The 139,589-nt window shown below is 55.6% G+C and overlaps 3 protein-coding genes across 4 annotated transcripts in view; all 3 read left to right on the top strand.

Annotated features, from left to right (window-relative positions):
* UROC1 (urocanate hydratase 1) overlaps positions 1 to 24,083 on the top strand; it is a gene marked incomplete at both ends in the record, with an annotated part of 27,034 nt that extends 2,951 nt beyond the window's left edge. Inside the window, 18 exons of one of the 2 annotated variants that reach the window (XM_080718197.1) lie at positions 204 to 297; positions 2,322 to 2,381; positions 3,291 to 3,419; positions 3,499 to 3,560; positions 5,269 to 5,335; positions 5,486 to 5,629; positions 6,441 to 6,529; positions 7,583 to 7,645; positions 8,201 to 8,380; positions 8,913 to 9,010; positions 9,325 to 9,397; positions 11,493 to 11,614; positions 13,231 to 13,301; positions 14,818 to 14,916; positions 15,660 to 15,759; positions 17,002 to 17,083; positions 22,331 to 22,430; positions 23,943 to 24,083. In XM_080718197.1, coding sequence (XP_080574323.1) covers positions 204 to 297; positions 2,322 to 2,381; positions 3,291 to 3,419; positions 3,499 to 3,560; positions 5,269 to 5,335; positions 5,486 to 5,629; positions 6,441 to 6,529; positions 7,583 to 7,645; positions 8,201 to 8,380; positions 8,913 to 9,010; positions 9,325 to 9,397; positions 11,493 to 11,614; positions 13,231 to 13,301; positions 14,818 to 14,916; positions 15,660 to 15,759; positions 17,002 to 17,083; positions 22,331 to 22,430; positions 23,943 to 24,083 — 1,774 coding nt within the window. Of the gene's footprint in view, positions 1 to 203; positions 298 to 2,321; positions 2,382 to 3,290; positions 3,420 to 3,498; positions 3,561 to 5,268; positions 5,336 to 5,485; positions 5,630 to 6,440; positions 6,596 to 7,543; positions 7,646 to 8,200; positions 8,381 to 8,912; positions 9,011 to 9,324; positions 9,398 to 11,492; positions 11,615 to 13,230; positions 13,302 to 14,817; positions 14,917 to 15,659; positions 15,760 to 17,001; positions 17,084 to 22,330; positions 22,431 to 23,942 lie in introns of both variants that reach the window. The other variant, XM_080718196.1, reaches the window with a different exon arrangement.
* Positions 24,084 to 27,377: 3,294 nt separating this feature from the next.
* ZXDC (ZXD family zinc finger C) lies at positions 27,378 to 57,184 on the top strand (the record flags this gene model as incomplete). The annotated part of the gene is made up of 18 exons (XM_080718226.1): positions 27,378 to 28,059; positions 33,166 to 33,318; positions 33,405 to 33,483; positions 36,045 to 36,175; positions 38,245 to 38,391; positions 39,269 to 39,933; positions 42,462 to 42,546; positions 45,222 to 45,307; positions 46,366 to 46,382; positions 46,841 to 47,060; positions 47,177 to 47,222; positions 49,170 to 49,421; positions 53,247 to 53,416; positions 55,362 to 55,463; positions 56,156 to 56,232; positions 56,473 to 56,524; positions 56,642 to 56,717; positions 56,991 to 57,184. The coding sequence occupies 18 exons, from the start codon at positions 27,378 to 27,380 to the stop codon at positions 57,182 to 57,184; spliced, it is 3,234 nt and encodes a 1,077-aa protein (XP_080574352.1).
* A 19,515-nt stretch (positions 57,185 to 76,699) lies between these two features.
* On the top strand, positions 76,700 to 84,439 carry KLF15 (KLF transcription factor 15; the record flags this gene model as incomplete). Its single annotated transcript, XM_080718083.1, has 2 exons — positions 76,700 to 77,718; positions 84,271 to 84,439. 2 exons carry the CDS (start codon positions 76,700 to 76,702, stop codon positions 84,437 to 84,439), a joined length of 1,188 nt encoding a protein of 395 aa, XP_080574209.1.
* Positions 84,440 to 139,589: the final 55,150 nt, after the last annotated feature.

Here is a 139,589-nt window from a genome sequence, read left to right as displayed (position 1 = left end):
AAATAAATAAATAAATAAATAAATGAAATCATCCATGTTCTGGGGGGCACGCGGGGCGAGCCTAAGCCTCTGGAACCTGGCGCCGCCACCCTGGTGAGGCCTGCAGGCCGCCGTCTCACTGTCCCGACCGTGGCCAGGGTGGACCCCGCACCCCCACAGGCAGGGGCACCCGCCCTCCCTCACCGCCACGCTGGACCCCGCAGGGCCTACCCCATCGAGCAGTACCCGTGTCGGACGACGGCAGCCGCCGCCATCATGCACATGATCATGAACAACCTGGACCCCGCCGTGGCGCAGGTAAGGGCTGGGGAAACTGAGGCCCGGCGCAGGTGGGCGATGCTTTCCAGCTTGGCGTTTCATGAACAGATTCGTCGGCTGGTACAGAGAGGTCCCGTCTCCCAGATGCACCCCACAGCTCACGGCCTCCGTAACCCCAAAACAGTAACACCACTTACATCTCCCTGTGCGTTAGGCCAGGAGTGGTGGCACACGCCCGGCATCTCAGTGCTTAGGAGGCCGAGACAGGAGGGTCGTAAGTTCTAGGCCAGCTCAGGGGACTTCGCAAGGGTCTCCACAAGTTAGTGAGGCCGTGTTTTGAAATACAAAATAAGAGCCGGGCGCGGCGGCGCACGCTCGTCATCCCAGCACTCGGGAGGCCGAGACCGGAGGATCGCGGTTCGCGGCCAGCCTCAGCTACTCAGTGAGGCCCTCCGCAACTCAGTGAGACCCGGTTTCAAAATAAAGAAGAAAAATAGGGGTGGGTATAGCTCAGAAGTAGAATGCCCCTGGGTTCCATCCCCAGACCCGCAAAAAAATAAAAATAAATAAAAAATAAGGCTGGGCGTGTAGGTCAGAGACAGGATGCCCCTGGGCTCAACCCTCATTACTTTAAAATATCAATCCCAGCTGACACCGGAGGATTGCGGGTTTTTGCGGCCAGCCTTAGCTACTTAGCGAGGCCCTTCACGACTCGGTGAGGCCCTGTTTCAAAAATAAAAAAGATAGCCGGGCGCGGTGGCCCACCTTATAATCCCAGCATTCGGGAGGCTGAGACAGGAGGATGGCGGTTCGCGGACAGCCTCCGCTACTACCTAGCGAGGCCCTTTGCGACTTCGGTGAGACCCTGTTTCAAAAACAAAGAATAAAAACTAGGGCTGGGGGTGTAGCTCACGGGTAGAATGGATGCACCTGGGTTCCAACCCAAGTACCGTAATAATAAAATAAATTGGTGAATTAAAAAGACAAAAAACAGGGCTGGGAACGTAGCTCGGAGGTAGAATGCCCCTGGACTCCATCCCCAGTACCGCAAATAAATAAATAAGTAAATAATATAAAAAGGTAACACCTGTAATTTATTTTTTATTTATTTATTTTGTGTGTGTGTGTGTGTGTATATGAGTATTTGGTACTAGGAATGAAACCCAGGGGCTCACACCGACTGGGCGAGTGCTCTTGAAAGACTTTTAAAAACTCACTCCAGTGAGTTTTATCCAGCCTAAATTTTCATGCTATTGACACAATACAAAAATACAAAGAAAAACAGATTTTATACTCTATTGTGTTATCCTAATATATTCCAAAATATTCCTTAAACCAATAAACCAGGACAAAATTATTAAATAGCAACTTTACACTTCTCTATGCTAAATTTTTGAAATCGAGGCCATTTCTTTCTGTCTTTGTTTCTGGGATTTTTCTCGGTTTGGGCACTGGAGATTGAACCCGGGGCTATCCTACCACCGAGCCACACCCCCCCAGCCATTTTTAGTTTTTATTCTGAAGCAGGATCTTGCTAGGTGACTTAGTCTCCCTACTTGCTGAGAGCTGGCCTCGAACCTGGAACCCTCCTGCCTCAGCCTCCCAAGGCCCTGGCGGATGGCATGTTTTACCCATAAAGCCCTGCTCACTGGCCGCCATATTGGATGGCCAGGGCCTCCTGCCTGGGCCTGACATGGGGATCTGCGACTGAGCCAGTGGGTAGCTCGGTCCCTCCTATCTGACAGAGCATGACCCGGGGGGGCCCCCAGTTTCTGGAGGGGAACAACTTCACCCAGCAGGTGAGAACCGGCTCTTCAGCCCTGGCCCAGGCCCCAGACCCAGTCACAGGTGACCCCTGACTCGGGCTCCAGATGGCGTTCCCAGCTCTGAGCCGAACCAAAAGCCGAGGCCCAGTCCAGGCTCAGACGGGCCTGACCCTGGCCTCACCCGGCCACTTCTCTCCTTTGAGACCAGCCGAAGGGGTCGGGGTTCCCTTCTCCCGGCCCTCAGCTCCCCGGGTCCTTCCCTGGCCCTCGTCTCAAATGCCGCCATGTCTTCTCCAGTTTCCCCAGGAGCTGGTGACCTACGGAGGGAACGGGCAGGTGTTCAGCAACTGGGCTCAGGTACCACGGGCCGCGAGGCCTCCACCCGCTTCACGGACGCACAGAGAGGTTCAGACCCACGGCCCCGTCCGCCCGAGACTCTGGCCTGGCTGGGTGTCTGGGGACGTTTCGGTTGTAAGAGCCAGGCGCGTCATCGCAGGGCTAGGGAGGCTGAGACGAGAGGATCGCAGGTTCGAAGCCAGCCTTGGCAGACTTAGCGAGACCCTGTTTCAGTATAAAAGCCCAAAGGGGGGGGGGATATGGACCGAAGGTAGCATGTGCCTGGGTGCAGTCCCCAGCACCCCCCAAATAAATGAGTGAGCCGGGCGTGGCGGCGAACGCTTGTCATCCCCGCGCTCGGGAGGCGGGGACGGGAGGATGGCGCGGGTTCGAAGCCAGACGCGCTGGCTTTAAGAGGCCTGGTTTCCAAAAATAAAAAAAGTATAAAATAGGTCTGGGAGTGTAGCCCGGGGGTAGAAGGGCTTCCAGGAACCCCAGGACCACCAAAAAGAGAGAGAGAGAGGGAGAGAGAGGGGGGGGGGGCCCTGTTTCCAAATAAAAATATAAACAATAGGTGTCTGGGAGTGTAACCCAGAAGTAGAAGGGTCTCCAGGAACCCCAGTACAATAAATAAATAAATAAATAAATAAATAAATAAATAAATAAATAAATAAATAAAACATTAAAAATAAAAACTAAAAGGGGCTGGGGATATAACTGGGAGGTAGAATGGGGTCATGATAGACACCCCGCCACGTGCCATGGAGACCTGGGGGCGCGGCCCCTGGCGCACAGGCGTGGTACAACAGACAGCGCGCTCTGTCCCCTCCCTCTCCCCTCTCTCCCTCCCTCTCTCCCTCCCTCTCTCTCTCTCTCTGTCTCTCTCTCTCTCTCTCCCTCTCTCCCTCTCCCCGCCCTCTCTCTCCCCAGTTCTGGCTCACCATGCGGTACTTGTCGAGGATGACGGCGGAGCAGACCCTGGTCATGTACAGCGGACACCCCCTGGGGCTCTTCCCCAGCGACCCCCGGGCCCCGAGGCTCGTCATCACCAACGGGATGGTGGGTTTGCGGCCGGGGCGCGGGCGGCGGGAGGTGCCTGGAGCACTGGCCCGGACCCCCGTGCCGCCCTCTCTTCCAGGTCATCCCCAATTACTCCTCCAGATCAGAGTACGAGAAGCTCTTCGCCTTGGGGGTCACGATGTAAGTGACTTTCTCCTCTTCTACTTCCTACAAAATAATGTGGCCGAGGCGGGCACGGTGGCACTCGCGTGTAATCCCAGAATTAGGGAGGCTGAGGCAGGAGGTCCGTAGGCTTGAGTCCAGTCTCTGCAACTTAGCACGAGCCTCGGCCACTCAGGGAAAGCTTGTTTTAAAATAAAAAATAAGCAAGCCGGGCGCGGTGGCGCACACTTGTCATCCCGGCATTCGGGAGGCTGAGACCGGAGGATCGCGGTTCGCGGCCGGCCTCAGCTACTTAGTGAGGCCCTCTGCCACTTAGTGAGACCCTGTTTCCAAATAAAGAATAAAAAATAGGGCTGAGGGTGGAGCTCGGAGCTCGAATGCCCCTGGGTTTCATTCCCAGACCTGCAAAATAATAATAATAATAATAACAATAACAATAATAATAATAATAATAAGCCAAGTGTGGTGGGAAATGCTTGTAATCCCAGCATTTAGGAGGCTGAGACAGGAGGATCACAGGTTCACGTCCAGCCTCAGCTACTTAGTGAGGTACTCTGCAAGTTAGTGAGGCCCTGTTTCCAAATAAAAAATAAAAAATAAAATAAAGCTAGGGGTATAGCTCAGAGATAGGATATACCCCTGAGCACAGCCCAGCACCACCAATAAATAAATAAATAGAAAGCAAAATAATATGACAAACTGGGCATGGTGGTGCATGCCTATAATCCCAGTATTGGGAGGCTGAGAGAGGAGGATTCCAAGTTTGAGGCCAGCCTGTTTCAAAATAAAAAAAAAAAAATAAGGCTAGAGGTAGAGCTCAGAGGTAGAGTACTTCAGTACCACGTGCGTGCACACACACACACACACACACACACATACACACACACACAGAGTATGGCAATATTAAATATAATTTTTGAGCAAGGTATGGTAACACATGCTTGTAATTCCCATACTCGGGAGACCGAAACAGGAGGATTGCAGGTGTGAGACCAGCCTCAGCAGCTTAGTGAGACCCTGTTTCCAAATAAAAATAAAAAGGGCGAGGATGCAGCTCGGGGGTCGAATCTCCCTGAATTGAATACCCAGTACCATAAAAAATAAATTTGGAGATAAATGAGTTTAAGTAATTCCTCCCCATCTTAGACTGTCTTGCTAATAGTGTATGTTGCGTCCTTCCAAAGATTACTTATGTGTGTGAATTTAGAGGAGGCAGCTAAACAGCCAGCGTAGACGGCCCTGTGCCTGTTTTCTTTTTCTTTTTCTTTGTTTTTTCTTTCTTTCTTTTTTTGTGGGTTTTTTTTTGTTGTTGTTGTTGTTGTTTTTTTGTGGTACTAGGTTCCTGGAAACCCTTCCTTCTACCTCCGGGCTACACTCCCAGACCTATTTTATATTTTTATTTGGAAACAGAGTCTCTTAAGCCAGCGCGGCTGGCTCCGAACCCGCGCGATCCTCCTGTCTCCGCCTCCCAAGCACTGGGATGACAAGGGCGCCCACCGCGCCCGGCTCTTTTTTCTTTTTTTAGTGGTGGTAGTGGGCATTGGGCGTTCTACTTCTGAGCCTTTTTTTTTTGGGGGGGGACAGGGGTCTCACTAGGTTGTTGAGAATCTCACCGAGTTTCTCAAGCTGGTCTCGAACCCGCGATGCCCCTGTCTCCGCCTCCCCAGCGCGGGGCGGCGTAGACGCTCATTGAGAGCTCAGCCCGGGCTGCCCTCTCTGTGCTCAGGTACGGCCAGATGACGGCGGGCAGCTACTGCTACATCGGGCCGCAGGGCATCGTGCACGGCACGGTGGTGAGCGAGGGCGAGGCTGGGCGAGGGCGAGGCTGGGCGAGGGCGAGGCCGGGCTGGGCGAGGCCGGGTGTGAGGCCGGGCTGGGCGAGGCCGGGCTGGCGGGAGCTGGGGCCAGGGCACGGCCACGCAGCGCCTCCTGTCTGCCCGCAGCTCACCGTGCTGAACGCCGGGCGCCGCTACCTGGGCGTGGAGGACTTGGCCGGGAAGGTGCTGGTCACCTCCGGGCTCGGTGGGATGAGCGGGGCCCAGGCCAAGGCTGCGGTCATCGTGGGCTGCATTGCCGTGATAGCAGAGGTGAGAGGCGGGCTCCTGGCTCCGCCCTCCTCCCCTCCCTCCTCCCCCTCCCTCCCTCCTCCCTCCTCCCCTTCCCCTTCCTCCTCCCCCTCCCCTCCCTCCCTCCCTCCCTCCCTCCTCCCTTCTCCCTCCTCCCCTTCCCCTCCCTCCCTCCCTCCTCCCTTCTCCCTCCTCCCCTCCCTCCTCCCTCCTCCCCCTCCCCTCCCTCCTTCCCTCCCTCCCTCCCTCCTCCCTTCTCCCTCCTCCACCTCCCCTCCCTCCCTCCCTCCTCCCCTCCCTCCTCCCCCTCCCTCCTCCCCCTCCCTCCTCCCTTCTTCCTCCCTCCTCCCTTCTTCCTCTCTCCCTCCTCCCTCCCTCCCTCCCTCCTGCCTCCTCCCTCCTCCCTTCCCTCCTCAGCCCTCCTCAGTCCCCTACAACTGTGACCGCCCATCGATGGCCACCAGGTCCCTGAACTCTAGATGGGAGAGGATATATATATATATATATTTGTGAATAAATGAATCTGGACTCCCCAGCTTGAGCACCGAGCGCAGGGTCAGGCAGAGGAGGAGGGCGGGCGGCTGCTCTAGAGGCGTGTTCCTGGCTCCCGCGTTCCTCTTCTGTAAGTACGGAAGGCAGGAAGGCAGGAAGAGGAGTAAATAACATGGAAGCAGCTCTGCCTTGAGACCCTGTTGGGCCGGTGGTGCACACCTGCAATCCCAGTACATGCGAGGCCGAGGCTGGAGGATCACAGATTGGAGGCCAGCCTCAGCAACCTGGTGAGACTCGGGGGTGGTCTGTAACACGGTATCCCTGTGTGTCCCGGCCCCAGGTTGATAAAGCAGCGCTCGCCAAACGCCACCGGCAAGGCTGGCTCATGGAAGTCACCGACAGCCTGGATCACTGTATCAGGAGGCTCAGGTACGGCCTGCGCCGGGCTCAGGACTCCACACCCGGCCTCGCGGCGGGGACAAAACAGGAGGCCGGGCTGCCTTGCGTGGGCTGTCAAAGGCTGACACCCCACACCGGAGGCACCCAGAGGTCCTGCTGCACAACCGACCCAGGAGGGAGCTTCAAAAAGCCCGTTTCTGGCCGGGCGTGGTGGCGCACGCTCGTCATCCCAGCGCTCAGGAGGCTGAGACAGGAGGATCGCGCAGGTTCGAGGCCAGCCTCAGCTACTGAGCGAGGCTCTCGGCAACTCAGTGAGACCCTGTTTCCAAATAAAGTATAAAATAGGTCTGGGAGTATAGCCCGGAGGTAGAAAAGCCTCTGGGTTCCACCCCCAGTACCACAAAAAAAAAATGAAAAATAAAAATAAAAATAAAAAAAAGTTGGGCATGGTGGCGCACACTTATAATCCCAGCATTCGGGAGGCTGAGACAGGAGGATCACGGTTCACAGCCAGCCTTGACTACTTAGAGAGGTCCTTTGCAACTCAGTGAAACCCTTAAATTAAGAATAAAAATAGGAATTAAGAATAAAAATAAATTAAAGAATAAAATTAATTAAGAATAAAATTAAGAATAAGAATAAAAACAAAATTAAGAATAAAAATAGGTCTGAGAGTGCAGCTCCCAGGTAGAATGCCACTAGGTTCAATCCCCAGTACCGAAAATAATAATAATTAAAAAAAAAGACAGGGCTGAAGGATGGAGCTCAGAAGCTCCATGCACCTGGGTTCCCTCCGTAGTACCACAAAAAACAAACAAAAAATCCTTATTAAAAAAAAAAAAAAAAGCTAAGTATGGTGGCACACGCTTGTAATCCATTTCCTGCGGGTTGATTCTGCCCGTGCGCAGGGGCTGCCGGGTTTGCGCGCTGGTTTCAGGCGCGCCGGCCATGGCTCATCCTCGCGGCCCGGAGCCGCACGGTGACACCTCTCAGCCTCCCGCACCTGCTCCCTGTCGCCGCGGGGCGCCCAGGTGTGTCCTGAAGAGCGTGGACAAGCACGGCATCCCTTCTGTGTCCTTCTAGAGAAGCAAGAAAGAAGAAGGACGTCCTCAGCCTTGGCTACCATGGCAACGTGGTGGATCTCTGGTGAGCGGGTTTGGGGTGTTGACGGCCTTGGGACCCCCGGAGGCTTCCTCCAGCCAAGCGTCCAGCACCAGCCGGGCGCCTTGAGGCCACAGGCCTGGAGCCCGGGCTCTGTCCCGGCTTTGGGCGGTCTCCATCCTGGCCCTGGTCCTCGGCGGCCTTTCCCCTGGCCGTTAGAAAATGGATGCCGTCCCGCCGGGCGTGGTGGCCACGTTTGTCATCCCTGCGCTTGGGAGGCGGAGACAGGAGGATCGCGCGGGTTCGAAGCCAGCCGCGCTGGCTTAGGAGACCCTGTTTCCAAATAAAAATATAAAATAGGTCTGGGGAGTGGAGCCCGGAAGTAGAAGGGCTTCCAGGAACCCCAGGACCACCAAAAATAAATAAATAAAAAATAAAAAAATAAAAATAAAATAATATAAAATAGGTCTCGGAGTGTAGCCCGGAGGTAGAAGGGCTTCCAGGAACCCCAGTACCACCAAAAAAAAAAAAAAAAAAAAAATGGGTGCCGTCCCCGTGGGGCGGCCTCAACCCTCGGCCCACGACACCTGCCTTCCGCAGGGAGCGTCTGGTCCACGAACTGGACACGACGGGGGAGCTCCTGGTGGACCTTGGGTCGGACCAGACATCCTGCCACAACCCGTTCAACGGCGGGTACTACCCCGTCCAGCTCGGCTTCGAAGAGGCGCAGCGGCTCATGGCCGCCGACCCGGCTGCGTTCAAGGGCCTGGTACAGGAGAGGTGAGGGGCGGGCACGGGGCTGTTGGGGGCTTGGGGGCTGCAGGGCCGTCCATCCTGGACCGTCCACCGCCTCGCGCTGTTTGCAGCCTGGTTCGCCGTGGGCCCGCTCCGTGGCCTCGGGCGAGACCTCGGCGTGCCTGAGCCCCTGCCCCCTCCGTCGGATGGGGTCAGAGGCTCGTACCTCCTGGGTATCCTGGGGGGCAAACTAGAGGCTATTTCCAAGATCCCCCAAATCCAGCCTTCAACTTAGATGGGTGCTGAATGAATCCTGGGGCATCTCCGATACCCTTTTGGCGGCACGTGTAGGGCCCAGCAGGGCTGGCAACCAGGAGATGCCGGCTTTGGGGGGCGCCGGCGGGGCCTTGAAGGGCGGGGGGGTTTAAACAATGACGCTGGGTGGGGAGGGATGTGGGTTCACCACGAGCTCAGAGGGAGCAGACCCAGGAAGCGTGGGGGGCCACCCAGGCTCCATGACGTGGGGCCGGGGCGGCTGGGGTGCCCACGGCTGGAGCTGAGCCGCCTGCCCTTACAGCCTGAGGAGGCACGTGGCGGCCATCAACAGGTTGGCCAAGAAGAACTTCTTCTTCTGGGACTATGGCAACGCCTTCCTCTTAGAAGCGCAGAGAGCAGGTGAGCGGGAAGGGCGCGGGGAGCGCCCCTCTCTCCTGCTTCCCACCCGGGGCCTTCCCAGGGAAGGAGAGCCTGCAGGGCATCGGGCCTCAGTTTCTCCATGTTATTTTTTTGGCCCTTTTTTATTTTTTATTTCCAAGTAGGATCTTGTGAAATTGCTTGCAGGTGGTTGAGGCTGGCCTGTAGCCTGTATCCTCCTCTCCCGGCCTCCCTAGTCCTGGGGTTACAGGCTTGCGCTGCCATACCCGCCTCTCCTTGGCTCCGGTCCTTGCCAGCCTTGCACGGGCTCTGAGACACAGGGGCTCTGTCCACAGGGGCGGACGTGCAGAAGACGGGCGGCAACAAGACAGAATTCCGCTACCCTTCGTACGTCCAGCACATCATGGGGTGAGCGACGTGGCAGCCGCTGGGGTCCAGCGTCACCCCATTCAGGTGGCCGGAGCCGCAGAGTGGCCCCCACCAAGGTCACAGAGACCCTCACACGGCCCCAAGCGCAGGTGGCCGGGAACTGCAGACGAGACAGACTTCTGCCGACCTCGAGAAGTTAGGCGGGAACTGGGGCGCCGGTCACCCCTGCGGGACCCCGGCCTCCGCCAGCTTGACCGCACAGACCAGGGCCTGCTGTGGGGGACAGGCCCGGGGACCAGGCCGAGGGACGGCCCTCGGTGTGCCCAGATGGGGCCAGAAACGTGCCAGAGGCCTGAGAGGCGCCCTCGAGGGACGCGCCCTCCTGGCCGGGCGGGCGGGGCTGCCTACCCCGCTGCCCAGATCCTGCCCCGGCAGCCAGGCCCGGGAAGGCCGGCTCGCCACACAGGCGCTTGGCGAGGGCCAGGGCCCGTGCGCCTCCTCCCGGGGCGCGGGGACCACGGCTCCAGAACTGTCCTGGCTCCTCCTGTCCCACCCCCGAGCAGTGCGGAGAGCCGGGAAGGGACTGAGGAGCAGAGAGGGAGGACTGGGGGGGGAGGACGGAGGGAGGGAGGACAATAGGGAAGGGGGGAGGACTAGGGGCAGGAAGGGAGGACTAGGAGGAAGGGAGGGAGGACTAGGTGAAGGGAGGGAGGACTAGGGGAAGGGAGGGAGGACTAGGGGCAGGGGGAGCAATGGTGGCAAGGAGGGAGGACTAGAGGAAGGGAGGACTAGGGGGAAGGGAGGGAGGACTGGGGGAAGGGAGGGAGGACTGGGGGAAGGGAGGGAGGACTGGGGGAAGGGAGGGAGAACTAGGGGAAGGGAGAGAGGACTAGGAGGAAGGGAGGGAGGACTAGGAGGAAGGGAGGGAGGACTAGGAGGAAGGGAGGGAGGACTAGGAGGAAGGGAGGGAGGACTAGGGGAAGGGAGGGAGGACTAGGAGGAAGGGAGGGAGGACTAGGGGAAGGGAGGGAGGACTAGGAGGAAGGGAGGGAGGACTAGGGGAAGGGAGGGAGGACTAAGAGGAAGGGAGGGAGGACTAGGAGGAAGGGAGGGAGGACTAGGGGAAGGGAGGGAGGACTAGGAGGAAGGGAGGGAGGACTAGGTGAAGGGAGGGAGGACTAGGAGGAAGGGAGGGAGGACTAGGGGAAGGGAGGGAGGACTAAGAGGAAGGGAGGGAGGACTAGGAGGAAGGGAGGGAGGACTAGGTGAAGGGAGGGAGGACTAGGAGGAAGGGAGGGAGGACTAGGAGGAAGGGAGGGAGGATTAGGGGAAGGGAGGGAGGACTAGGGGCAGGGGGAGCAATGGTGGCAAGGAGGGAGGACTAGAGGAAGGGAGGACTATGGGGAAGGAGGGAAGACTAAGGGAAGGGAAGGACTACTGGGAAGGGAGCAAGGACCAGGGGGAAGGAGGAAGGACTGAGCAGCAGGGAGGGAGGACTAGGAGGAAGGAAGGGAGGACTAAGGAGCAGGAAGTGAGGACTAGGGGAAGGAAGTGAGGACTAGGGGAAGGAAGGGAGGACTAGGGGAAGGAAGGGAGGACTAAGAAGGAAGGGAGGACTAGGGGGAAGGAAGGGAGGACTAAGGGGCAGGAAGTGAGGACTAGGGGAAGGAAGGGAGGACTGGGGGAAGGAAGGGAGGATTAAGGAGCAGGAAGTGAGGACTAGGGGAAGGAAGGGAGGATTAGGGGGAAGGAAAGGAGGATTAAGGGGAAGGAAGTGAGGACTAGGGGAAGGAAGGGAGGACTAAGAAGGAAGGGAGGACTAGGGGGATGGAAGGGAGGACTAGGGGGAAGGAAAGGAGGATTAAAGGGCAGGAAGTGAGGACTAGGGGAAGGAAGGGAGGACTAGGGGCAGGAAGGGAGGACTAAGAAGGAAGGGAGGACTAGGGGAAGGAAGGGAGGACTAAGGAGCAGGAAGTGAGGACTAGGGGAAGGAAGGGAGGACTGCGGGCAGGGAGGGAGGACTGCGGGCAGGGAGGAGGGACCGCAGGGCAGGGAGCAGAGACTGAGGGGCTGGGCTGGGAGGATGCCGGCCCCTTCCCACGGGTGGTACCCACGCGCTGACTGTGCCTCGCAGGGACATATTCTCCCAGGGCTTCGGGCCTTTCCGCTGGGTGTGCACGTCGGGGGACCCCCAGGACCTGGCCGTCACAGACCAGCTCGCCACGTCTGTGCTGGAGAAGGCCATCGCCGATGGAGGTGACCCTGATGGGCGGGGGGTGCGCACACTGGGGGTCTCCCCATCCCTGCCTCCTGCGCAGGCCCAGGCAGCGTTTGAGTCTAGCGCGAGGACTCAAAGAACCTTGAGAGGTGTGCTACGGATCGGGAGAATATGGTTTGGGAAACTGTTCCCCGGGAACCCCTGCGAGGGTCCCGGACACGCTTTCCCCCAGCCCATAACAAAAGCCAAAACGACCCAAAACAGAAAATCACCGCGGGTTCTTGTCCTAAGCTAAGAATAAATATGCGTAGCTTGGACAGTTGCTGAAGGTTTAAAGAAGTTTATTAGAAAGATAGAAATATAGGAAATAGAAATACAGCCCCATGCCAGACTGGCACGGAGGGGTGACCAAAGGGATCACACATGGACTGGACTTTTTATACCCATGACCTCCATCTTGTTTACGTAATCCTGACGTAGTGAACGTCCCTGTAAGGTACCTCCCCCAGCCAGGTGTGGCGAGGTGTCTCCTCTCATGAAGGTCGACCCCTCCTGCCATCTTAGCTAGCTTATCCAATCATGTAGATCTGTCTGTAGGAAAAGGCCTAGTTCTCCTCAACTAAGATCTGCCTTTAGATAGAGACAGGCCTAGTTCTCCTCTCCTATTGGCTGGTTAATTGCTTTTAGCTAGGCTAATTTACATTGGAATAGTTAACTGCTTTTAGGCAGAAATCAAGTCCTTTCTTTACCCATGTCTGCCGCCATTTTGACACAACTATTTGGAAATATGTCAATTATTTTCTTTTGAAATATATTAATCAGCCGGGCGTGGTGGCGCACGCTTGTAATCCCCGCGCTTGGGAGGCAGAGACAGGAGGATCGCGCAGGTTCGAAGCCAGACGCGCGCGCTGGCTTAGGAGACCCTGTTTCCAAAATGAAAATGTAAAAAATAGGTCTGGGAGTGTAGCCCGGAGGTAGAAGGGCTTCCAGGAACCCCAGTACCACCAAAAAAAATAATAATAATAAATAAATAAATAAATAAATAAATAAATGAAATATATTAATCATCAGAGCTTTCCCAAATCTCCCTAGGCCGTTCCCAATACCGGGACAAGGTGGGCCCTGAATATTGCCCAGTGCGCCCCACGCCGCCTCCCTCTCGAGCTCCTCTTAGGTCTCCCAGTCAGGATCCTCTAGAGGAAAAGTTTTCGTTTTGATTTTTGGCTTGTTCGCGTGTGTATGGGGATTGAGCCCAGGGGCACTCTACCTCTGAGCTATACCCTCAGACCTTTTAAAAGGTTTTTATTAGGAACAGTGTCTTGCTAAGTTGCCAAGGGTCTCAACCAAGTTGCCAAGGGTCTCCCTAAGTTGCCGAGGACCTCGCCCGATGGCTGAGGCTGGCCCCGAACCCGAGATCCTCCCGTCTCCGCCTCCCAAGCACTGGCCTTGCAGGCATACCTCACCATGCCGGGCTGTTTCCTTCTTAGTTCCTGGTTCCTAGGACTGTCTGACACACAGTCAGCACTAAGTAGGGTCGTAGTAGGTCCACGTGTTCTTTTCCAAGTCAGGAGGGCCAGCGTGACGCGGGTGGGCTCCGGGGCAGAGTCAGAGAGCGGAGGGGCGGGGCCCCACGACGCCTCCTTCTTCTCTGCAGTGAAGGCCTCCGTGAAACTGCAATATAAGGACAACATCCGCTGGATCCGCGAGGCTGCCAGGCACCAGCTGGTGAGAGCCAGGGCAGGGGTCTGGTGGGGTGTGGGAGGGGCTGCGGAGAGGCTACCCAGAAGGCAGTGCGGCTCCAGGGCCTCAGCCCCCCGCCCCCCTGCATTCCCTGCGCCTAGGCTGCAGATGCTGGACCCCCGGGTGGTTTATGGTGGTCCTACCACGCCAAGGCCTTGCCCAGAAAAGAAGCCTTAGAGATTAGAAAAAGCCCCGGGCTGCAGGGCCTGGTGGTGGCAGTGTAACCCCGGCTACTAGGGAGGCGGAGGCCGGCCTCAACTAGGAGGATCGCGAGTTGGAGGCCAGCCTGGACGCTTTAGCAAGACCTAGTCTCAAAAAAATAGGATGTGGCTGGGATGTAGCTCAGTGTCCCTGGGTTCAGTTTTCCACCAGAACTGCAAAAAGGAAGGCAGGTTGGGAAATTAAAGGAAAGGAAGAAAAAGGAAAAAACAGGAGACTGTCTCCATATCCCGGGCAGGGATATGGAGAAACTGGGATCTCTGTGAGCTTCTGACAGGAATATAAAACAATACAGCTGCAAGTGGGCCTGAGACGGGAGGATCCCGGTTCGCGGCCAGCCTCGGCTACTTAGTGAGGCCCTTTGCAACTCAGTGACACCCGGTTTCAAAATAAAGAATAAGTGCCGGGCGTGGTGGCGCAGGCTTGTCATCCCCGCGCTCGGGAGGCGGAGACAGGAGGATCGCGCAGGTTCGAAGCCAGCCGCGGGCACGCTGGCTTAGGAGACCCTGTTTCCAAATAAAAATGTAAAAATAGGTCTGGGAGTGTAGTCCGGAGATAGAAGGGCTTCCAGGAACCCCAGTACCACCAAAAAAAAAAAAAAAAAAAATATATATATATATATATATATATATATAGAAAGAAAGAATAAAAAATAGGGCTGGAGGTGTGGCTCAGAGGTAGAACACCCCTGGTTCCATCTCCAGTACCAAAAAAAAAATCCCCCTAAAAGCTTAGTGAGTGTTTAGGAGGAGGGCGCTCTGCCGCCAGCCCGCGTCCACGTGGGCGCACCTTAACAGCCTGGCACGGGGTGGCTAAGCCGGACATGAAAGGACAAACACCGTTCTGTCCCACTAGTAGAACCAAACAGTCCAACTTCAGACATGGAAAAGACGAGCCGGCCAGGCAGGCGCAGTGGCGCACGCCGTCATCCCAGTGCTTGGGAGGCTGAGGCCGAAGGATTGTAGGTTTGAGGCCAGCCTCAGCAACCGAGAGAGATCCTGTTTCAAAAAAATTTTTTCTTTTCTTTTAAAGGGCTGGGGGGTGTAGCTCAGAGGTAGAATGCCCCTAGGGTTCCATCCCCAGCAAACACGCGCGCGTACACACACGCGCGTACACACACGCGCGTACACACACGCGCGTACACACACGCGCGTACACACACGCGCGCACACACACGCGCGCACATGCTGTCCAGAGAGGTGGCCCGTGGGAGGCTAGAGCTGGGGCCTGGAGCCAGCGCCGCCGCCCCTCTGCGCCTGACGCCTCCCGTCCTCCTTCGCAGGTGGTGGGTTCCCAGGCGAGGATCCTGTACTCGGACCAGAAGGGCCGTGTGGCCATCGCCACGGCCATTAACCGGGCCATCGCCAGCGGCAAGATCAAGGTGCTGTCTCCCGTGGCCCCGGGCGGGAGGGCGTAGGCGCCTTAGACTCGGTACCGGGGATGGGACCCAGGGGCGTTCTTCCTCCTCGCTCCACTCCTGTCTCCGCCTCCCAAATGCTGGGATTAAAAAGCGTGCGCCACCACGCCCGGCTCCCTATTTTAATTTTTAATTTTGAAACCAGGTCTCACTAAGTTGCTGAGGCTGGCCTTAAACCTGAGATCCTTCTGTTTCGGCCTCCCAAGTACCAGGGCTGAAGACGTGGGCCACCACGCCCAGCTCCTACCCTTTTTATTTATTTACTTTTTATTTATTTATTTATTTTTTTTGGTGGTACTGGGGTTCCTGGAAGCCCTTCTACCTCGGGGCTACACTCCCAGACCTATTTTTACATTTTTATTTGGAAACAGGGTCTCCTAAGCCAGCGCGCGCGCGGCTGGCTTTGAACCTGCGCCATCCTCCTGTCTCGGCCTCCCGAGCGCGGGGATGACGAGCGTGCGCCACCACGTCCGGCGCTCCTACCCTTTTTAAACGGCTCCAGTCGAACTTATTTTCACGAGGGGACCATGAAATCCATTTGTAGCTACAGGGACAAGGGAAAGGGTTCGCGTTTCTTCTTGCTGGAGAGAATCCCTTTGAAGGGAGAAGCACAGGGGCCACCTCGAGGCGGCCTGATCCTCGACCTCTGCCTTAAGTGGCCAGCCCTGCTTGACGACGCCCGACATCTTACATCCTGCCCCCTGCAGGCGCCGGTGGTCCTGAGCCGAGACCACCATGACGTCAGTGGTACCGACAGCCCGTTTAGGGAGACCTCCAACATCTACGACGGCTCTTCCTTCTGTGCAGGTGAGAAAGACCAGAAATTAGTAGTAGTAGCAGTAATAATGGTAGTTTATTTATTTATTATTATTTTTTATTTTATTTTTTTGGTGGTACTGGGGTTCCTGGGAGCCCTTCTACCTCCGGGCTACACCCCCAGACCTATTTTATATTTTTGGAAACAGGGTCTCTTAAGCCAGTGCGGCTGGCTTCGAAACTGCGCGACCCTCCTGTCTCCGCCTCCCGAGCGCGGGGATGACAAGCGTGCGCCACCGCGCCCGGCGTAATAATAGTAATTTAATGTTCCCCAGACACAGTGGTGCACACCTGTAATCCCGGCCACTGGGGAGGCCTGAGGCAGGAGGATGACAGTTTGGAGGCCAGCCTCAGTGACTTAGCAAAACTCTTGTCTCAAAATAAAAAATAAAATGCACTGGGAGCCGGGGGTGGTTGTCCACGCTGGTAATCTCAGTACTTGGGAGGCTGAGGCAGGAGGATCACAGGTTTGTGGCCAGCCTCAGCAACCGAGTGAGGCCCTCTGCGACTCACTGAGACCCTGTTTCAAAAAGTAAAACAAGAGCCGGGCGTGGTGGCGCACGCTTGTCATCCCCGCGCTTGGGAGGCGGAGACAGGAGGATCGCGCAGGTTCGAGGCCAGCCTCGGCTACTTAGTGAGGCTCTCGGCAACTCAGTGAGACCCTGTTTCCAAATAAAATATAAAGTAGGTCAGGGAGTGTAGCCCGGAGGTAGAAAGCCTCTGGGTTCCACCCCCAGTACCGCCAAAAATAAATAAAAAATTAAAATAAATTAAAAATAGGTCTGGGGGTATAGACCGTAGATAGAAACACCTCTGGGTTCCACCCCCAAAACAAACAAAAAAAGTGGATGGGAGTTTTGCGGGGCTTATAATGAGCAAAGCTGATTGTTTCGCCCGAGAGAGCCGGTCAGAATGGCTGGCTTGGATGGTTCCCTGTGGCTTTCCCTGGAGGGCCTCATCAGAGACAAGGAGGAGCATTAATGTCGGCTTAGAGCGGCAGTGCCTGCCCCTCGCTGCCCCAGCCCGCCCCCCTGAAAACACAGCACCCCCCCCAGCAGCCAGGTGTCATGGCGCAGGCCCGTAACCCCGGTCTTTGGGAGACTGAGACGGGAGGATCGGGGCGTGTGGGGAGTCGATCCTGCCCCCATCTGCCCCGTGTCGGCCCTGAGCAGCGGCCGGCGCTTGGGCCTGCCTCGGTCACAGAGTAACGAGTGGCGGCTTCCCGGTTTGCAGACATGGCCGTGCAGAACTTCGTGGGAGACGCCTGCCGCGGGGCCACCTGGGTGGCCCTGCACAACGGAGGAGGCGTGGGCTGGTAAGGAGGCGCCCCTGAGCTGAAGTCCCGCCCCGGCTTCTCTGCCCCTTCCTCTGCTGAAGGCTGCCAGAGGATCCCTGGTGGAGCCGGGGATTCCAGGGAAAGGATCTCGGCGAGAACTTGCCCGGGACGTGGACTCTGAGGCCTCCCCTGGGAGGAATAGCAGCCGTCGGCGCGCAGGCGCACACCCGGAATCCCAGCCCCTCGGGAGGCTGAGGCAGGAGGCTCCCAAAGGTGGAGGCCGGCCTCGGCAACTTAGCAAGACTCTGTCTCAAAGTTTTAAAAATGAAAAGGGCAGGGAGGCCTCAGTGGCAGGGAAAGGAAGGAAGGGAGGAAGAAACAAGAAAGAGGAGGAAGGTGTAATGTTGACGCGGAGCCAGGGGTTGCAAAGAAGGCCAAAGCCGGCCAAGTTCTTGTGCGAGACCACGCCTCTTTAGTCAACGGGCACCTTTGGGCGAGGTCTGCTGACCGTGGGGGAAGGGGCCGGTGACTGGGCAGAAGAGTCACACGGCAGAGAGGACGTGGGGGTATTTATGTAGCAGGGGTCTCGGGGTGGGGCTGGTGGAGTACAAATGCCGGTCTCTTGTGCCATCTGGAGCCTCCGGGCATCTGGAGTCGGCCGCGCTGTGTCTGGAGTCCCGAGACACCTGGAGTCCCGCTTCTGCTTCTGGGGTTCTGCGTCCTGTCCTGTGAGGGAAAGGGGAGGGACCTGACCTATCAGAAGGCGGGGGAAAAGAAGAGAGAGGAGAGGGGAAGAGAGGAGAATGGTCCAGCCACTGGCAAATTCTTTGAATCCACTGTCAGCTCATTTTATTTTTATTTATTTATTTATTTATTTATTTATTTATTTATTTTATTTTTTGGTGGTACTGGGGTTCCTGGAAGCCCTTCCTCCTCCGGGCTACACTCCCAGACCTATTTTTACATTTTTATTTGGAAACAGGGGCTCACTAAATTGCCAAGAGCCTCACTAAGTAGCTGAGGCTGGCTTCGAACCTGTGCAATCCTCCTGTCTCCGCCTCCCAAGTGCGGGGATGACAAGCGTGCGCCACCACACCCGGCCTTTATTTATTTATTTATTTATTTATTTAATTTTATTTTTTTTGGTGGTACTGGGGTTCCTGGAAGCCCTTCCTCCTCCGGGCTACATTCCCAGACCTATTTTATATTTTTGAAACAGGGTCTCTTACGCCGGCGCGGCTGGCTTCGAACCTGCGCGATCCTCCTGTCTCCGCCTCCCAAGTACTGAGGTCACAAGGTGCACCGTCACACTTGGCTTCAGAAGTTGTTTATTATTATTATTATTATTATTATTATTATTATTATTATTATTATTATTATTTTGGCGGTACTGGGGGTGGAACCCAGGGGCTTTCTACCTCCAGGCTATACTCCCAGACCTTTATCTTTATATATATATATATATATATATATATATATATATATATATATATATATTTTATTTGGAAACAGGGTCTCACTAAGTGGCTGAGGCTGGCTTCGAACCTGCGCGATCCTCCTGTCTCCGCCTCCCCAGCGCGGGGATGACGAGCGTCTGTCAGCTCATTTTAGATGGGAAGTGCATACGTGTGTGTGGTACTGAGGATTGACCTCGGGGGGATTCTACCTCTGACCCACACCAACCCAGCCTTTTTTTTTAATTATTATTATTTTTTTTAATTGTGGGACTGGGGATGGAATCCAGGGGCGTTCTACCTTCGAACAATACCCCTAGCCCTATTTTTTATTCTTTAGTTGGAAACAGGGTCCCATGGACTTGCACAGGGCCTCACTAAAGTAGCCGGGGCTGTCCGCGAACCATGGTCCTCCTGTTTCAGCCTGCCAGATGCCGGAATGCGAGCATCACCACCACGTTCCGCTCTTTTCTTTTCTTTTCTTTTTGCTTTTGTTTTGAAACAGGGTCTCACTAAATTGCCAAGGCTGGTCTTGAACCTGTGACCTTTCTTTCTCCGTCTCCCGAGTACTAGGATTACGGATGTGTGCCACCCTGTCCGGCTAGATGGAAAATAGATTGTATCGATGAAAAAAACTGAGAGCCTGAAGGACTGTATCTGCAGGAAAAGGTCTCCAACCAGCCGGGCGCGGTGGGCACGCTTGTCATCCCCGCGCTTGGGAGGCGGAGACAGGAGGATGGCGCGGGTTCGAAGCCAGCCGCGCGCGCTGGCTTAGGAGACCCTGTTTCCAAATTAAAAAATGTAATAATAGGTCTGGGAGTGTAGCCCGAAGGTAGAAGGGCTTCCGGGAACCCCAGTACCACCAAAAAAAAAAAAAAAAGGTCTCCAAGCCCTCAGCCAGCGCTGGAGTCCTGGCTACTCTGAGCAGCAGGCGGCGCTGCGGCTTCAGCGGGAGCACAGATCCGCAGGCGGCCCCAGCAGGCACCTCTGAGCTGACCTCTGAGCCTGCTTTGGCGGGATCCAATAACCCCCTACCTTCCAGAGCCAATTCCTCCACAAACCGGGCTTCCCAGAGCATGCCAGCGGGCCGGCTTGGCATCCCGCCCATCGAGGCTGAAATTCTGAGCTGAAATTCCCTAGGCAGGCGGCTCTAAGTAATTCTGAGCTGAAATTCTGAGCTGAAATTCCCTAGGCAGGCGGCTCTAAGTAATTCTGAGCTGAAATTCTGAGCTGAAATTCCCTAGGCAGGCGGCTCTAAGTAATTCTGAGCTGAAATTCTGAGCTGAAATTCCCTAGGCAGGCGGCTCTAAGTAATTCTGAGCTGAAATTCTGAGCTGAAATTACCTAGGCAGGCGGCTCTAAGTAATTCTGAGCTGAAATTCTGAGCTGAAATTACCTAGGCAGGCGGCTCTAAGTAATGGGAACTGTGACCGGGCACAACGTCCTTCCCAATACACGGGCTGGAGAACACCGGGGCGGAGAAGAGCTGCCGGGGTTTGAGGGTGTCTGGCACTGCGCGCTGGGTTCACTGGGCTGCTTAGGGAAGAGCGTGACTCTAAAAAGGGGCCGGGTGGGGAGGTGATCTGTGGCCGCAGCTCCATCTAGCTGACGTCTGAACCCAGATCTTTCACCTCGGGATCCCCCGGGCTGCAGACAGACAAGGACGGGGCAGGATGCTAAAAGCAGCGCCTTTGCTCACAGTGCCCTCCCTTTTTTTTTCTTTTTTTTTATTTTTTGGGTGGTACTGGGGTTCCTGGAACCCCTTCTACCTATGGGCTACACTCCCAGGCCTATTTTTATATGTTTTTTTACATTTGGAAACAGAGTCTCTTAAGCCAGGGTGGCTGGCTCCGAACCTGCGCCATCCTCCTGTCTCCGCCTCCCAAGCGCGGGGATGACGAGCGTGCGCCACCGCGCCCGGCTCAGTGTCCTCCATTTTGAAAATTCACCTTGAGACCCGTCAAACTTCCTAATGCAATAATGTGTAAATATGTTACTACCCGTGCAATAATACATGTATGTCTGTTTATGTATGTCTGTTATGCATGTTACATGTATGTATGTACATATGTGCTGGGGATTAGACACAGAATTAGACACATTCCACTTCTGAGCTATACCCCCAGCACATACATACATACATTTATTTATTTATTTGTTTGTTTGTTTGTTTATTTATTTATTTGTAGTACTGGGGATGGAACCAGGAGCATTCTACCCCCAGCCCTATTTTTTATTCTTTTTGTGTGTGTGGTACTGGGGTTGGAACTCAGGGGCTTTTCTACCTTTGGACTATACTCCCAGACCTATTTTCTATTTTATTTGGAAACAGGGTCTCACTAAGTTGCCGAGAGCCTCACTCAGTAGCTGAGGCTGGCCTCGAACCCGCGCCATCCTCCTGTCTCGGCCTCCCGAGCGCTGGGCTGACAAGCGTGCGCCACCACGCCTGGATTTTATTCTTTATTTTGAAACAGGGTCTCACTGAGTTGCCGAGGGCCTCACTCAGTAGCTGAGGCTGGCCGCGAACCTGTCGTCTCCTGTCTCAGCCTCCCAAGTACTGGGATTACAAGCGTGCGCCGCCACGCCCGCCTCCCTTATTTATCTATTCGTGTATTTATTACGTATTTATTGTGCTGCTGGGAATGGAACCCAGGGCCATTCTGCCTCTGATTACAGGCATGCACCAGTGTGCCTGGTCCGAGGTTGTCAGTAGGATCCGGGCTGGGCAGAGAAGGTAACGCTGGCTGGGTCCGAAGAATCGGAGGCAAAGGAAACCTATACAGGTTTGAGGTGCTAGAAGCTGATTGGCCAGACTGGCCTCCAGTGAGGACCAGGGGGCGGGGCGACAGGCGCTGGCCAGATGGAGGGTGTTTCCTGGGTGTGCGATGTGACCCAGAGCAGAGAGGCCCCGAGGCCAGGCTCGGAGCCCTGACGGCCTGGCAAGAGACTTCAGGGCGAGGACAGAATTCGCATCAGGTGGATGGACAGTGGCCACCGGGAAGACACGCGGAAAACGGCAGAGCCCTGACGTGTTCGAGACTGAAATCACATCCAGGAAGAAACAGTGATAACAAGAACATGCCCAGAGCTGTTGGAGACAGAACAGGGACTCGGGGGAGTGAATTCTCCAGAAAACAAGAACTATGCCGGGCGCGGTGGGCACGCTCGTCATCCCAGCATTCGGGAGGCCGAGACCGGAGGATCGCGGTTCGCGGGCAGCCTCGGCTACTTAGCGAGGCCCTCTGCGACTCAGTGAGGCCCGGTTTCAAAGTGAAGAATAAAAAATAGGGCAGGGGGTATCGCTCAGAGGTCGAATGCCCCTGGGTTCCACCCCCAGACCCGCAAAACAAAACAAAACAAAACAAAACAAAAAACCACAATCAAGGCCGGACGCGGTGGCGCACACTGGTAATCCCAGTCCTCTAGAGGCTGAGACCAGAGGGTCGCAGGTTCGTGGCCAGCCTCGGCTCCATAGTGAGGCCTCCGCAACTTAAGTCGAGACCCTGTTTCCAAATAAAGAATAAAATAGGGCTCAGGGGTAGAATGCTCTTGGGTTCAACTGGGCACAGTGTGTGCAGACACAGTACTAGAGATTGAACCCAGGGGCCTTCTGCCTCTAAGGTATCCCCCCCAGCCCTTTTTCTTTTTCAGTTTCTGAGGCTCTGGCTAAGTTGCAGAGGCCGGCCTCTGCCTCGCGATCCTCCTCTCTCAGCCTCCCGAGTCCTGGGATGACCCGCGTGTACCGCCGTGCCTGACGCACGGCACGTGTTTCTGCCCGCACCGCGCGAGGTCGGGTGTGGGGGTGACCGAGAAACCGTTCTGTCTCTTGCAGGGGTGAGGTGATTAACGGGGGCTTTGGCCTGGTGCTGGACGGGACCCCGGAGGCCGAGCAGAAGGCCGTGATGATGCTTAGCTGGGACGTGTCCAACGGCGTGAGTCCCCCGAGCTCCTCCAGCTCTGGGCCGCCCCGCTCTGCCGCTCTCTCCGGCTGCGAACCTGCACTGTGCTCCTAGTTTGATTTTGTACCTGGGATTGAGCTGGGGGGCTTCTACCTCTAAGTTACGCCCCCAGCCCTTATTTATTTATTTATTTATTTATTTATTTATCTTTTTTTTTTTTTTGGTGGCACTGGGGTTCCTGGAAGCCCTTCTCCCTCCGGGCTACACTCCCAGACCCATTTTATATTTTATTTGGAAACGGTCTCACTAAGTTGCCGAGAGCCTCACTAAGTAGCCGAGGCTGGCTTCGAACCTGCGCGATCCTCCTGTCTCTGCCTCCCAAGCGCGGGGATGACGAGCGTGCGCTGCCGCGCCCGGCTTATTTATTTATTTATTTATTTATCTATTTATTTATTTTTGGTGGTACTGGGGTTCCTGGAAGCCCTTCTACCTCCGGGCTACACTCCCAGACCTATTTTACATTTTTCTTTGGAAACAGGGTCTCCTAAGCCAGCGCGCGCGGCTGGCTCCGAACCCGCGCCATCCTCCTGTCTCCGCCTCCCGAGCTCGGGGATGACGAGCGCGCGCCACCGCACCCGGCCTTATGTTTGATTTTTTGAAATAGGGTCCAGCTAGGTTTTTTTGCTAAGTCGCTCAGGCTAACCTCAAATCTGCGATTCTCCTGTCTCGGCCTCCCAAAGTACTGAGCTTACAGGTGCGCACAAGGGCACCTGGACAAGGCCCTACATTTTTATGATGCTGGGATGAAATCCAGAAGCATTCCACCTCCAAGCTATACCCCAAACACCCCTCCACCCTGTTTATTTTTATTTTTTGGAACCAGGGACTCTCTAAGATTTCTCACTTCGCTCCTGAGGCTGGCCTCAAACCTATAGTCCTCCTGTCTCAGCCTCCCAAGTACTAGGATGACAGGCGTGTACTACCAGCCCTGGCTACCGAGGGGTTTCTGAAGGTGGAAAGGCGGATGTGGAGGATTCCACGAGGGTGGGGGAGAGGGAGGAGCTGGGGATGACTCCTGAGTCCTGGCGAGGTGCCTCTGGGTGCAGAGGCGTCATTTCAGATCAAGAGGGGATAAATCGGCCCGGCACGTGCCTGTCATCCCAGTCCTTGGGAGGCTGAGCCAGAAGGATCACAGGTTGCTAGCCAGCAACCTAGGGAGAGACCCCGTTTGAGAAAAATAAAAATTAGGCTAGCGACACAGCCAGAGGTAGGAAGTCCCTGTGTTCAGTTCCTAGTACCAGCGGATGATGGCGACAGTGTGAAGTCAGTAACAACAGAAGAGGTCAGGTCGGGTCGGTCGTTCTGAGCGTGGAGAACAACCGACCCGACTTCACCGCTGGAGCGGATCCCGGGGAGGCTGGTCCCACAGATCCCCCCGAGGTCCGCGAAGTGGGGGAAGGCAGGGCGCTGGGAGCCAGACGCCTTTCGGGGAACCTGGTGACGTTGACCCCAGACTCACGTCCCTGCACGTCCTCCCTCGCCCAGGTGGCCCGGCGCTGCTGGTCTGGGAACCCGAAGGCCTACGAGATTATCTGCCAGACGATGCAGGACCACGCTGGCTTGGAGGTGACGCTCCCCCACGAGGTGGCAGACGCCGCCCTGCTGCAGAGGGCTCTGCGGCCCTGAGCCGGAGCCCGGCCAGGGCTGGTCCGTGCCTCCTGGCCCCGCACGCCTCGCCTTCCAGCTTCACACACCGGGCGTACACGGCCTGCGTGGCCAGGCAGCCAAGGCCCGGGGGCAAAGCCGCCGTCCACGTCCAGGCGGCGTCCTCTCCAGGGTCTAGTGGCCAAGCCTGTCCTGGAGTGGACCCAGCCGTGGGGCTGTCCATGGCGAACCCTAAGCTGGGCACAGCCCGGTCCTCCCCGCGCCCCCTTGAGTTTTCTTTGGCTTAGAATTAGCACATCGCTCTGCTCCTGTTTGCCTGCCATGCACATGTGGCCGTCCTTCTGTCTGTCTGCCCCGCTTTTTATCCCATTCCCAAGAGCCCCAGGCGTGGGGACACAGAGATATCTGGGAGAAATATAAGAAATAAAGGACCAAACAGATGGCTGTGCGGGCCTCCCGTCCTGGGCAGGGTAGGTGTGGGCTGGTCGGGGTGAGCTCTGGGCCTGGAATCCCAGGACCTGGGAGGCTGAGATGGAGGATCATAGGTTTAACAGCCTGGGCAGTATACCAAGACCTTCGGCAGCCTAGCGTGACCCTGTTTCCAAATAAAGAACAAAATGGGGCTGGGGGTGTAGCTTGGAGGTAGAACCAACCCTGGGATTCAGTCCCCAGCACCAAAACACTACATATAAGATAATACATATGATTACATATATCTACATATAGTTATATATGTTGTAGGCATCATATACATTATATATGTTATGGGTGTTTATAAAAATCTAAATATGTAAAATATAGTTTAAATATTAAACTAAATGTAGTTTAATATAGATAGCCGAGCCGGGCGCGGTGGCGCGCGCTTGTAATCCCAGCATTCGGGAGGCCGAGACTGGAGGATCGCGGTTCACGGACAGCCTCAGCTACCTAGTGAGGCCCTCTGCAACTCAGTGAGACCCAGTTTCAAAATAAAGAATAAAAAATAGGGCCGGGGGAGTAGATTGGAGGTCGAATGCCCCTGGGTTCCATCCCCAGACCCACAAAAAAAAAAAAATTATACACACACACACACACACACCCGAATGTCATGTCTCATGCCTGTGATCCCCTACTTGGGAGGCTGAGACAGGAGGATGGCCTCAGCAACTTAGTGAGGCCCTCAGTTACTTATGTAGACCCTGTTTCAAAATAGAAAAGCCTGGCCGGGCGTGGTGGCGCACGCTTGTCATCCCCGCACTTGGGAGACAGAGACAGGAGGATCGCGCAGGTTTGAAGCCAGCCGTGAGCGCTGGCTTAGGAGACCCTGTTTCCAAATAAAAATGTAAAAATAGGTCTGGGAGTGTAGCCCGGAGGTAGAAGGGCTTCCAGGAACCCCAGTACCACCAAAAGAAAAATAAAAAAAAAAATAGAAAAGCCTGAAGGTGTAGCTCAGAGATGGGACACTTCCAGGTTAAACCTTCAGCCTCAAAGAATAGAATATAAAAATATAAGCAGGGCCGGGCGTGGTGGGCACGCTTGTCATCCCTGCGCCTGGGAGGCGGAGACAGGAGGATCGCGCAGGTTCGGAGCCAGCTTCTCTGGCTTAAGAGACCCTGTTTCCAAATAAAAAAATATAAAATAGGTCTGGGAGTGTAGCCCAGAGGTAGAAGGGCTTCCAGGAACCCCAGTACCACCACAAAAATAAATAAATAAATAAATAAATAAATAAATAATAAATAAATAAGCAGGACGTGGTGTCGGCCCAGTACCTGGGAGGCTGACACAGGAGGATCACAAGTTCGCATCCAGCCTCAGCTACTTAGGTCCTCCGCAACTCAGACTCTATTTCAAAATAAAGAATATAAAATAGGACTGGGGGTGTAGTTTGGGGGTACAATGCCCCTGGGTTCAATCCCAGCATCAAAAAAAAAAAAGATATTTATATGATATAAAATGCTGCCGGGCGAGGTGGCACACACTTGTAATCCCAGCATTCGGGAGGCTGAAACTGGAGGATCGCGGTTGTAGACAGCCTCAGCTACTTAGTGAGACCCTGTTTCAAAATAAAAAATAAAAATAGGGCAGGGGGTGTGGCTCGGAGGTCAAATGCCCCTGGGTTCCATTCCCAGACCTGCAAAATAAATAAAATAAAATGCTTGGCCGGGCGTGGTGGTACTTGTAATCCCAATACTTGGGAGGCAGAGACCAGAGGATCTTGGTTCTCAGACAGCCTCAGCTATTTAAGGAGGCCCTTCGAAACTCAGACTGTTTCAAAAACTAAAGACAAGGAAAAAAAAAATCGGGTTGGGGGTGTAGCTCAGAGGTATAGTGCCCCTGGGTTCCATCCCTAGTACTGCAAAAATGTTTATTTTTATGTTTATGTAATTTATGTAATTACATCTTTATAAGTATATAAAGATATAAAGATATAAATATACATATATATATATATATATATTTTTCTTTTTTTGGTGGTACTGGGATGGAACCCAGGGGCTTTCTACCACTGGGCTACACTCCCATACCTATTTTATATTTTATTTGGAAACTTTTTTATATTTATATATTATTTATATGTTATTTGGAAACACACACACACACATACATATATATATATATATATATATATATATATATATATTTTTTTTTTTTTTTTTTTTTTTTTTTGGTGGTACTGGGGTTCCTGGAAGCCCTTCTACCTCCGGGATCCACTCCCATGGGCTACACTCCCAGACCTATTTTTTACTTTTTTAATTTGGAAACAGGGTCTCTTAAGCCAGGGAGGCTGGCTTCGAACCAGCGCGATCCTCCTGTCTCCCAAGCGCGGGGATGACAAGCGTGCAGCACCACGCCCGGCCTATATTTATATATTTATTTTATATTTTATTTATATTTTATTTGGAAACCATTTCATATTTTTATATTTATTTATTTATATAAAAAGTTTTTACATTTTATTTACTTGGAAACTATTTTATATTTTATTTAGTCTCACTCAGTGGCTGAGAGCCTCACTAAGTGGCGGAGGCTGGCTTCGAACCTGCGCGATCCTCCCGCGTCGGCCTCCCGGGCGCTGGGATCCAAGCGCGCACCCCCACGCCGGGCCGAGCCACCGTTCCCTGGGCTGGGAACGGTCTCAGGCACAGAACTTGAGCTCCGCGCCCGAAGCCCCGCCCGCGTCGGCAAGCCCCGCCCCCCGCGTCACGACGCCCCGCCCCGCGTCATGACGTCACGGCGCGGCGTCCCGGCAGGCCTCGCGCGCCACGCCCACGGCTGGCTGTGCGCACGCGCGCTCGCCGCGGCGCCCGAGCCACCGCGGCCCTCGGCGTGGCGCGCATGCGCATGCGCGGGCGGGGCGGGCGGCTCTTCCTGCCCGGCGGCCGCGGCGCCTCGGACCCCGCGGCTGGGCCCCGCATGGAGCTCCCGGCGCCGCTCGCCGCGGGCCCCGGGCGCCGCCGCCTGCTGCTGCTCGGCGGCCCCGACGAGGCCGGGCCGCGGCCGGAGCCGGAGCGTGAGGCGGAGCCCGAGGCCGGCGGCGGCGGCCCGCTCGTGGTGCTGCTGGGGGAGGCCCCGGGCGGCCCCGACGCCGGCGGCCCGGGCGCCGCGGACCTGCGCCTGCGCCTGCGCCGCCGGCCGCCCGCCTACCGCTGCCCCGAGCCGCAGTGCGCGCTGGCCTTCGGCCGCCGGCAGCAGCTGCGCGTGCACCTGCTGACGCACGGCGGCCGCCGGCCCTTCGCCTGCCCGCGCGACGGCTGCGGCTGGGCCTTCGCCACCGCCTACAAGCTGCGGCGCCACCTGCAGGCGCACGGCCGGCTGCGGCCCTTCGGCTGCCCGGCGGCCGGCTGCGGCAAGGCCTTCACCACCGTGTACAACCTGCGCGCGCACATGCGCGGCCACGCGCGGGAGAGCGCGTTCGCGTGCGAGGAGTGCGCCGCGCGCTTCCCCACGCGCGCCCGGCTCGGCGCGCACCGCCGCAGCCACTTCGAGCCCGAGCGCCCCTACAAGTGTGACTTCCCGGGTAACCGCGGGGCCGGCGGGGTAGGGGACGGACGGACGGACGGCGGGGTAGGGGACGGACGGCGGGATAGGGGACGGACGGACGGACGGCGGGATAGGGGACGGACGGACGGACGGCGGGGTAGGGGACGGACGGACGGACGGCGGGGTAGGGGACGGACGGCGGGATAGGGGACGGACGGACGGACGGCGGGGTAGGGGACGGACGGACGGACGGCGGGGTAGGGGACGGACGGCGGGATAGGGGACGGACGGACGGACGGCGGGATAGGGGACGGACGGACGGACGGCGGGGTAGGGGACGGACGGACGGACGGCGGGGTAGGGGACGGACGGCGGGATAGGGGACGGACGGACGGACGGCGGGGTAGGGGACGGACGGACGGACGGCGGGGTAGGGGACGGACGGCGGGATAGGGGACGGACGGACGGACGGCGGGGTAGGGGACGGACGGACGGACGGCGGGGTAGGGGACGGACGGCGGGGTAGGGGACGGACGGACGGACGGCGGGATAGGGGACGGACGGACGGACGGCGGGGTAGGGGACGGACGGATGACAGGGCCGGGACAGACGGACGGCGGGGCTGGGACGGACGGACGGCGGGGTAGGGGACGGACGGCAGGGTAGGGGACGGACGGCGGGATAGCGGACGGACGGACGGACGGCGGGATAGGGGACAGACGGCGGGATAGGGGACGGACAGACGGACGGACGGACGGCGGGGCTGGGACAGACGGATGACAGGGCCGGGACACACGGATGGCGGGATAGGGGACGGACGGATGACAGGGCCAGGACAGACGGACGGCGGGGTAGGGGACGGACGGCGGGGTAGGGGACGGACGGATGACAGGGCCGGGACAGACGGACGGCGGGGTAGGGGACAGACGGTCGGACGGATGGCGGGGCCTGGGGATGGACCGATGGATGGCGGGGCCTGGGGTTGGATGGATTGACGGCGGGGCCGGGGACGGACGGATGACAGAGCCAGGACGGACGGACGGCGGGGCTGAGGATGGACAGACGGCGGGGTCTGGGGATGGACGGACGGATGGCAGGGCCAGGACCGACGGACGCTGGGGCTGGGACAGACGGATGACAGGGCCAGGACACACAGATGGCGGGATAGGGGACTGACGGACGGACGGCGGGGCCTGGGGTTGGATGGATGGATGGCGGGGCCAGGGGTGGACGATGGCGGGGTCTGAGGATGGATGGTCAGAGGACGGGGCCGGTGACCGGCTCACTGCACGGGCGGCGCCACCTTGCCGCTGTTCTGTCGGGGATGGACCGACGGGGGCTGGGGACAGACGGACGGACGGCGGGGTCCGGGGCGGGCCCGGGATGGACGGACTGCAGGGACCAGGGATGGACGGACGGACAACGGGCCGGTGACCGGCTTGCCTTGCCGCCGTGCTCTGCGGGTGGAGCAGGGTACCTGGTCTAAGAGGGGCGGGCAGGAAGCACCCCCAGTGTGCGTCTGGCCCCCTCCAGCTGACTAGATTCGAGGGTGGTCCTGTCTTTGTGTTACTGGGGATTGAGCCCCGGGCGTCTACCCCCACGGGGCGTCTACCCCCACGGTGCACCTCCGCCCTGTTCTGCTTTCTGTTTTGAAACATGATCTGGCCGCCTGCGAGCCTGTACCTGCGGCCTCCTTGTCTCAGCCTCCCAAGTCCTGGGATCACCACCAAATTCGGCTCGATTTGAGGAGGTTTGATCCTGCCTTGCTGTAGATCTCTGCGGGGAGGGGGCTCAGGTAATCACAGCTGGCCAGGTAATCACAGCTGGCGCTGGTGGAGGAGACAGATACTAAGATGCTTCTGTTTAATGAAAGTGATAACAGATCCTCACAGAGTTTCATTATGAGTCAAGGTCTTTTTTTTTTTTTTTTTAATCTTTCGGTGCTGAGATTAAAACCCGGGGTGATCTATCTCTGAGCCGTACCCTCTCCGCTGTTTGTTTTTAAATTTGAGACAGGATCTAGCCAGCTTGCTGAGGGCCTCCCAAGTCCTGAGATTACAGGCACGCACCGCTGCATGGCTCAGTTTGAGGATCTGACCCTGGCTCGCTGCGGGGTATGTACAGGGAATCCCAGCTGTCCCTGGAGGAGGCGGCAGATCTCTCTGAAGATGCGGCCCTTAAGTGAAAGTCCTCACAGAGTTCACTGTGCGTCAGGTCTCTAATGCCCTTACTCTGTTTAGAAATGTCAGGCCATCGCATTGTTGATGGGGCGCAGGTCCCTCTGCAGGCAACAGATGGTTGTGGCCCGATGGGACCCCAAACTCGAAGCCGTGGCCGCAGGTGTCTGTGCATCTACTAATCTACACAGGCAAAGCCTTCTCATTGGCGCTTTCTTTTTCTTCCAGGCTTTTCTTGGGTCGAATGCAAGCATTTGTTTTCATTGGACTTTATCATTTTGTGAACTCTTGAAAATTGCCTTTTTATGAAATTTAAAAGCTATACTCATTTCTCATTACTTTTTTTTTGGGGGGGGTACTGGAGGAGGAACCCAGGGGCGTTCTATCTCCAAGCTACACCCTCAGCCATTTGATTTTGAAATGGAGTCTCCCTAAGTTGCTGAGACTGGACTCAACCCTGCGGACCTATTGTCCCAGCCTCCCAAGTACTGGAATTATAGGCATGTGCCGCCGCGCCCAGCCTAAAGCTGTTCTTGTTTTATGGGTGAAGATCCTGAGGGTGAGGAAGGTGGGTAAAACCCACTGCAGACTCTTCCTCTGCCGTGTTTCCCTTCAGTCAGTGGGAAGGAGTCTTGAGCAGGGGGAACTCTGCCCCGGGTGGGCAGGTTGGATAGAGGAGTGGGACTGCTTACAGCAGGGAGACAGGCGACTGGGGTAGGAGCTGGCTTGGGGACGCGGGGTGAGGAGGAAAGGCCCCGCAGGGGGCTTAAGACTTTCCCCTTCCTTTAATTATATGCATTAGCCTGGGCGTGGTGGCGCACGCCTGTGATTCCAGTCCGTGGGAGGCTGAGACAGAAGGATCACAGGTCCCGAATCAGGGTCAGCAACTTAGCAAGGCCCTCCCCAACTTAGTGAGACCCTCTTTCAAAATCAAAACCAGAAAGGACTGGAGGTGTAGCTCAGAGGTAGCATGCCCCTGAGTCGATCCTCAGAACCACACAAAAAAAGTAACACGTACCTGAGCAAGTGTCTCGCTGCCCCAGTGCGTGTATGAGCCTGTTCCCCCAGTGCTGTCCCATTGACATGCGCGGTCCTGGCAGGAAGTACTCACTCAAGTACTGGCATTGTGAAAGTAGAATGAAAACTACTAGGATGGGCATGGTGGCGCACGCCTGGAGTCGCAGTACGTGAGGCAGGAGCAGAGGTGCGAGGCCAGCCTCGGCAGTGCAGCGAGGCCTTGTTTCTAAGTAAAAAATAAAGTAGGGCTGGGTGTGGCTCTGAGGTAGCATGCCCCTGGGTTCTATCCCTAGTACCTACACAATGCTAATAGGTTCTAGTTTACTTACGGACTTCCTGATACACCCCTTTGTATCAGTAGGTGACTGGCTCCAAACCTTTTGCAGTTGTACATTCTTGTTAAAATCTAATGATGACGGTACACCCTCTCCCTAGTTAAAGAAAGAAAAAGCAAGCATGGTGGTGCACACCTGTAGTCCCGGTACTTGGAAGGCTGAGACAGGAGGATCACAGGGTGAGGCCAGCCTCAGCAACTTAGGGAGGCCCTCGGCATCACAGTGAGACCCTGTTTCAAAATAAAAAGGCTGGGAGTATAGCTTAAAGGTAGAATGCACCCGAGTTCAGTTCTCAGTGCCAAAAAGAAAGAAAAAGCATTACTATGTCATACAAGGGAAGTCAGGGGTTCAGTTGGAGGCCTGGGAGCCCCAGAAGGCTTTGTTAGCCAGTCGGGGCTTTGGCAGAATCAGAAGAGAGACGTGCCAGGCGTGGGGGCACACACCTCTAAGCCCAGTACTTGGGAGGCTGAGACAGGAGGGATTGCAGGTTCAAAGCCACCATCGGCGACTTAGTGAAAATTTGCTTCAAAATAATTAAATAGGGCTGGGGTTGTATCTGGGAGGCCGGCTGCGTCTGGGTTCAACCCCCTGTATCACAAAAAAAAGGGCCTAGACATGAGTGTTTGGTGGCCGGCCCAGGGAGTGGCAGTGGATGATGGGGGCTCCAGGGCAGGGGGATCCCAGAGGTCAGTCAGAGGCATGGATAGACTCAGCTGGGGGCTGTTGCCAAGGCGGGGAATCGTGCTCAGACTGACCCGACTGACTGTGGACGCACACCGAAGCCCTGAGAGTAGTGAACTGTGTGGACGGAGCCTTTGAAAGTCGCCAGGTCCCGGTCCACGCTGCTGGAGAGCTCTGCGCGGTGGCGCTCGCCTGCCTCTGGTCCTTGGGAGGCTGAGACAGGTGGCTTGCAGGGTGGGAGCAGCCGTGGCCAGCCTAGGGAGACCCTGTTTCAAAACAAAAAAGCAGGTAGGGCTGGGGGTGTAGCCTGAAGGTGGAATGGCCCTGGGTCCAATCCCCAGCACCACAAAAGCAGAGGCCAGGTAAGAGGCGGGGCTGGCCTGACGGAGGTCAGAGGAGGCCCCTGGGTGTGGACGGCTCACAACGGGGGCCTGGCTCTCAGGGTGGTTTGTGACCCTTCAACGCTCAGCTCTACCAGACAGCGTCTGCTCATGGGTGTTTAATTTTCCTCCTGGGGTTTCCTTGGGCAGGTGCCACAGAAGGGGCGAGCAGAGGGCAGTGATGGAGGACCTTGTCCATCTCCACGTGGCTGCCATGGGCCGTCCCTGCTGTAGCTGTCAGAAAGCCAGGCGCTCAGCGGTGCTCACCCGGAATCCCAGTACCTGGGAGGCTGAGACAGGAGGGTCACAAGTTCAAGGCCAGCCCCAGCAACTTAGACCCTCAAGGACTCAGTGAGACCCTGTTTCAGAATAAATAAAAATAGGGCTGGGAGTGTGGCCCCCAGGTAGAATGCCCGGGGTTCCACCAAAGCAGAAAAGCCAAATGGTGCGGGTCAGGGCTTGGTAGAGGCGTCCGTGGCTTCTGTGGACGGCGTCTGGGGCTGTGACACCCCTCGTGGTGCCATGTGGTGAGCGGGCGGGTCCTTTCGTGCAGGTTGCGAGAAGACGTTCATCACCGTGAGCGCCCTGTTCTCCCACAGTCGGGCCCACTTCCGGGAGCAGGAGCTCTTCTCCTGCTCCTTCCCGGGCTGCAGCAAGCAGTACGACAAGGCCTGCCGCCTCAAGATCCACCTGCGGAGCCACACGGGTGGGTGGGCGGGCGGGCGGGGCCGCGGGGTGGGTGGGCGGGGCCAGGGCGCCGCCCTCCGTCATTCTGGATCCCTTCCCTCGCAGGCGAAAGACCCTTCGTCTGTGACTCGGACAGCTGTGGCTGGACCTTCACCAGCATGTCCAAGCTTCTCAGGCATAAAAGGTGAGCCTTCCGGCCTAAGGGAGTGTCCAGTGGGTGGCTTGTTAGCAGAAACCAAGGGGCGGAGTATCTAGGATCTGACAGTTACGGAAGCCAGGCGTGGTGTCACCCGCCCGTGATCCCAGCCCTTAGGATGCTGAGACAAGAGGATCGGGGCTTTGAGGCCAGCTCTAGCAATTTAGTGAGGCCCTCTTTGAAAGAAAATTAGGGCTGGGATGTGACTTGGAGGTAGAATGCCCCTGGGTACCACGCCCCCACACACTCAAAAATAAGTTAAAAAATCAGGCTGGGCGCGGTGGTGCACGCTTGTAATCCCAGCATTTGGGAGGCTGAGATGGGAGGATCGAAGGTTCGCTGCCATCCTCAGCTACTTAGTGAGGCCCTTTGCAACTTAGCGAGACCCTTTTTTAAAAATAAAGAATAAAAATTAGGGCTGAGGGTATAGCTTGGAGGTGATGGCCCTTGGGCTCCATCCCCAGGACCCCCCCCCACACACACACACACACACACAATTAGAAAGCTGAAGAAAGTACTTAGTTTTATCACCTAGCACGGGTTTTCCCCCTAGATACACTTTATTTTTACTTAATTGGCATACTTTATGTACAGTTCTGTTTTTATATTTACTCTTGTGGGTTTTTTTTTTTTTTTTTTTCGAGTTCCACCCAGCCCCACTTTATTCTTTATTGGGAAACGGTCTCCCTAGGTTCCTAAGAGCTGTACTAGATCACTGAGGCTGGCTTAGAACCTTTGATCCCTGTCTCTGCCTCCCAAGTACTGGGGTGACAGGTGTACACCACCATGCCCAGCTGATGTTTTGTTTTGAAACAGTGTCTCAAGTTGCTGTGGCTTGTCTAAATTGCTAGGCTGGCCTCCCACATGCGCTTTCCTGTCCCAGCCTCCTAGGTTAGAGATTTTTTTTATTTTTGGTACCGGAATTGAACCCCATGGGCGTTCTACCTCTGAGCTACACCCACAGCTCCCTTTTATTTTTATTTTTAAATATTTATTTTTTTTATTTTTTTGAGGTGTACTGGGGATGGAACCCAGGGACATTCTACCTCCGAGCTACACCCCAGCTTTATTTTTTATTCTTTATTTGAAAACAGGGTCTCACTAAGTTGCAGAGGGCCATACTAAGTAGCTGAGGCTGTCCGCGAACCCGATCTTCCTGTCGCAGCCTCCCAAATGCTGGGATTGCAAGCGTGCACCACCACACCCGGCTTTTTTTCTTTTCTTTTTTTTTTTTTGGCAGGTCTGGGGATGGAACCCAGGGCATTCAATCTCTGAGATACACTCCCTGCCCTATTTTTTATTTATTTTGAAACTGGGTCTCACTGCTGCCCATGAACCGCGGTCCTCCGTTCTCAGCCTCCCGAATGCTAGGACTACAGGCGTGCACCACCACACCCAGCCCAGCTTTTAATTTGCAGCAGGGTCTCACTAGTTTGCTGAGAGCCTCACTACTTGCTGAGGCTGGCCTCAAACCTGAGATCCTCCTGTTTTAGCCTCCCAAGTATTGGGATTACAAACGTGCACCACCACACCCAGCTCGTAATTTCTTTGGAAAAAAAAAAAAAGGAAATAACAACAACAAAAGACATAGTAGAATAAACTTCCCTGGTCCCATTGCAAACTGTCATGGTGACAGCGCCGGCCTTTGGCCCGTGTCCACGCCGCGTCTGGCACTTTGCACGTGCGCCACGGCCCGTCTTCTTTTCCTCTTGTCCGGTGAGGCCCGGGCAGCTGAGGTCTGAAGGGGTTTGACGTAAGTGTGTCGCATCGCAAGAGAGACGGTGCTGACTGGGTGGCGTCACAGTCTGAGGTGCTCCCGCAGACCCCTGGCCCTCTGGCTAGGAAAGCTCGTGGGGCCTGGGTTTCTAAACAGAGCCAGCAGTACAGTTGGGACTCAGTTCTAGACCCCAGCCACGCTCGTTGTCCTGGCTCGGGCCCTGGGGCCTGCTTAGTCATTAAAGTAGAGTTTCTAATTACGGGGTAGCAAAAGTATAAACTTTGCTGGGCTGGGTAGCACAGGCTTGTCGTCCCAGTCCTTGGGGGCTGAGACAGGAAAATCACAGGTTCAAGGCCAGCCTCAGCAACTCAGCGAGACCTTGTTTCAAAATAAAAAGCAGAGTGTCTGGTGTGGCGGCGCACGCGCTTGTCATCCCCGCATCGGGAGGCCAGGGCAGGAGGATTGCAGGTTTGTGGCCAGCCTGTTACATAGGCCCTCCACAACCAAACGAGACCCTGTTTCAGAATAAAGACTAAAACGTAGGGCCGGGGTATAGCTCAGAGGTAGACTGCCCCTTTGGTTCAATCCCCAGTACTGCAAAAGATTAATAAATTAAAAAATAGAATAAGGCTTGGAGTATAGTTAGTTTGGAGGTTGAATGTCTCTGGGTTTAATCCCCTGTACCAAAAACAAATTTTTTTTTTTTTCCTGGAGACATACTGATCATGTTTATTAGTGGGAAGAGGTTGTAGTTTGGCGGGAATTTTGAACAAAGTCTTGCCTAAGCTGGTGCCCGAGTGAGAGCGACTCCTCCTTCGTTGTGTCCCGGCAGGAAACACGATGACGACCGCAGGTTCCCCTGCCCCGTGGAGGGCTGCGGCAAGTCGTTCACCCGCGCGGAGCACCTGAAGGGCCACAGCATCACCCACCTGGGCACCAAGCCCTTCGAGTGCCCTGTGGAAGGTAGAGTGTGAAAACCTAAGGCCCGCGCCTCGGCTTAAGCACTTCCCAGGAGGGGTTAGCGCGGACTCCGGCGTGCGGGTGGCAGCCTCGTCTCCCCTGGGCTTGCTGAGGCCTGGACAGTGTCTCGGGCACAGGCAAGCCGGGCGCACTGGGAGGCGGAGACGGGAGACCGGAGGATCCCAGGTGCAAGGCCAGCCGCAGCAACTTAGCAAGACCCTGTTTCAGAATGAAAAGTGAAGCCGGGCGCGGTGGCGCACGCTCGTCATCCCAGCGCTCGGGAGGCGGAGACAGGAGGATCGCACAGGTTCGAAGAGACCCTGTTTCCAAATAAAAAAAAAAAAGTATAAAAATAGGTCTGGGAGCGTAGCCCGGAGGTAGAAGGGCTTCCAGGAACCCCAGTACCACCAAAAAAAAAATAAAATAAAAAAAAAATAATAATAATAAATAAAAATAAATAAAAAGTGAAACAGGATGGGGGTGCATTGAAACACGATCTCACTAAGTTGCCGAGGCTGGCCTCCAGCCTCTAATCCTCCTGCCGCTGCCTCCGGTACCATGTTACAGTCACGCCCATCACGCCTGGCTTGTTAGTCTTTCAGAAAGTGCAGGCCCTCCCTGCGATGACCCGAGAGTCAGGGAGTCAGGTGGGGAAGTGGGACGGGCCTCGGGGAGGATGGTCGGCGTGGTCAGGCCAGAGTGCCCGGCCGGCCAGCCAGGCAAGGGCTGCTCAGTCCTGTCTTCTGGAGGTGACTCGATTCGGCGGGAGGGCAGGCTAGCTGCGGGGAGGAGGCGGTTTTTATTTTTCGGCACTGGGAATTGGATCCAGAAGCATATGTCTCAGCTGTACCCCCGGCACTTTATTCATTTATTTATTTACTTATTCGTCATCCATTTTGTGTGTGTGGCACTGGGGATTGAACCCAGGGACACTCCCCCTCTGAGCTATGCTTCCAGCCCTATTTTTTTTTTTTTTTTTTTTTTTAAACAGGGTCTCGGTAAGTTGCTGAGGCTGACTTCAAATCTGCAATTCTCCTGTGTCAGCCTCCCAAGTGCTGGGACGGCAGGCATGCACCATCGCAGCTGGCTTGAGTGTTAAGTGAACCCTTATTTTTTTTTTTTCCCGTAGAACCCAGGGCATTTGACCTCTAAGCTACACCCCGTGCCCTGATTTTTATTCTTTATTTTGAAAGAGGGTCTCACTTGAGTTGCAGAGGGCCTCACTAAGTAACTGAGGCTGTTTGCGAACCTCAATCCTCCGGTCTCAGCCTCCCAATTGCTGGGATGACAAGCGCGCGCCATCGCGCCCAGCAAGTGAACCATTTTTAAGACTACAGTGCAGTGGCATTAAATACATGTGCGTTTGTACGGCCATGCATATCTCCATCTCCAGGTATAGTTTCGTTTATTCACATTTTTGTGTGTGTGTGTGTGTGTGTGTGTGTGTGTGTGTGTGTGTTACTGGGGGTGGAACCCAGAGGCTTTTCTATCTCTGGGCTACACTCCCAGACCTATTTTATACTTTATTTATTTGGAAACAGGGTCTCACTGAGTTGCTGAGAGCCTCACTAAGTAGCTGAGGCTGGCTTCGAACCTGCGCCATCCTCCTGTCTCAGCCTCCCAAGCGCAGGGATGACAAGCGTGCGCCGCCACGCCCGGCACATTTTAGCCTTTGATGCATTTTTCTCTTGGGATGTGCTGTGAGACAGGGAACTCTTCCCAGATAGAGTTTTGTTTGACGCATGCACCCACCTCTCCAGTTTTTGCGAGTGAAGAGTGAAGGGGTGGTTCTGATATCATCTTCCCAGCAGCAGCAGTCGACGGGGAAGAAACAGGCTCGCAGGCTCGCGCTAGCCTGGCAGGTCTCGCGCCCCGAGCTGCTGTGAGGCTTGGGCTTTCCTCGGCTCTTAGCTGCTTCTGGGCTTTCTGTGGCGAGACCTGAGCTTCGGCCAGGGACGTTCACGCCTTGCGGGGCGCTCCCGATGTTCACACGCCCGCCCCGCCCATGGCCGGGCGCCCTGTTGCCATCTCCCGGCTCTTCCCGGGCATGACCCGCTCCTTCTGCGTTCCAGGGTGCCGCGCGAGGTTCTCCGCACGCAGCAGTCTGTACATTCACTCGAAGAAGCACCTGCAGGACGCGGGCGCCCCGAAGCGCCGCAGTCCGCTCTTCCCGTCCAAGCACAGCGCGAAGACAGCTCGGCAGCACGGCCGCCGGCAAGGTCCGTGCCGCGCCCCGAGGGCCCCCGGGGGGTGTGAGGATCCTAGCTGCTGGCGGCTCTGCTCCGCGGTGCTGGGGTGGCACGGGGTGCGCCAAGCCCGCTCCAAAAGTGCCCGCCCTCACTGGTGGACGGGACTTAAGGAAATGTTCTCTATTTTTTTTCTTTCTTTATTTTAAGTTTTGTGGTAATGGGGGTGGAGCCCAGGGGCTATCTGCCTCCAGGCTACACTCCTAGAACTGTTGTATATTTTTATTTGGAAACAGGGTCTCACTAAGTAGCCGCGCCTGGCTTCGAACCTGCACGATCCTCCCGTGCCAGTGTCCCAAGTACTGGGATTGCTAGCGTGCGCCACCGCGCCCGGCCTCAGGAAGTGTTCTTTAATCTCTCTCCTGTTATTTTCTCTGGAGAAATTGCTGTTGGCTTGAGCTAATACTTGTATGTAAAGCGCCTGGCATGTTGTCAAACCGACCCTTCCCTTGGTGTCCCTCAGGGGCTAATGCTGTGGCAGCACTGGGCCCCAGCTGGGGATGAGCCACAGGGCCACAGAGGAGGCCAGCCAGGTGTGGGGCACACGCCCGCAGAGAGGGGCTGAGCCAGGAGGGCCCCAGGGCGAGGCCAGCCACAGCAGTGCGGCGAGACTTGGCAACTATGAAATCGTACTGCGAGTCAAAAACAGGCCTGGGCTGTAGGTCAGAGGTAAAACGCCCCCGGCTTCAATCCTCAGCACCACAATAAAGAAAAAAGAAACGGAAAATAAAACAGAGCTGGGGGCGTAGCTCGGAAGCACGATGCCCTTGGGTTCAGCCCCCAGTACCATAGGGCATAGGCAGGATTCGATCCTCTGAGGCGTAAGTAAGCGCTGTCTCTTCCTTTGCAGAACTCGCGCCTCAGCTCGACGCCCCGAGTTCCCTCACGCCCAGCAGCGAGCTGAGCAGCCCGGGCCGGAGCGAGCTGGCCAACCTCGACCTGGCTGCACTCTTCTCGGACGCGCCTGCCCACGGGGCCGCCAGCGCGGGCGACTCGGACGAGCCACTGAGCTCAGACATCCTCACCATCGACGTGGCTTCCGTGGGCTCCTCGCTGGGAGGCGGCGGCCCTGCTAACAGCGGCTCCCTGGGGCCCATGGACCCCCTGGTCCTGGTGGCCCACGGTGATATCCCTCCAAGTCTGGACAGCCCCCTGGTCCTCGGGACAGCGGCCACGGTTCTGCCACCGGGCAGCTTCGGTGCAGATGAGGTCCAGGCCATGGGGTCTGGAGCGCTGGGCTGTCTGGTGGCTCTGCCCGTGAAGGACTTGGGCCAGGACCCGCCGGCTTTGTCCTCCAGCAGCGACCTCGCGCACAGCCCCGCACCAACCTCGTCAGGCGCCTCCCAAGAGACTGCCAGCGTCCCCGACCTGGCGCCCATCAAGATGGAGCAGGACTCCCCCGATCCGGGAGCGCGGCAGAGCAGAAGCTGCGGGCCGCCGCACACAGTGCTCTGCGGCCCCGCGGAGCTGCCCGAGGACGCAGAGCTCGGTGCCGGCACCGGCGGCCTCTACCTGGTATGAAGCTCTGCGCCGCCATGGCCTCTCTTGCACACGGGTCTGAGGATGCTCCGGATTAACCTTTCTATCTAGACAGCTCTTACTGGTTTGCGGAAGGATGGAGCCCGGATTCCAAGTCTGAGAGTCTGGATTTGGAACTAAGGAGTTCGCGCAGCCTTGAGCAAATCACTTCACCTGTTTGAGCCTTAAATTCAGTTGTTGTAAGATAAGGGACTCTATAGATGGCCTCCAAGGTCCTGCTTGACCCAGTCTGTGATTCTGGTCCCGCTGTTTCTTCTCTTGAAAAGTCCCAGGGCGCTTCCTGCCGCAGTGCCTTGTCTTTGTGTTTGCCAGTGGGCACGGCCTAGAAGAGTGCGGCAGACTGCCTCTAAAGGTTTGCTGCAAATGTAGTCGCGCCAGAATCCTTCTTAGTTAGCTTTGAAGCCAGCTGTGGCGGCGCATGCCTGTACCTGACGCTGGGGAGGCCGAGCCAGGAGGATCCCAGGGGCGAGGCCAGCCTGAGCTACTCAGCCAGGCCCTATCTCAAAATAAGAAATAAGGACAGGAGAAGCACTGCGGGCGCCCCTCAGAAGGAGACTGCCCCTGGGTTCAATCCAGTACCAAAAAACAAAACAGAACAAAAGGTCGTGTTGAGAAGATACAGAGGGAGCGGCTTCTCCGCTTTCATTCTTGGGGAGGTTGTAAGAGTAAACCAGCTTTGCGGCTGGATGGTTATCGCACTATCTATTGTACATTTAATGTAACTTAATTCCGGTGATTTACCTGAGGCTTCTCAGGGGTGCTGGCCTCTCCTCCAGCACGGCCGGGGAGGATCACACCTGGTCTTTCTTTGTGGCGTACTTTGAACCTTATGTTGACATTCGCGTCCAGAATGTCAGGGCTGCGGGTGTAGCTCAGCGCCATTGCGCTCGCCTAGCGCGCTTACAGTCCTCACTTCAACCCCCACGCTGCAAAGATAAATACAGAAAGAAAGGCTTCGCCGGGCCTGCTGCTGCGTCCCTGTCATCTCAGATCTTGGGAGGCTGAGACGGAAGGATTGCAGGATTGAGGTTAGCCTCGGCACTGTTGCGAGACTCAGCAACCTAGCAAGACCCTGTTTGGAAATACGAAAAGAAAGGGCTGGAGATTTAGCTCAACAATAGAATGCCCTTGGGTTCAGCCCCCGATACCAGAAAGTTAAAAAGTTAAAGTTTTCTTTTACTGCACCCTAAAATGTTAAGACTTGTGGACTTGGACGGAGGGTGAGGCGTCCAGGAACGGGCCTCCCGCGGCACTAGCTTTGCGTGCAGGGGAAGGACCGTGTCTCCGTGGCTCTGCTCCCGGCGCCCGGCTTGTTGGTGGCAGAGGCACACTTGCTAGCACTTGGCAGGCTGCCGGGACAGGCGCCACGCAGCTGCTGGGCGGAGCGGGAGGTGGGCGCGCCGTCGGCCAGAGGGGATGCCGGGCTCGTCCTGGGTGCCCGCCCTGTGCCGCACTGCGTCTCCAGAGCCGCGCGCGGGACCTCAGTCCTGACCCTTTTCATTTTCTTGCTGGCTGCGTGGCGGGCTCCCGTGCCTGTCAGAGTCCACATGGTGTGTGGAGCAGGGCTTAAGGTATGGCTCTGCTCTTTCTAGAGATAAGCGTTACATTATGTCTTAGGAAACTCGCAAATTTATAACAATCTACTATTTGTCTGGCTTCTCCAGTAAATTTGATGAATTCAGTCATACACTTACTGTTTTAGTGGATTAGGACTGTATCGTAGTGGTGTAGACTTGGCTGAAGCGGGATGGTAGGTTCGAGGCCAGCCTCAGCACCATAGTGCTAAGCCTCAGCAACTTAGCGAGACTCTGTTTTCTTTTTATTTCTTTTTTTTTTTTTTTTTTTGGCGGGTCTGGGGATGGAACCCAGGGGCATTCAACCTCCGAGCTACACCTCCTGCCTTATTTTTTATTCTTTATTTTGAAACCGGGTCTCACTGAGTTGCAGAGGGCCTAAGTAGCTGGGGCTGTCCGCGAACCGCCATCCTCAGGTCTCAGCCTCCCGAATGCTGGGATGACGAGTGTGCACCACCGCGCCCGGCAAGAGACTGTTTTCAAATGAAAAAATGAAAGGGATTGAGGGTGTAGCTCGGAGATCCCAGTTTCACAAAAAGCAGTAATAACAGTAAGACTCAGAACATGGTACCTGCCGTGAACAGAGGGGACCCACTGCTCCCGGCCAGCCACGCGGCACTGAGGAGCCTGGGCCTGCAGCAGTAACCAGTCCTCGGGCACCGGGGGAAGGCTGGCTGCGGGGGAAACGCGGTGCATTCCGAGGCCTTTCTGTGTAAACTGTTGGAGGAATACATTGTGCCTCCCAGATCACAAGACGCATACCGTGGTGGCCGGCGCGGCCATTTGCTCCTCTCCCTCTGCCGGGCCGCTTACCCGCGGCCGGAGCGCCCAGATGGGCCGGAAGTTGCCCTTGAGGCCGCCCCGTAGTCCCCTCGCGCCCTGGCTTTGCTGTGTAGATCCAGTGACTGACACGCTTTTCTTTGGTCCCAGGACAGTGGGGGCTCAGCAAGGACTGATTATCGTGCCATTCAACTGGCCAAGGCAAAAAAGCAGAGAGGAGCTGGGAGCTGTGCAGGTGAGGCCGGGCGCTGCCGCGTGGCGGAAGGGACGTGCTCTCCCGCCGCAGGCAGGCGGAGGGCGCGCGGAGCAGGCGCTTCTGTGTTCCCCTCTTCGTCTCCGTGTACCCTTTTATCAACTCCTTACCTTCCCAAAGCTTCAGGGGGAAAAAAGTGACAAAACGCCCACATTTGCGTGTGCAAACGTCATAGGAGGGTCGCAGGTTCGCGGCCAGTCTCAGCAGTAAGCAAGGCCTCCAAAATTAGACTCTTCCCCAAAATAAAAAGGGCTAGCAGTGAGGCAGGGAGTTGTAGGATGCCCTGGGCTTTGATCTCTAGTAGGAGAAAGGGGCGCTGCAAGTTAGGGGTTGAAACACAAGCGTGAGCTCCCTAGAGGAGTGGAGGCGGCAGGAACGGAGCGCGGTCGGGTGTCAGCGAGCCGAGGCCCCGGCCTCGGCAGTGGGCCCCGGGCATGGCCCGGCCTTGCCCATTTTTATATTTTTTTAAACAGGGTCTCACTGAGCTGCACAGGGCCTCACTAAGGAGCTGAGGCTGTCCACGAACCGCGATCCTCTGGTCTCAGCCTCCTGAATGCGGGGATGACAAGGCAATAGCTTCTGTTTGTTTGTTTTGTGGTACTGGGGTTCCTGGAAGCCCTTCTACCTCTGGCCTACACTCCCAGACCTATTTTTATATTTTTTATTTGGAAACAGGGTCTCTTAAGCCAGCGCGGCTGGCTTCGCACCTGCGCCATCCTCCTGTCTCCGCCTCCCAAGCGCGGGGATGACAAGTGTGCGCCACCACGCCCAGCGAGTAGCTTCTTTTTTAAAATAACAATTTTGTTAATGGATTTTGGTAAAGCAAGTATTTCCCTGTAATGAATATTGTACACGTCAAGGTTGTTACTTAACCTCCACAGTTAACAAAGTAGCAGTATATAACTCTCAAAGAAAGGTTGGATGTGGTGGCGCACACCTCTGTTTCTAGCACTGGGGAGGCTATCATAGGAGGATTGCAGGTTGGAGGCCAGCCAACCTCAGCAACTTAGCGAGTCCCTTTTTCAAAGTAAAAAATAAAGAGCCGGGCGTGGGGGCGCACGCTTGTAATCCCAGCATCCGGGAGGCTGAGACAGGAGGATCGCGCAGGTTCGAAGCCAGCCTCAGCTACTGAGTGAGGCCCTTTGCAACTCAGTGAGACCCTGTTTCCAAATAAAGAATAAAAACTAGGGCTGGGGTGTTGCTCGGAGGTAGAATGACCCTGGGTTCCATCCCCAGTACCGCAAAAATAAGTAAATATAAAAAAATGGCTGACTTAGGGTGTGGCTTGATGGTAGACTGTCCCTGATTTCAGTCCTCAGTACCACAAAGCAAACCAAAAACCTCCCAGAGATAGCAGATGGAAGCGTGGCGGTGGACAGCTATAGGAAGAATTAATTCACCACATACTAGGCCACCTTCATGCAGAAAACCAAATGCTTCTGTTGCATATGGTAGATAAATGCAGTCTTGAAGGTAAATGAACACTGCAGCTGGGCATGGTGGCGCGCCTGTGATCCCTGTATTTGGAAGACTGACAGAAGATCGTGAGTTCGAGGCCAGCCTCAACAGCTTAGGCTCTCAGCAACCTACCAAGACCCTGTCTCAAAAAAAAAAGTTACAAAAAACGTTGGGAGTGTGACTGAGGGCTGGCGTGCTCCTGGGGTCGGTCCCTGGCACAAGAAGACCGCAAGCATTCGGGTGTGTCGATGTGGTGGTTTCATCGTATTGCGTTAGAGCACCATCGATAGGGGGTTTCATTTGTTAAGGATTCTTTTTATAAATGTTTGCCATGATGTTTAAAAATAAGGACACTTTATAAAAATTCTAGCCACATATTATTATCACTTCTTTTAAAATTAACAGCATTTTCTTAATGTCGATGTCTTGTAAGTGTTCGGGTTTTCAGTTATCTCAGAGGCCACGTGTCTCATAACTATCTGCTGAAATCAGAATCCAAATAAGGGTCATATATTTTGGCTGTTACATTTCCAATTCTGAGGGGGGGGTACTGGAGATTAAGCCCAGGGGTATTTACCTCTGAGCTACACCAGCACCCTATTTAATTTTGTGGGGGGGGAGCGTGGGGGGTATTGGGAATGGAACCCAGGGGCTTTCTACCTCCGAGCTACACCCCTAACCTATTTTACTTTCTTTCTTTATTTTAAACAGAGTCTCACTAAGTAGCTGAGGCTGGCTTCGAACCTGCGCGATCCTCCTGTCTCAGCCTCCCAAGTACTGGGATTACAAGCGTGCGCCACCACGCCCGGCTTGAAACAGGGTTTCACTAAGTTGCCAAGGCTGGCCTCGAGCCTGGCCTTCTCCTGTCTCAGCCTCCCGGGCACTAGGGTCGCCGGCCGCCTCACACTTCGGCCTCTCTCCACGCCTGTGCGCACTCGGCTGGGCTCTGTGCTGTCCATCCTGCCGCATGGCTGCTGTTGGTTGTGTCCCCATGGTGTCGGTCAGCATCTCCTCCATTTTCTGGTGTTTTCTACACCTGGAGGCTTGATGTGATTGACCGCTGCTACAGCGCCACCCCGGGCACTGTTGGGCCCGGGTGGCCTGAGCTGTTAACAGGCGGCAGCCACCAACGCCCAGCAACCGGCCGTCAGTCCCTCGGGGCCGCAGAGCGACGGCCGCTGCGGCCCCCTTTTCCCTAGAGCTGGAGCGTCCCGCAGAGAGCGGCCTCTCCGTGTTTCACAGGCAGGGCATCCGTTTCCAGATGGGGCTGGGTTTCTCGTTTCTGGTGCCTTGGTTTCCGCTGTGCTGGAACTGAACCGGGCGTTTCACCGCTGAGCTCCCCTGTATTTTGAGACAGGGTCTTACCGGTTGTCGAGGCTGGCCTCCAATCCGCAGCCTTCCTCTGTTGACCTCCCAAGTGCCTGCGATTACAGTGTGAGAACTGGAGTTGAGCGTTTCCGGTGGTGATGGGAGGACCTTACTGTAGACGTCTGAGGGGGTGGAAGTGGATCCATGCCAGATGTCCAGCCGGAGGCTCTGTGAGGGTCGGGGACAGCATCCTGCAAGGTGCAGGCCGGCTTCGGCCCCAGATCTTTCTTCTCACTCGCTGTTAACATGCAGGCCAGCCCAAGGGGCATCTGCACAGAGGCCACCGTCCCCTTCTGGAGCCACGGGCCAGTGGGTTTTCCCCTGACGTTTTATCTGCCGAACTTTCAAACTTGCAGAAAACACGCCGCCTCGGGTGCAGACGGCGCCTGTTGGCCCCTGTGTGCCCAGCTGTGACGCCCCGCCCCACCTCCGTCGGCCTCTCCACGGTCGGGAGCCTCGTCAGAGCTGAAGCCTCTGTTGATGTGGGCTGACGAGGCGCCCAGCCTCTCCCCTCGCCTGGCGTGCTGCTTTTTAATTTTTATTCATTTATTTTTTATGTATTTGTTATTTATTTATTTATTTATTTATTTATTTTTTTGGTGATCCTGGGCATTGAATCCAGGGGCTCTCTACCTCTGACTGTACCTTCAGCCCTATTTTAGCTTTTATTTAGAAACCGGGTCTCCCCGAGTCACTGAGGTGGGCCTCGAGCCCGTGGTCCTCCTGCCTCAGCCTCCCAAGTCCTGAGGTTCCTCATGCCGTCATGCCCAGCTATCACGGTGCTTCAAGGAGGGCTGGTTCGTCGGCGGACCCTCCATCTGGGTCTTCCTGATGGTTCGTGTGGCCACCTGGGGTTGGGGCGCCGTGGGCGCTGGTGGGGAGGCCCTTCCCCACCGCGTGCTGACAGCTGCTGGTCAGAGGGTGTCCGCCGGCTCTGTCCACTCTTACACAGCTCCTCCTTCCCTTGTAATGTAGTACACGTTCACCTCGAGGTAGGCGCTCTGTGGTGATGCAGCTTTCAGTGCTTCTCCAGAAGAGCCTCGGGAACCCACTGGATGCTCTTGTGCTCGTGGCCCGGATCCATGGCAGCAAAGGACATGAGTAGAACTGGCCTGGGGAGGTTCACGGAGGCCGGGCTCATCTTCCCCAGGCTCAGCAACTCAGTGTTACCCTCAACAATTTAGCAAGACTGTTTCAGAACCAAAGGGCTGGGTGTACCTTGGGGATAGAATGCCCCTGGGTTCAGCCGCCAGGACCACAGCAAACGGGGAGAGCTGTGACCAGCTTCAGAATCAAGCGGTGCCATGCCTTCCGTGTCTTGGAGCAGGGAAGGCCCAGCAGCACAGTGCTCACGAGGGGAGCGGAAACAGCACGGCGCGCCGTGATGGCAGCCGAGGGCCTCTGTGTCGCCGTGCAAATGTAAACACGCCTGACTGCCCGCGAGAGACAGAGGAGGACCGTTCACAGCAGACGCCCGCCGCGAGCGCCGAGGGAAGACACCCCGCGCGGAAGTGCTCGCCGAGCTTCACGAGGAGCAGCCGAGGACAGCGTGGCGCACGGCGAGCGCGAACGGCAGGCAGGCCGAGGCTTGGAGGGAGGGCGAGCGGCTGGCGCGGCGCCCACCGGCCCAGCGGCCAAAGCCCAGCAATAAGACTCGCCAGCGCGTCTGGGTAGGGCTCGGAACCTAGACTCACACAGCGTCGAGGGAAAACCGAGGAGCAAGGCGACTTGGATGAGCCGGAGCCTGGCGGCGTCGACAGTGATGAGTTGAGTGTGTTATTTGCAGATGAAGCAGAAAGTCGACGAGGCTGCGGAGGGCGTTCATGGCTGCCGTTAGTGAGGTTAAGGGAGCCCTGCTTCATGTCTGGTGTTTATACAAACGACGGCTGAAGCAGCTGGGGCTTGAGGAAAGCAGTAGTCAGAGTCTGTGGAAAGAAGCTTGGACTGTTTTCTGACCAAAATGTGATAAATCACACAGTAAAGCTTACTTGGGGAAAACCTCACTGAACAACTGGGTAAAAAAGAAAAGCTGCTTGCAAATCATCGATGGCCCCCTGGCTCTAAGTTTGAGCTGTTGAGCCGGCAACGCGTGCGCGCTGCAGTCTCCTTCCTTGTAACGTGGCGATAAAAGCGCCTGCGTTGTCTTCTGTTGGAGGACCGAGGCGCTGTGCACGCGGTGCCCGTCAGCCGGGCCCACGCCGCGGACGCCCTTCAGCGGCTGAGACGCGCGGCGTGCTGTGGGCGCCTTCCCGTGGAGGAGAAGGAGGCGTGATGGAAAAGGCGCAGATTTCAAACTAGGAGTCCAGATTCTGATGTTTGCGTGTGACACCTGCCGATATTTGGAAATCCTTTGACGGCCTTCCAAGCCACTCGTCCCTCAGGGGGGCCCACCCAGGCGGTCGCTCTCCTTTTCTGTCAGCACAGAAGGAAGCACGAGTCCAGAGTAGGTAGGAGACAGGAACAAACTCGTCACGTAGGCTGCATGGTGATAAACCCCGCACAAGGTGTAGACTTGTCCAGGGACACCGAGGTTACCGTTATTCAGAAATAGGGCTATCAGCATTTTGTACCCAGCAGGAAGTCAGTGTCAGGCTCACACCTGCGGGGTGGGCAGACAGGTTCTCCCTTGTGCATAAAGAGCTCTGAAGGAGATGGAGGCTTCCTTCAGAAAGCCAAATTAAACACCCTTAAAATCTGGTGACAGGCCTGGAATAGCAGTGCACATCTGTCATCCCAAAACTTGGGAGGCTGAGACAGAAGGATCACAGGTTTGAGGCCAGCCGCAGCAACTTAGCGAGGCCCTCAGCAACCTAACAAGACCGTGTTTCAAAATGAAAAGGAGCCAGGCGTGGTGGTGCACACTTGTAATCCTAGCGCTTGGGAGGCTGAGACAGGAGGATCGCACAGGCTCAAAGCCAGCCTCAGCTACTTAGGCTCTCAACAACTTAGTGGGATCCTGTTTGCAAATAAAATTAAAAAATAGAGCCAGGCGTGCTGATGCACACTCGTAATCCCGGCATTCGGGAGGCTGAGACCAGAGGATCACAGTTCGCGGGCAGCCTCAGCTACTTAGTGAGGGCCTCGGCAACTCAGTGAGACCCAGTTTCAAAATAAAGAATAAAAAAAACAAATAGAGCAGGAGGTGTAGCTCGGAGGTCGACTGCCCCTGGGTTCCATCCCCAGATCCGCAAAAAAAAGGTCTGGGAGTATAGCCTAGAGGTAGAAAGCCTCTGGGTTCTACTCCCAGTACCACCAAAAATTTAAAAAAAAAAATTTTTTTTTTAAAGGACTAGGAGATATCAGAAGTAGAAAGCCCCTGGGTTCAATCCCCAATACCACTTAAAAAAAAAAAAAATAGCTGGCAGTATATATAACAGTGTGGTAGAATGGGATTTGAGAACGGCATAATGTTAAGTGTGTTATCTCTGCCAGGTCAGTAAAGAATTGGCCATTCTCTTGGTGGCTCTTGGGCTTGAAAGTTGCTAGCCGCCATTGATGGCGATGGGGGATCGTGATGAAGACACGCGCAGCCTGAGCTGGCGGCGTCCTTAGCCATGACTGTACCCGGGCACTGGACGGGAATGACTTGTCTTCGTTACCGCCCTGGGTAGTTTCTGTTCTTCTGGGGATTGTTGCCATGGAGATTGACCAAGGAAAAGATGCACCAGAACCGTAGGAAGGAAACCAATAATTTGCAGATTATCGATCTCTTTGGAAAACCCAAAAGTCTCAACTGAAAAACAAGCGAAACTCTGAAGATGTCCAGTGGCCCGTTACAGAAACCCCAGCTAGACCTTCACAGCTGGCCGCAGCAGCTGGTTCTGAAGGGGAGCAGGGCCGCGGCGCCCCACTCACAGTAGAGACAACATCCAGAAGCTGCAGGAGGAACTGGGCAGGACCAAGAGGGGAAGATGCCAGACACCTGAGAGAGACGGAAGCTTGGCCACTGCGTGCCGGGGTGGCCCTCCTGTCCAGGAGGGCGGCGACCGACTCAGGACTGCCGCCTGCTGAGGTGCGGAGAGAAGCTTCCAGTAAGCACGAGTGAACCAACCGATCCGTGGGATGGGGCAGGTGAAGGCAGGAACGGGTCTCCGAGAGGCTGGAGTCTCCAACAGGAGCCGGGTGTGAAGGCGCGCACCTGGAATCCCGGTACTTGGGAGGCCGAGACAGGAGGATCGCAGGTTCAAGGGCAACCTCAGCCACTTCGGCCCTGTTTCGGAATTTAAAAAATAAAAGGGACTGGGGCTGTAGAGGTAGAATCCCCCTGGGTTCAGTCTCCAGTCCCACAAAAACGAAGAAAGGAAGGAGAGCTAGCAGGAGTGGACGCAGGAATGTGGAGTTTCTCTCGGAGATGGAGCCCGAGATTGCAGATCGGAGGGAGACGAAGGCAGACACACCTGCCGGCTCTTCCCACAGCGGGCTGATGCAGTCTTACCTGGAAACCCTCCATCTGGGGACAGTTGTGTAAGAGCCTGTGGGCGAGACTGCCCAAGGGAATGTCGGGAAAGGCCTGGAGGCTGGGCTGAGGGTATGGGTGCCACACGGCCGAGCCAGCCGAGCCAAGGGAAACAGACCTCGGGCCAGGAGCCAGCCTTCGTATGTGGGAAGGTAGCTTTTCACATTGAAAACCACAAAGGAATGCCAGCCTTCGGAGGGGAATTAAAACCACACACAGAGTAAAGAAGGAAGATACGGGCTTACGGGTTTCAGAAAGCTGTAACAAGCCGGATGTGGTGGCGCATGCGTGGAGTCCCAGTATTTGCGAGGCTGAAATGAGGACCACAGATTGAAGGCCAGCCTTGACAATCTAGCGAGACCTGTTTCAAAACAAGTAAGCCAGGCGTGGTGGCGCACGCTTGCAATCCCAGCACTCCAGAGCCTGAGACGGGAGGATCGCACAGGTTCGAGGCCAGCCTCGGCTACTTAGTGAGGCTCTCAGCAACTTAGTGAGACCCTGTTTCCAAATAAAATATAGGGCTGTGGTACAGCCTGGAGGTACCAAAAAAAAAAAAAAAAACCAAGAAGTAAAAAAGGCTTGGGGGTATAGATGGAGGTAGAAGTAGGTAGAAGTAGAATGTCCTTGGGTTGCTTCCCCAGTGCCACCAAAGAAAAAAAAGGAAAGGTTACTAACGTTAGGCCAGCACTCTGCGTTGTGCGCCGGACACCTGCTCACTTCCTGGATTCCACGACGGCCTCAGGAGGTACAGATATTACTAGCAGCTCTCTCAAAGCTGGGCTGCTGAGACCCAGGATTCCCCAGCGTCACGTCGGCAGGCCGAGCAGGGAGGCCGCTCTTCTGCCCCGCGCATGCGCTAGAGGGTCCCAGTGCCCAAGGAGGCGAGGCTGTGAGCGGGTCAACCAGAAGCACGTCAGCCGCCGACTCGATGAGAAAGATGACTGCCTTCGAGGAGAAGGGAGCCGGGCGCGGCCAGTGCTCAGAGCATTGCCTGGGGAAGCGTCCTTCCCGACTCGGGCGGATGTTTCTGGAGGGTCACTTGGTGATCCCAGGCCCCCAAAACGATGTCTAACGTGCAGTTTGCAGTTACAGCTTTGGCTTTTCACTTGCAAAAAAAATTTACCGTTCAGACGTTCATCAGGAAAGCTGCACACCAGCCAGGCGTGGTGGCTGGGCCTGTAATCTCAGTACGCAGGAGGCTGAGGTAGGAAGGTCACAGGTTCAGGGGCAGCCTCAGCGAGTAGTGAGATTCACTGACCTCGTGAGATTCTGTTTCAAATCAAAAGTAAAAAATAGGGCGAGGGGTGTCACTCGGAGATAGGATGCCCCGGGTTGAATCCCAGCTCCCCCCATCCCGAAGAAAAAAAAGTGTCAAGAGATTGGTTTGTGCATATGTTTACGTAGAAGCAGAAGTGGTAGGGCATATCCGTGCAAGATTAGTGTGTTTTTTCCTCCTGAGTGTTAAGGTCATGAATATTTTGTTCTGATTGTTTCTACATTTGTGTTTGAGGATAATTGATTCTATAATCAAGAGTGAGTGTTAACGTGGTGATGGGCCTCTGTAATCTCAGTACTTTGGAGGCCAAGGTGAGACCTGCGGCAATTTAGGAAGGCACTGTTTCAAACAAAATAACCATAGGGTGTCGTTCAGGGGTAGAACACCCCTGGGGTCAGTCCTCAGTACCACAAAATGTGTAAGTGAAGCCAGCTTTACCACACCCAGCACCTGGAGAGAGACTCCGTGCAGCCAAGGACCGCCCCGGGCTGACCCAGAGCAGGTCTGGTGTCCCCACCTGCATTTTCTGAGGGTGGGCCGGTTGACCTCTGACTCTGAAGTCCCCTCTGTCAACTGGAGCCGATAACGGGACCCGGCAGCCAGCCATAGTGGCGCACCATCTTCTTTTACTTCCAAATGGTCTCGTTAAGTTGCCGAGGCTGGCCTTGAATCCAGGATCCTCCTGGCTCAGCCTCTCAAGTACCGGGATGACAGGCACGCCCCGCTTCAACATCACACTTTAATAATGATAGATGTGTCATTGTGTTACTGAAGAACACACGTCTGTGCCTAGAGCGCTAGCCAGCGGCGGGGAGCTGCCCGCCGCGGTCGGCACCGTGCTTACGGTGCCGCTGGTGTAGATGAGAGGACGCCCTGCACGCGCAGTGGAGCAGGCCGCGCGCTAGTTAGCAAGCAAGCCTCAAACCCGCCCTCCAGCCAGCACAGCCGGGCGTCTGAGACGGGAGTCACGGGTGTGAGGCCAGCCACAGCCAGCCCTGGCGAGGCCCTCCACGATTTAGTGAGATCCTCGTTTCAAAAGGAAAAATGAAACGGAGTTGGGGATGTAGCTCAGAGGGAGAGTGCCTTGGGTTCCGTTCCCAGTGCTGCGAGATGGGGGATGGATGGATGGATGGATGGATGGATGGATGGATGGATGGATGGATGGGACGGACGGATTGGGGGTGTAGCTCAGAAGTAGAATGCCCCAGAGTTCAATCCTCAGTACTGCAAAATAGAGGATGGATGGATGGATGGATGGATGGATGGATGGGAGGGAGTGAGGGAGGGACGGACAGACGGACGGACTTGGGGGGAAGCTCAGGTAGAAGGTCCCTGGGTTCAGTCCCTAGTACTGCAAGGTAGATGTGTGGACGGACGGATGGATGGATGGACGGACGGGTGAGTGGGTGGAAAGGAGGGCTTGGAGAAAAGCTCAGAGGTAGGATGCCCCTGGGTTCAATCCCTAGTATTGCCAGGTGGATGGATGGACGGACGGATGGTTGGTTGGGAAGGAGGAGCTTGGGAAGCTCAGAGGCGGGATGTCCTGGGTTCAGTCCCTAGCACTGCAAGGTGTACGTGTGGATAAGTTGAGTGCATAGAGCTAGCGGACCCCAGCACTAAAACCCACCAGAAGCGTGGGGACATCAGAGGGCCTGTGCCGTGTGCCTGGCCCAGTTCTCAGCCCCTAGTGTCGTTGCCTTTAGTCCCGCCTTGCCGCAGCCCTCCGCGTGCTGGCCTCACCGCCTCCCGTTTCTGGACGAGGAGCCTCAGCGTGGAGGGATGAGCTGGCCCGGCTTTGCAGAGCGGGTGGAGACAGGACCAGAACTTCAGCCCGAGGCAGTTGTTTTTTTGTTTTTTTTTTTTTTACTGGAATTGAAGCCCGGGATGCTGTGACCCGTGACCTTCCTGTCTCAGCCTCCCAGTGCTGGGATCGCAGGTGTGCAGCGGTACCCGGGTTCGGTTTCTGGATGGCTTCTCGGGTGTGCTTTCCCTGTGGCTGGTGACTTTCCCTGTGGAGGGCTTCAAGGCCCCCAGGCGCTACAGAGAGTGCGTGGACAGAGGTGCCCCCTCTGCCTGGGCGTGCGACAGCAAGCGGGTGTACTGGACCCATCTGTTTCCTTGCAGGAGCCTCAGAGACTACGCAAGAGAAAGTCCGAGGCGGGAAGCCCGGCCCCCCTGGCCTCCACGCTGGCCCCGGCACAGGCTTGTGCAAGAACCTCCCCGTGCCCAGCAGAGGCCCACCGGGGCCGGCTCCGGTGGTCGGGGTGCCGTGCGTCCAGGTCCCCGTCCTTCAGGTAGGCGCTGGGAGCCCGCTGGACGCTGAGGTCGTGGGGGCTGGGCAGGAGGGGCGGCAGCACGTCCCACCCCCACCTCGATGGGCAGCCGGGCCCAGCCCAGGCCCCTCGGTAACGCCATTTCTCTCCTTCCCAGCCCTCCGCACCGCGTCTGTGCAAGCTCTTACCTTTGTTAGGACTGACACACCAGGTTTGTGGCGCTGCGTTGCCCCGTGTCTAGCTCCCCCTCTCCGAGGTGTCTGTGGCTGTTCCTGGCAAAGGCCTTGTGGGGCTGCCTGCACACTGCCCGTCTCTCCCTGCAGGGCTTGGGTACAGGGGCTCCTGGGCCGCACTGGCCACCTCGCCTCTGGGGACAGTTCTGGCACACCAGTGGATCTAACCTCTCTAAAGGCTGTGGGAAGCCAGGCGTGGGGGCACACGCCTGCAATCCTAGTTATTGGGAAACTGAGGCAGGGGGTTCACAGGCTGGAGCTCGGCCTCTGCCACTGAGACCCTCAGCGAATGTAGTGAGACCCTGCTTCAAAATAAAAATAAAATAGGGCTGGGGCCGGATGTGGTGGCACATGCACGTAATCCCAGCATCCGGGAGGCTGAGACGGGAGGATCACAGTTCATGGACAGCCTCAGCTACTTAGTGAGGCCCTCTGCAACTCAGACCCTGTTTCAGAATAAAGAATAAAAACTAGGGCTGGGGGTGGAGCTCGGAGGTAGAATGCCCCCTGGGTTCCGTCCTTAGTATCACACACAGACACACACATACACACACACACACGCCCCTGGGTTCCGTCCTTAGCCACACACACGTGCGCGCACCTTGTTCCAGGCCACACGGCAGTCACCCTCAAGCAGGGAGGGTGGTTCCCGCATCACGGGGCAGTCCGCGTTGAGCTGGGCACTGGGCAAGAGCCTAGAGATAGGCAGATCCGCTGGACCTGCAGCCGGGGCTCCCCGGGCGCGGTGGCTCCCCAGCGCTCGGCCGGCGGCAGGGAGGGGCTGGCTGGGCAGAGGAGGGAGGAAGCTACTGGAAGCAGCTGGTGCCGCTGGGGAGGCTCACGCTCCGTGGAGTGTCTTTCCAAGTTGTATCTAGTGGCTTAGAGCAACCCGGGAGAGATTTTAAAAGCCCTCCAAAGGCAGGCGCGGTAGCCCAGGCCTGTCATCCCAGCACTTGGGAGGCCGACACAGGAGGATTGCAGGTTCGAGGCCAGCGTTAGCAACTTAGTAAGACCCTGTCTCAAAAGTAAAAATAGGGCTGGGCATGGTGGCGCACACTTGTAATCCCAGGAGCTGGGAGGCTGAGACAGGTGGATGCTAGTTCATAGCCAGCCTCAGCTAATTAGTGAGTCTCTCTGCTACTTAGACCCTGTTTCAAAGAATAAAAAATCGGGCTAGGGGTGTAGCTCAGACATAGAATGCCTCTGGGTTCAATCCCTGGCCACACACACACGCACACACGCACTAGGGCTAGGGTGTAGCTTGGGGGTAACATGCCCTGGGTTCAAATCCCCAGTGCCAGAAAAAGTGGGGGGGGGAGAGAAAGTGAGGTGGGGGCCCTGGGGCGTGGCTGCGTGTGCCAGTGAAGGACAGGTGAAGGCTGGGACAGCCCGCCGGCTGCAGCCCTGTCCCGGGAGCCCCTTCTGCTCTGGCCCCTGCTCTTTGACCCGTGAGCATCCAGGGCACACAGGGACAGTCCCCGTGCGGCCTGAGCAGGTGCCAGGGGTAGCCATGAGGAAGTGGGAACACTCCTTAGGAGGGACATTGGCACTTGGGGGTTTCTGAGCATGGGATGCACTGCAGAGCAGGGGAGGGCGGGGAGAGGCCCTGGGCGGGCTGGGGGGCCGGCCCCCACGGTGGCGGCCCCGCTGTACATCCCGGGGAGGGCTGCTCGGGCGTTGAGGAGCGAGAGGCGGCTCTGCGTGAGCGTGGTCTCCGGTGGTTGCCTCCCCAGGATGAGCCCTCAGGTGAAGGGGCCCTGCCGCTGGCCCTCAGCCCACAGCCCTCCGCCTGCCACCCCTGCTTCACCGTGGACCTGCCTGTCTACGTCCTCCAGGTCAGCGCTTGTTTTTCTCACTGGGACTGTGCCCAGCTGGGTGTGCTGGCGCACGCCTGTCACCTGAAACTTGGGAGGCTGAGATGGGAGGATTGCAAGTTCAAGGCCAACCTCAGCAACGTTGGGAGACGCTTCTGAAAAGAAAAAATAAAGAGGGTGTAGTTGGGAGGCGGGACGCTCCTGAGTTAAGCCCCAGTGCCAAGGAGGAAAGGGAGGGCGAGGAGAGAGGAGGGAGGAAGGGAATATCAGAACCGAAGGTTCGGCCAGGCACACACCTGTAGTCACAGTGCTTGGGAGCCTGAGACAGCAGGATCTCAGATTCGAGTCCAGCCTCGGCAATTTTGTGAGACCCTGTTTCAAATGAAATGGCGCACACTTGTCATCCCAGTACTTGGGAGGCTGAGACAAGAGGATCGCAGGTCCGTGGCCAGCCTCAGCTACTTAGGCCCTCCACAACTCAGTGAGACCCTGTTTCAAAATCGAGAATAATAAATCGAGCTGGGGGTGTAGCGCAGAGGTAGGCCGCCCCGGTTCAATTCCTAGCGACCCCAAGCTTGCACGTAGCAGCAGCATGCGTGAGGAAGAGCGCCTGGTTCTTGGGTAGCATGGAGCCCGGGCGTGGCGAGTGCTGCCTGGGGACTTCTGCTGGGCGACCGGTCTGGACTGCCCTCACTCCTCTCTGGCTTTTGTAGGAGGTGCTCCCGGCCCCTGGAGCCGCCAGGCCGGGGGCGCAGGCGCCGGGCAGCACCATCAACCTGAGGGACCTGCAGTGAGGCCATTCCCCGAGGACACAGGCCACGCCGCGCACATGGGGCCGAGACCCCACTCGGCCTGCCAGAAGCCCAGCCCCGGCTCCTCGCACCTCAGCACCGCCTCTCCCGGCAGAGGCCCCCGGGCAGCCGTCCTGCTGGGTCTGAGCCCTGGAGGACTGGGGAGGACTCTCCCCAGGGTGGGCGGGTGGGTCCGCTTGCCACGCCCCAGGCCAAAAGTGGCGCTTTTGCCACAGCAGAACCAACCCCGCCCCGTCCTGCGGAGCAGATGGGCGCGTCCAGAGGGTGCAGGTGGGTCCGGGCCCGCAGGAGGCCCCTCCCCAGCAGACTCCTGGCTCAGCTCAGCGATGGGAGAGTGAGCAGCCTTTCCTGGTGTTTGGGTCTTAATGTTAAATCGTCACTCGACAGCAGTTTATAAAGTGCTATTTGGATACCATCCATGAGACTGAGGACCACACGCATGGCGCGCGCATGGTTTTCGTTGGTGAGGTCCCAGATGCGCACACACGGCGGCCGCCTCTTTTTGTGCAGCCAGTCAGGTCTGGCTTGCACGAAGACGGATGCCGGTTCATTCCCTTGCGCGTATCTAACTTCATGGACTCTGAAAAGCTTTGGTTTTGCTGGGCCTTTCAGCAGCGTGCCGCCTCACATACGCCGGGCTCTCGGAGGGGTCGGCAGACCCTGCTCTTTCTCAGACCTGGGGCTCTGCTGTCGGGAGGGTGCCACGCCGGGCCGAGTCTGCCTGCCCTGCTCTCAGGTGCCACCTGCCCAGCTGCTGCGCCCCGGGGAACCGAAGGCCCTCTGAGGACGGCCGCCCCGCACAGGCTCGGGCTTCTCATTGTCAGCCGGGGCTCCTCCCTGTCTGGGGACCCAGCTGTCCCCAGCCCCCGCCAAGCGCCTCCCCCAGGGCGACTGGAACTGGCCGCTGGTGCTGCTGGCGCTGACGAATAAACGTTTTTCTATTACCTACCAAAAACCTCTTCCTGGCTTAATTCGAGGGACTGTGCTTCTGCCCTCACAATCCCTGGTCCTGGCCAGGCTTGGAGGCCCCGCCTGACATCTCAGTACTTGGGAGGCTGAGACAGGAGGAGGCAAGTTCAAGACCAGTCGCAGCAACTCGGTGAGGCCCCCGCAGTTTAGTGAGACCCTGTTTCCAAATGAAAAATAGAAGCTGGGCGCAGTGACACACACTTGTAATCCCAGCATTCGGGGGGCTGAGACAGGAGGCTGGTGGGCCAAGGACAGCCTCAGCTCTACTGATACCCTTTGCAACTCAGCAAGACCCTGTTTCAAAATAAAAGAATAGAAAATAGGGCTGGGAGTATCGCTCAGAGGTGGACTGCCCCTGGGTTCCATCCCCGGTACTGGGGAGAAAAAAAAATTACTGCTGGGGCTGTAGCTTAGAGATAGAACGCCCCTGGACTCAGTCCCCAGTACCCCTCCCTCGTGCCGGAAAAAAGATCCTGAGAATCCGCGCCCCTGCCGCTCTCAAACAGGCCGGCGAGACAATAAGATGTGAGTTTATTTCAGGTGAGTGAGGAGGCTTGCAGGGGACCGCGAGGGCAGAGGCAGGTGCCCAGGCCCGTGCCCTCCGCCGCGCCCTCCCTTCCGCCCGCCTCGGCGCTAGGTGAAGAAGAGCATCTCCTCCTCCTCGTCGTCCAGCAGCGCGCTCCGATGTCGCCTTGGCCTCGAGGACCGTGGGTGGGAGCGGCGCACCAGCTTCTGGCCTCGCTGCAGGAGAGCGCGGAGCCTCAGCGCCGGGCTCCCCGCCAGACACACGGCCCTGCAGCCCCAGCGCCAGCCCTGCCTCGGTGGGAGGATCCCAGCGTCCAGAGAAGCTGCAAGGTCTCTCGTTTTTTATTTTTCCCGTGGTGCTGGAGATTAAACCCGGGGGCAGCCTACCTCAGCTACACCCCCAGCCCGATTTTAGATTTGGAGATAAGGTCTAAGTTGCGAAGGGCCTCGCTAAATCGCTGGGGCTGGCTTGGACTCTGTGATCTGCCCGTCTCCGCCTCCCAAGTACTGGGATTGTAGGCACGCACCACTATATCCAACTTTACTTTTTATCTGGAAACGGGCCAAGTAAAGTTGCTGAGGCTGGCTTTGAACCCATGATCCTCTCAACGTCAGCCTCCCAGGGACTCCCAGATGTGCGCCACCGTGCCCACCCTGTGATCTGCCCACCCTGTGATCTGCTTTTTATTTTTCTTTGTGGTACTGAGGGTTAAACCCAGGGACATCCTACCACCAAGCTAGACCCCAGCCCTGTTTTATTTTTTACTTGGAAACGGAGTCTTGCTAAGTTTCTGAGGCTCGGCTTGAACCAGCCATCCTCCTGCCTCAGCCTCTGCCTCGCCCGGCTCCGGGCACTGGCCACCCAGAGCCTGGGCGCTGCCTGAGGCCCAGGAGTGTGAGGCCAGCGGTGACCCAGATGCCCCTTGGACGCCAGGGGGCACCGAAGCAGACTAGGAAAAAGCTGAGCAGGTCCTCGAGCCCTGTGTGCAGCTGAGAATGGAGGCGCACGCCTGGACTCCCCAAACCTAGAAGGCCGAGACAGGGCCGCATGTTCAGAGCCAGCCTTGGCCCCTTGGAAGACCCCGATTCCAGATCAGAAGTTTCAGGGGCTGGGGTGCAGCTCGGAGGCAGAGTGTCTGAGTCCAACCCCCGGCGCCCCACGGCCCTCTACGTTTCCTGCTGGGGTGCTGGGCTCCCCGCTCGCAGAACCTCAGAAAGAAAGCGGCTGCCCCGGCCCAGCCAGCCTCCAGCCAGCAGGACTGTGCAGGAGGGAGGCCAGCCTCTGCGTGGTAGCAGCCATCAAGGAGGGCACCTGGGGAGGCAGGTCCTGGAGTAGGCGCGTCGCCTGGGTTGCCACCACCTCTACCCCACTTTGCCCCGAAGGCTCGGGCTCAGCATCATGGAGGCAGGCGTGGTGGCGCACACCCCTAACCCCGGTACTCGGGAGGCTGAGACAGGGGGCTCAGAGGTCAGAGGCCAGCCTCAGCAATTTAGGCCCTGTTTCAAAATAAAAAATAGCAATGATATACCCTCAGCCCTAGTTTGCTTTTTATTTTGAAACAGGCCTTGCTGAATTGTTGAGGTTGGCCTCCAACCTGCGGTCCTCCCTCCTCCTCCCCACCTCGCCCAGCCTCCCCAGGGTTTTTTTGCTTTTGTTGTTTTGGTGGTCGGTACTGGGGATCGCCCCCAGGGGTGCTCCACCTCCAGCTGTGCCCCAGCCCTAAGTTATTTTTTTATTTGGAAACAGGATCTTGATAAGTTGCTGCGTCTGGCCTTCCTGCCCGCGGGACAGCGCTGGGGTCCCAGCTCGCGCGGTGACCACTCCTGCCTCTGCGGCCGGATGGCCGGGAGGACGGCGGGGCCGGGGTGGGCCGCGCAAGGGAAGCTCCCAGTGGCCACCGCGCGGGGTCCAGCCGGCCGGCTCCCTGCCCACCCACCTGAAGGGACCTTTGCCCCAAGGCCAGGCAGGGAACGATGCCAGCAAAATCTGCAGGCGGGGCGGGCCGGTGGGCGGGGATTGGACAGGGCGGTGTGGGGGCGGGGCGGGCCGGTGGGCGGGGATTGGACAGGGCGGTGTGGGGGCGGGGCGGGGCGGTGGGCGGGGCCGGATTGGGGGCGGGGCTGGCGGTGGGCGGGGCCCGGGCGGGGTCCCTGCAGGAAAGTCGGGCCCAAACCCGCCACTGCCTTCGTGGTCTTCGCGGTTCGGTTCTTCCTGGGACGCGAAGGCAGAACTGGACCTGCCAAGAGGTGGTGGGGTCACAGCTCCCGGGACCGGCCTCGGCCCTGCAGCTGTCACCCAGCATCCAGGGACACTTGCAAAAAGAACGGGGGGTGTAGCTTGGACGTAAAATGTCCCTGGGTTTAATCCCCAATCTCACCCCCGCCCCAGAGAGACAGGGTCTTGCTCAGTCACTAGGGTGTTGCTAAGTTGCTGAGGCTGGCCTCAAGCTCCGGCCTCTCAATACTGGACTACAGATGTGGCCACCACACAGGGTTTATTTATTTTGTGGTACTGAGGAAGGAGCCCAGGGGCACTGTACCCTGAGCTACACCCTCAACCCTACTTTTTATTCTGAGTTGCACAGGGCCTCATTAAGTAGCTGAGGCTGTCCGCGAAGCCCGGTCCTCCCGTCTCAGCCTCCCAAACGCTGGGATGACAAGTGCCTCCTCTTGGGAATGTGAGACGCTGCCCCTGGGCCATAGGTGGCTCTGGCCTGCCTGCCGGCCATCTGGCATGCCCTGCCAGGCTCTCACCTCTTGGTGTCCAGCTGGCTGGCCATGCCGGGCCGAACCCCTGCAGGGGGCTGCCGATGTTGGGCAGGGTCTGCCTCAGCCACGCCGCCCGCAGAAACCTGCTGGGTTTCTTTAAGCTCTGAGCGTCTAGGGGAAGTGGAGAAGTGCTTTCCTCGCACCTGGGTTGGGGTGTGGAGATCCCTTCCAGCCCCGGGCAGCACGCACCTTCGGACCGCAGGGAAACCATCTTTCCCCGCTCCCTGGTCCTGAAAGAAGCATAGGAGTTTCCCAGATGGTTTCAGCTGGACCCGCGCTCCCAGTGCCCTGGCTCCGGCTGCCGGCCTCGCCCAGCTGGGCACAGGGCCTGGCCCATCGGCAGCAGAGCCCGCTTTTAGTATATGTTGGGGGAGTACTGGGGACTGAACCCAGAGGCGTTCTACCTTCGAGCTACACCCCCAGCCTGATTTTATTTATTTGGAAACAAGGTCTCACTAGGTTGATACGAGTCCCACCACTTGCTGAGGCTGTCCACAAACCCGCCATCCTCCTGTCTCAGCCTCCCAAGTCCCGGGATGAAGGCACGGTGCCCAGCAGCTGCTCGGGGGACCCGTTCTGCCCTCCCTACCCCTGTCCTTTGGTGTGGAGCCGCCGCGGGCCTCTCTGGCGGCCTTGGCGGTCTCCCTGGCCTTTCTGAGAGCCAGGCGCTTCTCTTCTGCTGCTCGTCCAGCCATTCCTTTGGCGACAGCTTGTACGGGAAATCCTTGTAGACCTTGTAGTGCTGCAGCGTGTCTTCAAACTTGGAGATCTCGCTGGGGGCGCGGGGCGGGGAAGGCGGCCTCAGGCGGCCAGATCCCCAGCCGGGCTGGGAAAGGGCGCCACCCTGCGGCCCGACTCGCCGGCCCTCAGCCGCAGAGCCAGTGGGTCAAGGCCCTGGGCAAACAAGTGCACGGACCCTGGCTTGGCCCGCGCGCCCCTCCGCCCCACAGCTGTACAGCGAGCGGCAGCGCAGGGCTGCGTCCTTGAGGGGCAGAGGTGAGGAGTGCAACGGGTGCCCGAGGACGGAGGCCAAAGCCAGCTGCCCCTCCTTTTCCCTTCTGGGGATCGAACCCTCGAGCACTCTGCCCGTGAGCTACACCCCAGCCCTATTTTAGTTTTTATTTTCAAACAGGGTCTCACCGAGTTGCCAAGGGTCTCACTAAGTAGCTGAGGCTGTCCGCGAGCGCGATCTTCCTGTCGCAGCCTCCCTGAGTCCTGGGCTCCACGGGCCGCGCCAGCAGCCCCGCTCTCCTCACCTCTTGATGCTCGTGATCTGGGTGCTGAGGTCCCAGAGCTCGGGATTGTCTCCATCTTGGCTTTGGTCTCCTTCTCCGCCCTGGAGGGAGGCATGAGGCTCAGGAGGGGTGGGCAGGTGCCAGTGCCTGGTGCGGGGCCTGGGCGAGGACAGGGGCTGGGGCTGGGGTCGGGGCCTGGCTGCACGTGGGCTGAAGGGTGGGTGCTGGGCAGGGGGAGGCTGAGATGGGATTTAGTGGAAGGCAGAGGAGGCCCCAGGCACGGCCAGGCTTGGGAGCCCGGAACAAGAATGGCGTCAGCTGGGTGTGGTGGCGCAGGCCCGTACTCCCAGCACTTGGGAGGCTGAGACAGGAGGATCGCAGGTTTGATCGGGTCAGTGCGAGCGGGCAGGACAGAGACCTGGGAGCCATGTTTTCCGTTGACTTCGCGGGAGAAGGTGAGCCACTGACTCTTGTAGGGTGGGAGTGGTCAGAGGAAATTGCTTCTCTGGGAAGGGAAGGGCGGCTACTGATTTGTCGGAGGGAGGAAAGTCCTGGGGTCAGGGAGCTTCACGGAGAGGCTGGCCCCGATGGCGTGTACTCACCGGGGCAGCCGCCGCTGCTCCTGACCTCTGAGCAAGAAGAAATCTACACCTCCCGCTAGTGGAAAGGGTTGGCCGGACCATCAGGGCCCTTCACCGGCTCTGGGAAGCAAGACGCCTCCTTGGGGTGAGCAGCCAGACCCTCCAGGCGGGGCCGCTGGAGTCTGGGCGTCCTCCCAGACTTGCCCCACGAGCCAGTGGCCAGCGGGCTGCTGGATGCAGCCATGCCTGAAGCCCGCTCCTGGGTCTTCCAGCCCCATCAGTGGACCTCTGTGGTTTAAGCGCGTGTTGGACCGCCGGGGAGCTCGTGAACCTGGCACCCTTCGCTGAGAGTGCCAGGCACCCAGGTGAACGTGCAACGTGTGTTGGTCTTCCTAGGAGCTCCCTGGGGGAAGGCTGGGCCAGTGTGAAGTTCCTGGGGCCTGGGGAGGCAGGCAGGGGCCGGAGAGGGACCAGGACACGGAGGGGGGAATGCTGCAGGTCCGCGTGTGTGTGTGGAGGGGTGCTGGGGATCGAACCCAGAGCTTTTCTACCTCCAAGCGGCACACTCCCTCCAGCCACTTTTATTTATTTATTTATTTACTTACTTATTTATTTTTGCGGCACTGGCGATTTGAACCCAGGGGCATTCCATCTCCAAGCTACACCTTCTGCCCTATTTTTTATTCTTTATTTTGAAACCGGGTCTCACTGAGTGGCCGAGGGCCTCACTAGGTAGCCGAGGCTGGCCGCGAACCGCGATCCTCCGGTCTCAGCCTCCCGGATGCTGGGATGACGAGCGTGCCCACCGCGCCAGTGCAAAAGCCCACGAGCTCCCGCCCAGCCTGCGCCTCGCTCTGCTTCTTCGGAGGAACGCGGGTGTCTTCTGAACCCCTGTGGTCCCGGGGATGGGACCCAGGGCTTCTACCGCGGGGCTACACCCCCAGCCCTTTCTGATTTTTGGGTTGAAACAGGGTCTCACTAGGTTGCTGAGGCTGGCCTCCTACCTGTGATCCTCTTATCTCAGCCTCCTGAGTACTGGGACTCTGAGCATGCTCCGCCATCATAAAAGGGAAATTTGAACAGAGAAAGCTGAGATGGGGTCTGGGGATTCCCTGTACAAGGAGGCCAGACACAGCACCGAGCCCCTGGGAGGCCGAGGGAGGCCGGGACTCATCCTTCCTCCCAGAGACCAAAGAAGGCGCATCCCAGCCGCCCGGCGAGTGCCGGGCTTTCCTCCGGAGCAGGTGCGCGGCGTCTGTGGACGGAGAAGTCCCGAAGCCTTGACCGAGCGTCCACACCGCAGCCCGGGCCAGCACCCTGCCCAGTTCTTACGCTTCTGGGTCTTGTTCTTGGGGATGAGAGCGGACAGTGATTCGGACATGGTGGCTGAGAACCGAAGGGTGAGTGTAGACTCGGCCTCGGCTGAGAGGTCCTGGCCCGGAGGAGAACACGGCGCTGGAGCCGGTGGGTGCAGCGACCCGCAGCGCCCTGGCCGGCACCGGCCGAGGGCCGCTCACCCGGGTTCCGCTGAGCCTCCCCGACCCTGGCTGGGCCCCGGCCGCCCTCTGCTTGCTGGTCTTAGAACACACGGCCTTCGGGTGACCAGAGGACCTCTGCGTCGCCCCCTCATCAGCCCCCTCCAGAAAAAGGGCCTCCCCCATCTTGCTGGTGTTTTATTTGGAAACAAGGTCTTCCACAGCAGGCCGTCCTCCCTACCCCCAGGGCCCTTCAGTACTGGGGATGGAACCCAGGGGCTTTCTACCTCCGAGTTGCACCCCCGGCCATATTCTTTATTCTTTTATTTGGAAACAGGGTCTCAGTGAGTTGCCGAGGGCCTCACTAAGTAGCCGAGGCTGGCCGCGAACCGCGATCCTCCCGACTCGGCCTCCCCAGTGCTGGGGTGACAGGCGTGCGCCCCCCGCGCCCGGCTGGCTCATTCTTTTCTTGTTTGCAAGGAGGGGAGGAAGGGAAAGGGGACAGGAGATTGTAGTAGTGGAGGAGGGGGAGGTGGTGGTGGAGGAGGGGGAAGAGGAGAAGATGGTGGTAGGGAAGAGGAGGAGGCGGAGGCGGGGAGGAGGGAAGAGGGGGAGGAGATGGTGGAGGAGGAGAGGGAAGAGGAGGCCATGGTGGTGGGGAAGGGGAGGCGGCCGCCTCTCTGTCCAGGGAGCCCTGGGCTCGTCACTACTGAGTGCAATTTTCGCTGAGCTGCCCCCCAGCCTGCACCCCCCGCCTCGCACTGCGAAGCCTCCTCGGCCGCCTTTCCGGGCCTTGAACCTGTGATCCTCCTGTCTCAACCTCCCCAGGCGTAACGCCACCAGTTCTGGCTTGGGAACTTGGTTATATCAAGAGGACTTCAGATCTGGGCGCGGTGGCACACACCTGTTATCCCAGTACCTGGGAGGCTGGGATAGGAGGATTGCCGGTTCGAGGACAGCCTCAGTCGTTTAGGGAGACCCCCGCTTCAAAAATAAAAGCGGGGCTGGAGACTGCACTTCGAAGGTAGGTTGCCCTGGGTTCAGTCCCAGTATTATACCCACACTCAGGCGCGTGCATACGATGATAGCTTGTTCTATTCGATGTTGGGAACATATAAACAGGTCTTGGCCGGGCGCGGTGGCGCGCCCTTGTCATCCCGGCATTTGGGAGGCGGAGACAGGAGGATCCCGGCAACTTAGCCAGACCCTGTTTCTAAATAAATAAATAATATAAATAAATAAATAAATAAATAAATAAATAAATAAATAAAAAAATAGGGCTGGGGATATAGCTGTGAGGTCGAATGCCCCTGGGTTTCCTTTCCCAGTACCACCAACATTAAACAATAAAAATGAAAATAAAGGCGCGCCCTTGTCATCCCGGCATTCGGGGGGCCGAGACCAGAGGATCGCAGGTTCGCGGCCGGCCTCGGCTACTTAGCGAGGCCCTCCGCAACTCAGTGAGACCCGGTTTCAAAATAAAGAATAAAAAATAGGGCCGGGGGTGTAGCCCGGAGGTGGAATGCCCCTGGGTTCCGTATCCAGTCTCGCAAAAAAAGAAAGGAAGAAAAAAAGAAAAAGAAAAGAAAGAGAAAGGTGGACATGGGCGGGGGTGGGTGGAGCCGCCGAGGTTTCCCCGGCGCCCGCGAGGGGGCGCCCTGCGCCAGCCCTGGGCCCACGGGGCCTGGCCAAGGCCTTGGCCGGGGCTCAGACCCTGAGGGTGGGACCCCAGACCCGCCTGGCCGGCCGCTGGGCTCCCGGCCTCCCGTCCCCAGGCCACAGCCCCCGGGTCCTCCTGGGTAGCCGCGGGATCCGCCCGCTCTGCACAATTTATCTTTATTTTTATTTTTTTTGCAGTACCCGAGATGGAACCCAGGGGCCTTCTACCTCTGAGCTCCGCCCCCAGCCCTGTGTTATTTATTTGCTTTTTTGTTACTGAAGCTTGAACTTAGGGGCATTTTATTTTCAAGCTATACCTCCGGCCCTATCTTACTTTTGATTCTGAACCCAGAGCTCACTAAGGTGCCAAGGCTGGCCTCAGACCTGGAAACCTCCTGTCTCAGCCTCCCAAGTACTGGAACTCCAGCTGTGTGCCTCTGTACTCAGCTTTTATTTAGTTATTATTTATTTATTTATTTATTTATTTATTTATTTATTTATTTTTGGTGGTACTGGGGTTCCTGGAAGCCCTTCTACCTCCGGGCTACACTCCCAGACCTATTTTTACATTTTTTTAAAATTTGGAAACAGGGTCTCCTAAGCCAGCGCGTGCAGCTGGCCTCAAACCTGCGCCATCTTCCTGTCTCTACCTCCCAAGCGCGGGGATGACAAGCGTGCGCCACCACGCCCGGCGTACTCAGCTTTTATATATATATATATAATTTTTTATTTTGAAACAGGGGCTGGGTGTGGTGGTGCACACCTGGAATTTCAGTACTTGGGAGGCTGAGACAGGAGGATCGCAGGTTTGAGGACGTCAGGAAATAGAATCTCATCAACCTACTGGGACCCTGTTTCAAAAATAAAAAATAAAAAATAAAATAGGGTTGGCGGTGTAGCATGGAGGTAGAATGTTCCTGGGTCCAATCCCAAGTACCAGACAAAAAAGAAGAGAGACATGGCCGGGCGCGGTGGCGCACGCTCGTCATCCCCGCGCTGGGGAGGCCGAGACAGGAGGATCGCGCAGGTTCGAAGCCAGCCGCGCGCTGGCTTAGGAGACCCTGTTTCCAAATAAAAATGTAAAAACAGGTCTGGGGGTGTAGCCCGGAGGTAGAAGGGCTTCCAGGAACCCCAGTGCCACCCAAAAGAAGAGAAAAGAAAAGAAAAGAAAAGAAAAGAAAAGAAAAGAAAAGAAAAGAAAACAGCCTCAAACCTGCCATCCTCCTGTCTCAGCGTCTTGGCTTACAGGAGGAAAGGGGTTAGAAGCCAGTTTTACACAAGTCTCAATATGACTTCTTGCAGATAATAGCCAGTGTGTGTGTGTGCGCGTGTGTGTGCGTGTGTGTGCGTGTGTGTGCGTGTGTGTGTGCGTGTGTGTGCGTGTGTGTGTGTGTGTGTGTGCGTGTGTGAGATCGCAGACTAAGCCCAGGGGCACACCCTCCTTCTGAGCCGCACCCCTAGTTCCGTGTCATTTGGAAGCAAGGGCTCGCTAAATTACCGAGAGTCCCGCTGAGTAGCTGAGGCCGGCCTCGAGCCCGCGACCCTCCCGTCTCAGCCTCCCAAGTACCGGGATGCTAAGTCCCGCTCTATCACCGTGACCTTGGCGCATTCTGAAGTGACCGGGGATTACTCCCTGAACCTGGCTGACGTGGGGCTGGGTGCCCGGCGCCGCCCCACGGCTGAGTCCCCTTCTGTAGGTGAACCCCGTCCTGTGTGTCCTGAAGGGCAGCCGTGCTGGGCCCACCTGGGCCCCTTGGGGGCCGCTGGGACGCGGGTGACCGCCAGTGACCCCGTCCGCCCGCTGGGCCGCCATGACAGGCAGCCTGGGGAACGGGACGGGGCGTCAGCTCCAGGTTGGGCTGAAAAACATGTTTTAAAACCGGAGGACTTTAACCACAGGGGTGACTCATTAACTATGTCCTGATCACCGCCTGCCGGCCAGTAGACATGCGATCCGTCCACGCTTCCAAATGTGAATGGAATCCTTTCCCGCAGACCCGGAAGCCTTGACTATGTGTCAGCCAAACGGTGGCGCACGCCCGTCATCCCAGTACTCGGGAGGAGGCTGAGACAGGAGGGTCACAGGTTGGAGGCCAGCCTCAGCAACTTAGTGAGACCCTGTTTCAAAGTAAAATAATTACAGCCCAGTGTGGTGGCACAAAACTGTAATCTCAGGACCCGGGAGGCTGAGACAGGAGTTTGTGGGTTTGAGGCCAGCCTCAAAGCAATTTAACAAAACCCTGTTTCAAAATAAAAATAAGATCTGGGCGAGGTGGCGCACACTCGTAATCCCCGCATCCAGGAGGCTGAGACAGGAGGATCGCGGTTCGCGGACAGCCTCAGCTGCTTAGGCCCTCCGCAACTTAGTGAGACCTGGTTTCAAAATAAAGAATAAAACATAGGGCTTGGGGTGTCACTGAGGTAGAGTGCCCCTGGGTTCCATCCCCAGGACCGGAAAAAAAATAATCAAGTATTATATTGCCAATTATTCCTCCCTGGTCTCTGAGGGCTGCATTTTTTATTATTATTGGTTCTGGGCATTGTGCCCAAGGGTGTTCTACCTCTAAGCTACACCTCCAGCCCTATTTTATATATTTATATATTTATATATTTATATATTTATTTATTTATTTATTGCTGGGGATTGAATGCAGGGGCATTTAACCTCTGAGTTACACCCCGGCCCTATTTTTTTTTTTTTTTTTTTGCAGGTCTGGGGATGGACCCCTGGGGCATTCAACCTCCAAGCTACACCCCCTGCCTATTTATTCTTTATTTTCCCTTTCTCTCTCTCTTCTCTCTCTCTCCTTTCTTTTCTGCAGGTCTGGGGATGGACCCCAGGGGCATTCTACCTCTGAACTACATTCCCCTGCCCTATTTTTTTTTTATTTTTTTATTCTTTATTTTGAAACAGGGCCTCACTGAGTCGCGGAGGGCCTCACTAAGTAGCTGAGGCTGGCAGCGAACCGCGATCCTCCTGTCTCAGCCTCCCGGATGCTGGGATTACTAGCGTGTGCCACCACGCCCGGCCCTATTTTTTAATTTTGTTTAATCGATTAGTTAATTTATTTTTTGCAGCACTGGGGGCGGAACCCAGGGGCATTCTTCCTCCAAGTGACACCCCCAGCCCTATCTTCATTTTGAAACAGGGTCTCACTGAGTTGCAGAGGGCTTCGCTAAGTAGCCGAGGCCGTCTGTGAACCGCGATCCTCCGGTCTCAGCCTCCCGGATGCTGGGATGACGAGCGAGCGCCACCGCGCCCGGCTTTCATTCTTTATTTTGAAACAGGTTCTCACTAACTTGAGGAGGGCTTCACTTAAGTAGCGGCGGCCGGCCACAAACCTGCGATCCTCCGGTCTCAGCCTCCCAAGTACTGGGATAACAAGCGTGCGCCACCACGCCCGGCTATTTTATTTTATTTTGCTTTGCAACGGGGACTCACTAAGGTGCTGAGGCTGGCCTCCAACGTGAGCCTCCCGTCTCAGCCTCTGATTACAGGTGTGCTGCCAGGGCTCTACCTTGGTAGCGGTGGATCCCTGCTTTCTGGATTTGTTACGCCCAGGAACAGGAGCGCCTGCCTCAAGGGTAAGTTGTACAGCGAGATATTATTCGAGGTATTATTGAGCACCCCCTGGGAACACTGTCGGGTATACGGCCATCATTCACGTGTTAGCTCCTGCCTTTCTGTCTGGTATACCATGAACACTGAATTCCTACTGGAATAGCTGGGAGTCTAGAGACGTTTCTTCTTTTTATACTAAGGATAGAGCCCAGAGGCATCCTACCTCTGAGCTACGTACGCCCCCATCCCTCCTCCTCCTCATCGTTATTGTTATTTTATTTTGAAGCAGGCTCTCACTAAGTTTCCCAAGCTCACCTTGAGCCTGTGGTCCTCCTGTTTCAGCCTCCAAATTACCAGGACTACAGTGTGCACCGCCACGCCTGGCCCGTAGATGATTTTTAAGTACGAATTGGGCCGGGCGCGGTGGCGCACGCTCGTCATCCCAGCCTTCGGGAGGCTGAGACCGGAGATCGCGGTTCGCGGCCAGCCTCGGCTACTTAGTGAGGCCCTCTGCAACTCAGTGAGAACCCGGTTTCAAAATAAAGAATTTTTAAAAATAGGGCTGGGGGTGTAGCTCGGAGGTCGAATGCCCCTGGGGTCCATCCCCAGAACCCCCTCCCCCCAAAAAAGGACTGGGGTGTAGGTCAGAGGCAGGATGTCCCTGGGTCCCCGTCCAGTTCACAGGCTGGAGGAGAACGTCTGCAACTAGGGGTGCACCCCCAGCCTCATCAAACACGGGGCTCCTGGAGCCCGGGAGGCTCAGCAGGCAGGGGTCTCGGGTCAAGACTGCAAGTTCCCAGGGTCCCCCCGAGAAACGGGGGGCAGTGCGCCCCCGCCCAGGCCAGGGTGGACAGGAGGGTCGGTGGCAGAGCCCTCTGCTCAGGTGCCCGGGCAGCTGTGCTGGCCTCGGCCTTGGGGGAGGCGGCGTCTTCTGTCCGGCATCATCTGCCCCAGGCTGGGCCGGGGACGGACTAGAGAGCGGGCCAAAGGGCTCACGTGCGCGGACCCCTGTGAAGGCAGGTGCCCCGGGGACGCTGTCACCGCGCGGGCGGTGGGCTGTCAGCGAACCCGCCGCGATCCGATGGCCTCCGGAAAGCCCAGGTGCCGTATCTCCCCGCAGACGCTCCCCCAGGCCAGTTCCCGGCTTTGTCCGGCACCAAAGGGAGACGCGGCGGCTGGGGGCTCAGGGCGAGGCGTGGGAGCTGGGACCGCGCGGCGCAGAGCCCCAGGCCGCGGGGCGGGGCCGCGGGGCGGGGCCTCGGGAGCGCTGGCCAATGGGACGCGCGCCCGAGGCGGCGGGGGCGGGACGAGGCGGAGCTTAGAGCGGCGAGGCCGGCCGGAGCGGTGGCTTAGAGCGCCGGCCAATGAGACGCGCGCCCGAGGCGGCGGGGGCGGGTCTAGTGGGCGTGGCCGCGCCGCCAGGCGCCGGCCAATGGGATGCGCGCCCGAGGCGGCGGGGGCGGGGCGCGGGGCGGGCGGGCGTGGCCGTGACGCCGGGCGCTGGCCAATGGGGCGCGCGCCCGAGGCCGAGCCTCCTGCGAGCCTTCGCGGCGTCACGTGAGCGCGGGCTGCGGGCGCAGAGAGCGGCGGGCGGCCGGGAGCTCGGCCGCAGCGACCCGCCGGCCCGCGGGCAGCCAGGGAGCCACGCCGCGGCTCGGCGCGGGGCCGCGGGAGCCGGGGCCGCCGACGCGGGCGCGGGACCGACCGCCGGGCCTGGCGCGGCCGGGTGCGCCGAGTTCAGGTGGGAGCGCGGGGCCGGGCGGGGCCGGGGTCGCGGGGTGACCCCCGCGCGGCCCATATGGCGGTCGCGGGCCGGGCGGGCGGCGGGGCTGCAGATCTGCCGGGCGGCGCGGACCCGGCGGGGCTGGCAGTGCTGGGGACCCGAGGAGCAGCACCCTGCCCCGGGGGCCGGCGGCGCCCCCGGCCCCCGCACGTCTGGACCCCTCAAACGTCTCCCCGCCTCGGGCCCCGCCGCCCTACAGGTGCGAGGACGGCCGGCGGGACCGGGCGATGTTAGGGCCTTCGGGCAGCGCGGGGAGCGGGACTCTTATTTTGAAGGGCGGCCCCCACCCGCCACCCCCGTGATTTGCACGCTGACCCAATGGCGAGCCCTTGGCCGGCGCCGGGCTTGTTATCAATTACATGTTGTTCTTGCAGCCGCTGTGTCCCCGGGAGGATAAACAGCAGGCCTGGCCTGCGAGGGCGGGGCGGAGTCCAGCCCGGGACTGTGCCCGGGACAGCGCGTCCCCTCCCCCTGCAGCCGCCCGGCCGGCGTGCCCGCAGCCTGGGAAGCCCTGGGTGCCTCAGTTTCCCAGCGCGGGGCGGTGCCGCCCTGCATTCGGAGCCTGCCGCCCGCACCCAGGGCCACCCAGACTCCCCCAGCACAGCAGGCCCGCGTCCCTTCGGGGTCTCTGACTCCTAAGAATGGCTTCTGTGCCGGGGGGAGGGGGAACCCAAGGACACAGGCGGAGACCAAGGCAGCTCCCCACAGTGGCACCTGCTGGGCGACTTCACATCCTGGGCCAGGAAGGGGGGTTCAGAGCTGGGGTCCCGGGAGCCCCTGGGCGGTGCTAGGAGAAGAGGGGGGACCGCTGGGGGCGAAGCCCGCTCCAGAGGGGCAGAAACCACTCCGGTTGGCCCCTTCTACCTCACCCCACTCTACTTGACCCCCGCTTTTTCTTTTCTTTAATCTTTTTGATACTGGGGAGTGAACCCTGGGGCATTATCCCTCCAAGCTAGACCTCAGTTCTACCCAGGGGCCTTCTACCTCCGAGCTACACTCTCAGGCCTATTTTATATTTTATTTGGAAACAGGGTCTCTTAAACCAGCCGAGGCCGGCCTCGAACCTGCGTGCTCCTCCCGTTTCAGCCTCCCAAGCGTGGGGATTACAAGTGTGTGCGCTACCACGCCCCGCTATACCTTTGTTTCTACTTTTAAAAGTAAGGCCTCCTTTAAAAGTAACCAAGAAGCCGGACGTGGTGGCCCGCGCTTGTAATCCTGGCATTCAAGAGGCTGAGACAGGAGGATGGCAGTCCCCGGACGGCGTCAGCTACCTAGCGAGGCTTTCTGCAACTTAGTGAGACCCGCTAAGAGGGGTCTCACGAAGCAGAGGGTGTAGCTCAGAGGTCGAATGCCCCTGGGTTCCATCCCTAGACAGACAGACAGACACACACACACACACAGACACACACACACACACACACACAGTAACCAAGATATAGTCATCACATTTAAAGATTTTAGCAGTAGCCTGGCATGGTGGCACACTTCTTTAGCCCCAGTACTTAGCCAGGTGTGGTGGCACATGCTCCCACATCCCAGTATGTGGGAGGCTGAGACAGGAGGATCACATGTTCGAGGACGGCCTCAGCAAATAGTGAGACTTTCATCAACCTACTGAGACACTGCTTCCAAAAATATGTCTTTAAACAAAATAGGGCCGGGGGTGCAGCTCAGAGGTAGACACCCAAAAATATGTCTTTAAACAAAATAGGGCCGGGGGTGCAGCTCAGAGGTAGACACCCTGCGTTCCACCTCCCTACACACACCCAGCACTTGGGAGGCTGAGACGGGAGGATCGCAGGTTCAAGACCAGCCCCAGCAACTTAGCAAGGCTCTCAGCAACCTAAAATGAGACCCTGTTTCAAGACAAAAAAAAAAAAAAAAAAATAGAACAGGCTGGGGGTACAGCTGGGAAAAAAAATAAAAAGGTGTTAGCAGGAATTGTTTATATCACGGAACATCTGTCTGTGGGCACATTTCAGGGGGGGTTCTAAGCAGGGCCGTCCCAGGCCCCAGGAAGGCCGGGGGCCCCGATTCCTGAACGTCCCGACAGGAGCCGCACAGCAGGTGTTGTGTTTGAGGTGACCCCCAAAGCGGGTGCCCACCGAGTTCCTGTGTGTGTCAGGCCTGTAGCGGTGCTCAGCACTGGGGAAGCTTGGCTCTTCAGGGCACCTGGGGGCCCGGGCCTTGCTCAGAGACGTCAAGCCACCTGCCTGAGGTCACCCGGCTGGTCCTTGCTGATGCCGGAATAGACCCCTGCTCAGAGAGTGGGTGCTGGGGATTGAACCCGGGGCCTTGTGTATGGCAGGCAAGTGTTCTGCTGAGCTACATCCCCAGCCAAATAGGGCATATTTTATTTTTTGTGGTACTGGGGATCAGACCCAGGGGCATTCTACCTCCGTGTCACATCAGCCCAATTTTATTTTATTTTATTTTATTTTATTTTATTTTTGCGGGTCTGGGGGTGGAACCTAGGGACATTCGACCTTCGAGTACACCCCCTGCCCTATTTTTTATTCTTTATTTTGAAACCGGGTCTCACTGAGTTGCGGAGGGCCTCGCTAAGTAGCTGAGGCTGTCCGCGAACCGCGATCCTCCAGGTCTCAGCCTCCCAAATGCTGGGATGACAAGCGTGCGCCACCGCGCCCGGCTTATTTTATTTTATTTTTTAAACGGGGTCTTGCTAAGTTGCCGAAGGCCTTGCTGAACTGCTGAGGCTGGACTTGGGCCTGCGATCTTCCTGTCTCAGCCTCCCAAGTGCTGGGATCACAGGCGTGCGCCACCACATCCCGCTGTAGTGTTCATTTGAAAACACCTTCCCAGCCGGGCTCAGTGGGCACGCTTGTCATCCCCGCGCTGGGGAGGCGGAGACAGGAGGACCGCGCAGGTTCGAAGCCAGCCGCGCGCGCTGGCTTAGGAGACCCTGTTTCCAAATAAAAATGTAAAAATAGGTCTGGGAGTGTAGCCCGGAGGTAGAAGGGCTTCCAGGAACCCCAGTACCACCAAAAAAGAAAAAAAAGAAAAAAAGAAAGAAAAAGAAAACACCTTCCCAGTATTAAACCTCTAGTGGAGCAGCCATAGATTCCTGGCAATGGGGGAGGGAATACAGAATGAAATATAGATACATAAAAAAACTCAAATTTGGCCGGGCGTGGTGGCGCACGCTTGCAATCCCAATGCTCGGGAGGCTGAGACAGGAGGATGGCGCAGGTTCGAAGCCAGCCTCAGCTACTGAGTGAGGCTCTCAGCAACTTAGTGAGACCCTGTTTCCAAATAAAGTATTAAAATAGGTCTGGGAGTGTAGCCCGGAGGTAGAAAGCTCGGTGCATGCTGGGATTTGGAAGGCGGGAGGATTGCAGGTTGGAGGCCAGCCTGAGCAATGTAGAGACATCTTCAGCAACCCAGTGAGACTGTTTCAAAAAAAAAAAAAAAAAGGGCTGGGGGGCTCGGAGGTAAAGGGTCCCCTGGGTTTCATTCCCAGTACCCCCCCCCCCCACACACACACACCAAAAGGAAGGTTTCCGGAGCCAAATGTCCTCTTGGCTCGGCCGTCCTGGGCTTGGACCTCGTTCTAGTTTCCTGGAGCTCCGTGAAGTTGACTTGGAAACTGGGTTTCTCAACTCGAGTCCAAGGTCCTGGCATCCCCGAGAGGGGGAGAAGCTGAGGTGGCACCGGAGGGAGCCGGGCACGGGGCGCACCCCTGCCGTCCTTGTATACTTGGGAGGAGGCCGAGAGAGGAGGAGTCCAGCCTCGAGGCCAGCCCCGGTGCTTTAGCAAGGCCCTCAGCCACTTGGTGACAGCCTGTTTCCGAATAAAAAATAAAGCAGCCGGGCGCGCACGCCTGTCATCCCGACACTTGGGAGGCTGAGACAGGAGGATCGCAGGTTCAAGGACAGCCCCCGGCAAATAGTGAGACTCGTGAACCTAGCGAGACCCCGTTTCAAAATAAAATCAAAATAGGGCTGGGGGTGCAACTCAGAGGTGGAGTGTCCCTGGGTTCAGTTCCCATCACACACACACAGACACACACGCAGACACACAGACACACACTGTTGAAGAAGCATGGATCAGATGGGGAAACTGAGGATTCGGGGGGCGAGGGTTATCCCAGCCCTGCTGACCCTCAGCCAGGCCCCGGTGCCGGCCGCGGGGTGGTCCTGGAATAGACAGGTGGCTGCAGAGGTCACGCCAGGCTCCAGAGACTCTTGTGTTCCCAATGGCGGAGATCCCCCTTCCCAGCCTGGACAGACACCCAGCTGCTGTGGTCACTAGGCAGGGACAAAGGTCCAGAGGCGGCCGTGGGCACGGCTGCCGTCGGCCGTCCTTGGAGCGGCCCGGGGCCCTCATCTCCACCTCCCTCCAGAGGCGGGGGGCTGCGGGCGGCCCGGCCAGGGTCAGTGGGCGCCGGGCCCGGCCTCCGTCCGGTCGATGGTTGTGAGCGGGCGCCCTGGCTGGGCAGAGGCCGCTGCCCTGGTGCTGGGAGGCCCTCGGGCCACGCTGAAGGCGCCTCCCTGGAGGGCCGAGGGGCGGTGACGCGCCAGGCGGGGCTGTGGCGCGGAGGTCGGAGGCCCCTGGGTTCCCCCCTCAGTAAAGCGGCCGGAGAGCCCGAGACCCGCGGCGGGCATGATGAAACGCAGGCGGCCGGCCAGCCCGGCCTCCTAGTGCCTGGGAGGCCGAGACAGGAGGACCGCGGGCTTGGGGCCAGCGGGGGGCGAGTTAGCCAGATCAAAAACCAGAGGAAGACTGGGGGGTGCAGATGGGACTCTCCGGGGCTTGGTCTCCCCTCGCTACCCCAAAATGGGAACGTAACCTTGGCGTGTGCGTGTGGTCCTACGGTAGTCCCTATTTTGGTTTGAAACAGTATCCCACTGAGTCGTAGGGGGTCTCACTACCTTGCCGAGGCGGGCCTTGAACCTGTGATCCTCCTGTCTCAACCTCCCCAGGTACAGTGATAACAGTACCGGCTTGGGAACTCGGTTATATCAAGAGGACCTCAGATCTGGGCGCGGTGGCACACACCTGTTGTTATCCCAGTACCTGGGAGGCCGAGACCGGAGGATCCCGGTTCAGGGCCAGCCTCAGCTACTTAGCGAGGCCCTCTGCAACTCGGCAGGACCCTGTTTCAAAATGAAGAGTTAAAAAATAGGGCTGGGGGCGAGCGGTCCTGGGGACGGAAGAACCCAGGGGCAGTCTACCTCCGAGCTACACCCCCAGCCCTGTTTTTTTTTTATTCCTTATTTTTGAGGCAAGGTTTCACCAAGTTAAGCCTCCTACTCAGGGAGGCTGGCCTTAAACCCGCGATCCTCCTGTCTCAGCCTCCCAAGTGCTGGGATTCCAAGTGGCGCCACCACACCTGGCTAATGTGGCTTATCTTTAAAGTATCTGAAACCCACGTGTGACGGCGCCCCTATCTTTATTTACTCAACCTGGCAACCCTCCGGAAGCCCCGGCAACCCGGGGTCAGAGGGCGGAGGGTCCCCTGCCCCCTCTCCCGCCCCGGGACTCAGCAGGCCTGGAGCTGAGGTGAGTCCTCAGACCCACAGTGACTCCCCGCCCTGGGGCCGGGGGCTCTCCACAGTGGGACCCCTCCCCCCACTCGCCGCCTTGCTCGATCGATTGTGCTATTTTCCAGGATTATTCTCGAAAATCTGTTGGACACCAGAGGGCCTGGGGGTTGTGCAATGGGGCTGGGGGGGGGAGCTCTTTTGCAAGCAAGGTGGGGCGATTTCAGAAAACGCTCTTGCAGGCGCCATCTCCCCCGGGATGGAGGCCGAGCCTGGCGCTGGGAGGCTGCGGACCGGCCGGGCGCGGTGCCCGGGCTCGGCGGCTCTCCTCACCGGCCTCTCTCGGTTCCTTCCGCAGTGGCCATCGGCACGGCCCGGCCAGCATGGTGGACCACTTGCTGCCCGTGGACGAGACCTTCTCGTCCCCCAGGTGCCCGGCGGGCTTTCTGGGCGCCAGGCTGGCCAGCCGCCGGGCGTACCACGTGCTGCCGTCGCCGCTCTCCGAGGATGACAGCGACGCCTCCAGCCCCTGCTCCTGCTCCAGCCCCGAGTCCTCGTCGCGGGCCCCGTGCTCCGGCTGCGCCGGCGGCCAGGACAGCATCTTGGATTACCTGCTGTCCCAGGCCACGCTGGGCGGCGGCCGCGAGGAGCCCGTGGCCTGGGGGCCCTGGCGGAGCGCCGCGAGGCCCGCCAAGGGGGGGGCCCTGTGCTTCCCCGAGCTCCCCCCGGGTGACCCCGACGACGGCCCCAGGCCCTTCCAGCCCACGCTGGAGGAGATCGAAGAGTTCCTGGAGGAGAACATGGAGCTGGAGGCCAGGGAGCCCGCGGAGAGCCGCGGCAAGGACTCGGAGGCCCGCGGCGGCCTCCTCCACGCCGGGCCCGGCGGGCGGGAGCGCGGGGCTCCTCCAGCCGGGGGCTCCGGCGCGGGCGGCGCCCCGGGCCCCGGAGAAGGGCCGGCCCCCGACGGCCCCCTGCCGGTGCTCCTGCAGATCCAGCCGGTGCCCGTGAAGCAGGAGGCGGGCGCGGGGCCCGCGTCCCCCGGGCAGGCCCCGGACAGCGTCAGGGTGGCCCAGCTCCTGGTCAACATCCAGGGCCAGACCTTCGCCCTGGTGCCCCAGGTGGCGCCCTCCAGCTTGAACCTGGCCTCCAGGTTCGTGCGCATCGCCCCCGTGCCCATAGCGGCCAAGCCCGTCGGCGCGGGAGCCCTGGCGCCCGGCCCCGCCGGCCTCCTGGTGGGCCCGAAGTTCCCCAAGAACCCCGCGGCGGAGCTCCTCAAAATGCACAAGTGCACGTTCCCCGGCTGCAGCAAGATGTACACCAAAAGCAGCCACCTCAAGGCGCACCTGCGGCGGCACACGGGCGAGAAGCCCTTCGCCTGCACCTGGCCCGGCTGCGGCTGGAGGTCAGTATCGCGCGGGGCGGGCGGCCGCGCGGCCGGGCCGTCTTCTCCCTGTAGAAGAGGCCGATCGATCGGTGCGGAGGGGGAGGCCGGCGGCTCACGAAAGCCGAAGCCAGCGGGGCTCCGCTTTCGCCATGACCGGGGACCGCCGGGCGGGCGCGGCGACGCACACCTGCCATCCCAGTACCGGGGAGGCCGAGAGAGAAAGGAGGGGTGCCGGTCGGAGGCCAACCTCAGGAACTTAATGAGGCTTTCTGCAACTTAGCAAGACCCTGTTTTCCAAATTAAAAAAAAAAAATTAGAGCCGGGCGAGGCGGCGCACGCTTGTCATCCCCGCGCTTGGGAGGCGGAGACAGGAGGATGGCGCGGGTTCGAAGCCAGCCGCGCGCGCTGGCTTAGGAGACCCTGTTTCCAAATGAAAATGTAAAAATAGGTCTGGGAGTGTAGCCCGGAGGTGGAAGGGCTTCCAGGAACCCCAGGACCACCAAAAAAATTATATATATATATATACGTATACATATATATATGTATATATATATATATGTGTGTAGTGCTAGGGGTGGGGCTCAGAGGTAGAATGAACCTTGTTCAGTCTCCAGCATCTCACACACAGCTGCCCCTGGGGCTCAGCCCTCTGGAGGCCAGGGTGGGACAGCTGGAGAGGGTGCCGAGGCCAGAGAGAAGGCTAAGAAGGTGGGTCTCAAGGTGGTTGTCGCTGGGCCAGGGCTCCATCAAGGACATTAGGGCTCGCCGAGGTCCCCACCGGGGTCCCCACGCCGCGGATGGGTTTGAACCCAGGGAGGGCCGGCGTCTGCCCTCTCGGGTGTGTCTGGGCTCAGCCCCCGCCCCCAGGACCTGGAGGTGTGTTCAGAAGCCTCTGTGGCTACCCAGAGGGGGACCAGGCGGGTTAGCCAGTGCTGCCTTAAAAGAATCTGCAGGGCGGCGTGGGTGGGGCCCGTAATCCCAGGGCTTGGGAGGTTGAGACAGAAGGGTCGAGGGTTCAAGGCCAGCCTCAGCAACTGAGCCCCTCAGCAACCTAGTGAAACCCTGTTCCAAAAAGAAACGAATGGCCATGGCCGGGGGGCATTCGGGAGGCTGAGGCAGGAGGATCGCAGTTCCTGGCCAGCCTCAGCTACTTAGTGAGGCCCTCCGTAACTTGAGACCCTGTTTAAAAATAAAGACTAGCCAGGCGTGGTGGCGCACGCTTGGGAGGCGGAGTCAGGAGGATCGCGCAGGTTCGAAGCCAGCCGCGCTGGCTTAGGAGACCCTGTTTCCAAATAAAAATGTAAAAATATGTCTGGGAGTGTAGCCCGGAGGTAGAAGGGTTTCCAGGAACCCCAGGACCACCAAAAATAAATAAATAAATAAATAAAGACCAAAAAAAGGGCAGGGGGTGTAGCTTGGAGGTTGACTGCCCCCTGGGTTTCATCCCCAGACCCCAAATAAATGAACAGTTGGCCCCCTCCCCAGCAGCTCAGCGGCCTGGTAGACACTTCCAGCCCCCGCTCTGCGGTGCGGCTGGTGAGCAGCCGGCTCTCGGGGCCTTCCCGGGTCCCAGCCTTCGGGGTCCGTTGGCAGGTGAGGCCACCGCGCTCGCCGCCCCTGCCCGTTGGCGCTGCGGACCCTCTGGGGAAGCCGCTCTCCCAGTTCTGGAACCGCGCAGCCCGCCTGGACCTCCCCCTCTGGGGTGCCACCGCGGGGGAACCCCTAGTTTAGGGAGCCATCCCCAAAGTTCACCCGAGAGTGGGGCGGGGCGCGTACGTGTCCTGCTCTGGGGCGCTCGCGTGCGGGCACGTGGCGTGGTGCTGTGTGGCGCGGGCACAGGCCGCGTCTGCGGCTCTTGGTTTTCTTGAGCAGAGCCAGAGCCGGGCGCGGCGGTCTCCGTTCCGTGCGCAGGGGTCCCGGGGTGCACTGTCAGGGTTGCGGGGTCCTGGAAGGAGTTCTGCCTGGCCCCAGGGCGCAGCGCCCCATCTTGGTGGCCCATGCCCGCAGGGACGCTGCCGGCCTTCTGGGCTGGTTGTGGCCATCCCGGTGCCTGGGAGGCTGAGACGGGAGGACCACAGGTCAGAGGCCAGCCTCCACCACTTGGTGAGTTCTCCTCAGAGGCGGGCTGTGGCCCTGTGGCTGAGCGAGCCTGTGTTGGCAGAGCCAGCCAGGGACCCCCTTCCCTCCCAGAGCCGGGGTCCCGCGCCCAGCGTCTGACCCGGCTTTTGTCCCGCTCCAGTATCCCTGGCCTTTCCTTTTTGTGGTGGGGGGAGAGGAGGCGTTGAACCCGGTACCTGAGCTACATCCCAGACCTATTTTATTTTATTTTATTTTTGCAGTACTGGGGATGGACCCCAGAGGCATTCGACCTCCGAGCTACTCCCCCTGCCCTACTTTTTATTCTTTATTTTGAAACCGGGTCTCACTGAGTCGCCGAGGGCCTCGCTACGTAGCCGAGGCCGGCCGTGCACCGCGATCCTCCCGTCTCAGCCTCCCGAGTGCCGGGATGCCGAGCGTGCGCCGCCGCGCCCGGCTTATTTTTTGTTTTGAAACAGGGTCTCAGTAAGTTATAGAGGCTGGTCTTGAGCCTGCGGTCCTCCTGCCTCAGCCTCCCAAGGGCTGGGATGGCGGGCACGCGCCGCCCGCCTCTGCCCCTCTGACGGGGCGGGAAGCAGGTGCCTGCGCTGAGCCTCCATCTGGGAAGTGGCCGCACGCCAGCTTCCTAGACGCGTCCTTGCCTCGCCCGGGACACTGGCCGTCTTTGTTTCTTGTAGCAGGACATCCTGTTCCAGACTGGCCGAGCTGTTCTTTCCAGAAAGAACCCCCTTCTGCCGTGGAACATGTGCATTCTTTTTTATTTTATTTTATTTATTTAATTTTTTTGGTACAGGGATGGAACCCGGGGGCACTCTACCTTTCAGCTTCACCCCCAGCCCTATTTTATTTTTTATTTTGAGGCAGGGTCTCATTAGGTTGCCGTGGCAGGCTGCGAACCCGCGATCCTCCTGACTCAGCCTCCCGGTATTGGCGTCACAGGGGTGCCACCGTGCCCAGCTGCACGTGAGGGCGACGGCCCCGTGTGGCGCGCTCTGCCGTCACCTGAGCCACAGAACCAGGAGGCAGTGGGGACAGGATTCGGCCCGGCACTCGGTTCCCAGGTGGCGCGCCCTCTCTTATTTTATTTTATTTTATTTTATTTTTTATGGTACTGGGGATGGAGCCCAGGGGCCGTCTACCTCTAAGCTCCACCCCCAGCCCTACTTTTTATTCTTTTTTTTTTGAAACACGGTCTCACCGAGTTGCAGAGGGCCTCGCTAAGTAGCCGAGGCTGGCCGCGAACCCCCATCCTCCGGTCTCAGCCTCCCGGGTGCTGGGATGGCAAGCGTGCGCCGCCGCGCCCGGATTATTTTTAACTTTGAAAGAGGGTCTCACTAGGTTGAGGAAAGTCTTACCACTTGCTAAGGCTGGCCTCCAATCTGCAATTCTCCTGTCTCGGACTCCCAAGTACTGGCGTGCACCACCACACCCAGTTCGTTCTCTCTCTCCCCTCTCCCCTCTCCCCTCTCTCCTCTCTCTCTCTCTCTCTCTCTCCTCTCTCTCTCCTTTTTGTACCCAGGATTGAACCCAGGGGCATTCTATCTCCAAGCTACACCCCCAGCTCTTTTTATTTTGAATTTGAAAACGGCCTAAGTCGCTGAGGCCGGCCTCCACCCTATGATCCTCCCGTTTCGGCCTCCCAAGTGCTGGGCTTATGGGCCTGTGCCGCGGCAGCTTGTCCGGGAGCTCCAGCTCTTGAGCAGTCCTGCGTCACGAGCCGCCGCAGACACCCGGCTCGCTGCGCCCGCGGTCCCCACGGGCCTGTGGGACGAATTTCTCATCTCCTCCGTCTGTGGAGCTTGGCCCCGGGGGTCCCTGTCCCGGACGGTGTGAGGTAGGGGTCTGGCCGGGCCCGGCTGTTCCTCAGCCGCCCGCCGCCCCCGGGTGTCACCCCAAGCCGCAGGCTGCCGTGGCCTGTGAGGCCCGGAAGGCCGGACGTCCAGTCTTCAGAGCTCCAGACTCGAGGACGCGGAGGCCCCGCGGGGTCCTGAGAGCGGCTCCTGCTGTTCCCCGGCCGAGCGACCGGCGACGGTGATGCCCGGCCGTGGTTCTTGTCATAACCACGGGCTTAATCCTGGCCCCACGGCCCAGCTTGGCACTGGGTTTTTTTGTTCGGTTATTTATTTGTTTATGTATTTATTGTGGCACTGGGGATGGAAGCCAGGGGCTTTCTACCTCCGGGCTACACTCCCAGACCTATTTCATGCTCTTGTTTGGAAAAAGGGCCTCACTAAGTAGCTGAGGCTGGCCTCGAACCTGTGTGATCCTCCAGGCTCAGTCTCCCAAATTGCTGGGATTACAAGCGCGAACCACCACGCCCGGCTTCCGGCTAATTTTTTTTTTTTTTTTTTTTTTTGGTGGTCCTGGGGTTCCTGGAAGCCCTTCTACCTCCGGGCTACACTCCCAGACCTATTTTATATTTTTATTTGGAAACAGGGTCTCCTAAGCCAGCGTGCGCGGCTGGCTTCGAACCTGCGCCATCCTCCTGTCTCCGCCTCCCAAGCGCGGGGATGACAAGCGTGCCCACCGCGCCCGGCTAATTTTTAAATTTAGAAACAAGGACTCTTTAAGTTCCTGCTGGTCAGGCTAAGCCGCCGAGGCTGGCCTCAAACCTGCGATCCTCCTGTCTTGGCCTCCCAAGTACTAGGCTCACAGGCAGGCACCCCATGCAGGGCTCATTGGGTGTGCAGACGTGTCTGAGGACACACTGGCCTTGCGGGGCCAGGGCAGCCTGGGGCCGTGGAAGTGCCGCCTCCAGGTGGGCCGGGAGCGGGGCGCCCGTGCAGCATGGGGCACCTGTGCTCCCTGGCGGCTCGGCAGCCCCAGCCCCGGCTCATCTGGTGGGTTGGGGGCTGCTCTTCTGCAGGACCACACAGCCCGCCTCTCGCCGCGTGAGTGGCCACAGGTGCCTGTGCGTGCGTGTGCGCACCGGGACGTCCCCGTGACGACTCTGCCCTACACGAGCGTTTCCTGTGGCCAGGCGTTCATTTAAACGCACTGGTGGTGCCACCCGTAATCCCAGGACTTGGGAGGCTGAGACAGGAGGGTCAAGGGTTGGAGGCCGGCCTTAGCAAGCAGTGAGACTCAGCCTAGGGAGACCCTGTTTCCAAATAAAAATGGCCGGTCGTGGTGGCGCACGCCTGTAATCCCCGCGCTTGGGAGGCGGAGACAGGAGGATCGCGCTGGTTCGGAGCCAGCCGCGCTGGCGTAAGAGACCCTGTTTCCAAATTAAAAAAAAAAAAAAAAAAAAAAAAGAAATAGGGCTGAGAGTGTAGCTCGGAGGTGGAACGCCCCTGGGTTCAAACCCTAGGACCACACAAAATACGTACATACAAGCCGGGCGTGGTGGCGCACGCTCCTCATCCCCGTGCTCGGGAGGCTGAGACAGGAGGATCGCACAGGTTCGAGGCCAGCCTCGGCTACTTAGTGAGGCTCTCAGCAACTTAGTGAGACCCTGTTTCCAAATAAAATATAAAATAGGGCTGGGAGTGTAGTCTGGCAGTAGAAAGCCTCTGGGTTCCACCCTCAGGACCACCAAAAGAAAAAAAAAAACGAATCCATGTACTTACGGGTCACCTGCCGTCCACACAGGCACAGGGGTGGTCTCGGGATAGCATCGTGAAGACGGTCCAACAGGACAGACAGGTGTTTATACACACGTTGGAACTGAGCTGAGCGCGGTGGCGTGTCCTCAGTACCAAAAAATAAACTAAAATTCAAGCTGGGCACGGTGACACGTCTGTAATCCTCGTGTCTAGGGAAGCAGAGTCAGTAGATTGCAGGTTAGAGGCCACCGTGCCGTTTGGCAAAACCCTATTTCAAAAATGTAAATAAACAGCCGGGCATGGTGGTGCATACCCGTAATGCCGGTGCTTGTAAGGTGGAGACAGGAGCATTGCAGATTTGAGGCCAGCCTCCGCAGGAAGTGAGCCTCTCATCAACCCAGCCAGACCCTGCTTCCAAACAAAAAAAAGTGCTGGGATGTATCCCGCAGGTAGAACGCCCCTGGGTCTCATCCTCGGTACCACTAAAAAATAAATATAATAATCACAATAATAATAACAACCACCACAGCCGGGCGCGGTGGTGCCCGCCCGTCATCCCCGCGCTTGCGAGGCGGAGACAGGAGGGTCGCGCAGGTTCGAAGCCAGCCACGCTGGCCTAGGGGACCCTGTTTCCAAATAAAAATATAAAATAGGTCTGGGAGTGTAGCCCGGAGGTAGAAGGGCCTCCAGGAACCCCAGAACCACCAAAAATTAATAATTATAACAACAACAAAAAAAGAGCCGGAGGCAGACCCCTACCTCACACCATCAGGAGGTCCGGCCGGGGTGCAAGGCCCGGCTCCATCCCCACCACCCACAGTCACAGTGACGGCGGTGATGGCGCAGTGACAGCAGTGAAGTGATGACGCAGTGACAGCAGTGATGGCGCAGTGACACAGCCGCCTCACTGACCACGCTGTCCCCGCAGGTTCTCCCGCTCGGACGAGCTGTCCCGCCACCGGCGCTCGCACTCGGGCGTGAAGCCGTACCAGTGCCCCGTGTGCGAGAAGAAGTTCGCGCGCAGCGACCACCTGTCCAAGCACGTCAAGGTGCACCGCTTCCCGCGCAGCAGCCGGGCCGTGCGCGCCGCGAACTGAGCGCCCGCGCCCGCCCCAGGTCGGTCTCTCTTTTTAGCAATAATTTATTGGCCTCCTCCAGAGGGACGTGACAGCGGCCCCGGCCGCCGTCTCCAGGGCCGCCACGGCTGCCCGCCCTGGGGCCCGACCTGGCCAGGGCTGGAGCAGGAATCAGTGCCTTGGCCCTCAGTGCCTTCCCGCCAAGCAGGGTTTGGGGGGCTTGGCCCCGTCCCCGATGGGCCCCCCGCTTGGGCCAAAGCCAACACCGGGCACCGCTGGGGGAGAAGAAGAGACGTGCGGTTTTGAAATGGTCAGTTCCCCGAGGAAGCCATACTGGGAGGAAGTAGGTCAGAAGTCTGGGGTGCACTGTGTTGTGAGCGCAGCTCCCCAGGGTGCAGGGGGCCTCGAGGACACCGGGCCCCACGTGGGAGGGTGTGGAAGCGACCCCGACGACGGGGAGGGGTCCAGTAGTGCATGTGCTTGAGACCCAGCCGTAAGCACCCCTGGCCAGCCTGGCTCGCCCCGCTCCTGTTGCCAAATCCGGGGCCGCCGGGAGGAGTGAGGGCGCCGGGCAGGCCTAGAGCCCCGCTGCTAGAAACGCAGTCCTTATGAGGTCTAGACATTAATACCCAGCGAACTAGCGCGTTTCGACAGGTTTATTATTTCACATCCTATGAATGTATGTAAATAGGACTGTACATAGGTACGTCTACGGGAAATACCTTTTAATAACATATCGACCTTTGTGTACATTTGAGATTGAAAACAGAAAAATCTATGAAGCCGGTGTACATATGTTGCAATTATGTATATTTTCTTTGGTCCTTCATAAAAAAAATTATATATATATATTTACTTTGCCAATAAAAAAAAAAAAGAACTCCACCCCTCCGGGGTCCTGTGTGCTGTTTTCCCCCCACTCTGCTGGGCTTGGGGGTGAGGCCTGGCTGAGCCGAAGCCTTCGTGTCTGCAGAGCTCAGGGGCCCTGTTTGTACCCAGAGGCCTCCGGCGCCCAGCTCAGCTATTGCTGTGTGCCAGGGCAGGCCACGCACCCTCTCGGATTTCTCCCAGGGAAGTGGCCAGGCCGTTTCCTTCTTGCCGGTTCCAGGAGGCTGGGATCTAGGACCAGGTCCTGGGAGGCCGGAGCGTGGGGAGCGGCTGTGCGCTCTGCGGGGAGCGACCCTGGGAAGGTGACCGGGGCTGGCCTGCTGCCAGGGCCAGGAAAGGGCTGCTCCGGTCCCCAGCATGCACTGGGAGGCGGCAGCTGTCACTCTTCAAAGAGCAGAATGCAGAGGCTGAGACAGGAGGATGGCGCGGGTTCGAAGCCAGCCTCAGCTACTTAGCGAGGCTCTCGGCAACTCAGTGAGACCCTGTTTCCAAATAAAATAGAAAATAGGTCTGGGAGTGTAGCCCGGAGGTAGAAAAGCCCCTGGGTCCCACCCCCAGTACCAAAGGGGGGGAAAAAAGGCTGACGCAGCATTTCCCACCCTCAAGCCTGGCCTGGTAGCGCACACTCGGAATCCCAGGACTTGGTGGGCTGAGACAGGAGATCACAGGTTCAAGGCCAGCCTCAGCTACCTAGCAAGGAGACCCGCTGGAACTGAGCGGGACTCTTTCAAAATACACACACACGACGCACGCACGCACGCACGCACAAGGTGGGCGCTGGGAGCGTAGCTCAGAGGTAGAATGCATGCCCCTGGGTTTAATCCCAGTACAAGAGAGGGAGAGAGAGGGGGGGGGGACCCTTGGAGATCTCAAGACAGTTGGCCTTGAGGTAGAGTTGCAGCAGAGGTGTGTGTGTGTGTGTGTGTGTGTGTGTGTGTGCACGCGCGTGTGCGCACATGTGGGCCCGCAGCCGGGGGAGGCCATCCTTTCTGCTTTCTTGGGTGCTGGCGTCCTGTGCGGTGGGAGCTGGTAGACGCTGACCTTTGGTGTGTGCCCAGCTCCCTGCACAGCTGACCAAAGGACGGCCATCGTCCCTTCCTGATAGCCTGTCCTGGGGAAAAGACTGGGCCCTGCGGCCTCTGCCTATGGCCCTGACCAGGTTTGCCCTCAGAGGACAAACAGGGCCTGGGGAAGTGAGGCATTGATTTCCAGCCACGTTAACATAATCTTTCTTCTTCCATAAACAAGCAACAACGCCCCAGATAAGAGAGACAGGCCCGCAGCCGCGGCACACGCCTGTGATCTCAGGACTTGGGAGGCTGAAACAGGAGGATCGCAGGTTGGAGGTCAGCCTCGGCAACCCAGCGAGGCCTTCAGCAACTGAACGAGACCCTGTTTCTAAATAAAACTTTTTTTTTTTTTTTTGCGGTACCGGGGATAGAACCCAGGGTCATTCTACCTCCGAGCTACATCCTCTGCCCTATTTCTTAGTCTTTCTATTTTTTGGAACAGGGCCTCACTGAGTAGCTTGAGGCTGTCTGCAAACGGTGACCCTCTGGTCTCGGCCTCCCTAACGTTGGGATTACAAGCGTGGGTCACCATGCGCGGCTAAATAAAACAGTTTTATTTTATTATTATTATTCCTTTTTTTTTTTTTTTTTTTTTTTGGTGGTACTGGGGTTCCTGGAAGCCCTTCTCCCTCCGGGCTCCACTCCCAGACCTCTTTTTACATTTTTATTTGGAAACAGGGTCTCCTAAGCCAGCGCGCACGGCTGGCCTCGAACCTGCGCCATCCTCCCGTCTCAGCCTCCCAAGCGCGGGGATGACAAGCGTGGCAGCCATGCCCGGCCTAAATAAAACATTTTTAAAAGCGGCTAGAGATGTAGCTGGAAGGCAGAATGCTCCTAGGTTCGACCCCAGGACAAAAATAAAGCCGGTCAGCGGAGGAGGGGGACCATCAACTGGCCAGTGAGACGTGGGCCCCGGTGAAGCCCAAGGGAAGGCGGGCGGAAAGGAGGGCGGAAATGGGTTGAAGGCGGAAGGAAGCTGGGCGGAAGCCGGGCAGGCATCTTCGGGCTCCTCCCCTGAAGCGTGCGTTTGCACACTCGGGGCACACCTGCCCTGCGGCGGGCTCTGCTTCCCCGAGGTCCCAGTGGAGACGCGGGCCAGGTGAACCCCAAGCACAGAGCGGCGCCCCGGGCCCTGGGGGCCGCCATCCCGAAGCCCCGCCAGCCTCTTTGCCTGCAGAGCAAGCGGCCCGAAGGGCCTCGGGACGGTAAGCAGGGACGCCAGTGCGACTTTGGGGGTCGCGGGTCGGGGGGCGAGTCTGCAGGAGAGATGCCAGCCGGCCACGGGCCTCAGCTGGGGAGACCCCTGCCCCCAGGCTCACCCTCTGCCATGGGGCGGCTGTCAGGGCGGTGTCTGACATGAGATGGCCGCTGGGCAAGAGGCCCCGGGCCCCGCCATCATTCGCGACCAGGGAGAGATTTGCTAAGTCACAGAGCAGAAAATCTAGCCAGGACCGCTCTCTCCCTCCCACCGCGCCCGGCACGGTGTCCACCCTCAAACCTCGGGAGGAAAAAGAAATACAATTTCCTCATCTCCGCACCAGGCAGCTTATGGGGCTGGCTGCAGTAACAGAGATAAGTCGTGGCTCAGACAAGGTTGAGCCAGGCACGGGAGTGTAGCTCAGAGGCAGAACTCGGTTCAATCCCGAGTACCATACAAAGAAACAAAGACGTAGACACCCCCCGCCCCCCAAATACCTGGATGGTAAAATATGGATAAAGATGGTGATCTCAGCCCGGTGTACGGGCGCAATCCCGGCAATTGGGAGGCTGAAACAGGAGGATCGCAGGTTCGAGGACAGCCTCGGCAAGTAGCGAGATTTTCCGCAATCTTGGTAAGACCCTCTTTCAAAGTAAGTAAAATAGGGCTGGGGGTGTAGCTCAGAGGTAGAATGCCCCTGGGTTCAGTCCCCAGTACTACAAAAACAAAACAAAATAAAAAGATTGTGAATTTCTACTGTATCTTTAGTCAGCAAGCTCCTGTTGTGTGTTACCCGGCCTGGCGCGCAGGTTCGAAGCCAGCCGCGCGCCCTGGCTCAGGAGACCCTGTTTCCAAATAAAAATATAAAAATAGGTCTGGGAGTGGAGCCCGAAGGTAGAAGGGCTTCCAGGAACCCCAGTACCACAAAAAAAAAAGAAATAATAATAATAAAATAAAAATGTTTTATTGAACATCAATCCCTGGCCAGGAAGAGTTACTGGGGTCTAGAATACGGGAGCCTCTCCTGGGGGGTATGAGATTCCGTCTCCAGGGCCATAAATAAATGGCATATAGATAAATAGATTGGCCTAGGGATATGACTCAGAGGTACAATACCCCTGAGTTCAATGCAAAACAACCTAAAATAAACAGAAATAGGGTTCTCAGGATTACCTCGTTTCCAGAGAAGTCTGTGCCTTTTCTGAAAGGCAATTTAAGCTAGTCTTTTTCTTTTTTTTTTTCTTTTTTTTTGGTCCTGGGCATTGAATCAGGCAGGGTAACTCCACCTCTGAGCTACATCCCTGGCCCTTTTTATTTTTTATTTTGAAACAGGGTCTTGCTAGGTTGCCGAGGCTGGTCTCGAACCCGCGACCCTCCTGTCTCAGCCTCCCAAGTATTGGGATGACAAGTGTGCGACCTCACACCCGGTCGGCCGTTTGTCCCTCTTGCATTCGCCTTTTGAAGGGGTGATACCGGGTCCCATTTCTGCCGAGCACCTCGGACATCTGGGCTGAACAGCGGTCCCAGCATGCTCTGAGCAGTGCGCCACGTCGGTCACCTGGGCAGAGGAATGAGGCCCGCCAGGCCGGGTCACGGAGCGGTGGACGGCGGTCTTCCTTCTCCTGAGCCGGCCAGCCAAGAAGTGGGGCGGCCGGTAGGGCCAGCGATGGCCCCCCCATCAGAGGGTGCTGGGACTGGCCACGGGTGGAAGGCGGGGTCTCTATCTGCGTCGCCTCGAGGGGCGATTTGGGGTGGTGACGTGGCTGGCGAGTGCCCAGGCTCTCTTCCCCTCTGGCAGCCATTCCGAGCCCTGGGCTTTGCCGGAGATCCAGGTGCCTGACAACTCCTGGGCCGCCTCGGCCCCGTGCACGGGTGCCAGGTGGAGCACAGCTGGTCTCCCCTGGAGTCTGTCCGTCTGTCTTTCCCTCTCACACATACTAGGGACTAAGTCCAGGACCATTCTACCTCTGAGCTATTTTAGTGTTTTTAATTCTACCCAGCCCTACTTTAGTTTTCATTTTGAAACAGGGCCTTGCCGAGTTGTTACGGTGCCCGTGTTGGGCTGGGAAACGATGGCGGCGGCGCAGCGCAACGGTGCCGGCGGGAGATGGAGCCGCGGGCTCTTGTTATTAGCTATTTTATTTTATTTTATTTTATTTTTTTGGTGGTACTGGGGTTCCTGGAAGCCCTTCTACCTCCGGGCTACACTCCCAGACCTATTTTATTTTTGGAAACAGGGTCTCCTAAACCAGCGCGGCTGGCTTCGAACCTGCGCGATCCTCCTGTCTCTGCCTCCCAAGCGCGGGGATGACAAGCGTGCGCCACCACGCCCGGCCTATTCTTAGCTATTTTACAAAAGAATAGCCGGAACTCTCCTGCTTGTAAGCCTAAGCGATTTTATTAGCACAAAGGCAGAAAGAGAGGACAGAAGTTTACAGTGTGTACCGCATTAAGGAAAAGAAACGCAGTGGAGTAATTTGAAAATAAGTTACAGAAGTTTTCAGATGCAAAACAGTTTTTATAAAGATGCATTATCCTTTATCTAGCTTAACCAATCATCTTCTGAGCTGGCTAGACCCGCCCCTCTCCAGGCACGCCTTTAGATGTGGGGACTCCCCATCCTTCATCCTGTCTGACTGTTCTCCCTGTAGGCGTGAGCTCAGGTCTTTAAGACCCCAGAATGTGTCGGGATCTCTTAAGGCTTGCGCCTCCTCCCCCATCCTAGCCTGTCTGCTAGAATCCTTTCAAATGCAAAGGCCCTGGGCTACCTCTGAGTCTTGCTAATCACGCTCGGTGCTGGGAACTCCGCAGGGTCCCTTCCCCGTCCGAGCGCCTGCGCGCACCCAAGCTCTGACTTCCCAGTACCGAAGCTATTTTCAAATACATTTTGAAGCCCGTTCCTAATGCGGGCACAGAGGGGCTGCCTGTGAACCTGGGGTTCCCCTGTCTCAACCTCCCAGCTCCCGGGGCCACGGGCGTGCGGTCTCCACCTCTTGACATCAACAGAAGGACACAGAGTTAGAATCCCTGTGATGGGTCAGGTCCCCCCCGCCCCACGTGACTCCTTGGCGGGGACAGGAGGCGGAACCCCAGAAGCCAGAAGCAGAGATACCCCAAACGTCACGAGACGGACTCCAGAGGTCACGAGAGAACCGGCATGCCTGTAAGACATCGGTGCTTCCGCTCCAACGCGTGACTCAGCCGGCCGATTGGGACTCCCTTCCCGCACGGCCTGCTGACTCCCCGAGGGGCCGGGTCAGAAAATGATCAACTGGAAATCTAATCATGTTTTTTTTTTTTTTTTTTTTTTTTTTTTTTGCAGTACTAGGGATGGAACCCAGGAGGCAATCGACCTCCTAGCTACACCCCCAACCCTATTTTTTTATTCTGTATTTTGTGGGGTTTTTTTGTGGTACTAGGAGTGAATCCCAGAGGCTTTCTATCTCCGAGCTACACTCCCAGACCTAATTTTTTTTTATATATATTTTATTTGGAAACAGGGTCTCACTGAGTTGCTGAGAGCCTCACTAAGTAGCTGAGGCTGGCTTCGAACCCGCGCGATCCTCCTGTCTCAGCCTCCCCAGCGCGGGGATGACAAGCGTGCGTCTCCACACCCGGCTTTTATTCTGTATTTTGAAACCGGGTCTCACTGAGTTGCAGAGAGCCTAAGTAGCCGAGGCTGTCCGCGAACCGCGATCCTCCGGTCTCAGCCTCCCGAATGCTGGGATTCCAAGTGTGCGCCACCACGCTGGCTCTAATTCTGTTTTTAAGGCTGTGCGGTCATTGGTCAGATGCACGGCCGGAGGGAGTGGATGGGTCAGTTTGGCACGCCATGCCTGTCGGGAATTGCTGTGTGGCTGACACAGCCCCTGAGGACCGGGGCTCAGAGGGATGGCGGTCAGGGGCCCGCTGGGAGTCCTCCCGCCTGGCCCAGGGTGACTGCGGGCTCCTGGAGCGCGGCCGCTGGGCCGGCTGAGCCCGGGCGCGGCTTCCTCTCTCGTCCTTCGGCCTCGGGCCCAGTGGGCAGCCTGGGCTAAAGCTAAAGCCATGTCGGGCCTCTGCAGCGCCAGCCCCATGGCCGGCCGGCCGGGAGGGCCCGGAGCCGCCTGGGGTCGGGCCAGGCCCGGGTCGACCCTCCCCACCAAAAAGCACAGCCACAACCTGGCGCTGAAGAAGCGCAGGTCTGTTGTTCACAGGTTACGTAGAACCAGCAGCACGGGGAACCGGCTGGAAACCTCGGGTGGGCAAGTTATGGTGCCCGGGACACAGCTGTGCTTGGCTGGCAGCGCCGGCCGGCGGCCTTCGTACCCTGGAAGTGTGCGCGCGTGTGACCTCTGTGTGTACTAAGCCGAGTGTGGGACAGACCAGCCAGTCCAGCGGAGCCATGCGCGTGTGGGTCTGCCAACCTCCCTGCCTCCCTCTCCTTCCTTCCTTCCTTCCTTCCTTCCTTCCTTCCTTCCTTTCTTTCTTTCTTTCTTTAATTTTTTCCGGGTCTGGGGATGGAACCCAGAGGACTTTGACCTCTGAGCTCTACCCCCTGCCCTATTTTTTATTCTTTATTTTGAAACAGGGTCTCACTAAGTTGTGGAGGGCCTCGCTCAGTAGCTCCTGAAAGCTGGGACTACAAGTGTGCACCACCATGCCCGACCTCCTTCCTTCTTTCTTTCTTTCTTTCATTCGTTTTTCTTTCTTTCTTTCTCTTTTCTTTTCTTTACTTTTCTTTTCTTTCTTTTTTTCAGTACTGAGGATGGATCCTCCCGTCCCAGCCTCCCAAATGCTGGGATTAAAAGCGTGCGCCACTACGCCTGGCTTCCCTCCCTCCCTCCCTCCCTCCCTCCCTTTCTTTCTTTCTTTCTTTCTTTCTTTCTTTCTTTCTTTCTTTCTTTCCTCTCTTTAGCATTGAACCCAGTTAACTCTACTTCTGAGCTACGTTCCCAGCCCTATTATATTTTTTGAGTTTTTCCCTATTTTTTATTCTTCGTTTTGCAACAGGGTCTCACTGAGTTGCAGAGGGCCTCGCTAAGTAGCCGAGGCTGGCCGCGAACCGCGATCCTCCCGTCTCAGCCTCCCGAATGCTGGGATTCCAAGCGTGCGCCGCCACGCGCAGCTTATATATATATATATATATATTTTTTATTTTGAAACGGAGAGCCTTGCTACCTTGCTGAGGGCGGCCTCGAACCTGGGCCCCTCCTTCTCAGACTCCCAAGTCCTGGCATGACAGGCGGGCACCCCATGCCTGGTCCTCACCCGGGACTTCTTGGACGAGTCCATGGTGCCCGTCTTGCCCGCCTCTGGGGGTCGCCTCGGCTCCGGCGCCTGCCTTCCGCACACCTAGCGGGAAGTCCAGCTTTACCAGTGTCAGTCTTCACTGCTGTTCCCCCCCGGCCACCTCCCTGGCACCGCCCGCCATGCTGGCCCGTGGCAGAGCCCTCTCTGGACCACAGCCCCGGTCCCACGTGGCCTCTCCCTTCCATCCCCAGGCCCAGCCAGCGCTCCGCTCCCTCGCTTTCCCCACACTTCTTGGCAGAGTGAAGGCGAGCTCTTCCTTCCACTTGGACAACTCATGGAGATAGCGGTCAGCTCTTTTTTTTTTTAAATTTTTTTGGAAAATGGCCCAAGCACTTCCTCACTGCGGCAAAGAAAGATTTCTACCCGTGGCGGGCCTCTTACCTCACCTGCTGTCCGCTTCCCCTCCTGTGTGGCCCCTTCTCCCCCTTGCGACCTTCGCTTTGCTCGGAGACCCTGCCCAGGAGCCAAGGCCAGCTTCTCGGCCGCTGGGACGCCGCGCTCAGGTTTTCAGGGGGGTCCCTTGGCTGAAGAGACCGGTCTCCCCCAAGACCACGCCTCCTTCCAGTGACCGTGACACCGGGGAATGAGGTGCCGCGCTCGTCTCCCCGCTAAGGACAGCGCTGTGAGCCCCACTCTTGTCGGCCGAGGCTGTGTCGGCCCTACGCCGGGGCGTGATCCCCCCACCGATGAAGGGTTCATCTCCAGGGGATGGGCCCCGGGGCACCCTACCTCCAAGCGACACCCGCCAGCCCTAGTTTTGATTTTTACTTTTGCAACAGGGTCTCACTGAGTTGCCGAGGGCCTCACTAAGTAGCTGAGGCTGGCCGCGAACCCCGATCCTCCTGTCTCAGCCTCCCGAGTGCTGGGATGACGAGCGTGCGCCACCACGCCTGGCTCTCCATCTCAGAGTAGGCTTCCCAGACCAGCGTGATGCTGAGAACGAGGATCCGGCCAGGAAGCTGCCGCCGTTTCTTTCTGGATGGAGCAACCCTAGTGTGTGTGTGTGTGTGTGTGTGTGTGTGTTGCTGGGGATTGAATTCAGGGGCATTCTGTCTCCAAGCCATACCCTCAGCCCCATTTTATTTTATTTTATTTATTTTATTTTTTTGGTGGTACTGGGGTTTCTGGAAGCCCTTCTACCTCCGGGCTACACTCCCAGACCTATTTTTACATTTTTATTTGGAAACAGGGTCTCCTAAGCCAGCGCGCGTGGCTGGCTTCGAACCTGCGCCATCCTCCTGTCTCCGCCTCCCAAGCGCGGGGATTACAAGCGTGCGCCGCCACCACGCCCGCCTTTTAAATTTTTATTTACTTATTTATTGTGGCACTGGAGATGGAACCCAGGGACATTCTACCTCTGAGCTACATCCCCAGCCCTATTTTTTATTTTGAAACAGGGTCTCCTAAGCCAGCGCGGCTGGCTTCGAACCTGCGCGATCCTCCTGTCTCCGCCTCCCAAGCGCGGGGATGACGAGCGTGCGCCACCACGCCCGGCGCCCCATTTTATTTTTTAGTTTTGAAACAGGGTCTCGGTGCAGGGCGCGGTGGCGCACACTTGCGATCCCAGTATTTGGGAGGCTGAGACAGGAGGATCGCGGTTCGCGGACAGCCTCAGCTACTTAGCGAGGCCCTCGGCAACTCAGTGAGACCCTGTTTCAAAATAAAGAATGAAAAATAGGGCTGGGGGTGGAGCTCGGAGGTAGGATGCCCCTGGGTTCCATCTCCAGTACCACCAAAATATAAAAGAAAGAAAGAAAGCCTCGCTACGTTGCGGAGGCTGACTCTGAACCTGTGATCCTCCTGTCACGGCCTCCCAAGTACTAGGACTGCAGGCGTACACCACTGCGCCCAGTAGACCAACCCCACTGTGAGGCAAAGAGCAGCCAGGAATTGTCCTAGCACGTTTCCGGGAGAGCAACGCTGTTCTGAGAAGAAGCCAGCAAGAGTTTCCCCAGTAGGCTTCCCGGTAGGCCAACTCCATTTTGAGAGCCGGGAGCCGACCAGGAACTTGCCTTCCAAGTAGACAGAGACTATTCCGAGAGCAAGAAGTCAGCCAGGAAGTTGTCTCAGTCCTAGCCAATCACGACCTTTCTTTCCCTGTGTTAGAAACTGCTTTTTGGTAGCTCTGACACTGGCTCTCTGCGTGCGTGCGTGCGTGCGTGCGTCACTGGGGATGGAACCCAAGGGCATCCTACCTCTGAGCGACACCCCCCAGCCCTATTTTATTTTCATTTGGAAACAGGGTCTCACTAAGTTGGTGAGAGTCTCACCCCTTGCTGAGGCTAGCCTTGAACCTGCGATCCTCCTGTCTCAGCCTCCCAAGTACCGGGATTCCAGGTGTGCGCCACCACACCTGGCTCCCTGCCCACTCTCAGCTGACCAGCCTGTGGCCCTCCTGCTCGGCTCAGCCTCCACCCTGCTCGGCGAGGCTGCAGGAGATTGACGCTGTCGCCAAGGCCTGGGAGCGGTGGTGCTCAGATGGGCCCTGGCCGGCCATGGCGGGCACGCTTGTCATCCCCGCGCTTGGGAGGCGGAGACAGGAGGATGGCGCGGGTTCGGAGCCAGCCGCGCGCGCTGGCTTAGGAGACCCTGTTTCCAAATAAAAATATAAAATAGGTCTGGGAGTGGAGCCCGGAGGTAGAAGGGCTTCCAGGAACCCCAGTACCACCAAAAAAAAAAAAAAAAAAAAATAGAGATAAGCCGGGCGTGGTGGCACCCTCTTGTCATCCCCGCACTTGGGAGGCGGAGACAGGAGGATCGCGCAGGTTTGAAGCCAGCCGCGCTGGCTTAAGAGACCCTGTTTCCAAATAAAAATATAAAAATAGGTCTGGGAGTGTGTAGCCCAGAGGTAGAAGGGCTTCCAGGAACCCCAGTACCACCAAAAAAAAAAAAAAAGAAAGAAAGAAAATAGCACGGGGGGTGTGTGGCCTGGAGGTAGAATGTCCCTGGGTTAAATCCCCAGTATCCCAAATAAATAAACAAAACTGATACTTATCAATTCTCTAGAATCTTGCTTATTTCTCTCTTTTTCAAAACGGTGCCCACGTGTTCCATGGGAAAGACTTCATGCCCTCTGCACGTCCAACTCTGCACAGATGGCGGGCAGCCCCCAGTCTCCCGCAGGGAACCTCGTGGACCCCGCAGGACCGTGATCTCTGACCAGACCTGAGTGGAGGCTGGGGAGGGCTGCTGAGGCCATTTTGGAAGAGTGAGAAGAAAGCTGATAGAAAAGCAGAAAGTCACCCACATACGTACAAGCTGTAAATAGTGCCATCCACAAACTTGACCTAATTGACATTCCTAGGACACTCCAGCCACACACAGCGGATACGCGTTCTTCTGTGGCACCCAAGGAACATTACTCATTCGAGCCACAAAACAGTCTTAGTAAGTTGCAAAGGATGCCAGTCGCACAATTTATAATTTCTGACCACAACTGGACTAAATTAGAGATTTTTAACTGAAAGATACCCGGAAAGTCACCAAGTGTTGGAGAAATAAATAGCATACTTTTACATCATCCTTGGGCCAAGGAAGGAATTAAGAAGGAAATTGTAAAGTCTTTTAAGCTGAGTGAAATGAAAACCTAGCATGCTAAAAGTTGTAGGGTGCTTATACTGGAACAGAAACATGGTCTCAAGTCAGTGTCCTCGGTTTTCATCTTAAAAAACTTAAAAAAAAAGGAGATCAAATTGTGTGCTCGCACATCTGCGAGTCGTTTTTATTATCCCTGCTCTAAGCTCATCCTGCATCCCCTCCAGCTCCTGTGAGCTGTTCTGTTGTTTTAACTTTTCCTTTTTCTGTTCACTGTTAGGGCCACAGACCCGCAGGAATCCTCTTTGAGGGGAGCTGGGCGCCCCCGCCCCATGCAGCCTGGGGGGCCTCTGCGGTTATCAAAATAATGCCTGCGACCCCCAGGCCTCATTCCGCGTTAGCGAGGACACGGGACACGTTCTGCCCCGCGCTGCTCGCCCTCAGTCGCTCAACCTTGCGGTTTAATTAGACCTGGCAGCGTCACAGAGGAGCCCTGAGGACGAAATCATGGCGGGGGTAAGTGTTGATGGGGCAGGAAGGAAAGTCCTGGAACATGGGGTCAGCGCGAGGTCTCCCTCCCTGCCCGCCTCTCCGCCCCCACAGCAACATCTGGTCCCTCTGCAGGAGGAGCCATGCGGCCGGCCTCTCTCTCTCGGCTTGGGTTGAGGACTGGTCAGCCAGGGGCGGCTTGGTCCCGGCGCGCATGCGCACTAGAGGCGCGTTTCCTCCGGGCGCATGCGCACTAGAGGCGCGTTTCCTCTGGGCGCATGCGCACTAGAGGCGCGTTTCCTCTGGGCGCATGCGCACTAGAGGGGCGTTCCTCCGGGCACATGTGCACTAGAGACGCATTTCCTCCGGGCGCATGCGCACTAGAGGCGCCGTTTCCTCCGGGCGTGGTCCTTTTGGCCACGCCCCTCGCTGACATGCCTAAGCCGGCCCCGCCCACTACAGCTGGTGGCCAGCTGAGAGCCAATAGCAGTTGTAGAACGCGGCGTGCGAAATGTGCCTGTGACCCATAGGAGGCGCCAGGGAGAGAGAGAGGGCTGGCTCCGCCCCCGTGCCAACTCTTCCCAAGGTGCAGTGCGGTCGTGGGGGCCGTGCCCGGGGCCACGGGGCCTGGGCGCTCCCTGGCACGTGGCAGGTGCCGGGAGCATGGCCCCCAAGGGCTCTGGCGATTGGACCAGGGCCCTACCTCCATGTTCCTCCCCGTTAGAAACGTTTTCTAGGAAATCGCCAAAAACATTGAGCGCGCCATCCCTGTGCAGCCTGCCCGTGCCCTGACTGGTGAGGCCCCGGGGTCACAGCTCTGCAAGACTGGATGCCTTCCAAGTGTGAAACAGCTTAACATTCTGGAAGATTCCTGGCCAGCTAAAGATTATTTGAGCTAAGGTGGGAGATTCAGGTCCACCCAAAGTCAAATGAGCTACGATGCTTGACATTCTGAAGGATTCTTGTCAACCAAAGGTCATATTGGTTAAGATGGCTGACGTTCTGGAAGATTCCTGTCAACCAGAGGTCACATGGGTTAAGATGGCTGACGTTCTGGAAGATTCCTGTCAACCAGAGGTCACATGGGTTAAGATGGCTGACGTTCTGGAAGATTCCTGTCAACCAGAGGTCACATGGGTTAAGATCGTTGACATTCTGGAAGACTCCTGTCAACCAGAGGTCACGTGGTTTAAGATGGCTGACGTTCTGGAAGATTCCTGTCAACCAGAGGTCATATGGGTTAAGATGGCTGACGTTCTGGAAGATTCCTGTCAACCAGAGGTCACGTGGTTTAAGATGGCTGACGTTCTGGAAGACTCCTGTCAACCAGAGGTCGTATGGGTTAAGATGGCTGACGTTCTGGAAGATTCTTGGCAACTAGAGGTCATATGAGCTAAAATGGCTGGCACTCAGGGAGCTTCAAGGAGCGGAGCATACAGACACATGTGTTGTTGCAAAGTCAATGCCTAAGTTACAGTTACCAAGTGGAAAGGAATCTATTTCGGAATAATTTGCTACTTTGATAGAAAAGATTGTGTTTGAGCAGTGTGTGGCGCCTGGGTGGGTTACACTTGTAATCCTAGTATCTGGGGGGCCGGGACAGGAGGATTGCAGGTTTGAGGACGGCAGCGTAGGCAGACCCTATTTCAAAACAAACAAAATAAGGGTCGAGGGGGTACAGTGTAAAAGTAGACTGCTTCCAGTACCCTGTGCCCTCCCACACACCAAATACATAAACACAGTGGGTTTCTGTAGGGATACACTGAAATAATGCCATGGAAGAGATTATGTTGTAGCGAAATGGTCCAAAATGGGCCTGTTAGGGTGGAGCTTTACCATGTCCCCCAGACCTCATGTGATGGACTAGGCCACCATGTTGGAGGTGGGGCTTGTTTGCTAAGAATGTGTCGCTGGGGCGTGGCCTCGGGATATAGATATATATATCTATATCTATCTATCTATCTATCTATCTATCTATATATTTTTTTTGTTTTCTTCATATATTCCCTCTCCTTCTGCTTCTTGCCACTGCGCCATGAGCTCTACAGACTTACCGTGCACCCGAACCTCCAGAACTGTGGCAGTTACATCTGACCTCTAGGCTGTGGTCATCAGGTGCTTGGGGTCACAGCCCTGAGGTGACCCCTGAAGCAAGGTCGTGAACAAAGGAGAATGTCCCGGGGTCTGGACCTGGCCGCTTGCTTTCTTGCCGTGGTGTGTGTGTGTGTGTGTGTGTGTGTGCGCGCGCGCGCGTGCGTGCGTTTTAGGGACAGAACTCAGGGTATTCTACCTCCCAGCTGTGCCCTTCAGCCCGTCTTTATTTTGAAACTGAGTCTCCCCAAGTTGCTGAGGCTGGCCTTGAACCTGCGATCCTCCTGTCTCAGCCTCTCACTTACTGGGATTCAAGGTGAGTGCCACCATGTTGGGCTGCTTTGTGTCCGTGAGCCGAGTGTGTTCAGCGCGAAGCCCTTCCCTCTCACACGTGTGCGTTTGGCGAGGTCCTTCTCCCTTACTGCCCTGCGGCTTAGCACTTAGCGTGTAAGCACATTTTTTTGCCAGGTTGGAAACTTTTCCATCGGTGCCTAAGTTTAATTGCGCAGGGGGCGGTGATGAATTCAGCCTCCCGAGGTCCCGCATTTCTCTCTCTCTCCCTCTCTCTCTCTCTTTTTCTTTTGTACTGCAGATGGAACCCAGGGGCCTTGAACCTCCGAGCTACACCTCCAGCCCTATATTTTTAGTCATTTATTTATTTATTTATTTATTTATTTATTTATTTATTTATTTTTTACAGTATTGGGATGGAACCCGGGACATTCTACCTCCAAGCTATACGCCCAGTCCTATTTTTTTTTTTTTTTAGTCTTTTTATATTTATCTATTTTATTTGATCTTATTTTATTTTTTGCAGGTCTTGGATTCCAGGCCTGCACCACCACACCTGGCTTGCCAGGGTATTTTAATTTTTTTTCCCCTTTTTTGGAGGGGTCTGGGGATGGAACCCAAGGGTATTTGACCTCTGAGCTACACCCCAGCCCTATTTTTTATTTTTTATTTTGAAACTGGGTCTCACTAAGCTGCAAAGGGCCTCACTAAGTAGCTGACAGGGCTGTCCGCGAACCGCGATCCTCTGGTCTCAGCCTCCTGAATGCTGGAATTACAAGTGTGCGCCACCACCCCCGGCTGTCTTGTTATTTTTTGAAACCGGGTCTCACTGAGTTGCGGAGGGCCTCACTACGTAGCTGAGGCTGTCCTTGAACCGCGGTCCTCCCGTCCCAGCCTCCTCAATGCTGGAATGACACGTGTGCGCCACCGCGCCCGGCTCTGTATTTGCGTCCTTGAGAGCCTGAGGAACTTTCCTTAGGTCTGTCTGGATCTTGTCTTGTCTGACCCACTTATTCCTATCTGGAGTCCCAACGTTGACATGAAGACAGGCTGGCCCTCGTTCACTTTGTTTTCAAATTATGGCACGATAAACAGAAATGTCGCGTTTACTATCTAAGCCACTTTTTGGAAGAGCCGTTCGACATACAAGCTGCACTCCGAGATTTGTTTTATTTTTATTTTATTTTTTATTTATTTATTATTATTTGTTTTTGCCGGTCTGGGGATGGAACCCAGGGGCATTCAACCTCTGAGCTCCGCCCCCTGCCCAATTTTTTTTTTTTTTAAATTTTGAAACAGGGTCTCACTGAGTTGCTGAGGGCCTCGCTAAGTAGCTGAGGCTGTCCGCGAACCGCGATCCTCCGGTCTCAGCCTCCCAAATGCTGGGATTACAAGCGTGTGCCACCACGCCCGGCTTGTTTTTTTTACTTTTTTTTGGTACTGGGGATTGAACCCAGGGCTTTCTACCCCAAAGCTATACCCCTAGCCCTATTTCTCCTCCTCCTCCTCCTCCTCCTCCTCCTTCATTTTTACAGTGCTGGGGATGGAACCCAGGGGCATTCTACCTCCCAGCTACACCCCAGCGCTATTTTTGATTCTTTATTTTGAAGCAGCGTCTCACTGCATTGCAAAGGGCCTCGCTAAGGAGCTGAGGCTGTCCTCGAACCGCGATCCTCCTGTTTCAGACTCCCGAATGCTGGGATTCCAAGCGTGCGCCACCACGCCCGGCTTTTTTCTAATTTCGAAACAGGGTCTGGCTGAGTTGCTGCACCTGGCCTTGAACCTGCGATCCTCCTGTCTCAGCCTCCCAAGTCCTGCGATGACGGGTGTGCGCCACTGCTCTCGGCTTCACCGTAGTTTTGATTTGCATTCTCCTGGGGGTTAGTGATATTGAGCCTTTTTTTTTTTTTTTAATGTATCTACCCTATTAGCTGTTTGTATTTCTTCTTTTGAAAAGTGTCCATTCGGATAGTTTGCCCATGTTTTAACTGAATTGCCTTTTTTGCTGTTAAGATTTTTGAGTTCTTCGTATATTCTGAGTACTAATCTTCTGCCAGGTGAGTAGCTGACAGAGATTTTCTCCCTCTTCGTAGCTTGTCTCTTTACTCCTTGAATTCAGCCTACCAATATTTAACAGCATTTCTCCTGGGTCTTGTTCAGTAGTTTCAGAGGTCCAGGCCTCGCGTTAAGGTCTTTGACCTGTTTTGAGTTGGTTTTGCACAGGGTGAGAGCCAGGAGGGAAATCTCAGTCGCCTCCATGGGAACTGATAAGTCGGGTCCCTCCCCTCCCTTATGCGGGACGGGAGCAGGAGGTGGAAACCTGGAAGCGGAGATATCGCGAAACTCCAGGTACTGCCAGAAATACTTGAGATCACGAGACTCCAGATGTCGCGAGACAGTCGGCGTGCCTATGAAACATCGGCACTTCTGATCCGCCACGTGACTCAGCCGGCCAATCAGGACTCTGCGTGGCCCCTCGGTCCCTTCCCCACGGCCGGCTGACTCCCCAGAGGGAGCCGGGTTGGGTCCGAATAGAGCAGCGGCCTCTGATAAGCCGGTTGGTGTTTCTACCTCCCTCCTAAACCCCTAACTCTATTTCCAACCATTCAGGAACACCCAGTTTTCTTGCTAGCGTCTGTTGAAGGGGCCTCCTTTCTCCCATGTCTGCAACACCCTCAGCCTCTCTTACATTTTATTTTGAAACAGGGTTTCACTAAGTTGCTGAGGTCCTCGCTAAGTTGTGGAGGCTGGCCTCAAACCTGCGACCCACCTGTCTCAGCCTCCAAGTTACGGGGATTGCAGCTGTGAGCCACTGTGCCAGGCTCTTTTACATTTCCAGGTGAATTTTAGGTTGTTTGTTTTTTCAAGTTCTGTGCAGAATGTCGTGTGTGTGTGTGTGTGTGTGTGTGTGTGTGTGTGTATGTTTGTTTGATACTGGGGATTGAACCCAGTGGCATTCTACCTCTGAGCTACACCCCTAACCCCAATTTTTTTTGTGGCACTGGGAATGGAACCCAGAGGCTTTCTACCTCCAGGCTATACTCAGACCTATTTTATACTTTATGTGGAAACAGGGTCTCACTGAGTTGCCGAGCGCCTCACCAAGTAGCTGAGGCTGGCTTCGAACCCGCGCGATCCTCCCGTCTCAGCCTCCCGAGCGCGGGGATGACAAGCGTGCGCCGCCACGCACTACCTCATCCCTTTTTATCTTTTGTTTTGAAACAAGTTTTCACTAGGTTGTAGAGTCTTGCTACATTGCTAAGGCTGTCCTCGACACACCTGGCTTGTCTTTGGTGTTTTGATGTAGAGTGTATCACATCTTTGGATCACTTTGGGTCGCATAGTCATTTTATTTGTTTGTTTATTTTAGCATGGCCATTTTAATAACCCTAAATTCTGTTAATCCATGATTATAGGAGGTCTCTCTGCCTTCTGATATTTTCTTCAATTTCTTTTTCTTTTCTTTTTTTTGGTACTAGGAATTGAATCCACTACCAAAACACTGAGCTACATCCCTGGCCTGTTTTAGTTTTTAATTTTGAAGCAGGGTCTTGCTAGGTTGCTGAGCGTCTCTGTAAGTTGCTGAGGCTGGCCTCGAACCTGCAACCCTCCTGTCTCAGCCTCCCAAGTACGGGATGCCAGGCCTGCGCCATGATGCCCGGCCGAAGGTGTATTTGATCAAGGGCCTTTTCTGCATGTGTCATGATGATCATGTGATTTTTATCCTTGACTCTTTTTCAAGTGAGGTGTTATGTTTAGTGACTTGAGTGTGTTGACTCGTCCTCACATCCCTGGGATGAAATCAACTCATACATGAGGTTGGATTTTTTTCTAGTGTGTTATTGAACTTGGTCTGCACAAGCATTTTGTTGAGGAGTTTTACATCTCTGTTCACCAGGAATATTGCTATATCGCTTTCTTTTTTGTTATGTCTTGGTCAGGTTTTGGTAGCCGGATTTGTGGAATATATTTGGAAGGCTTCCCTCCGTTTTAATTCTATGGAATAGTTTTAGAAGCCTTGGTGTTAATTCTTTAAAGTTTGGTGAAATTCAGCAACAAAGACATCTGTTCCTGGGTGTTTCTTTGTGGGGAAACTTTTTATTACTGATATCTAATTACTTGTAATCGGTTTATTTAGGTTTTAAAAAATCTTCTTAGCCGGGCGTGGCGGCGCACGCTTGTCATCCCCGCGCTTGGGAGGCTGAGACGGGAGGATGGCGCGGGTTCGAAGCCAGCCTCGGCTACTTAGTGAGGCTCTCGGCAACTCAGTGAGACCCTGTTTCCAAATAAAATGTAAAATAGGTCTGGGAGTGTAGCCCGGAGGTAGAAAGCCCCTGGGTTCCACCCCAGTACCACACACACAAAAAATATATGTGTGTGTGTGTGTGTGTGTGTGTGTGTGTGTGTATACACATACATACATATATATACACATACATGTATATATATACACACACACACACACACACACACACACACACACACACACACTATATCTTCTTAAGCTGGGCCTGGTGGTGCAGGCTTGTAATCTCAGTACTCGGGAGGCTGAGACTGGAGGAGGATCCGGGTTCGAGGCCAGCCTCAGCTACTTAATGAGGCCCTCCGCAACTTAGTGAGACCCTGTTTCAAAATAAAAGATAGGGCTGGGGGTGTAGCTTGGAAGTAGAATGCTCCTGGGTTCAATTCCCAGTACCACCAAAAATAAAAAATATAAAAAAAGGAAGGAAAGAAAGAAAGGAAGAAAGAATCTTCTTGATTCCAATTTGGTAGGTTGCACGTGTCCAGAAACTTGTCTACTTGGATATTTTTAATTTGTTAGCATATACGTGACGGTGTGAGATGGAGCGGCGGGTTCTTGTTCTTAGCCAATCTTAGAGTAGCCAGATGCCTGCTGCAAACCGCAGCCATTTTCATTATTACAGAGGCAGGAAGAAGGGACAGAAGGCTCGAAAGGAAGACACCGGAGTTTTGAACACAGAACAGTTTTTATAAGGATCCATTCTCTCCTTTCCCCCTCCTGCTTGTCAGAGTAGGTAAAAAGAGTCTTCACCTCCCCCTGGCCCGGGGCGCGGCCCACCAGCTGTCTCATGGTGGTCCACTTGCTTGTTGGATTCATGACCGAGACGTGCCACGTGGTTGACAAGGCCGGGGCTGGCACGGCGGGTGCCCGCGTGGAGACGGCCGTGCCATCTGCTCGTGCGGGCCTGGAGCCACAGCTCGGCCGGGGGACCCGCAAAGGCTGGCGTCCCCCGCGAGAACAACCAGCCCTTCCCCCTTCAAAAGGGTCATTTTAAAATTATTGGAATTAATATGTATAATTAGAATTTTATGCATAAGCATTATAACCAAAATAGACGGGCAGCGACATGGAGAAAGACTCGGTCAACAAAGATCTTTTTTTTTTTTTTTCCCCCTAAGGATCAAGTTTGGGACAGAGATTAAGTTCAAAGTGACCTTAGTCTGGGCCAACGTCTAAGATTAAGTTCGAGCCGGCCTCGTCATGAGGCAAAGCGCACTTCCTGTGGTTTATTAAATGCCCGGCGCCCCGTCCTGAAGTCTGTTAAAGACTTTTTCTGTCCTTGAAGTTTCTGCTTGCATGACTGTGGTTTTGTCTATTTTGCCAAAAAAAAAAAAGTATAAAGATGATAAGAAATCCTGAATAAAGCCAAAAGAGCTTGCATCTGGCCTCGCGTGTCCGGGTCTCCTCTCCCTCGACCTCGACCCTTCTCTCACCGACGCGCGACCCCCGACTCCTGCGCGGGCTGGGCCCCAGCAACCATCCGCCGGGTCCTTGGGGAGCTTTTAACCTGTGTGTGTGTGTGTGTGTGTGTGTGTGTGTGTGTGTGTGTTGTGCTGGGGGTGAACCCAGAGGCTTTCTACCTGCGGGCTACACTCCCAGACCTATTTTATACTTTATTTGGAAACAGGGTCTCACTAAGGTGCCGAGAGCCTCACTAAGTAGCCGAGGCTGGCCTCGAACCCGCGCCATCCTCCCGTCTCGGCCTCCCAAGCGCGGGGATGACGAGCGCGCGCCCCCACGCCCGGCTGTTTTTTAGCCATTTTTCTCTCTGTCCACTAGATGTTATTTCTTATGTAAACTTGGCTTTAAAGTATGGAGCCTTTGGGCTATAACTCCATTGTGTACTTGGTATTAATAGAGGTTTTCTTAAACGGCGGTGAGGATTTAGTGTTTTTTGACATTCCGTGTTGAGCCGGGCCGACAGCTAACTTTGAGCTGAGCCAGATCGATATTGGCTGCGGCTCTTAGCTGACCGCGTAGAGGCGGGGAAGGGGATTTTATTGTTTTGCCTGAGTAGGAGAGCTTATTCTGATTAGCGATGAGTATAGATCTTATGAACGATCAATCCAGGCTCAATCCCCCTCAATATAGCTTCAAAAGAACCCCTAATGAACCTTCGCACTTCTCTGCTATTCAGTGTAATGTTTGCCTTTTAATTGCTAATTTTATTTATTTGGACATCCTCTTCTTCCTTTTTTCTTCATTTACTAACGATTTGCCAATTTTCTGTATCTTTTCAAAGAACCAGCTCTTTCTCTCTTTCTTTTATCCATCTTTTACATTATTTTGTTAATTTCTTTCTTTCTTTCTTTTTTCTTTTTTTTTTTGGTGGTACTGGGGTTCCTGGAAGCCCTTCTACCTCCGGGGCTCCACTCCCAGACCTATTTTTACATTTTTATTTGGAAACAGGGTCTCCTAAGCCAGCGCGGCTGGCTTCGAACCTGCGCGATCCTCCTGTCTCCACCTCCCGAGCGCGGGGATGACAAGCGTGCCCACCGCGCCCGGCGTTCTGTTAATTTCTAATTCATTTTTTTTGGTGGGGGGGGGGCTGGGAATTGAGCCCAGGGGCATTCTTCCTTCAAACTATACACAAAGCCCTTTTTAATTTTTACTTAAAACAGGGTCTCACTAAGTAGCCGAGGCTGGCCTCGAACCCGTGATCCTCCTCTCTCAGCCTCCCAAGTACTGGAATTACAATTATTATTTCCTTTCTGGTACTGATTCTGGTTTTGGTTTGTTCTTGCTTTTCTAAGGCCTTGAGATGTAAGCTTTGGTTACTTATTTACGGTCTTTCTGGTGTTTTATGTGGGCCCATTGCTACGCATTTTCCTCTTAGTACTGCTTTCGCTGTATCCCGCAGGTTTCAGTAGGTTTTATTTCCAGTTGTGTTTGATTTGGGGAATGAAAAAAATTCCCCCTCTGACTTCTTCAGTGACCGTCTTTGTTCCAAAGTGTGTTCATGGGTCCGTATAATTTTCACAGGTCCCCTCGAAGTCGATACCTGGTTTCATTCCATTGCGATCAAAAAAGGTGCAGGTATTATTTCAGCTCCTTTGAATTTATTAGGACCTGTTTTGTGGCCTAGGGTGTAATCTATTCTGGAAAAGGTTCCATGTGCTTATGAAAGGAATATACATCCTGCAGCTTTTGGGTGGAATCTTCTGTAAACGTCTAGAAAGTTCCTTTGATCGCTGATGTGATTCGTGGGGGGGGGGCACCGGAGGCTGAACCCGGGGGCCTTCTACCTCTGAGCTCCACCGCCAGCCCTATTTTAATTTGAAATAGGGCCTGGGGAAGTTGCTGAGGTCGGCCTTGAACTGCAGTCCTCCTGTCTCGGCCTCCCAAATCCTGGGATTTACTGGGACGACCCACCACACGTGTTGTCTGGTGGCCTTTGACGCTGGTTTTGTCGGTTGTTTCACATCATCTGATCTAGCTGTTGGTGAGGGGGGAGTGTTGAGGCCCCACTATTACGCTCTGGCTTATCTCTATATATTTCTAGTAACGTTTGTTGATTAAAATCACTGTTCCAGGCCGGGCGTGGTGGCGCACGCTTGTCATCCCCGCGCTTGGGAGGCTGACACAGGAGGATCGCACGGGTTCGAAGCCAGTCTCGGCTACTTAGTGAGGCTCTCGGCAGCTCAGTGAGACCCTGTTTCCAAATAAAGTATTAAAAAAAAAAGGTCTGAGAGTATAGCCCAGAGGTAGCCATTAAAAAATAATAATAATAAAATAAAATAAAATAGGACTGAGGATGTAGCTCGGAGATAGAAAATATAAAAGTACAAAAATACAAAGTTGGATGGACCCGAAGATGGATGGAGGAGCTGAGATTTCAGCCTAGAACTCTGCGTAGAGTGCGGGGAGCCGCGCTGACCTTCCCTCCTCTAACTCAGGTGCAGAAACCAGGCTCCCCGTGTCCACAAGGGCCACAGTAGACTGCAGGCCTCCCAGAAGCCGCTTCAGAACTGGCACGATTTTTTTGTTTGTTTTTGTGGTACTGGGGATCGAACTCAGGGCTTTTGACCTCCGAGCTACACCCTCAGCCTTTTTTAGTTTTGTTATGAAAAAGAATCTTGCTGGGTTGGTGAGAATCCGGTAAAGTAGCTGAGGCTGGCCTTGAACCTGCGAGCCTCCTGTCTCAGCCTCCCAAGCGCTGGGATCACAAGTGTGCGCCACCGCGCCCGCGTCACGATTTTGGATACCTGTCCGCATCTTTGTCTCTGTGTGGATAATGTCCAGGTGTTCCACTAGATTCTCGAAGGTATTTCATATTCCACTTGAGTATTTCCTTGAAAGTATAGTGATTCCTGCTGGTTCTGAGAAAAATCTCCTTCGTTTCATCAAAGAGATTTTCTTAGGGCTAAATTCCTGATTAAGAACAAATCAACAAAAGCTCTTTTATACTAACCATGGTATTATGTTTCGTGCAATATTTATTTGGCCTTTTTTTTTTTCCAGTGCCAGGGATTGAAGAGAGGACCTTGCACATGTTAGATAAACCCAGAGCTTGAGGCTTCCCTAGTCCGGTCGGCCATTTCTTGCTTTGCAGACGGGCTTTGTCATGATTCATGCCTGCAGTCCTTGACTAGACCTTTTCTTTTGTCATGGAGAATTGTTTGCGCAGGCTTGTCCAGTTGCTTGGCTATTATTATTTGGAGGTTTGCATCTAAGTGAGATAGACATCTGCTGTTTTCTTTTTGTTCGTTTTTTCCTTTGTGTGTGTGTGTGGGGGGGTTACTGGGGATTGAATTCATTGGCATTTAAACTCATTGGTGTTCAAAATCGTGACCCAGGCACGGTGGCAGCACACTTGTAATCTCAGCACTTAGGAGGCTGAGACAGGAGGCTCGCAGGTTCAAGGCCAGCCTCACCTACTTCACCGGACTCTCTCACCAACCCAGCAAGGTCCTTTTTCATTACAAAACTAAAAAAGGCTGAGGGTGTAGCTCAGAGGCGGAGCCGCCCTGGGTTCAATCCCCAGTACCACAAAAACAAACAAAAAAATCGTGCCAGTTCTGAAGCGGCTTCTGGGAGGCCTGCAGTCTACTGTGGCCCTTGTGGACACGGGGAGCCTGGTTTCTGCACCTGAGTTAGAGGAGGGAAGGTCAGCGCGGCTCCCCGCACTCTACGCAGAGTTCTAGGCTGAAATCTCAGCTCCTCCATCCATCTTCGGGTCCATCCAACTTTGTAATTTTGTAATTTTATATTTTCTATCTCCAAGCTACATCCTCAGTCCTATTTTATTTTATTTTATTATTATTATTATTTTTTTTTTTAATGGTACTAGGGATGGAACCCAGGGGCTTTCTACCTCCAGGCTACACTCCCAGACCCATTTTATATTTTATTTGGAAACAGGGTCTCACTAAGTTGCCGAGAGCCTCACTAAGTAGCTGAGGCTGGCTTCGAACCTGTGCCATCCTCCCGTCTCAGCCTCCCCAGCGCGGGGATGACGAGCGTGCGCCGCCACGCCCGGCTTTTTATTTTATTTTGAAACCAAGTCTTCCTAGGTTCATGAGATCTCACTTTTTGCTGAAGCTGGCCTTGAACCTGTGATCCTTCTGTCTCAGCCTTCCAAGTTTTAAAGCAATGGCTAACAATTCTAAATGAATAATTTTAAAAAAATTATCAATAAATATTTCTAAAGAAATGTCCAAGCCGGGCGTGGTGGCACATATTTGTCATCCCAGCATTCGGGAGGCTGAGGCAGGAGGATCGCGGTTCGCGGACAGCCTCAGCTACTTAGCGAGGCCCTCGGCAACTCAGTGAGACCCTGTTTCAAAATAAAGAATAAAAAATGGGGCTGGGGGTGGAGCTCAAAGATAGCATGCCTTGGGGGTTCAATTTCTGATATTGAGGGGGGACGATTTCTCCCATAGGCTTAGCCACACGGTGACCAGAAAATGAGGAGGCGGAGTCTTCGAGGGCTCTCTGTGCTCCCGCCCTCCACTCCCGACCCCAGGTGCGGGCCTTCTGGAAGAGCCAGGTGGAGAGAGATGCGTGGACCAGCGAGGGCCAGGTCAGGCCGTGAGGCGGGGACAGCCATCGAGGAGCAGAGCGTGGGTCCCCGGGAGCCAGGCGCCACGGTGCGTGCCTGCCGTCCCGGTGCTCGGGAGGCTGAGACCGGAGGATGGCGTCAGAGGCCAGCCTCGGCAACTTGGCACGACTGTTTCCCGGTGAAAAAGACCAGAGGGTGCCGCTCAGAGGCAGCAGCCCTGGGCTCAGTTCCCAGTCCTCCCCAACACACACACGCACGCACGCACACACACGCACACGCACACGTACACACACACACACACAGAGAAATGCAGAGGCCAGGCCTGACGGCTGGTCGGGGGCTTCCAGGGGCCCGTGGCCCAGCCAGAGACACCGTGTGCCTTCTCGGTGGGCCACAAGCACATGATGTCACGGGGCGCGCACCTGCGCACGCTAGCCTTGAGCTCTGGGTTCAGCTGGCGGCTGCCAGGGCTCTCCAGGGTCAACCTACTGTTTACCCCGGGTGACTGCTGGGCACTTACGGGATACCTTCAAACCCTGCAGAGCCCGCCACGCCCCTCCCTCCCTCCCTCCCTCCCTCCCTCCCTCCCTTCCTTCCTCCCTTCCTTCCTTCCTTCCTTCTTTGCTGCAATCCTGGAGATTAAACCCAGGGCTGTTCTAGCTCGCCGAGGGCCTCACTAAGTAGCGGAGGCCGGCCGCGAACCGCGATCCTCCGGTCTCAGCCTCCCGAATGCCGGGGTTACCAGCGTGCGCCACCGCGCCCGGCTTCCCACATTTATTCACTGGAATCGGTCTATGGGGAGACGTCAACTCGCTCCGCCTCATCAATAATTAAGCCACACGCCGGCGGAGCACGGGCCAGGAGGCAGCGGGCTCCGCTTCTGGTACAAAGGTACTTTTTAACCCAGTCGCTCTCCCTGCCCGGGTTGCCCGCGGCCGCCGCCTTTGTCCTTGTGGCTGTGACCGGCAGCCCGGCCCCGCCGCCTCAGCACCTCTGTCTGTGTCCTGCCCTGGAGGGAGGCTGCGGCCTCAGCCTCCTTGGAGGGGACCAGAGCCCAGGCAGCACAGAGGGACCAGCGGGCCGCTGTGCGTGGCCGGAGTGATAACACAGCCCCCGAGCCCTCGAAGGGAACCGCAGCCGGGCGCGGTGGGCACGCTCGGCATCCCAGCACTCGGGAGGCCGAGACCGGAGGATCGCGGTTCAAGGCCAGCCTCGGCTACTTAGTGAGGCCCTCGGCAACTCAGTGAGACCCCGTTTCAAAATAAAGATAAAAAATAGGGCTCGGAGGTAGAACGCCCCTGGGTTCCATTCCTGGTACAAAACAAGAAGGCCCGCCCGCGTGGGATGTGCAGGTGATTCAGGCTCTCGGTCTATAGGGGAGGAAATGAGGAGGCGCAGCCTCGGGGCAGAAACACTGGGGTGTGAGTGTGTGAGCGTGTGTGTGAGTGAGCGTGTGTGTGAGTGTGTGTGAGTCACTGGGGACAGAACCCAGGCCGCCCCACCTCTGAGCTCCACCCCCAGCACTATCTTATTTTTCTCTCGAAACGGTCTCACTTGGTTTCTGGGAGCGTCCCTGAGTTGCTGAGGCTGACCTCGAACCCGCGATCCTCCTGTCTCAGCCTCTCAGGTACTGAGATTACCACCATGCTGAGTTTATTTTATTGACTCCTTGATTTATTATTTTTTATTTTTTGTGGTACTGAGGATTGAACCCAGGGGCATTCTACCTCCGAGCTACACCCCCCAGCCCTGTTATTTATTCTTTATTATTATTATTATTATTATTATTATTAATTATTATTATTATTATTGGTAGTGGGGTAGAACCCAGGGCCTTTTCTACATCCGAGCTCTACTCCCAGACCTATTTTATACTTTATTTGGTAACAGGGTCTCACTAAGTTGCTGAGAGCCTCACTACGTAGCTGAGGCTGTCCTCGAACCTGCGATCCTCCTGTGTCAGCCTCCCGAATGCTGGGATTATAAACATGTGCCACCACGCCCTGTTGTCTTTTTTTTGCCTCCCAACTATACCCCGACCCTTTTTATTTTCTTGTTTAGAAGCAGACCCCGCTAGGTTGCTGGCAGCCTTGCACGGCTGGCCTCGAAACTGTGTGCCTCCTGCCTCGGCCTCCCTGAGTACTGGGGTTGCAGACGTGCGCCCCGGGGCTGCCTGGCTCCACGGCCAGTTGAGCCTGTCCTCGGTCTTCTCAGGCCTGGAGTCTTTTCGGAGGCCGATGACAGCTGGAACCCAGAGCGGGGCGCCCGGCTCCTAGGGGTGCCATGGTCTCCTCCGAGAGGGATCTCTTTGGGTCTTCAAGGAAATGCTGGGCTGGCTGCACACAGACACACACACACACACACACACACACACACACACACACACACACACACACACTGGCCGGGGGCATCTGATAGGCTGTTGAGCAATCCTTTTTTAATTTGCAACTCTGTCGAAACTCAGCCTGGTTTCACAAGCTCTGCCCCTGCGGTATCTGGGTAGGGGAGGCTGTCAGGAGTTGCTGAACTCGCATCTCATTTTATTTTATTTTATTTCTCCATCCTAGCATGGAGCTGTCTTTATGCAGAGAGAACAAACATCTGGCAGCCAGGCGTGCTGGCGCAACTCTGGAGTCCCAGTGCTCGGGAGGCTGAGGAAGGAGGATGGCGGGCTAGAGGCCAGCCTCAGGAGCTTTGGGAGAACCTATTTATTTATTTATTTATTTATTTATTTATTTATTTATTTATTTATTTTGCAGGTCTGGGGATGGAGCCCAGGGGCATTCAACATCCGAGCTACACCCCCTGCCCTATTTTTTTAGTCTTTATTTTGAAACAGGGTCTCGCTAAGTTGCAGAGGGCCTCACTAAATAGCTTGAGGCTGGCCGGGCGCGGCGGGCACGCTCGTCATCCCCGCGCTGGGGAGGCGGAGACAGGAGGGTCGCGCAGGTTCGAGGCCAGCCTCACTGGCTCAAGAGACCCTGTTTCCAAATAAAATATAAAAAATAGGTCTGGGAGTGTAGCCTGGAGGTAGAAGGCCTTCCAGGAACCCCAGTACCACACGCGTGCGCGCACACACACACACACACACACACACACATACAAATAGCTGAGGCTGTCCGTGAACGGAGATCCTCCTGTCTCAGCCTCTTGAATTCTGGGATTACAAGCGTGGGTCACCACACCTGGCTTGTGAGACCCTATTTTATTTTATTTAGTTTTTATTTTTGTTGGTACTGGGGTTTCTGGAAGCCCTTTTACCTCCAGGCTACACTCCCAGACCTATTTTATATTTTTATTTGGAAACAGGGTCTCTTTTTGAAAAAAATTTATTTATTTATTTTATTGGTGCACTGTATTCATACATCATAGTGGGATACAAACTTTTGTAGACATACACGCACACATCGCCCAGTCAGCCCCCACCCGATCCCCACCCCATTCCCTCCCCATCCCTCCCTCCCATGCTTGGCTTAGTGGTTGACATCTAGTATTATAGCAATTTATCCAAAATTAAAAATGATAATCTCACAGAACAGTTTCATTTGTCTGATACCAAGCTTTTGATGACTTAAAGATAACAGTTCAATATTTCTTTTTGCTTTCTTTCTTACCAGAGAATATTTTTTTCTATTTTTTTAGGTGAAACTATCATATATTTATATATTTATTTTTCAGAAAAAATCTATCCTAATATGGAATATGGATTCTAGATACCCAAAACGATCTTGAAAAAGAACAAAGCTATAAGATATATATATTTTCTGATTTCAAACCATATAAAGCTACAATAATTGAAACAGTGTAGTACTGTTCTAAAGGCAGATATATAAACCATTGGAGTTAAATAAAAGCCTAGAGCTAAATTCTTCCCTATATTATCAAGTTATTTTTGACAAGGTTTCCACGAACATTTGGTGGTGGAAATAATAATCTTTTAACTAATATTGTTGAAAAATAATAATTACATGGAAAAGAATAAAATTGGACCCTTACCTAATCCCATATACAAATATTAACTCAAAATAGATAAAAGACCTAAATATAAATCTTAAGACTATAAACTTTTAGGAGAAAATCTGGGTCATAAAACCTCACAACATTGAAATTGGCAGTGATTTCTTGGATATGATTTCAATGGCACAGGCAACAGAAGAGTATACAAACTCCCTAAAAAATAAAATATTGTATATCCAAAGACAATGTAAACAGAGTTAACAGTTACTAATAGAATGGGATAAAATATTTCCAAATGCTATATCTGAAGGTATATTAATATTCCAACTAGAAATCCTAAAAATTAACAACAATAAAGGCAAACAATACCATTTAGAGATAGGTAAAAGACTAACATAAGTAATGAATCTCCACAGATAACCAATCTTAGTTGTCTGTTGGATGGAAACTCTTGTTTCTCTGGTTCTGGTGAGTGTTACCTATTTCTTCTTTGTAGTTAATCTCTTTGAGTATTTTCTCTAGCGCTGGTTTTGAAGACACAAATTCCTTCAGTTTCTGTTTGTCATGGAAGCTTCTTATTTCTCCATCTAATTTGATAGAAAGTTTTGCTGGGTAGGAAATTTTTGGCTGGAAGTTGTTTTCTTTCAGAGTTTGGAATATGTTACTCCAAGCCCTTCTGGCTCTCATGACTTGGTTTGGGAAGTCTGGAGTGATTCTAATTGGTTTGCCTCTGAATGTCACTTGGCCCTTTGCTTTTGTTGCCTTTAAGATTCTCTGCTTGGCTTCCACATTGGTCATTTTGACAATTATGTGGCGTGGGGATCCTCTTCTCTGCTCCTGTCTAAAGGGAGTTCTATAAGTTTCCTGGACCTGTGTATCAACCTCTTGCTCTATGTTTGGAAAATTTTCTGCTATTACTTCCTTGAAGAGATTGTTGATCCCTTTGGTTTCACCTTCTTTTCCCTCCTCTATTCCAATTATTCTTAGGTTAGCTCTCTTAAAATGGGCCCATATTTCTTCAATGTCAGATTCCTGCTGTCGGATATTTTTTTCTAGGTTAGAAACTATGCGTTCATTTTTGGATTGCTCATCTTCTAAGAGCGAGATTCTGTTCTCCATGTGTTCTAATCGGTTGTTTGTGCTTTGAATTGAGGCCTTTACTTCATTAATTGCATCCTTTATCTCTTTTTGGCTCTCTCTGAGTTCTTTTCGAAGCACCTCTATTATTTCTACAGTTATTTTCCTGATTTGATCTTCTAGAAATCTCTGATTTTCTGTTTTATCGGGTTCTGATGTTGTGGGGTTGTGGGCATTCATTGCACCAGTGTTATTCCTCTTTCCCATGATTTCGGAAGTTTGTGCCTTCTCTGGGTTCTTCCCTTGGGTCACTATGACTTCACTTAAGGTGCTCTGGATCTCGAGTCAGTAGTATCTCAGACCCCACTACTCCTTTACTGGGTTGTATCACAGAGTCTCTGACCCAGAGAGTCAATAGAGGCAGCTTTAGACTGTGGGGGGTGCCAGGTTGCACGTTCTCCTATGGTGTGATATCTCTGCCACCACCCCTCCCCCACTGGGTCAAGTCCCAGGGAGTACAGTACTGGGATTTCTCCTCTGTGGCCCACAATTTGACTCACTGTTCTTGAGTATGCAGATGTAGCTGTACTGGACTCGGTGAATTCGCTGCTGCTGCCGCCGGTGGCAATATGGTGCCGCGGCTACGCCCTCGGCCGTGAGGCTGGCATATTTCTTGGTTTTGATTTCCACTCTGAATCCCTGCAGCGTGTGCTGAGCTCAGCTACTGGGAGCTTTAGATGTTCCCTGCGCTGAAAAATCCCGCCTGGCTGTTCCGCAGCGGCTCACCTCGGCTTGCTGTAGCCGTCCCGTGAACTCGCCGCGTCGCCTCCGCGCCCGGCCCTGGCTTTATTTATTTTTATTATTATTTTTTTGGTGGTACTCGGGGTGGAACCTAGAGGCTTTCTACCTCCAGACTACACTCCCAGACCTATTTTATATTTTATTTGGAAACAGGGTCTCACTAAGTTGCTGAGATCCTAAGTAGCTGAGGCTGGCTTCGAACCTGCGCGACCCTCCTGTCTCAGACCCCCAAGCGCGGGGATGACAAGCGTGCACCTCCGTGCCCGGCCCTAGTTTTATTTATTTATTTATTTATTTATTTTTATTATTATTATTATTTTTTTTTTGGTGGTACTGGGATGGAACCCAGAGGCTTTCTACCTCCGGGCTACACTCCCAGCCCTATTTTATATTTTATTTGGAAACGGTCTCAGTAAGTTGCCGAGAGCCTCACTAAGTAGCTGAGGCTGGCTTCGAACCTGCGCGATCCTCCTGTCTCAGCCTCCCAAGCGCGGGGATGACAAGCGTGCGCCCTCACGCCCGCCCCTAGTTTTTTTTTTTTTTTTTTAGTTTTTTTTTTTTAAACAGCTCGTTAAATTTGTGAGTCCGGGCGCGGTGGCGCACGCTTGTCACCCCCGCGCTTGGGAGGTGGAGACAGGAGGATGGCGCAGGTTGGAAGCCGGCCGCGTGCGCTGGCTTAGGAGACCCTGTTTCCAAATAAAAAAGTATAAAAAATAGGTGTGGGAGTGTAGCCCGGAGGTAGAAGGGCTTCCGGGAACCCCAGTACCACCAAAAAAAAAAAAAAAAAAAATGTGAGTCAGGCTGCAGACCTGAGGCCGTCCTCTGACTGATGAGACTCGCCTCCTCTCCTGGCAGGCCTGCCCTCCGCACTTCTCCAGAAGCCCAGCCTGGCCTCCTCCCCGCCCTCGGCCTGCGGCAGCGCCTGCTGGACTTCTGGCCACAGCCCTCCCAAGGTCATGATCTTTCCAAGGTACTCAACCACCTGGATTGCTGTGTATTTAACCTTGTTCTTCAGAGCACCTCCCTTCTTAAATATACTTACAAGGAAAGCGCCTATCTCTCCCACAAATGGAAAACCAATACTGTTCTAATCGACCTTAAAATAGAAAACAGCCAGGCCTGGCGGTGCACGCCTGCCATCCTGGTGCTTGAGAGGCTGCGGCAGGAGGATCGCAGCTTAGAGGCCAGCCTCAGCAACTTAGTGTCCCTGTTCCAAAGTAACAAAACAAAAACGGGGCCGGGGATGGAGCTTGGAGGTAGAATGGCTCTGCGTTCAACCTCCAGTATAAAAAAAAAAAAAGAGAGAGAGAGAGAGAGAAAACTCTTCAATTGCAAAAGTTCCTGTGACAGGGAACTCTCTGGATGGCATCGTTTGAGGTCATATACTTCGCTCCTTATTGGTCCGTCGTGATTTTACGTCATATGGGGGGCGGTGTTAGCAAAATACATGCACGCCCTCTTGTTGGTCTCCCCACTGGTCTCCCCGCCTCCCTCACCTGGGAGATTGGACTTGGCAGTTGTGTACACGTTCATAGCGTCTTCGTTGTGTACGCGCTCACAGCGTCTCCGTGGTGTACACGCTCGCAGCGTCCTCGTGGTGTACACACTCGCAGCGTCTCCGTGGTGTACACGCTCGCAGCGTCCTCGTGGTGTACACGCTCGCAGCGTCTCCGTGGTGTACACGCTCGCAGCGTCTCCGTGGTGTACACGCTCGCAGCGTCTCCGTGGTGTACACGCTCGCAGCGTCCTCGTGGTGTACGCGCTCGCAGCGTCTCCGTGGTGTACGCGCTCGCAGCGTCTCCGTGGTGTACGCGCTCGCAGCGTCTCCGTTGTGTACGCGCTCGCAGCGTCCTCGTGGTGTACGCGCTCGCAGCGTCTCCGTTGTGTACGCGCTCGCAGCGTCCTCGTGGTGTACGCGCTCGCAGCGTCCTCGTGGTGTACGCGCTCGCAGCGTCCTCGTGGTGTACGCGCTCGCAGCGTCCTCGTGGTGTACGCGCTCGCAGCGTCCTCGTGGTGTACGCGCTCGCAGCGTCTTCGTTGTGTACGCGCTCGTAGCGTCTCCGTGGTGTACGCGCTCGCAGCGTCTCCGTGGTGTACGCGCTCGCAGCGTCTCCGTGGTGTACGCGCTCGCAGCGTCCCCGTGGTGTACGCGCTCGCAGCGTCCCCGTGGTGTACGCGCTCGCAGCGTCCCCGTGGTGTACGCGCTCGCAGCGTCTCCGTGGTGTACGCGCTCGCAGCGTCCTCGTGGTGTACGCGCTCGCAGCGTCCTCGTGGTGTACGCGCTCGCAGCGTCCTTGTTGTGTACACGCTCGCAGCGTCTGCGTGGTGTACACCTTCGCAGCGTCTTTGTTGTGTACACGCTCGCAGCGTCTTTGTTGTGTACACGCTCGCAGCGTCTGCGTGGTGTACGCGCTCGCAGCGTCTCCGTGGTGTACGCGCTCGCAGCGTCTCCGTGGTGTACACGCTCGCAGCGTCTTTCTTCTACTGCAGTCTGTGACGTTCCCACCCGCCCTCATGGGCCCCGGCCGCTCGCCTGGAGTCTCTGCTCGTCTCCGAGGCCGCCGTGTTGCCAGATCCCTCTCTAGCTTTGGCTCGGACGTGAGAACCTGTGTGTGGGTCTACACTTGTAATCCTGGTCCTTGGGAGGCTGAGGAGGAGGATCACAGGTTTGAGGACGGCCTCAGCAAGTATCGACCTAGTGAGACCCTTTTTCAAAACAAAAATAAAATAGGACGGGGAGTGTAGCTTGGAGGTAGAACGGCCCTGGGTTCACTCTCCCCACAGGGTGGGGGGGAGAACATACGTGTACTGTGCACACACTTAGCATTCTTGAGCTCCATCCATTTTCCTGTAAAACGCCACCGTTTTGTTCTTCTTTATGGCTGAGTAAAATTCCACCGTGTGTGAGTAGAGCAACGTTTTGTGATACCCGCTCGCTCCTGAAGACGTGTGCGTTGGGCCGTCAGAATCCAGCCCTGCAGTCATGATGCCGAGGAGCCAGCGGGAATAGCCGGGGCGGGAAACACCGAGGGGGTCGGGAACGGCAGGGACGCCCCTGCGAGGAGAGAGCGAGCTGCTGGAGATAGAAGAGGAGGGCGGAGGCTCGAGTAAGCGTCTGCGTTAGTTAATCTTAGCTTCTCCAACACCCGAACTTGGGAGTGAAGCCAGGGGACGCCACCTCCAAGCTACAGCCGGCTCTTTTTTTTTTTAATTTTTTTATTTTTTTGGTGGTCCTGGGGTTCCTGGAAGCCCTTCTACCTCTGGGCTACACTCCCAGACCTATTTTATATTTTTTATTTGGAAACAGGGTCTCCTAAGCCAGCGCGCGCGGCTGGCTTCGAACCTGCGCGATCCTCCTGTCTCTGCCTCCAAGCGCGGGGATGACAAGCGTGCGCCACCACGCCCGGCCCATCCCAGCTCTTTTTGTTTTTAAACAGGGTCTTGCTTGGTTGCCGAGGCTGGCCTCCAATCCGTAATCCTCCTGTCTCAGCCTCCCAAGTACTGGGATTACAATCGTGCACCAACACACCCGGCTCTAACACGTGGTTCTTGTGCATTAAGGCACAGGGGACGTTTTTTCTTTTTACCCCACAGACACTTGCACACTCGCTGCCTGGATTAACATGGTGAATTTGGTGTTTCCTGTGTTCCGGAGAAGTCAGAGCGCTGTATTCTAGGACAGGCAGAGGCCATCATTCACACAGAGTTGGGCTTCTACTTAGGCACATAAGGAAATATACGGATGTCTTCTGGTCAGATCTATTTCTCCTTTCCCTTATTATTTCAACCTTTGGTTCCATGCTCAGCAAGTTCTCCCTTCCCCTAGGATTACATAAACGCTCACAGAAAGGCGCTTCTCATGTTTGTGTGGTTTCCTATGACATTTGAGTCTTTAATCCAACCAGAACAAGGGAGGCAGCTTGCTCTGCTCTGTCTCGGGCTGGCCCTTTGCCCAAGCCGCCCATTGAAAAGCACTTCTTCGCCCGACTCGGAAGGTCATCGCTCCCTGTACCGAGTGTTTTATAATTTCGGGTTGACACATAGATTTCCTCTTTGGGTCTACCTTATTCTCCTCAGGAGCTCGGTGTTTAAAAGATGACGGCTCCCAGGTCTGATAAGATGGACCCTCCTCCTCGGCCCCCGGTGTCCTTCTTAAACACTTCTTGCTAGGAAATGACCGCGTCGACAGCACTGTGTCTTCATACCTGAGCCATGGGATGTCCCTCCGTTTAATAAAGAATGCGTAGTTTTTAGGGCGGAGCTGGAGGTTTCCCACTGCAGGTCTGGTGTGTTTCCTTCACTCTCGGGCACTGGGACTTTCTTACTGAACTGTGAATGGGATCTTTCTTCCCCGGCTGTTTTGCTGAGGCTATTTCGGGGTGTTTGGCGAGCCGCGAGCTTTCGTGTATTTACTTTGTAACCAGCCACCTCTCTGAATTCTCTCTTTTCGGCCGGAATGGCCGCTTTCCCGCTGCTGTCTCTGGGAGTTTGGCGGCGTGGCCTTCCGCAGGCCCTGGAGCTGCGGCCCGGGGAGGAGGCACCTCGCCCTCTGGGAGCACGGGGATCTGTCTCCAAGCACAATATTTTCCCCCCGTGAAGGAGCTCGCTTTACGTCAGTTGGTATTTTGGTCAGGAATTACAAAATGTACCTCGCCACAAGTCGAAAACATGCTGCTTTTGAAAACCGGGCCTTTTCCAACCTGAGCAACAACAAACGTGTTACTTTTCTCACACCTTGGACATGTAGGAAATTGTGTGTTCAGGGAGCTGGCGGGGCGCCCGCCTGGGGACGCTGCCAGCCTGGATGAGCGTTACGGGGCCGGGCTCAGCTTGCTTTTATTTGCTGGACTTTGCTTAGCTGGCTAAGAGTCCCCCGGAGCCACGGGCACCCAGGCAGCTCTCCGCTGCCAAGGGAGCCACGTAGATGCCTGCCGGCTGCGTGTGCTCGCAAGCCACGCCACCCAGAGTGGAAGGGGCCGCTGTCCGGCGAGCGGCTACGTCTTCCCGTGTCATGGCATTCAGGGATGGAGCCCTGAATGCCGGCTTTACCCCCGGTTGACACCCTTCGCTGTTGGGTCCCCTCTCTGGGCCTCGTCACTCAAGTAGGGTGGCTGGGCACTTTAGTGAGTTTTTGGTTTTGGGGGTACTAGGGATGGAACCCAGGGGCATTCTACCTCCGAGCCACGCCCCCAGAACTATTTTTTATCCTTTATTTTGAAACAAGGTCTCACTAAGTTGCAGACCTCACCAAGTAGCTGAGGCTGGCCACGAACCATGATCCTCCTGTCTCAGGCTCCCAAGTACTGGGATTGCAAGCATGAACCACCAGGCCAGCTCTATTTTTTTTTTAATTTAATTTAATTTATTTATTTTTGCGGTACTGGAGATGGAACCCAGGGGCATTCTAGCTCCAAGCTGCACTCCCGGCCTTATTTATTTATTTTTTTATTCTTTATTTTGAAACAGGGTCTCACTAAGTTGCAGAGGGCCTCACTAAGTATTAGCTGAGTCTGTTCGCGAACCACCATCCTCCTGTCTCAGCCTCCTGAATAGTGGGATTACAAGCACGCACCACCCTGCCTGGCTGTTTTTTGTTCTTTTTGAAGCAGGCCCTCCCTAGGTTGCTAAGAGCCTTGCCAGGTTTCAGAGGGTACCCTTGATCCTCCTGTTGCAACATTCCAAGTATTGGGGTTACAGGCGTGTGCCACGTGCCCAGCTGAGCTTTTTAAACAATGGTGTTACAGCATCATTATTTAGTGTATTTGAAGTTAAAATAGGCAGACTTAGCTGATAAGTAAAATAAAAAATTAAATGCGAGTAAAATAAAAATAATGTGCATACGGCGGAGTGTGAAAAACACGAGAGAGGTCCGGTACACGTGGCATGTAAAGTTTTAATGGCACGGCTCTCCCGGGGATCAGGGCGAGGCACCGTGGGGCCCGCGCGCCTGTCCGAAGCTAGAGGACGCGGGCTCTCCTTTTAAAGGCATGCATCTCGCGAGATGGGGGTTTACTCGCGGGAATGCCCAATTCTCGCGGGGGTTTCAGCCCCTCCCTTGCCCTGCAGAGGTCATGTGACACAAAGTCACATGAGTGCAGGACCCAACTTAACATTAGCCAGGCATGGCAGTGCATGCCTGTAATCCCAGTTGGGAGGCTGAGACAGGAGGATCGTGGGTTTGAGGCCAATCTCAGCAGCTTAGTGAAACCCTGTTTCAAAACATACAAAGAAAAAGGGCTGGGGCTGTAGCTTGGAGGTAGAATGCCCCTGGCTTCAATTCCCAGGACCACCCCCCCAAAAAAAAGTCAGGGGGAGGGGCTTGCAGAGCACAGAGCACGTGGTGCTTTGCAGGGCGATGTCAGAGCCCGGAGGTGGCAGAGTGAACAGGAGTGAGGCCGAGGGGGCCCAGCATCTCAGTAATCACTTTGCAGACCCTTCTAGGGGTGTGGGGTTCCCAGCGCTCAGGACCCCTGGAGAACTGGGGCCTTTGAACACAGGGTGGGCCAGACGGAGTCTGTGTTCAAAGCGTCACAGGAGAAGAGATGGCTTCCTAAGGTGTCCCAGCCCTTCGCAGAGGGACCGCAGGCCCTTGGCTTCCTGATGGGAAAGGACTTCAGCAGGGCGTTGTGGCCATCTTCCAGCTCCCGATGGTCAATCACTAGCCAGTCTGCCTGCCTGCCTTTTTTGTGGTACCGGGTATTGAACCCAGGGCCATTCTACCTCTGAGCTACTCCCTTACCCTATTTTATTTTTTTACTTTGAAACCGGGTCTCAGTCAGTTACCAAGGCCCTCACTCGGTTGCTGAGGCTGGCCTCCAACCTATGAGGCCAGCCTTCTTGCCTAGCCTCCCAAGTACTGGGATGACAGGCACATGCCCCAGCCCAGCCAGTAGGAATGTTGCCTGCTTAAGCTGGTCATGGTGGGATGGCCTCCAGTGTCCAGGGCAATTATCGTAAGTGGCTGCGTCTGTTCTGATGGTCTAGTCATCTTCCCCGATGACAGGTCGGGTCTCCCCTCCCCTCCCCCACATGACCCCTCAGCAGGGACGGGAGGCGGGACCCGGAAGCCAGACGTGGAGATATGTAAGAATCCAGGTGTCTTATCCGGGCGCGGTGGCGCACGCTTGTCATCCCAGCACTCGGGAGGCTGAGATGGGAGGATCGCAGTTCGCGGACAGCCTCAGCTACTTAGTGAGGCCCTCCGCGACTCAGTGAGACCCGGTTTCAAAATAATAAAAAACAGGGCAGAGGATGTCGCTCGGAGGTAGAATGCCCCTGGGTTCCATCCCCAGGCCTGCAAAAAAAATAAATAAATAAAAAAAATCCAGGTGCCTCAAGACTCCAAACGTCGCGAGGTAGTCCCCCGAGATCGCGAGACTACAGTGGCATGCCTATAAAACATCGGTGCCTCCACCCCACCATGTTACTCAGCCGATGGGGACTACGCTGACTCTCCAGACGCATGGCTCGTCGGTCCCTTTCCCCTCGGCCTGCTGACTCCCGGAGGGTGCCGGGTCCGAATAAAGCAGCAGCTCTTGATTACCTGGCGGTATTTTCCCTCCTTCGCCACTCCCTGGCTCCATTTTCAGTGTTTCACCCATCCCTGTTGCGAGCTCAGTAGGTCCTCTCTCCTTCGTGATGGTTCTCAGGGGGATCCTTAAGTTCTCGAGGTATTTTACAAATGTGTGAATTTCAGTCTGGTCAGCATCAGCTTTCTGGGTCTTCTGTGCGATCTCCGGGCCTGATCAATGGATTTTCCCTTTGGGGCCGGTGAACTCCGCGCTGGGTAACCTGGGAATTGTTACGGATTGGGAGAATATGGTGGTGGGGAAACTGTTCCGGGAATCTCTGTTAGGGTCCCGGACACACTTTCCCTCAAACCACAACAAACCCCCAAATTACCAAAAACAGAAAAAAAAAAAAACGCGGGTTCTTGTTCTGAGCTAAGTATAAATATACATTAGCCCGGACTCTTGCTGCAGATTTAAAGAAGTTTATTAAAAAGATAGAAATGCAGGAGATAGTTACGCCCTGTGCCTGAGAGTGGCATGGGGGGGGCAATTTGAATGAATTCGCCAAAGAACCCCAGTATGCTGAGCGTTCTTATCCTGACCAAGTCTGCGGCAGGTCCTTTGATCTGTAGATACGCTGCCCAATCTCTTGGCCCAGTTTTCTGCTGTCTCCATCCCAGCGGATTTGCCCAGGAGGGGGTGGGCACAGACCTACCTCTTGTTACCCTCCCAAGATGTGTGAAATGGCTTCTCTGGATCTCCGATCTCCCTCCATCTTTTAGGCCATTTGTCTCTCTTTAGAAATGTAAAGAGACCCCTTCCCTGGCTCCACTTTCTTTCCTTCTCTTTAGAAATGTAAATTACAAGTCCCTTCTTCCTGCCAGTCCTGGCTTTCTTTAGTACAAACGATATATTTTCAAAATTGGAAATCTTTCCCAATACTGGTACATTAATACATTTTAAAACCTCTCCCCAGTACTAGTACAGGAGTGGCTTGGGGAGTAGTGGCCGAGGGGGGTTAGCACAGACTTCCACGGGAGAGTTACATTTCGTAGCCACGCGTGTGGGAGGCCGAGGCAGGAGGATTGCAGTCCCGAAGCCGGCCTTCGAAACTTCGTGAGGCCCTTAGCGACTGAGCGCGGCTGTTTCAAAACAGAAATGAAACAGGCACAGGGCCCTTCAGCTCTCCTGGGGTGCTGGGGTGTCTGTGTCCAGGCCATCAGGCCATCTGCAGATCCTGCCTGTCCACAGAGGAGAAATGTTGGGGGCCTCGCGTGTCTGCATTCTGCCGTGGACAGGCTGCCCATTTGATGTGGGTGCATGGTGTGATATTGTGTGTGTGTGTGTGTGTGTGTGTGTGTGTGTGTGTGTGTGGCTTGGAGGTAGGATGCCTTTTGGTTCCATCCCCAGACCTGAAAAAAAAGAGAGAGACAGACAGACAGAAAGACAGAGACAGACAGAGAGACAGAGACAGACAGACAGAGACGGACAGGGGCTGGTGTCAGGGGCCTGTTCCCCGGAGGCGGCCCGGCGCCGGGCCCTCTCCCATCCCTTTCCTTGGGAGGAGAAAGCGGCCCTAGGCTCCTGAGGCCCGGCTCCGGGTCTTTTGAGAGGATGGCGGCCAGGACCCTGGGGCGCCTGGCAGCGCACCAGGCCGCTCGGCACACAGCTCACACGCTCCTCTGATTTCAGCCGCTAGGGCTGGGGCTGCCCAGCCTGCGAGCGTGCGGGGAGAGCTCCGGCCGAGCTCCGGAGAGCCCTTCTTTCTTCCCTCTTAATCTAACTCTGATTCCTCCTCCCCCGGCTCGGCGGAATGTTATGAATGGAATGTACAAATTCCAGCCTGTGTGCGCTGGGGCCTGGAATGCGGGAGACCCGAGACCTCCCCACCAGGGCCTGGGCGCCCAGGGCACCGCGGCAGGGTGGACCCAGCCTCACACCACACAGCCCCGACAGCAGGGTGCGCACAGACAGACGCTGCAGGCGGGCACACGCGCTGGCACGCACACACACCCTGTGCCCTTCACAGTTTTCAGACAAGAGGCCATGATGTCTGCACACACAGAGGTCTGGGCTCACACATCGTGCAGTGGTGTACACGTAAGACCTGAGGGTGCGCCTGTCGGGGGGTGCATGCTGGGAATCCTAGCACTTGGGAGCCTGAGACTGGAGGAGCACACGTTGGAGGGCAGCCTCGGCAACCCAGCCAGGCCCTCAGCAATTCAGTGAGACCCTGTTTCAACATAAAAAATAAAGCCGGGTGCGGCGGCACGTGCCTGTACTAGGGAGGCCGAGGAAGGGGGATTGAGGTTTCAGAGGAACCTCAGCAATGCAAGGCTCCAGCAGCCCAGCGAGAGCCTGTTTCAAAACAAAAAATAAAGCCGGGCGTGGCGGCGCACGCTCGTCATCCCAGCATTCGGGAGGCTGGGACAGGAGGATCGCGGTTCGCGGCCGGCCTCAGCTACTTAGCGAGGCCCTCTGCAACTCAGTGAGACCCTGCTTCAAAATAAAGAATAAAAAATAGGGCTGGGGGTGTCACTCAGGTCGAATGCCCCTGGGTTCCATCCCCAGTACTGCAATGATAAATAAATAAATAGATATAAACATTAAAAAAAAAACTATATGAGTGTAGCTCAGAGGTAGAATGCCTTTGGTTGGGTTCAATCCCCAGCACCCCCCCACACACACACAGTATCACACCATGCACCCACATCAAATGGGCAGTCTGTCCACGGCAGAATGCAGACACCCGAGGCCCCCCAACATTTTCTCCTCTGTGGACAGGCAGGATCTGAAGATGGCCTGATGGCCTGGACACAGACACCCCAGCACCCCAGGAGAGCTGAAGGGCCAGCCCCCGCTGGCCTGCGCCTCCAGCCCCAGCCGTCCCCTGGGGACTGTGGTGGCGGGCTGGGGGGCTCCTGTCTCAGGACCCCCGCAACGGTGAGGACGGGACCCGCTGCCTATAGCCCTGGAGCCCCACGGGCCTGGGGAGCCCCAGCAGGGCCGGCTGCCAGTCCTGGGCCCTGCCAGCTCCTGCACCTTGGGCGTGCCCCCTCCGGACACGGTGTTCTCCTGTGAGATAGCGTAAGCTGAGCCTCCTGGCCCTGGGCCTCGGGCCTCCTGCCAAAGTGTTCCCTCCTCGCTCATTCACCTAGCCCGCCGCCCAGCCATTCATCTGTCCAGAACTTTCCCGAGTGCCCTAGCGGGGCAGGAACAGCAGTCAACCAACACCCCAGTACTGTCCGGAACCCCACCCCAAATGCCGAGCTCAGATATGTTGGCTTTGCTGTGATTTTTAGTTTTCTTTTCATGTGGTACTGGGATTGAGCCTAGAGAGAGTTTATCTCTGAGCTCTAGCGCCAACCTTTTGTGTATTTATGTACTTATATATTTATTTATGTATTTATTTATGTATTTATTTATTTGTGGTACTGGAGATGGAACCCGGGGCATCCTACTTCCAAGCTAGACCCCCAACCCTATTTTGTGTGTGTGTGTGTGTGTGTGTGTGTGTGTGTGTGTACTGGGGATGGAACCCAGGGGCATTCCACACCCCTGGTCCTAATTTATTTATTTATTTTATTTATTTATTGTGGGTCTGGGGATGGAGCCTAGGGACATTCGACCTCCAAGCTACACTGCCTGCCCTATTTTTTATTCTTTATTTTGAAACACGGTCTCACTGAGTGGCAGAGGGCCTCACTAAGTAGCAGAGGCTGTCCACGAACTACTATCCTCCCGTCTCTGCCTCCCGAATGCTGGGGTTACAAGCGTGAGCCACTGCACCCGGCTCCCAGCCCTATTTTTTATCTTTATTTTGAAACAGGGTGTCACTGAATTGCAAAGGGCCTCACTAAGTAGCTGAGATTGTCTGCAAACCCAGATCCTCCTGTCTCAGCCTCCCAAATGCTGGGATTACAAGCGTGCACCACCACGCTTGTCTCCCAGCCCTATTTTTTTTTTTAATTTATTTGTGGGTCTGGGTATGGAACCCAGGGGCATTTGACCTCCAAGCTACACCCCCTGCCCTATTTTTTATTTTTTATTTTGAAACAGGGTCTCAGTGAGTTGCAAAGGGCCTCGCTAAGTAGCTGAGGCTGGCCAGGAATGATGATTTTCTGGTCTCCGCCTCCAAATGCTGGGATTACAAGCATGTGTGCCACCATAGCCGCTTTTATTTTTTATTGCGAATCAGGGTCTCAGTAGGTCCTGGGGACCTTGCTGAGTTACTGAGGCTGGCATCAAACCTGCGATCTGATGAGTCGGTCCCTCCCTCCCCAACGTGATCTCCCAGCAGGAGCAGGAGGCAGAACCCCGGAAGCCAGAAGTGGAGATATCGTGAGAATCCAGGATCCGCCACGTGACTCAGCTGACCGCAGGACTCCGCGCAACTCTCCAGACCTGTGACCCCTCGGTCCCTTCCCCACGGCCGGCTGACCCCACGGAGGGTGCCGGGCTTGGGTCCGAATAAAGCAGCGGCCTCTGAAAACCTGGTTGGTGATTTTACCTCCCCCTAAACCCCCGAACTCTATTGTCGACCTTTCATCTGGTGTCGACCCCGGGAGGTGTTTGGGGTTCCCCCTCTTTTTTTTCTCCCATTTTTTTTTTTGTGGTACTGGGGTTCCTGGAAACTGTTATGGCTCCAGGCTACACTCCCAGAAATATATATACATACATATATATATATATTTTTTTTCTTTAATTTGGAAACAGGGTCTTTTAAGCCAGCACGATCCTCCTGTCTCCGCCTACATCAGGCACAGGCGCCACCGCCGCAGCTCCACCGTGACCCCAGCAGCTTCTCAGCGCCTGTGCCGCAGCAGGTGCTGGCCGCAGCACTTCCCTCAGGTAGGCTCCCTCCCCTTCCCTTGGTTAGCGGTTCCGGACTTGGGTCTTGCGGTCCCCTGAGACCACCCTCCATGACCAGGTCATCCTCCAGTTTTGAGAAGGGATGGAGACGTCTTTCCCGATCTCTTAACCCCCATTTCCGAACGCTTGATCAGGAAAATGGAGACGCCTGTTTCCTATTCTTCGTTTTCACCCGCAAACCAATTATGGGAAGTCGAACCTCCAGACTAGCGGAGGACTTGTGCCCTGAGCGCCTGTCTGGCCTTCATACGAGTTGGGTAATAGGTTGCTGGAGGCCCAAGAACGGTTAGCAACTTTGTAAGCGGCCTGGTAAATGGTCGGAAGTCTTTATGTCCAGGCTTTGTTTCCCCCCTGCATTCCGTCGCTCCAAATGCTCTCCCAACTCAGCTGCCATTTTCCCATCAGCCGCCATTTTGAGATACCTGTTGACGTCACGGTCGCCATCTTGTGATGTTACTCAGTGGCCATCTTGGCCCGCTCTAGCCGGCAATTTTGCTGAGTCACAGGCACAGTGAGCGAGGCCCTTTGCAACCGATCGAGATTCTGTCTTAAAATTAAAAGGACTAAAATATAGGGCTGGGGGTGTAGCTCAGAGGTAGAATGCCCCTGGGTTCCAACCATAGTACCACGCACACACACACAAAAAAAGTGTAGCCACCGCTCAGAGGGGGCTGGATCGCTGGACAGTGGACACTGCCAGGAGAGAAGAGTGGACAGGTAACCTCAGGCTGTGCCCTTTGACCCTCGAGGGCCAGAGGCCGTTGGGAATGACGACATTGTCAGTGATGGGGAATGTGCTGGGATTGGGAAACGGCTCTGGTACTAATTTCAAAATGTATTGGAAAATAGCTTTGGTGCTGCGCAGGCACTCAGGCAAGGAAGGGAAGCAAGCAGGGTTCCTGGCACCAGAAGTGATTGGCATGAACAGAAAAGAGCGTAGCCCAGGGCCTTTGCATATATATATATATATAATTTTTTTTGAGGGTTTGGGGATGGAACCCAGGGGCATTCTACCTCTGAGCTACACCCCCAGCCCTACTTTTTATTCTTTATTTTGAAACAGGGTCTCACTAAGTTGCAGAGGGCCTCGCTACTATGTAGCTGAGGCTGGTCATGATCCTCCAGTCTCAGCCTCCCGAATGCTGGGATTCTAAGCGTCTATCACCACACCAGGCTTGGGCCTTTGTATTTTTTTTTTTAAATTTTTTGGTGGTACTGGGGTTCCTGGAAGCCCTTCTATCTCCGGGCTACACTCCCAGACCTATTTTTACATTTTTATTTGGAAACAGGGTCTCCTAAGCCAGCGCGCTCGGCTGGCTTCGAACCTGCGCGATCCTCCTGTCTCTGCCTCCCAAGGGCGGGATGACAAGCGTGCCCACCGCGCCCGGCGGACCTTTGTATTTTAAAGACAAGTTTACATAGTAAATAACTTCTGGCAGACAGGCTAAAATTCCCCAAGGATGGTGGGGGGTGGTATGGTTCTTCCTCAAAGAAGATAGATACCACGTGAGCCCTGAGTTTGCTAAGCAAGTCACACATTTTGGTCGTAACACAAGCTTGGGCCTGCACACCTACAGGAAAAGGGGTGTGTAAGAGAAGTGAGTCCTCATAATCCTCATAATCATACCAAAAGGCTCACCCCAGAGTTAAAGAGGGATCTACACCCTCGGTCGGGAAGACGATTGGCTAGGCAAAGGTGGGAGGTAATAATCTTTATAAAAACTGCTCGCTATCAAACAACCAGTGTCTTATTTTCAAGGCAGCCCAGGACATTTCTCTGATGTGGTGCTTTAATTTCTGTCCCTTCTTTCTACCTTTGTAATAATAGAAATTGCTTAAGCTTGCAGCTTACTTCTGGTTGTTTTTTTCTTTTTTCTTTCTTTCTTTTTTTTTTTTATTTATTTTTATGTGGTGCTGGGGTGGAACCCAGGGGCTTTTCTACCTCCCGGCTACACTGCCAAACCCATTTTCTATTTTATTTGGAAACAGGGTCTCACTAAGTTGCCGAGAGCCTCGCTAAGGAGCTGAGGCTGGCTTCGAACCTGCGCCATCCTCCTGTCTCAGCCTCCCGAGCGCAGGGCTTGACTCACTCGGCGCTGGGAAGCAGCCAGGGAGGGGAGGGGCCGAGAACCCACAGGACCCGGGGAGGTCGGGAAATGGAGAGCGAGCACACGAAGCAGCCAGTTGCCCTAAAAATCGTGTATGTCCCTAACTTTGCAATTTGATCGCTTTTAGCTGATTTTGACTTAGCCCTCTATTTCACTGTGTGTGTGTGTGTGTGTGTGTGTGTGTGTGTGTGTGTGTGTGTGTGTTACTAGGGATTGAACCCAGGGACATTCTCCCTCTGAGCTATGCCCCAGCCCTATCTTATGTTTTTATTTTCGTACAGGGTCTCACTAAGTTCCTGAGGGCCTCGCTAAGTAGCTGAGGCTGGCCTCGACCCTGGGATCCTCCTGTCTCAGCCTCCCAAGTCCTGGGATAACAGGTGTGTGCCCCCATGCCCCCAAACCACTGTGTTCGTCAGTGAGCTCGAGGCTCGAGGCAGCTCAGCTCGGGCAGCCATGGGCTCCTCGTCCCTGCAGGCGCTGTGGAAGCATCTCTGCCGGCCTTTCCTGCCGGGGCCACCGGGGCCCCTCGAGTCTGACAAGGGCCGTCCAGACCCTTTCCAAGGACAGGTGGCCCAGAGGAGCCAGACAGGAGTGGGGAGGAATGGACAGAGGAGCAGGAGAGGAGGACAGGGTCGTAGCAACATGCTAGACTCCGAAAGAGAGGTCAGAACCAGGGCGCAGTGGTGCCCCGCTAATCCCAGCACTTGGGAGGCTGCGATTGGAGGGCGGCTGGTTAGAGAGGCCAGCCTCAGCAATTTACCAAGATGATTCTCAGCCCCTGTTTCAAAATACAAGATAAAAAAGGGCTGGGAGTGTGGCTTGGAGGCAGATGCTCCCGAATTCGATCCCCAGGACAACAGCAAGAGGTTGGACCTTTGGAGCCTGGCTCTTGGCAGGGCGTCCCTGCAGATCCTGGCCCTGCCGCCAGTTACTCAAGAGGTGGCCGAAAGCCCGGGTGTGCCCGCGCGGCGCCAGCGCCGAGGTGACGCAAGGAAGGCGCTGTTCCTTGTGCAACTGAGATGAAGGGTCCTGGAGGGACCAGGGCTCTGCGTCACCCACACGTGAAGACGCTCAGAATCAATGCTACACTCCAGAGGAGATTGGCAGTCTGGGTTAAACAAGACAAACGCTGCTTTTATCCCTCAGCGCAGGCCCTGGGCGCCCAGGGAGGAGGGGTGGGGAGGAAGGAGAGCGGAGGAGGATGGCAGGGGATGCGCAGGCCTGGAGCCCAGCAGGGTGGGTCTCCGTCCAGAGCTCAGCGCCCCCGAGGCTGGCTCCAGGGTGTAACAGTAGCGAGGCCTCAGGGCTCAGGTCCTGAGACCTGTGGCTGAGCTCTGCCCGGGGGGCCTGACCTGGTGATGGGTGGTGGGGGCCCCAGCGGCGCTGACTCTGGTCAAGGCGACCTCTGCCGGGGCTTTGCCCAGTGATCCCCATAGTGGGCCTAGCCCCGGGAGCCCTGCGGCCCCCACAGGACGCCAGCCGGCCAGGACACAGGTCCTCTGCAGCACCACGCTGCCCCCTGCTGTCAGGGCTGCGGGGTCCCTCAATGGACCCTGGGCCTCTGGCCATCTGGAGAAGCCCTCACCTCTCAGCAGATGATGCTGGGACCGAGATGGGTTATAGGCCCGTGTGTGTGAGTGTGTGTGTGTGTGTGTGTGTGTGTGTGTGTGTGTGTGTATACGCGTGTTCATGCACCTCTGGCACTGAGGATTGAACCCAGGGCTGTTCTACCACCCGAGTTACACCCCCAGCCCTTTTAAATTTAATTTTAATTAATTAATTAATTTTGCGGGTCTGGGGACGGAACCCAGGGGCATTCAACCTCTGAGCTACACCCCCAGCCCTATTTTTTATTCTTTATTTAAACAATTTTGTGTGTGTGTGTGTGGGTCTGGGAATGGAACCCAGGGCCATTCTACCTCCAAGCTACACCTCCTGCCCTATTTTTTATTCTTTATTTTGAAACACATTCTCACTGACTTGCAGAGGGCCTCGCTGAGTAGCTGAGGCTGTCTGCGAACCGCCATCCTCCCGTCTCAGCCTCCCAAAGTCTGGAATTAGAAGTGTGTGTCGCCACGCCAAGCTTTAGAATTATTTTCCCACTTTCTTTTTCATGTTTTTCTTTTCTGGCCATATAAAAGTACAAGATCATCTTATGTGTTGATCTTGTATATATTGCTGTGTTGATTACATCTTATAACTAATTTGGTGAATTTTCCAGGATTTTCCACGTGGAACACCATCTCATCCCGCCTTTGCCAGGCAGAGGCTCTACCACTGAGCCACGCCCCAGCCCTATAGATATACTTTTAGTTTTGAAACAGGATCTCACTAAGTGGCAGAGGGCCTGAGGAGCGGAGGCTGGCCTCTACCTTGAGATTCTCCTGTATCAATCTCCCAAGTACTGGGATAAAGTGGGCACCTGCACCTGGCTTCTGAGTTACTTTGGAAACTCTCAACTCCCTCTACCCTTTGCCCCTCCCAGATTCCTTTCTTTCTTTTTTTTTTTTTTTTCTCTTGCTGAAGATTTAAAGGAGTTTATTAAAAAGATAGAAATAAAGCCGGGCGTGGCGGCGCACGCTTGTCATCCCCGCGCTTGGGAGGCGGAGACAGGAGGATCGCGCGGGTTCAAAGCCGTTTCCAAATAAAAAATATATAAACATAGGTCTGGGAGCGTAGCCCGGAGGAAGAAGGGTTTCCAGGAACCCCAGTACCACACACACAAAAAGATAGAAATACAGAAGATAGTTCCAGCCCCGTGCTGAAGCCTGAGGGGGTGCTTCGAATGAAATCACCCCTTCCCAGATTCCTAAGTGTTGCTGAGATGGTTCCAAGGTTCTTATTTTAATCTTCCTTTTATTATATCCCTTTTGTCATCAGAGTCTTGAAACGTTGAAAACGGAGCTAGGGAGTCGCGAAGGAGGCTAAACAGCCAGGTTAGGAACAGCGGCTTTAATCAAGAACCCGGCATCCTTGGGGCGTCGGCGGCCGTGGGGAGGGACCAGCGGGGTAGCCCCGTCGAGTCGCCTGGCCGGTGCTTTCTAGGCGTGCCGATTCTCTCGCGACGTCTGTCGTCTGTCTCGCGATGTTCAGCCTCCAGGCACCTGGAGTCTCGCGATATCTCCGCTTCTGGCTCCCGGGTTCAGCCTCCTGTCCCGCTGCGGGGTCACGTGGTGGGAGGGAGGGAGGACCCGACCTATCCAGTCTAACCCTCACACAGGCATTTGGGGACTTTAGCTACACCTGCTCGTATACACTTCTTGGCGTGTTGAGGTCTCTGTTTTGGTTACTTCTCTGTGTAGTGCTTTGCAAAGCAGGCAGCTTGAGCCTGGGTTTCCAGTCGGCGATGTGCTCGTGTGTATATTTCTTTTCTCCTCCGCAGCCTGTCCTTCCCTTTGTCAGCACTGTCCTTAGCCCGTGTTCTTAGATGGCGGTGCGCATCCATCGTCCCTGGAGTCTGGAGGCTGAGACGAGGAAGATCACAGGTCAAGGTGAGGAAGATCACAGGTCAAGGTTAGCCTCGAGAACGTGCCAGACTCTGCTTCCAAATAAAAAATAAGGTAGGGCCGAGGGTGTAGTTCAGAGGTATAAAGCCCCTAGATTCAATCCCTAACACCACAGGAAAAAAAAAAGAAAAAAAAATGTCTTTCTTCCTGTGTCAGTTAGTTTCTCATTGCTATGACAAAATACCCGAGAAAATCTTAAAAGAGGAAGGTTTATCTGGCACCCAGTTTCGCGGCCACTGGGCTCTTCTGCTCTGGGGCCAGGCAGAGACTTGCCGGCGAACTTCCACACAGAACTTCAGGTGTGGGAAGTAAATAGGAAAAGCGTACTGGTTTTCAAACATATATAGGTATAATTTTATTTATTTGTGGTGCCGGGGATAGAACCCAGGGGCATTCTACCTCTGAGCTCTGCCCTCAGCCCTAATTTATTTTTTATTTGGAAACAAGGTCTTGTCAGGTGTGGCGGCGCACGCTTGTCATCCCCGCGCTTGGGAGGCGGAGACGGGAGGATCGCACAGCTTCAAAGCCAGCCTCGCCGGCTTAAGAAACCCTGTTTCCAAATAAAATATTAAAAAAAAAAAAAGGTCTGGGAGTGTAGCCCAGAGGGTTCTATCCCCAGTACCACCAAAAAAAAAAAAAACAACAACAACAACAACAAAAAAAACCAAACGCGGTCTCCTGAGCCGCTGAGGCTGATTTCAAACCTGTGATCCTCCTGTCTCAGCCTCCCAAGTACTGGGGTCACAGGTGTTCACCACGATGCCTGGCTTGGAGGTAATTTTTTGGGGGTACTGGAGATGGAGCCCAGGGGCATTCTACCTCCAAGCTACACCCCAGCCCTATTATTTAGTCTTTTATTTTTGAAACAGGGTCTCACTGAGTTGCAAAGAGCCTCACTAAGTAGTTGAGGCTGTCTGCAAACCACGATCCGCGAGTTTCTGCCTCCCGAATGCTGGGATTACAATGTGCACCACCATGCCTGGCTGGAGGTCATTGTAAAACTCAGTAAATGACTTTTTTTTCTTTTCTTTTTTTTTTTTTTTTTTGTGGGCTGGGGATGGAACCCAGGGGCATTCAACCTCCGACCTGTACCCCCTGCCCTATTTTTTATTCTTTATTTTGAAGCAGGATCTCACTGAGTTGCAGAGGGCTAAGTAGCTGAGGCTGGCCGCGAACCACAATTCTCCAGTCTCAGCCTCCCAGATGCTGGGATGACGAGCGTGCGCCACCAACGCCCGGCTCAGTAGATGACGAGCATGGTGACACACGCCTGTCATTCCGGTACTTGGAAAGTAGAGACAGGAGGATCACAGGAAGCCAGCCTCAGCAACTTAATGAGTCTCTGTTAAAAAAAAAAATATATATATATATATATATATTATATATATGTATGTATTACGTATGTATATATAATATAAATATATATATGGGGATGGGGGCATAATGTGCAGTTCAGATGTCCCTTCCCTGGATCAGTCCCCAGTGTCTGCCTGCCTGTCTGTCTGTCTGTCTGTGTCTGCGCCTCGCCCCCCCCCTCTCTCTCTCACACACACACACACACACACACACACACACACACACACACTCAGCATTGAGGAGAGGGGAGAATTCAGATGCCAAGGGAGGCAGAGGCAGAGGCCGCGCGGGGGAACCTCCAGGACCTTCAAAGCTGCAGGCAGCCCCGAGAAGCCAGAAAAACAGGAGAACGAGACGGGAGGCTGCCGGCCGGTGCCGGGCCGGTGTCGGGCTCGGTGCGCGGGGCCTTGTGCCTGTGCGTCTGTTGCTCTAAGCGCCTAGATTGAGAAGCGCTCGTTACCGCAACCCTGGAAACGTAAACCGAGAAACATGGCCGAGGCTACTCTCCTAGTTGCTGGAGGAACCAGGACTAGGAGAAGCCAGTATAGCAGAAGCACTTACGTGGCTTTTTTTTTATACTAGAGATTGAACTCAGGAACGTTGTACCTCTCAGCTATACCTCCAGGATGGTGCACGCATGTAATCCTGGTACTCGGGAGGCTGAGACAGGAGGATCACAGGTTTGAGGCTAGCCTCAGGAAGTTAGAGACCGTCAGCAAGTCAGTGAGACCCTGTTTCAAAATAAGTAAAAAAAAAAAAAAAATGAGAGGGCTGAGGTGTAGTTTGGAGGTGGAATGCTCCTGGGTTCAACCCCTGGTACCCAAAGAGAAAAGGATTCTTAGGAAAACCCCAGAGATAACGGGGGAGTCTCAGACACGAATGCTAGGAGAATTCGGAGACCCTGAAATCAGTAGCTCCAGCAACCTTACACTGCCGGGATCTCAGCCAGGTTATAAATCCTCACACCAAGCCTTCGTCTCTTTTTCTGTTCTAAGTAGCCCAATAAACTGTGCCTGTCTCCTGACACAAAATCTCAAAACATGCTCAGAGGGAAAGGCACAGTCCGAAGAGGGAAAGCCGACGTCACAACTACACCCAGCTGTGACACGGTGGTTTAAAATGACTATATAAAAGTAATTTATTATAACAATCACAATGCTAGAAAGAACATTTTTGGTACTAGGGAGATTGAATCCATGGGCACCGTCCCGCCCATCTACATCCCAGCCCTTATTTTTTTTTTAATATGGAGACAAGGTCTTGCTAAGTTGAGGAGGCTGGCCTTAAGCTTCTGGTCCTCCGCCTCAGCCTCCTGAGCCACTGAGGTTACGGGCATGTGCCACCATGTCCAGATAAAATGTCAGAGTATTTATTTATTTATTTATTTATTGCGATATTGGGGGTGGAGCCCAGGGGCATTCGACCTCCGAGCTCCACCCCCAGCCCCAATTTTTTTTCTTTACTTTGAAACCGGGTCTCACTGAGTGGCAGAGGGCCTCACTAAGTAGCCGAGGCTGGCCGCGAACCGCCATCCTCCAGGTCTCAGCCTCCCGAGTGCTGGGATGACAAGCGTGCACCGCCGCGCCGGCCTTAGAGTTTTTATTTTAAATTGAAACAAAGTCTTGCTGCTGCACTGTTGAGGGTCTTAAACACACACACACACACACACACACACACACACACACACACACCCTCCTCCTCCTTCTCCTTTTTGTGGTAATGTGGGTTGAACCCAGTGATGTTCTGCTCCCAAGCTGTACTCCAGCCCTTTTTATTATCATAAGGGCTGGGGGTGTATCTCAGTGGTAGAGCATCGCTAAGCTCAGTCCCCAGTAACACAGAGAAAAAATAAAGCGCCTCCTCCTCGTCCTCCTCCTCGTCGTCCTCCTCCTCCTCGTCCTCCTCGTCATTCTCCTCCTTATCGTCCTCCTCTTCCTCCTCCTCGTCGTCGTCGTCCTCCTCCTCCTCGTCCTCCTCCTCGTCGTCCTCCTCCTCCTCGTCCTCCTTGTCATTCTCCTCCTTATTGTCCTCCTCTTCCTCCTCCTCGTCGTCGTCGTCCTCCTCCTCCTCGTCCTCCTCGTCATCTTCCTCCTCCTCCTTCTCTTCCTCCTCCTTCTCTTCCTCCTCCTCCTCCTCCTCCTCCTCCTCCTCCTCCTCCTCCTCCTCCTCCTCCTCCTCCTCCTCCTTTTTGTGGTAATGTGGGTTCAACCCAGTGATGATCTACTTCCAAGCTGTACTCCCAGCCCTTTTTATTTATCTTTGCTTTGAAACAGTCATACTAGTTTCCCAAGAGTCTAGCTAAATTACTGCGGCCGACCTCTAATCTGTGCTTCTCCTATCTCAGCCTCCCAATGACTGAGGTTCCAGGCATGGGCCGCCACGCCTGGCAATTTACCCTGGTGCCGGAGCAACCCTGTCGTCAGGAGAAGCCGTGTGGATGGCTCCCTACGGGCCTTTTTCCTCTTTCCTTCTGGTCATCTGGGGAGGCGGGCAGGGGTGGGATCTTTCTTAACCCACAAAGGCCCCTGCTGTGGCCTTCAGATGCGGCGGCTCACAGCCAAGGCCGCCCGCTTCCTGCGCCGGGCCCCACATCGCAGACAAGGGCTCTGTGCTCTGAGGCTTGGGGTGCCTGCAGGCCTGGCGGCCGCGGGGGGCCCTTGCTGGAGCCCGGGGCATTTCGGGGCCTGTGCGTTCCCATTTGGGGCAGGACAAAGCTCCTGTCCTCTGCTTTTCTGGGAGGGCCGCCAGGCCAGGGAGGCCAGGGCCGCAGGACGCCCCTGCATGCAGATGAGCGGGGCTTGCGGCCAAGCCCTGGCCAGCCATGGGAACCCTGTGCGTGCCGGGGAGGGGTGCTCTGCTCCCGAGGGTGCGGGGGCCAGGAGGGAGCTCCGGAGAGGAGACCGAGGGGAGGGAGACCGAGGGGAGGGTTTCTTGCTTCAGAGTCCAGATCTGCCTTGAGGGGGGTGGCTTTTTCTCTCTTTGTGCCTCTTTCTCCTTTCTAGTTTTATTAAAAAAATTTTTTTCTTTTTTTGTGGTACAGGGGAGCATTCTACCTCTGAACTATACTCCCCAGCCCTATTTTATTTTTTTATTTTGAAACAGGGCCTCACTGAGTTGCAGAGGGCCTCTAAGTAGCTGAGGCTGTCCGCAAACTGCGATCCTCCTGTCTCAGCCTCCCGAATGCTGGGATTATAAGTGTGCGCCACCACGCCCGGCTATTTATTCTTTATTTATTCAATCAATGTATTCTTTGTGTGTGTGGTGGCACTGGGGGTGGAACCCAGAGGCTTTCTACCTCCGGGCTATACTCCCGGACCTTTTTTATATTTTATTTGGAAACAGGGTCTCACTAAGTTGCCGAGAGCCTCACTCAGTAGCTGAGGCTGGCTTCGAACCCGTGCGATCCTCCTGTCTGAGCCTCCCAAGCGCGGGGATGACAAGCGTGCGCCCCCACGCCCGGCTCAATCAATGTATTTTTTTGTGGCACTAGGAAATTAACCTAGGGATGTTCTATCTCTGAGCTATACCCCCAACCCTATTTTCTTTTTGAAACAGAGTATCACGAAGTTGCTAAGGCTGGCCTCCAACCTGTGATCCTCCTGTCTCAGCCTCCCAAGTACTGCATAGGCCACTCTACATGGCTTTTGGTATGGTTTTAAAAGCAATAATAGAGGTACTTGGCCGGCTCTTGGCCATTTCTTGCTGTTCACAGAGCAAAGGAATACAGCCTTCCTTTAGAGGAGGTGTGTGCGCTGTGGTCTATAGTAAGAGGGACAGGGAAGCGGCGTGGCAGAGTAGACAGAACCAGAAGCCGCATTTGCACACGCTGGTGGAAATCCTGTACAAAACAGACGCATAAAAATCCCCTTTCAAAGCCGGGCGTGGTGGGCACGCTTGTCATCCCCGTGCCTGGGAGGCGGAGACAGGAGGATGGCGCAGGTTCGAAGCCAGCCTCGGCTACTTAGTGAGGCTCTCGGCAGCTCAGTGAGACCCTGTTTCCAAATAAAATAGAAAATAGGTCTGGGAGGATAGCCCGGAGGTAGAAAAGCCCCTGGCTTCCACCCCAGTTACCACATACCAAAAAAAACCAAAAACCAAAACAAAACAAAACAAAAAACAAAAGATCTCCTTTACAAACACAGCAGCAAAAATAAAATATCTAGGAATAGTCGGCCTGGGATACATGTGGTTCCTGGCCCTCTCCCCCAGCGGGCTGTGGGAGGTTTGGTCCGAGCTCCTTGGCAGACAGCGAGTGTTGGGAGGAGTCCAGGAAAGTTGCGAAGAATCACGCGGCTTCTGCCAAGAGACAGAAAAGTGTGCGGACTCTTAAGACGTCAGTGTGTGTGCTGAAAAGTGGCAAACTAGGGAGGCTGGTGATTGGACTCTGACCCAGATATTTTCTCGTTTGTACCAAAGCAAAAAAAATAAAAATGAAAAAGAAGCCGGGCGCGGTGGCGCACACCTGTCATCCCAGCATTCGGGAGGCCGAGACCGGAGGATCGCGGTTCGCGGACGGCCTCGGCTACTTAGTGAGGCCCTCGGCAACTCAGTGAGACCTTGTTTCAAAATAAAGAATACAAAGGAGGGCTGGGGGTGGAGCTCGGAGGTAGAATGCCCTGGGTTCCATCCCCAGTACCACACGCACACAAAATTAAATAAATGTATAAAAAATAAAGTGGCTGGCGAGTGAGAGACCCCTGATGGAATGCGGTCCTGCGGAGCCTGGCCCGGCCCGGCCCGGGTGCCCAGCCCAGTTCTGGCAGGCGGCCTCCAGGAGAGGGTGACCCCTCGGTGGCTGGTTCCTTCCTTTGCAGATATGTTTTTTT

This window comes from Muscardinus avellanarius (genome assembly GCF_963383645.1).
Source record: "Muscardinus avellanarius genome assembly, chromosome: 22".
Taxonomy (NCBI): Eukaryota; Metazoa; Chordata; class Mammalia; order Rodentia; family Gliridae; genus Muscardinus; species Muscardinus avellanarius.
The sequence above is the reverse complement of the archived record's forward strand: the minus strand, read 5'-3'. Positions and strand labels throughout refer to the sequence as shown.